Below are 129,980 nucleotides of genomic sequence, written 5' to 3'. Positions count from 1 at the left end.
TATATTTCCTCCAAACTACATGTCAATTAGTATTAATAAATTTTGGCTTCCTTCACCTAAATATGTCACAGGTGAGTTCAAGGAAGGCAGATTCTTTTGAACATCAGCAGGAGCTAGATAAGATCAGAGAGGTAAATGTTGAATCTATAAATTGAACTCAGGATCTCCCCTTCATTATACTTCGTCCGTACTACATGTCATCTATTATTAATAAATTTTGGCTTCCTACCCCTGACACCAGTCAGAGATGAATGAGTTCATGAAAGGCATATTCTTTTGAACATCAGCAGGAGCTAAATAGGATTAGAGAGGTAAGTGTTGAATCTATAAACAATGCCTTCCAAAGCTAATGAGGAATGATTTAAATATTAGCCCACAAGAATAATTTGGAGATTAAAATGATCAGAGCTCTGGGATTATCCCTCCACAGAGTTCTTTGGGGCAGAAAATCGGGCACTGTCTACATTTCTGTCTGGAACTCCAGGGCTCTCTTTTTCCTGCTGAAACACTGTGTTTCCGCTGCTCCCTACATGTGTAAGTGTTTATTTTGTGGTGGAGGATGTGGGGAGACACCCAGACGCTCAGTGGTCAAAAGAGAAAACATCAACAGCCAAAGGGTAGCTTAACAGCCAGCCTGTGTATTTCCATGGTGATCATCTTTGGAACCCAAAGCACCTTTTCCTCCCTCCTCATGGTGGTTATCATATCACATCTTTTTCTTCCAACCCTCACCCCAAACCCAGATTATCAGGGTCTATTTCAAAACTTCCTTGACTTCATGTTTAGGAAGTTCTTACTGTGGGTTAACCAGGATTCTTCTCACTATAATAAAATTCTTGGGCATTTTGTTAAGTTTCCTACCACTGATCAATGTGTTTTAAAGTGGATAAAAAGCTATTCTAAGCACTGAACTTATGGAAAAGGGATTAAATGTGTTCTGCCTTGTCCCAGAGGGAAGAATCAAGAAAGAAGCACTGAAAATCTCAGAGGCACAGTTAGGTTTTGGGTCAGGAAAATTTCCTAACAATTATAGCTATTTGAAAACAGAATGGATTATGTGTGAAATTATAGGCTTTCTCCATACTAAGAGGTCTTCAAGCAGATGCTGGATGATCAGTAGTTAGGAATATAGTAAACGCTGTCCTTGTCCAGGTAGTCTTTCAGGTTTCTTCCACTTCTGGGGTTCCATGATTTTCTTCTGGATTTTTCTGGTCACACTATAGGAGTCTGAAAATTAACTATTTGTTAAAGGACCATACTTTCATGCCATAGGAAAGGCTTTTTAAATTTGGGATCTATAATTTATATATTAAATATATATATTTCCATTGGTAGGAAGCTTTTACTGATACCAACCCTAAATTTGGCATGATCTTAAGATTATTCTATTAATACAATGGAATAGCAGCACAATTATTTCCATCTTCCCTATTATATCACCAAGTTTTCTATTAAAGAAGTTATGGATACAATTACAGAGTGGGAGTATATCTTTCTTTTAATTTTTTTTAAGGTCTATTGGGCTTTTTTATTTAAATTGTTGAGTTCCAAATTCTATCCCTCTTTCCCCTCTCTCCTCACTGAGACAGCAATCAGATATAAGTTGTACATGTGCAATTATGTAAAGCATTTCCATATTAGTCATTTTGTACAAAAAGACGAATAAAAGAGTGAAAAATAGCATACTACAGTCTATATTAAATAAACATCAGTTCATTCTCTGTAGGCAGATAAAAGGCTTCATCCTTAGTCCTTGGGGGTTGACGTCGATCATAGTACTGCTGAGCATAGCTAAGTCATTCACAGTTCCTCACCCTAGAATATTGCTGATATTGTATATATCCTCTTGGTTCTGTTCACTTCAATATGCATCAATTCATATAAATCTTTCCAAGTTTTTATGAAATTATCCTGCTTGTCATTTCTTATATGCAATAATATTCACTATGAGGTCTGTAATTATTTTTAATTATTGAATTTTAATGTGATTTCCTTTGTAATCATATCTATGCATTTGATTTAATGAATTTTAAAATCTTATTCTTAGAAGGACTCCATAAGCTTCACCAGACTCCACACCAGGAAAAATTTAAGAATCCCTAGGTAGAGGAAAAGGTGGGGAATTCAGAGTCAGAGGATCTGAGCCCTTACCTTGACAATATTTCCTACTAGCTGTGTAACCTTATGTGAGATATTTCCCCTTATTTCCTCTGTAAAATGAAAGACCTAAACTAGATGATCTTTAAAGACCCATCTCTAAATCAATCAATAAGCATTTATTACGGTCTGATTATGTGCTAAGATACAGAAGATATAGGGACAAAAATGAAACAAAGCCTGCCTTCATGAAGTTTATATTTTATAAAGGGGAAATATATCTTATAAACACATATAAAATAAGGGGATAGATCAGACTAGAGATTCTGTTAGCATTGAGAACTTCAGGATAAGGAAATTCCCTCTACCAATCCAATTCCCTGCCTCCTGCTATTTAGCTCTCTTCCATCCAGAGGGTGCTGGTTACTTCCTCTCCAAGTACAATGGACCAATTATATAGAAGTTCAGCTGACAGGACTATAGTTTTTTCCTTCCTCTTGTTCAATATGCTTATTTAAAAGCAATCAGATCCTACTGCCTCACCCTCAATACAAAGAGCCTCTTCAGGTAACTGTGGGGATTCATCTTTCTAGGGATGTTCACCCAAGTTAGTTCAGGTCAAGTTCTTTACAGCTCTCCTCCTTATCTCGCAGGTATTTGCATCAGACTTCCCAGGAGACTCTGGGTCCCATTATTTTATCTTTCCATCTCCTGCATTCCTCTGGGGCAGCTAGACCTGGTCATGCAAATCACTCCAAAGTGATTTTACAGTCCAAAAGGGAGGGGCAGAGCCAGTTATTTACTCTCAGAACAGACTCTTAGGGAAGGTAGCAACCTTTCACCACATCTCTGATGTTGTTACACTCTCATAATGTGTATGAAAGATGTTTGTGCCATTTTCCTAACTAGAGTATAAGTTCCACGAAGGTTCTAATTCTCCTCTGGAAAGAAGAAAGGCATTTATTAAGCATTTACTATTGCCAGGCTTTTATAAAAATCACCTCATTTGATCCTTACAATAATCTCGGGTGCTAATTATTAATCTAAACCAACAGTGGTTCAATGACATGCCAGGAGTTACATAGTTTAAAAAAATGTCTAAGGCAAGATTTAAACTCAAGTCTAAGTAGGTGCTTAATAAATGCTATCATATTATGTAGGAACTATGTCTCTTCCCTCAAAACAAAGATTTGTCAAAGGTGGGAAACATACCTATTGCAATGTGTTGTAACAACATAAACACACACACACACATACACACACACACACACACACACACACACACACACACCCCACGAAAACTGGGAATTGGAAGATTTGATTCTAATCCTGGCTTTACCCCTTACTTATGATTGTGACTTTGGGCATCTTTTGATGCTTCTTTATAAATGAGAGAGTTGGATTAGATATAGTGCTGAGGCCCCTCCCAAATCAAACATTCTGGCCAAAGCGTCCTCCCACTTCTAAGGACACTTTCTCCTCTTACATTTTTTGTTGTTGTTCTGGATTCCCTTTCAACTCCTACTGCTCTAAGAACCTAAACTTCTCTCAGAAGTCCCCCATTTTTTCTGGTCTCTAGAGCTCATGGGCTCCAGTAGTAAAATTCTGAATGAATAGCTGAACACAAATGGATCAATAAAACGAGGGACATGAGTCACCCTCTCCAAGTCTGTCATTTATGAAATGAAAAGCTTGGAGCAGCTACATTTACACCTGAAAAAGCATCACCCTTTGATGCCATTGTCTCTTCTTTTTTCCTTTTATGACCTTCAACTTCACTCTAGTCTAAATGAGGCACATCCTTACAAGGACAGGAGGTGGGAGGAAAGGTTCACTAGGTGAGCTCTAAGATCTCTTCAGCTCTAAATCTATATTTAAAAAAAAAAAGAAATTTGCATTCTCTTTAAATGTTTTTAAAAAGTGATCTTTTATTTTTATATTTTCCCCAGATATACATTTTTTGTTTCCATATATATAATCTATGTACCTATACACACATGTAAATGTATATAATATATATAGTATAGTATATATTTATTTACATATATTTAGATATATATATATATATAGATAGATATATATGTGTAGGTATAGATAGATATCCAGGTGTATGTGTGCATATATATATACATATATATGTATAGGTATAAGTATATATATATGTATAAATATAAGTATATATTTTCATTCCAGTGGTCTGAAAGCTATTCCTTGCAACTAATAACCAAAAAAAAAAAAAAGGAGGAAAAAACATTCAATTCAGCAAAACTAACAAACACATCAACCAATTTTGACAGTGTGTGCAAAGTAAGGAACTTTCTCCTCTTGGATAAGCTGGAATGGAATCCCTAAAGTGCAACTGAGCTTATTTGAGGAGGAGCCTCCTACTTTTCCAGTCTTCTTACATTTTTCTCCTCTTCACTCCCCTGCTTTCCAGTGACACTCTCTGGTCTCTTGGCTCTTCCTGAGGCATAGCATTCCATCTCTTTAGTCAGGTACTTTCACTGGTTACCTCCCACACCTGGAATTATTTCTGGCTTCTGGCTTTCTTTAAGTCTCAGCTCAAATTTCACCTTCCATGAGAAGCCTTTCCCACTCCCCCTTAATGGTAGTGTCTTTCCTCTGATGATTGTCTCCAATTTATCCTTCTAATTGCCAAAACATAGTTGTTTGCCTCTCATCTCTCCCATTAGACTGTAAGTTCCTTGAGGATGGGGACTGCCTTTTGTCTTTCTTTGTATCTCTAGAGTTTAGCACAGTGCTGGGCACACAATAAGTACCTAATAAATGTGTTACTGAAGGAGAGATCCCAAACAATCAGGAAGATAAGGAAAAGTTTCTTGGTGTATTCTGTGGGCTCTAAAATGAGGCAAAGGTGCTCAGGCCTGGGAGGCAGGAGTATGGTAGAGAGGGTCCTGATGAAATCAACCCATCAGCTGTTAACAGCTGTTTTTAGGAGGGGTCTGGGCGCTGTCCAAATCAGCACCATCTCCTGATGTCATCTCATCTTCCCCATTCAGGCCCCAAGGGAAACACTTTCCAACTCAGTTCTGACAAGTCAAGGTATCAGCTAGGGTGAGAGACACCCAGGCTCCCCAGTGGGAGTGGGGCCTGGAGGCAGGTGATGATGTGAAGTGAGATTAGACGGGAAGGCAGGGCCTTACTTAACCCAGAAAGAGAAAAGATGATTGGGGAAGGGGAGAGGGGACTGTTCCGGAACTGGCCAGGAGAGTGCAGGGAACTAGAATTTAGGATCGTTTAGGGCTCTGGCTTTTCCAGTGATTATGGCATATATTGGATAGAGCATTGAACGTGAAGTCAGGAAAACTTGGGTTTGAATTTCACCTTGGGTATTTATTAGCAGTGTGACCCTGAGCAACCTCTCTGGATCTGTTTTCTATTTTGCAAAAAGGAAGTTGTCTCATGGCTTTGAATCAGTAATCCTAAATCACTTTGTCTCTGAGTCTCAATTTACCCTTCTGCAAAAGGAGGAAAATGCCTTCCTGTGGGATGTTGTGAGGTTTTGCAAGCCTTAATTCGATGTGGAAATGGGAGGCCATCCAGGGTCTCTCTCATTTTTCTCTTCTTTTTTTGATCCTTGACCACACTCCTTTTTTAACTTTGACTAAACCAGCCTACTCTTATCTCCCCACATTCCTTCAGTGTTAATGGACTTTCTTGGCTCTAAATTTATTCATGTTGGTTGAGACTTGGTTTTTAATGAGAGTTCTTGGGTCTGACTTTTTTGTCCTGTCCATGTATCTCTTATCCCCCAGTAATACCTTGGGCACCTGGAGGCCAAGAAATGCGTGTCAGTAACCAAGATTCTTAACCTGAACTTTGAGAAGTTATTGGGTCTTTTTTGGGTCTTTTTCCCCCTTAATTTTGTTAGCTGAATTTCCATATAATTAATTTCCTTTATAATTCTATGTGTTGAATTTTATGTATTTAAAATATGCTTCTAAGGAGTCTATTCCATTACATACACATTGAGGAGTAGGGATTCCCTGAGAGCAAGGGTGCTGTCTCTCTCCTCAAAATATGAGGTTTGAGAAAGAAGACCCAAAGAGAACATATATGTTGATAGCAGACTGAGCGAAGACTAGAAACAAGGTTTTCTGATACCCAGGCCAGGACCTTCACCACCAATACCATGATGCTTTCTTGTCACCAGCCAGCTGAATGATGAGGACATACTTCCCTTTAGCTGATCTGAGCACTGAGAAGTGAGAAGATCATTTTATGTGAAGATCAGGTTAGCCACTGAACCAGCCTTTATTTATTAAACACATTTCAGGCAATGGGTTCACAAATGAAAAAGTCTTTGCCTTCTAAGACACAAGGGAAAAGGAAACATCAATAAACGTTTAGAAAGAGCTTACTATGTGCCAGTGCTGTGGAAACAAAAGACAGTCTCTATCCCCAAGAAGCTCATAGTTTAGTGGGAGAGATAATGTGCAAACAGATGTGCATCAACAAGCTACATACAGGAAAATAGGAAACAACAGAGATTTAGAGAAGTTGGGGAAGACTTCCTGCAGAAGGTGGCAGTTTAGTTGTGACTTAAAGGAAACCAGGGAATGTCAGTGGCCAGAGTGGAAGAGAGTGTTTCAGGCATGAGAGTCAGCTGGAGAAAACGCTCCAAGCTTGGGATATGGAGTGTCTTTTGTTCTTGGAACGTCCAGGAGACCAAAGTCACTGGAATGAAGAATATAGTAGGAAGTACGGTGTAAGGAGACTGGCGATGCAGGAGGTGCCTACGTGGTGAAGAGCTTTGAACGCTAAATAACTTTGCTTTGTGAGAGGGAGTTTAATTGGGGGTTGGGGGAAAGCGGGAATGTAATAAAATGACAGGATCGAACCTGGGCTTTAAGAAAATCGCTTTAGTACCTGAATGGAGGATGGATTGGAGTGGAGGGAGGGAAATTCGAGGCAGGCACATCTACCCGCAGTTTTTAGTGCAATAGTAACCTAGGTTTTGAGCCTGAGAGACTGGGCAGATGGTAGGAAGTTGGGGAGAGGAGGGTTTAAGGGGAAGGTAATAATGTCCATTTTGGACAGTGTTTCTGCCCATAGGTGAGTGTGAGAGTGTATGAGTGTGTGTGTATGTGAGTGTGTGTGTGTGTGTGAGTGTGTGTGAGAGAGTGTGTGTGTGAGTGTGTATGAGTGTGTGAGAGTGTGTGTGTGAGAGTGTGTGTGTATGTGTGTGAGTGTGTGAGTGTGTATGTGTATGTGAGAGTGTGTGTGTGAGTGTATGAGTGTGTGTGAGAATGTGTGAAAGTGTGTGAGTGTGTGAGAGTGTGTATGTGAGTGTGTGTGAGTGTGTGAGTGTGTGTATGTGTGTGAGAGAGTGTGTGTGAGTGTGTGAGAGTGTGTGAGTTTGTGTGTGTGAGAGAGTGTGAGAGTGTGTGTGAGTGTGAGTGTGAGAGTGTGTGTGTGAGTGTGTGTATGTGTGTGAGAGAGTGTGTGAGTGTGAGAGTGTGTATGTGAGTGTGTGAGAGTATGTATGTGAGTGTGTGTGAGTGTGTGTGAGTGTGTGTGAGAGTGTGAGAGTGTATGTGAGTGTGTGTGAGTGTGTGAGAGTGTGTGAGCGTGAGTGTGTGTATGTGTGTGAGAGTATGTGAGTGTGTGTGTGTGTGTGAGTGTGTGAGAGTGTGTGTGAGTGTGTGAGAGTGTGTATGTGAGTGTGTGAGTGTGTGTGTGAATGTGTGAGTGTGTATGTGAGTGTGTGAGTGTGAGTGTGTGTGAGTGTGTGTGTGAGTGTATGTGTGTAAAAATGGTGATTTGGAGAAGGGCACTCACTAACAAGGGGAAATCAGAGGAGAACCCTATTGGCCCTGAGCCCGGGCTCGATATTTGAGGGACACTAAGGATTCCAACAAGGGCAGAGGGGACGGACTGCGCAGGGTCCGGAGGAAGACGCGTGGCAAAGTGTGTGAAACTCATTGAAGCCCCGTTTCCTCCTTCACAAAATGAGCGTCTGATGCCATCTCTAGGTCTCTTCCAGCTCTCAGTCCTTTGCTGGTACGAGTAGAAGGCTGGGACCGGGATGACCCGTCCGTGGGCAGCCGGGTGCGGACAGCGCTCTCCGCAGGGGGTCACAGGGCTGGCTGGGAAGGGGTTACTCGGAGGCTCCGCCCCTCTGGGTGCAGAGCCAATCAGGGCAGCGCAGGAGGCGCTGGGTGGGCGCTCCGAGAGGGGGGGCGTTTCAGACGGAAGCGCAGCTGCCAGCGGTCAGAGGGCTGGAGCCGGGGGAGACTGCCGGGGGGCGTCCGAGCAGCAGCCGGGCCGGGGACTTGGCGGGCGGGCAGCCGGACGCGGCAGGCGGCGGCAGCGGCTCCCCAGGGGTTCTGGCGCGAGCATCTGGGGGCACTGGGAGCCGAGATTCCGGCAGCCTGCGCAGGGACAGCGGAGGTGGTGACCGAACCTGCCGGGAGAGAAGCGAGGCGGCGGAGGCGAAGTCCGGCGGCGGGGGCAGCGAGAGAAGGGCTCTCTCTGTAACAGGGAGGAAAAGAAGGGCCCGGGCTGGAGGGCAGCGGTACGAGCAGTCAGGCGCAGGGGGCACTGACACCCCCCCAGATAGTTCTTTGTGGCTGGGCCGGTGTCCAGGTTCCTGCCTAAGGGGGGCGTTCCTGGAGTCACAGAGAAGCGAGAGCATCGCTCCTGCCGGGGCAGGTCCCGGGGGTCCTGGCGGTCACGGAGGTGACAGGGCCTGCCTCGCCTGCAGGGAGAAAATCAGCCACTGCCCCGATGGGAATCCCGGGGCGCTTCCCCCCGCTTAGAGCCCTGGACTTAGGAGTCAGTTCTGGGAGGGGTTCTGCTCCTTTCTGGACACTTCCAGTTGTCCCCGGTCTAGAAGGAAACCTCTCTAAGTGAAGGGAACCGAAGGGTGAAAGCCCCAGATCGCTCATTAAGTTACCGCTTGACCCGAGGCGAGCCACTGACCCTCTCTCCCCCTCTCTTCTCTATGCGGAGGTTGGGTTAGATCGCCGAGGTCTTCCGTTTATTTGGGTTCTTTGAGCGCGGAGAACTGTGACAGCGGCCCCTGTACACTCCCGCCGGGACTTGTGGACCCCTCTCTGCCCACCCCGGTAACCCCTCCCCATTCTCCGGCGCTGACCTGGCTCCCGCTAAAGGCTGAGTTGCATCGGACCGGGCAGGTGCCCGGCCGGGGAGGTAGATGAGACGCAAGGCGTTTGGGCTCAGTCCCTGTGACCCCAGCAGCAGCGTCCTGTGCCGTGGAGAGTGAGGAGGGAGCGATGGAGGACTGGATCGGAGCAGGCCCTGTCAGGTAGAGGAGGGGAGCTAAGCGGACACTGCTTTTTTCCCTTTCCACCTCTGCAAATCCCCCTCACTGCACAGCATCCCTCCCCTCGCACACTTTCCCACCTGATCTCAGGTAATCTAATGGACATATGCAGTCCAGGAGGAGGAAATATCTCTGGCTGACACTTTCAGCCTCCTGGCTCCTCCTTCTCCTCTTGGGGGCTCCTCGATTCTGGAAGCTTGCCACCTTCCCTGGCCTCCGACCCAGGACGCTGACCAGCTGGCCCCGGTGGCTGGATCAGGGGCTTCTACCGAGTTTTGTGGGGCCCGAGGAGCTGAGCAAAGAACCCTGCCCCCCCTCCTGCAGCACCCATAAGTGGCGGGGCCAGAGGCTCGGCTGCCTCATGGAGACGTGTTTTGATACTTCCAGGTGCCAGAACCAAGACTTCAAGGTGTTTGTGTACCCCACTGGGCTGATCCAGCCCATCTCCGAACTTCATCATAAAGTTCTGGCTTCCATTGAGGGTTCCCGCTACCACACAGCCAACCCTGAGGAAGCTTGCCTTTTTGTCCTCCCAGGGGATGCCCTGGATCCCCAGCTGCTCCCTCTGTGGAATGGGGGGCAGAACCATCTCATTTTTCAGCTCCACCCAGACTTCTGGCCTGGTCTGGACTTCGATCCCGGGCAGGCCATGGTGGCCAGAACCAGCCCCACACCAGAGACCTTCAGGCTTGGCTTTGATGTCTCCCTCCCCTTCCTCCCCCAGAGCTACCCACAGAGGGGTGGGCGTCGAAGCCAACTGGCCCATCTCATTCCCCCTCCTGGAGAGGACCTCTTGACCTTTGAGGGCCAGTTAGACATGTGGGGCACTGGCCCTTCCATCCAACGGGACCAGAATGCTATCTTGAACCCCAGTGATCACCATGGCAAGAGCATCAAAGGCTACAGGGACGGGCCATGTAAGCAGGACCAAACCACTGATCAGTAAGTCCTGCTTCTCCTTTTACCTCCCACATACTTCTTGAATACCTTGAGAAGCCACAGACAAAAAAGGGAGATTGGAGGGAGGCAGGGAGATGGGACTAGGACAAGAGGATCTTAGAAGAGAAATTAATCGGAATAGTACTGAAGGATATCGGGGGGGGGGGGGGGGACACACCAAAATCTGGATCTGTCAAGAGACCATCGATGGAATCCCAAATTGGTAACTTTTTAGTTGTGTGACTGGGTAAATCAGTTTCCCTTCTGGGCTTCAATTTCCCCAGCTTTGAAATAACTGAATTAGGGGTTCTTCAAAATCTTTTTCCCACTCTCAGTTCTATGATTCTATGATTTGTAGAGTTTAGGGAAAATTTCAATCCAGGCAGTGAGACCTCAAAAGGTGTGGCCAAAAGAACAGATTGTAGACTCTCTGTCAATTCAATTCAACAAATATTTAATAAGGCACCACTGTTTATGGCCTGCAGCGCTGAGAACTAGGGGAGATACAAAGATGAATAGTTCTCTCAGAGAGAATTTATAAAGCTCACAGTTTTTCTCCCTGAACTTTAAAAACAAGGGAAATGATTGCTTTATTCCCTTTAGATTCCTACTCCTCTTCCCCGTCCCCAATACCTCAATTCCTCATGATTCACCTATGAAATAGGTAAGGGAATGTGTAAGGTGGCCTCTGAAAACTCAGGTTAAAATGTTTAGTCTTGAACTCTTTTAGACATCAAAAGCTGTGATATTCAGATCCTGCCCCCATTCCTTCCTACTGAGGAATGGGAGACTCCAAACAGATCTCCTCCTCCTCCAAAGGAATGACTACAAGGACTATCTTCCCTTCCTTCACCAGAGGAAACTGAAGTATGAAAACCAAAAGTAACATGCTTGTGAATGAAATTATTTTCCTCCAATTTTAAGGAAGCATTTGAAGGAAGAGTGTTTCCTTCTAACTGGAAAGAAGCTTAATCTAAATTAAGTTCTCTCATTTTACATATTAGGAAACTTAATGTGGGAGAGTAGGAATTTGAACCCAAGGCCTTTGGAATTCTTTCATCCCAAGCCTAATGTTCTTTCTTTCCTTCATCAAATTCTCCAGTAGAACATACCTTTAGTCCAACTTTGGGGGTAGAGAAGAATGAGGGGAGGGAAGGGTCTTCCCAATCCAGTCCATTCCTGTCCCAGCTGTCAGAGAAGGACCTGAATAACTCTCCAGAGAGGATTCTTCAGTTTCACTGATGTCCATGTGCCAATTGGAAGATACTCTCATTGAAGGAATGAATGAATGAATGGCTTTGGAAAGTGCTAAAGTAATCTTTCCTTCCACTGGAGGTCTCCAAGCAATGACTGGATGATCACTTATTATAGACACTATTCTTGTTTTTCAGGTTTAGATTGGACCAGAGGGCCACTTCCAATTCCTAAAGTATTTTTTTAATTCTATGAGCCTCAGAATCACTTGGCAACCAGTCAGAAATCAACAACTGGTCAACAAGTGTGGACTGATGTCATGGGAAGAGCAAAAAATTTGGACTCAGGAGATTTAGGCTTGAATTTCTGTCCTAACACTTTCTAGCTGTGTGATCCTGGACAAGAAACTTTGCTTCAGTTGTCTCATTTGTAAAATGGGCATGATAATAATATTTGTGTTATTCTATAGGAAGGTGAGAAAAATTATTTTGTAAATTGCAGACAGCTATAAAAATGTGGAGTTGTTGATGTGACCTAGCACATATTATGTACCGGGCTCTTTGCCAGCCTCTAGGGGATGCAGAAAAGTATAAGACATGAAAAATTAAATAGATCTGGGAGTTTTAATGGAGTGCAAGCTCTATACTAGTCAGCAGTATGATGAGGTGTCAAAAAAGAAGTCATTTGAATTTTGGACTAAGGAGAGGCAGGGTTTCCAGGAATAGGAAGATCACGGTCTCTCTGTTCTCTGTCCTCATCAAACACTATCTGGAGTACTGTGTTCAGTTTTTGGTACAGTTTAAGAAGGACAATGATAACCTAAAGAGTGTTCAAAGCAGGGCAACTTTAATGGTGAGAGGCTGTGAGTTCAGGCGATTTAAAGATCAGTTTAATGAATTGGGAATGCTTAGTTTAGAGAAGGGGAGACTCAGATAAGGGCTGAAAAGGAAGGAGATCAAAGAATGCAGGGTGAGAGCCTGGGAGATTGGAGATGTCATGGACAGAGTAGTGAAGCTAGTAGGAGAAAGTTTTATTTGGGGGATGAAAGATAATTTAATCCAGTTTAGGACATATTGAATTTAATGTGTCCAAGGGACATCTAGGTGGAGCTGTCCAGTAGGCAGGTGAACATGTGGATCTGCAATAATAGTAATGGTAATAATTTACATTTTTATAGCTAAATGAGAGAGGTCAGGGCTGGAAGTCAGCTTTATTCATAGTGGAGCTCAATTAAAATGAAAATAAGCTGTGTTGGAAAAACTATTGAATAGGACCATCATAGGGGAGATTGGATTTGTTCTAGGGCAGAACTAGGAGCAAGGAAAAGAAATTATAGAAAGGCAGATTTTTATCTTAATGTGTGGAAGAAAACTTTCTTTTTTATATAAAGATTTTTATTTTCAAAACACAACATATAGTTTTCAGCATTCACCCTTGCAAAACTGTGTGTTCAAAAAATTTTTTTCTCCCTCTCTTCTCCCTACCACCTCCCCTAAACAGCAAGTAATTCAATATATGTTAAGCTCTAGAAGAAAACTTTCTAACAATTAAATTCTAACTAATTCTAACAATTAAAACTTTCTCAGAGGGCATGGGCTGCCTCAAGAAGGCAATAAGGCTCCAAGGAGAGGTTGAAGGAGCATTTTTCTGACTGTTATGTTGGGGTGCTTTCGGAGGCACCATCCAGCTCTGAGGTTATATGAAATTCAAAGACAGAGAGTTCAAGGACAGATCCTTAGAAATATCCACATTTATGATGTTCCTATTAGAGGAAATGGAAGAACCAGTGAAAGGCAAAGAAGGGATGGTCAGAGAAGTTGGAGGAAAACAAAATTGTTTGCTATTAGAGAAGTCAAGAAAAGAGCGAAATCAGGCCTCAAAAGTCAGGAAGGGATTCAGATTCTACTTCTGATTCCTCTTAAGTGTGAAATAATGGGCGAATCACTTAATTTCCCTGGAACTCTGCTATAAAATGAAAAGTTTAGATTGGAATTCAGGAGTTCTTCATTTGGAGTGTGAACTTTTAAAATGGTTTGATATTTCAAAATAATTCTTGTAATCCCATGCATCTTATTTATTTATTAGAGGCAATCCGGATCACACAGCTAGCAAGTATCTAAGGTCAGATTTGAACTCAGAATTTCCTGACTCAGGCTTGGTGCTCCATCTGATAAGCTTTCTAGTTCCTCAACAACATTGTTGTTTAGTCCTTTCCATTGTATCCAACTCTTTGTGACTCCATTTGGGCTTTTCTTGGCAGAAATACTGGATTGGTTTGCCATTTCCTTTTCCAGCTCATTTTACAGATGGGGAAACTGAGGCAAACAGGGTGAAGTGACTTGTCCAGGGCCAGCCTGGCTTACTGAAAGGGGTCTGTGAAACATAAATAGTTAGGACCCTCAGGGTTAGACTTGAAAGAATTCCTTCCTTGAGGAGCTTTGTAGCTGGGCCACAGAAGACTGGTAATTTTTGCAGAAAAGAGAGTCCTCCACTTTACTTGGGAGAGAGATGACCATTCCCGCAGGAGGAGGCTGACTAGTCAGCCCTTGGAGCCTCCTAAAGGCTGTCTTGTAAGGGAAGGGTTAAATTCATGCCTCCCTGGGGTCACTCAAGGACTCTGGGGATAGTGGCTTTCCCCCAGGAATAGGCCAACTGGAACCTGGCAAACTTCGAGTACTCCCTCATTCCTCCCTCCCTTGTCCTCCTTACCCTTCTCTCTGTCAAAGTAATGGAGCCCAGCTATTCTGGGCTCCCCATCTCTCTCCCAGGAATTCACCATGAGGCCAAGTACCCACAGGGCTCTGGGGCTATTTAGGATCAGGTTCTGTTAAAGGGCCCTGATCCCCTCTAGATGGAGGAAAGGGGATTTCATAGTTCCTGAAATCCCACCTCCTCCAGGAAGTCTGCCCAACTCATTCCAAAGAACAGTCAGGGTCGTTGTCCTGGGGCACGTACCTGCCTGTCTTGGATGGGGTTATGGGGGAGAGTTCTAGTACAAAATGTGGTTATCATGCTTAGTGGTTAGGGCATTCCCAAATAGCTTTAGCTGTATTTACTAACCTGTTATAGTTCTGTCCACAAATATAACTTAACTGTTATTGAAGTGGGTAAGAAGTTAGATCGGTTTTTTACCTTCTGGGTAAAGTCAACAACATAGGCTTAAGATATAGAATGTTAGAGCTGAGAAGGAAATAAGCATTTATTAGGCACCTACCATGTGCCAAGCACTTCACTAAATGCTTTACAAATTTTATTTCATTTGATCCCCACAACAACCTTGGGGGTAAGGGCTATTATTATTCCTTTTTTTACAGTTGAGGAAACTGAGGCAGACAGTGATTGGGTGTCTTAGCCAACTCCTGACTTCCTGAAGCTGGATTTGAACTTAGGTTTTCCTGACTCTAAGCCCAGATCTCTATTTATTTTGCCACCTAGAGGGCCCCAACAGGTCACAATGTCAGAACTGAAGGGTATCCCAGAATCTTGAGTCCAGAACTGGGAGGGGCTTCAGAACATAGAACCATAGGTCTAGATCTGACAAGGATATTCAAAGCCATTTAGTCTCCTCCTTTCCTTTTAGAGATCAGGAAACTGAGACCCAGGGAGATTAAATGACTTCCCAAACATCATACACAAGTAGAAAGTGTTTAAAGATGGGATTTGAACTCAGATCTTTTGTTGCCAGAGGCATCAAGCAGAATATACTGTTTACAAGAATTACAAGAATATCAAAGGGAAAGATTTCAGAGCTGGGAGAACCCGTAGAACTTAGGATGTCAGAGCTGGGAGGGCCCTTAGAACCCGGGAGGTCAGAGCTGGGAGGGCCCTTAGAACCCAGGAGGTCAGATCTGGGAGGGCCCTTAGAACCCGGGATGTCAGAGCTGGGAGGGCCCTTAGAACCCAGGATGTCAGAGCTGGGAGAGCCCTTAGAACCCAGGATGTCAGAGCTGGGAGGGCCCTTAGAACCCAGGAGGTCAGAGCTGGGAGAGCCCTTAGAACCCGGGAGGTCAGAGCTGGGAGAGCCCTTAGAACCCAGGATGTCAGAGCTGGGAGGGCCCTTAGAACCCAGGAGGTCAGATCTGGGAGGGCCCTTAGAACCTGGGATGTCAGAGCTGGGAGGGCCCTTAGAACCCAAGATGTCAGAGCTGGGAGAGCCCTTAGAACCCAGGATGTCAGAGCTGGGAGGGCCCTTAGAACCCAGGAGGTCAGAGCTGGGAGAGCCCTTAGAACCCAGGAGGTCAGAGCTGGGAGAGCCCTTAGAACCCGGGAGGTCAGAGCTGGAAGGGTCCTTAGAACTCGGGATGTCAGAGCTGGATAGATTATAGATTTATTTTAAGTATAAAACTTGAATGTAGTAGAGTAGTTGAAGGCCAGCATTGGAATCAGGAAGAATTGAGTTCAAGATCCATCTCTTGCATATTGACTGTATGACCCTAGACAAGTCCCCTTTCAATGCCCCAGATAATTCTCTCAAACTCAAAGTGACAGAGGAGTTGTTCTCTACTAGGAATTCAATGATTCAGCCTTTGGTCAGGACCCTTTTTATTTCCCTCCAAATTTCAAGAGAAATCTCCCAGTTTAGTTTTGCTTTGGATTGGCTTTGTGATGATGTGGGTGGTCTTTGCCTCAGTTTCCCTCAAGCCAGAGGCAACAGACCAGAGATCAACAGGGAAACACAGAAAGACCATACAATCTGAAGGGAACTCTTCTGAACTCCAGGTAAATAAGCTCAGGCAGAGAAAGAGCCAATTCCCAGCCCTCTCCTCCTTCCTCTTCCCCCAGCCCAGCCCAACCACTCAGCCTTAAGCTTGGTGGGTCATAGAGCTCTTGGGAGGAGCTGGTAGCAAGCTCCTGTTCCTGTTTCCCAGCCTCCAAAGGGACAAAGTCAAGGCTGCCAAAACAGGTTTTTCTCCAGAGGGTGGGGCTGGAAGACCAGACTCTCTGCCTGAGGCCCCCCCACTCTCCTCACAAATCTCTTTCCTCTCTCCAACCCTGCTCATCGCTGGTTGGGCTAGAACTGTTGGTAGCCATGGGGCCAGAAATTGGGTGACCCATTTTTTCCACCTCTCACACACCCTGTTCTCTTTGATGTGAGGGTTCTGTACTGTCCTGCTCTCTTCCTGCTATAGCATAAGAACACTGCTTTAGTTAGAGAATCTGAGTTCAAATCCTAGGCAATGTGCCAGCTAGGTAACTTGGGCAAGTTAACTTCTGCTACTGCATTTACTTCCCTATAAAATGAAAAAAATATATAAATAAAATATAAAAAAATGAAAGAAGAAGATCATCTCCAAGATCCCTCCCAACCCCAAATTCTATGATCTGGTGTTTGCCAGCTGTGTGATTTTGGACTACTGAACCTCAGTTTCCCCATCTATAAAACGGGAATAACAGTTCTTGAAATACCTGCTTCACAATGGTATTGAGAAAATATCATGCTCGAAGCCTTAAAGAGCTGTAAAAAACTGGTCACTTTCTATCATTATTGGAAAATTGGGAGAGAAAATAGAAGCTTGGAGTTCATGGTTGATTTCCACACTCAGCTGTGGGCAGGGTGAGGTTGGCGAAAGCTTGTCCCTGGGACTCTCAAAAAGGAATTTAGTCGGCAGAGCCCAGCCAGCTCTGGTCTTTGGGGACAACTGAACCCAAGGCGGTTCACCCCATTCCCTTTTATTAACCTTCCTGAGGTTGGCGATCCCCCATGACCAAAGGGGGTCTGGTGCCTCTGGGACTTCCCTGTCTCTTTACATACTCAATGCTCATCTCAGACCGGTCTAGGTTGGAGATGCTGAGCTCAGGGGAGGGCAGGCTCTGGGTGGGGTCGCTTTCCCCCTTAACAGACATAGAGCACCGCCCCCTTACACACACTATACCCTTGTGGCCTAGGGAACAGAGTGGGCCTGTGTAGACAACATAGGCTTCCTGTGTGGTTGCTGAGCCGGGGGAGGGGGAAGTTAGGGATAGTCAAAGGCTGAGGGGAGTGTATCCTCAACCTCCATACAGAAAGACCTTTCATAGGTTTGGGCCCCTGAGGAGTGGGAGAGTCTTGGGCTGGACCTGGGGATTAGGACTGATTACTCAGGTGGAGGGTTTGTATATGTGTGTATGTGTGTGTGTGTGAATGGTGTACAAGTAGTCACTGGAGGGTGAGGAATAGAGTTCAGAAGTCAAGTCAACAAGCTCTTTCCTAAGCATTCAGGGGAGACAGAGGGTCCTCTGTGTGTGGCTCTCCTGGGGTCCGGGTTTTTTTAGGGGGGGATCAGGACTGGGGAGAGGAGGAGGAGAAAGATCACCTTAACAACGCTCAATATCTGTCCCTTAGATCTGAGGATCAAAATGGCCTGTACAACTCCACCTTCTGTTTCATCCCCCCGAACTGCCACATGGGTTCTTTTCGTCTCCTGCAGGCCCTGAAGGTACCACACAATGTTCCCTTTCCCCAGCCTAGCTTCTTTTCTCCCCATCCCCCACCCCAGCAGCTTCCAGAGTTGGAGGCTTTTAGTGCATCACATGCTCAATAGGAATCAGTGTGTGACCTGGTATCTCCCAAAGCTATGGTGCTACGGGCTAATAAAAGCAGTGTCCAGTCTGAGGGATTCAGTCCTGCTTTGGCCAGACACATCTGGAGCACTGGGTTCTAAGGGCCAGATTTTAGGCCCTCAGAAGGTCCTTCAGAGGAGAGGACTGGCAAATGTGTCATGTGAGTTTGCACGAGGGAGCTCGGAAAGTTTAGCCAAAGAGAAGGCCTGGCTGCCCTCAAGCAGCTGAAGGGGAAGGGGAGGAGAGCTGTTCTGTCTGGCCTAGGTGGGCAGAACTAGGGAGATAGGGAGGAGACGCTGGTGGTGGAAGATTCCCAGCTCACCTGCATCCATAGTAAAAAGATTGCTGACAACTTCGCAGGAGCAATGAGTTCCCTGTCATCTGAGATCTCCAAGCACGGGCTAGGTCATGACTTAGAGATGATATAGGCTAACCCAGGCCTCTAACAAATGGGAAACCGAGACCCCAGACTTGATGGCCAAGCTAGGATCCTGATCTCCTGATGCCAGACTCTCTGTTCTTTCCCTTTGCCTAGACTCTGTAGAGTAGTCTTGTTTCTAGAAGGGGGTCCACTAAGTGCCCTCTGAAGAGCCTTCGTATCTATATTTTGAGTGTCTGGTTGAGGCCATACCTGAAAAATCCTGAGCCCTGGAAAGAACTGACTACCCTCCCTCTTGTCTCGGGGCATTAGAACTACAGAGACTGGAGGAATCTCAGCACCTACTTGTCCTCCAATCAATGAACTCTCTACATGAGTATCCCATCCCATCTTGACACCATCAACAGTGATAGGAGAGTCTGGTCCAAGAATCTGGGGCTTCCTCTGACGACATCCCCCTTTCCTACTTTCCTTCCAGGCAGGATGTGTTCCTGTGCTGCTGAGTAGGGGCTGGGAGCTCCCCTTCGCTGAGGTCATTGACTGGGGTGCCGCAGCCATCATCGTTGACGAGAGGCACCTGCTTCAGGTAAGGGCGAACTAGGGCCAGGAGAGGCTGGCTTTCCCAGGGACATGGGAGACTCAGAGGCTGATGACCCATAATTATCTTTTAAGGACAGCAGATATTGGAGCTCCCTCCTTTCCACAGAGCACCGCTGAGATCAAACACTTGGACATGAAAGGATGAGACAGAGTCAGTTAGCCCAGGGGCTGAGCCAAATAAAAATGGGATCAATCTGCCTGCTGCAGATTGATTTAGAAAATCACATATTAACATTATCTATATTCTATTGTGCTTTATTATTTCATTCAATATTTATTAGACAAATTAAATATTTTACTTAACATTATTCAATATTGTATTAAATTATTATTTTATCACATATTTCTCAGTTACATTTTAACCTGGTCCAGACTGCTTAGGAGTGCTACCTGTGTGATATCTGGAATCTTGAGGGCATGAAGAAGCCAAAAGGAGCCCTGATCTGGAATCAGAACACCTGGGTTCTTGTACTGACTCTGCCTCTAATTAAGAATGCACTAGATGACAGAGGCATGATGTAAAGAAATCCTGACAGGCTAAAATATGGGGTCAGATAAGATATGATTAAATTTAATTAGGATAATAGCTAGCATTTATATAGTATTTTAAGGTTTCCAAAGAACCTTATAAATATTATCTCATTTTATCCTCACAACAACCCTGGGAGGTAGTAGGTGCTATTACTATCCTCACTTTACATATAGAGAAACTGAGGCTGAAAGCATTTAAGTGATTTGCCCAGTGACTGAAGCTGCATTGGAACTTAGGAGTTCCTGATTCCAGTTCTATTCACTGTATCACTTAGCTGGGATAAACGTGAAGTCTTATAGTAGGGTTCACAAAACAAAATTCATAAATATTAATTAGATGGGAGAGGTATAACTAGAGAGCAGTTAAAAAAAGATCTAGGGGGCTGAGTGGGTGGTAAGGTTAATATAAATCAGCTGAGGGATGTAGCAGCTAATAAAAGCTAATGTGAGGTTGGACTTCATTGTTGTTGTTCAGTCCTGTCCGACTCTTCGTGACCCCATTTGGGGTTTTCTTGGCAGAAATACTGGAATGGTTGTCGTTTTCTTCTCCAGTATATTTTACAGATGAGGAAACTGAGGCAAACAGGTTAAAGTGACTTGCCCAAGTTCACACAGTTAATAAGTATGAGAAGCTGGAGTTGAACTCAGGTGTCCTAATTCCAGTTCTCCAGTTCAACTGCCCTGAAAGACTTCAGTGAGAGAGACAAAGTCTAGAACTAGGGTGGCACTGGTCCAATGCCCCTTTGTCAAGCTATGCTGTGTTTAGTTCTGGGCAGTACATTTTAGGAAGGGTGATGATCAGCTAGAGAATTTCTAGAAAAGGAAAGAGCCACAAGATCAGGCCAGTTGAGGATGGGTAGAAGGACTAGATCATGTTCAGCCTAGACTTACAGATTAGAGAAAACTTAGGAAGATACATGAGATTCAAAGGTCATGATTTGGAAAAGGAGCCCGGAGCAAGGGGCAGAAGGGACAGAGAGGTAAGTTAAAGCTCAAACCTTTCTCAAATTCAGAGCAGCTCCAAAAGTAGGATGGAGGTCGTTACAAGGCAGTCTCTTCTCTCCCCACTGACAGTCTTCAAGCCAAAGTGGAAGGGCCATCCATAAGGGATGTTGTAGGAGGGATTCTCTGTTAGGTACTGGGAATGTGTTTGACTCTGGACAGGTCATTTCCCTTTCCTCATCTCTGAAGTGAGACAATTGGAGTAAATGAGAGCCAAGGTTCCAAGCCTAAGCTAATGTGGTTAAGTTATTTCTCAGTGGTATGTGCCAGGGGAAGAACATGAAGGAATGGATAAGAGGGAATCCTAGATGATCATTATTTTGAAGATTGAATTAGAAATGGGATCATTTGGACAGCAGATCATTCCTACTAATTCTGTCTAGACCTGGATGTCATAGAACACAGTGTTAGAGCTAGGAGAGATCTTAGAACACAGGATATGAGTTGGAAGGTCCCTTAGAACCCAGGATGTCAGAGTTGGGAGGGTTCTCAGAACACAGATTGTCTGACCTGGAGAATACAGACCTGGAACTTTGGGTTCTACTTCTGACATTCACTAGCTGTGTGGTCTTAGGAAAATCACTTAGCTCTGTGGCCCTCCGTTTTCTCATTTGTAAAATGGGAATAATAATACTTGTCTTCCCTATCTCAAGAGGCATTTTAAGGAAACTACTTTGCATACCTTAAGCTTATATAGAAAAGGGAACCATTATTATTGTTTATAAATTACAGATTTTTAGAGCTGGAAAGGGCTCTTAAAATCATTAGTAAATTTCGTGCTTATGGAAACTGAAGGCCATTATTAAAATGTGTTGGTTTTTCCCAGTTCTCCTGGCTGAGACAATACACAGGAGTTAGGAGGAATCTAAGAGTAGACTGAAGAAAGTTGGGAGGGCAGAGTCTTGGAGTTGGCTGGTTGGGTGTGGAGACAAGTGAGAGCTAGTCCCCAGATGCCTCATTCCCCCTGCCAGAGAGCAGGGAACTGTGACAACGTGTCGGTGATGGAGCTGGGCTTAGATTCCACCCAGCCTGTCCTTCCTTGAATTTCTCTGTGTGATCCCTCAGATCAAGTCAATCCTCCAGGGGCTGCCCCCTGCCCGGGTCCTTGCCCTCCGCCAGCAGACTCAGTTCTTGTGGGACGCCTACTTCTCTTCGGTGGAGAAGATTGTCTACAGCACGCTGGAGGTGAGGCCGGGCCCCTGAAGGAGATGGGGCAAGTTGGGGGTGGAGCAGATTCCTGTCCTGTAGCCCTCCCTCTTTTAGCCTGACAGTGGTTTGGGGAAACACAGATTTCACCCCTTCTTAGGCTGCAAGGGCACCCACAGGCTTCTTCAAAAATGTTCAGCTTTAGGTTATTATAAGACATTATCATCTAAACATTACCATAACAAATGATTGACCTGTGCTTTTAGGTCAGTTTTTTCCCTCTAATACCTCTCCTTTAAAAAATAAATAATAACTTTTTATTTTTCAAAATACATGCAAAGATAATTTTCAACATTCACCCTTGTAAAACCTTTTGTTCCAAATTTTTCTCCCTCCCTTCCCTCTCCCCCCTCCCCTAGAAGCAAATAATCCAATAGAGGTTAAATGTATAATTTTTCTAAACATTTCCACATTTATCCTGTTGCATAAGAAAAATCAAAACAAAAGGGGAAAATGAGAAAGAAAAAAAAAGCAAGCAAGCAAATAAAAGCAACAATAAAAAAGGTGAAAATACTATGTTGTGATCCATTCAGTCTTCTTCAGGATGCAGATGGCTCTCTCCATCAGAAGTCTATTGGATACTTTAACATATTTAACATATATTGATCTACCTGCCATCTGGGGGAAGGGGTGGGGGGAAGGAGGAGAAAAGTTGGAACAAAAGGTTTGGCAATTATCAATGCTGAAAAATTACCCATGCATATGTCTTATAAATAAAAAGCCATAATAAAAATCCCTCTAAATCAATAAAAGATTTTTATAAATTTAAAAAGAAAAAAGAAAGAAAGAAAGAAAGAAAGAAAGAAAGAAAGAAAGAAAGAAAGAAAGAAAGAAAGAAAGAAAGAAAGAAAGAAAGAAAGAAAGAAAGAAAGAAAGAAAGAAAGAAAGAAAGAAAGAAAGAAATCTATTGGAATTGCCTTGAATCTGTTATCTCTTCTTAGGGAACAGAGCAATGGGACACATGGCAAATCTTATAGCTTCTTGATGCCCTGAGATTATCCAGCCTACGTAGCGTTCATCTGTACTGGGCCTGACAGTTTTCTCACTAGCCAGTTCCTTTACTGATAAACTCACAGATCTAGTTAAAAATAAAAAATGGAACCCAAAACCCCATGGGTGGTCAGCAGCAGAGCCAGAATTTAAAATCCTTTCTCAGCCAGACTCTGACAATTGCTAGCTGCATTACTTTGGGAAAATTACTCAAGCTTTCTGAAGTTCCAATTTCTTGTGTTTAAAAGGAGGGCTCTGTTGCTCACACCACCTGCCTCTCACAGGGTGGTCTGGAGGGGGGCACTTTGGAAGCTTAATGGTTCTAAAAGATGAACGTACTCATGACTTCCTCCACAGATCATCAGAGACCGGATTTTTAGAGCAGCCTCCCGACCCTGGCTGCTATGGAACACTCCTCCTGGGGGGCTCCTGGCCCTGCCCACCTTCTCCACACATTTGGGAGACTTCCCCTTCTACTATTTACAACATGGTATGCTACCCTGGTACTAGACCCTTGTCAACCCTTCCTGCCCCAATCAGAGGCTGAGACCCAAATGTAAGGACTCCACAGAGATCATGGCCAGGTTTGCCTGTCCCAACAACCTTCACAAACACCTAGACCAGAATATATTTGGAGTCAGGGAGACCTTAGTTTGGATCCTGCTTCAGACACTTACTAGCACTTTGAGCCTGAACAGATCACTGCCCTCCCTGAATTGGTTTCCTCATGTGAAATGAGTTTAATACTGGCTCTCACCTCACAGGCTGGTTATAAAGCTCAAATACCATGATTTTACAAAAATCTTAGAGTGCCGGGTAAATGTGGATTATTTATTATTATTCTATAGGACCCGCGGTTATAAAAAATTCTTTCCTCACCAAGACAGATCTGTATGTTTATAGAGGAAACCTTGTAGAAACCCAGAATCCCAGAGAGAGCATTCCTGTAGGGGCAGCCAGTCACTGGGTGTCCAGTCCCCAGGACACACACACACACACACACACACACACACACAACACACACACACACACACACACTCTCTCTCTCTCTCTCTCTCTCTCTCTCTCTCTCTGTCTCTCTCTCTCTCTCTCTCTCTCTCTCTCTCTCTCTCTCTCTCTGTCTCTGTCTCTGTCTCTGTCTCTCTGTCTCTCTCTCTGTCTCTCTCTGTCTCTGTCTCTGTCTCTGTCTCTCTGTCTCTCTGTCTGTCTCTCTCTCTCTCTGTCTCTCTCTCTCTCTGTCTCTGTGTCTGTCTGTCTCTCTCTCTCTCTCTGTCTCTGTGTCTCTCTCTGTCTCTGTCTGTCTGTCTGTCTCTCGGTCTCTCTGTCTCTGTGTCTCTCTCTCTCTCTCTGTCTGTCTCTGTGTCTGTCTCTCTCTCTCTGTCTGTCTCTGTGTCTCTGTCTCTGTCTCTCTGTCTCTGTCTCTCTCTCTCTCTCTCTCTCTCTCTCTCTCTCTCTCTCTCTCTCTCTCTCTCTCTCTCTCTCTCACACACACACACACACACACACACACACACACACACACACACACACCACCCCCCTCCCACCTCACAAAGACCATCTTCCTGAGGATTTCCGGGTGACCTTATACAAGTTGTTTAATAATAATAATAATAATAACAGCTGACATTTATAAAACTTTAAGGCTTTCGGAGTGTTACATACTATCTACTTGATCCTCATAACCCCATAAGTAGTTACAGCTGGATAATCCTCATTTCACTGATAAAGAGGCTGAGGATCAGAGAGGGAAGCAGTTCGTTCAGGATGACAGCCAGTAAGTTTCTGAAGCAGGATTTAGCCCCGGGTCTCTCCCTCTGTTAGCCCAGGGATTTTTAGACTATGTTATGGGGTTAGAGTTTACTTTTTCTGAGCTCTGAACCCTCTCCTCCCTTGCCCCTCTCCACACTGAGACTCAGGACCCTGCCTCCAAACTGAGTAATCTCTAGAGCAGTCAATGCCCCAATGTTCTTTCTCAGCTGATCAGAGACATCAGCTCCCGTGTTCATTGCCATGAAAAATGCCTCTGCCTTTCTGGTACCTCATCCACTCCTCGCCAACCCTGCCATCTCTTCCCCTAACGACATGTCTCCATCTCCATTCCACTCCACAGGCTCCCGGCCCTCTGGCAGATTCAGTGCCCTGATCTGGGTGGGGCCCCTAGACCAGCCCCCCCTGAAGCTGATCCAGGAGGTGGCAGGCTCCCAGCATTGTGCTCAGGTCTGCCTCTTCCCTAGCCGGGCCCTTGGAGGGGAGAGGGAGGCTGGAAGGAGGCAGGTGGCTCCCTCAGCTTAGAGGTAACCCCCAAGGAGGTCCTGACTCCTTCTGGGTGGGGGAGGAAGGTGAACCTTTAAAGCTCCAAGCAGCCCTTGTCTCTGAGTATTTCACATACTCCTAGCTTCCAGAATGTCAGAGTTGGAATGGACTTGGAGGGCATCTTGTCTTCACCTGGACCTGAGCAGGAATTCCTTCTTTGTCATCCCCAACAATTGATCTTCAGTTGCCATTCCCAGAGGGCCAGTGACAGGGAACTTCCTTCCTTCCATCCTTCCCTGAGACAACTATGTGTCAGGAAGTGTTTCTTTTTTAAAGAAACGACATCTGTCTCTTCCTTCTAAGTATTCCAGTTTGTCAACCTCTAAAACGTGTCACAACTTAATCTTACAAAATACTACGGCATCATTGGGATATCTCAATATCTCATCATGCTTCTCACGGAAGGAGAAGAGAGGGGGAATTAATTTAGTCCACTACCTTTTTTAATAATTAAAAAAAAACACAAAAAAACACAAAAAAACAAAAAAACTGTTGTCACCAAGTTCTTCCCCTTATGCAGGAATTAGCTTGGCAACTTTGAAGTTCTTGGAAGTTGAAGTTCTTTGAAGTGGGCCTTGAAGGCCAAGTAGGATTTGTCTGTTTTTGAGGCAGTTTGGGGTAAATGACTTGCCCAGTGTTTGAGGTCAGATTTGAATCAGATCCTCTTGACTCCAGGACCAGTGCTCTATAGACAACACCACCTAGCTAACCCACTAAAATTGGATTTTAGTAAGTAAAAGCAACGTGGCTACTTTGTGGTGCTAGGATTCAGGATATCCCAGTTCTGTTCTCAATTTCAACTCTTATTCAATGGAGCAGGTTCTCTCCTTTCCTCCATCTTTCCTTTTGGGGAAACAGGAAAAACCTTTGCTTTTCATTGTGGGAGAAGAGACAGGGAAATAATTTGGATTAAATGGTTCCTTCTACTCTGATAGTTGATGTCCTTTGTTGCAAATTTCCTTTTAACTCCACAATTATCTAGTCTAGGTCCTTATCAGTGCCAATAATCCATAGCCTAGATCTGTTCTAGCATCTGAATTTTATCATTGAGGTCCTTCTCAACCCCAACAATCCATGTTCTAGATGCATTCTCACAAAGGTGGTTCATAATCTAAAGTCCTCTTGATGACAGTATTCCATGTCCCAGATCTGTTCTGGTTCTAGTGTTTTATTGTTGAGGTTCTGCTAACCCCAGTATTCCATGTTCTAGATTTAGTCTAGCTATAGTGTTTTACAGTCTAAGGCCTTCTCAGTGCCAGCATTCCATGTTTTAGATCTGTTTTAGAGTCAGAATATTATCGTTGAGGTCCTTCTCTGCTCCGATGTTCCAGGTCTTCTTTAGAACTAATACTTTTTCTAGGTCCCTCTCAACTCCAACGTTTTATGTTCTGGAGTTTCTTCTGGAGCTAATATTTTGCATTCCAAGATCCCCCCAACTCTGACATCCGTGTTTCTGCAACTGTGGAAGAAAACGATGATGCAAAAAATTTAATTGTTAATAGCAAGTGGGGAAAGGGGTTTGAAAACAGAAATGGGATGACTGGTGGAAATGAGAGTAGTTTATTAGTATCAGTTGCTTCCAGATATCATATCATCAAATTTCAAATCCATTTCTAGTTATTTGCAGACTTGGCCAGTAGGCAAAGAACTGCTCTTATGAATCAACTAACCAGCAAGCTCACTCATTCAATAATAATAATTATTATTATTATTATAACTCAACAACAACAATAATAATAACAGCTCCTTCCCATCTGCCTTCCATATCTCTGAGAGGTTCCAAACTCCTTCTGCCCCACTCTCAGTTCCTTTTCTCCCTCTCACCATCCTTCCCTTCTCTCATAGATTCTGGTCCTCTGGGGCAATGACAATCCTCCTCCAGCCCAGGGGAAGTGGCCCCAGACTACAGTGCCCTTGATGGTCATTGAAGGGAGGAAGAAGGTAAAAGGGGGATGGAAGACAAAGGAACTAGAAGGGGGACTCTCCTAACTCCCACCCTCAACCAGTTTGTTTATTTATGGATTCAACACCTATTAATGCCCAGGGAAGGGAAAAAGCATTTAGATAGCACCTATTGTGTGCCAAGCAATAATTATGCTAAGTGCTTTACAAATATCTCATTTGATTGGCACAATAACCCTGGGAAGAAGGGGCTCTTATTATCCCTCATTTTATACTTTAGGAGAGTGAAGCAAACAGAATGAAGTGAATTACCCAGGATCACCCCACTAGTAAGTGTCTGAGGCTGGATTTGAATTCAGGTCTTCCTGACTCCAGTCCCAGGGTTCTAGTCCATGGCACCTAGATACCTATTTTTGTAGGTTAGTCGTTTCAGTCATGTCTGACTCTTCCTGACCCCATTTGGAGTTTTTCTGGCAGAGATACTGGAGCAGTTTGCCGTTTCCTTCTTCAGCTCATTTTATAAATGGGGAAACTGAGGCAAACAGGATGAAGTGACTTGCCCAGAGCCACACACCTAGTAAGCATCTGAGGCTGGATTAGAACTCAGGAAGATGAGCCTCCCTGACTGCAGGCTGGGCATCCACTATGTCAACTTTCCTTGCCCTATTAGAGCTCAGTCTAAGGGGAAGGACAACATACAAACAACTACAGCATAAATGGGGAGGGGGGCATTTGAAGAGGGAAGGCACCAGCACTGAGAGGCACTGGGAGAACTTCCTGTAGAAGGTGGCATTTGAATTGAAACATGAAAGAAGCATGGAATCCAGGAAGCCAAAATGAGGGAGGAGAGCATTTCAGGCAAGGAAACAGTGAAGTTAAAAGATCCAGAGTCAGGAGATAGATTTGCCAAGAGTCACCAGGAGCTGCCAGGATCCCTCAGAAGCCATCAGGAATCATCAGAAACTACCAGGAGCCACCAGGAGCCATTGGAAACCACAGCAGCCACCAAGAGCTGGATGGAACCACCAGGAGCCATCAGGAGTCACCAGGACTTATCAGAAGCCATCAGGAGCCACCAAGAGCTGGATGGAACCACCAGAAGCCACCAGGACTTATCAGAAGCCATCAGGAGCCACCAAGAGCTGGATGGAACCACCAGGAACCACCAGGACTTATCAGAAGCCATCAGGAGCCACCAAGAGCTGGATGGAACCACCAGGAACCACCAGGACTTATCAGAAGCCATCAGGAGCCACCAAGAGCTGGATGGAACCACCAGGAACCACCAGGACTTATCAGAAGCCATCAGGAGCCACCAAGAGCTGGATGGAACCACCAGGAGCCACCAGGACTTATCAGAAGCCATCAGGAGCCACCAAGAGCTGGATGGAACCACCAGGAACCACCAGGACTTATCAGAAGCCATCAGGAGCCACCAAGAGCTGGATGGAATCACCAGGAACCACCAGGACTTATCAGAAGCCATCAGGAGCCACCAAGAGCTGGATGGAACCACCAGGAGCCACCAGGACTTATCAGAAGCCATCAGGAGCCACCAAGAGCTGGATGGAACCACCAGGAACCACCAGGACTTATCAGAAGCCATCAGGAGCCACCAAGAGCTGGATGGAATCACCAGGAACCACCAGGACTTATCAGAAGCCATCAGGAGCCACCAAGAGCTGGATGGAACCACCAGGAACCACCAGGACTTATCAGAAGCCATCAGGAGCCACCAAGAGCTGGATGGAACCACCAGGAACCACCAGGACTTATCAGAAGCCATCAGGAGCCACCAAGAGCTGGATGGAATCACCAGGAACCACCAGGACTTATCAGAAGCCATCAGGAGCCACCAAGAGCTGGATGGAACCACCAGGAACCACCAGGACTTATCAGAAGCCATCAGGAGCCATCAAGAGCTGGATGGAACCACCAGGAGCCATTAGGCACCATTAGGAGCCACAAGAACCATTAGGAATTCAGTATCCCTGGATCATGGAGGCCATGAAGGAGAGGAAGGTGTAGGAAGACTGGAAAGGCAGGGAGGAGCCCAGATTGGCTAAAAGCCAAACCAAAAGGATTTTGTATTGATCTTGGAGGCAATGTTTACTTTGAACACACAGCTCAAGTTCACCTTTAGGAGCAGGCGGGGTCAGATCTTTGATCGAGACCTTTGACAGTTGAGTGAAGGATGGACTGGAGTGGGGAGAAGCACGAGGCAGGGAGGGTCACCACCAGGCTAGCAGGAGATTATTCAAACAGGGCCTGCCCAGTGTTCCCTGGCACCTGAACGGAGCATTCTTGGGCCTGCAGAAATCTAGGGTGGCAGAGTTAGTGAAGTCCAGGGTGTCAGGAATAACAGATTGTATGAATTCTGAGAAGACAGATGGCAAAGCATTCTGGGAGATGTGTACAGCACAGCCTCATGGGAAGAGCGCTGCATGGAGTCCAGGACCAGCTCTGATATAGCTGTGTGACTTCAAACAAGTCCCTTAGCCAGCCTGGGTGTCAATACCCTCATCTACATGAAAAATGGAGGAGATGGCCTATGTATGAGGCATTATGATACCATGAAAAGAATGTTGGATTTGGAATCGGAAGAATTCCACCTCGATGCTTGCTTCCTATTCCATCTTGGGAAAATCTATTAACTTCCCAGGCCTCAGTTTCCCTATCTGTCAAATGAGGGGATTGGAGCTGATGGCCCCTGCGGCCCCTCCCAGCTCTGAATCCATAATCTATTGATCTGTGATCCTATAAAGTATTTTTCAGAAATTGTCCAAATCATGTTGGAGGGAAGGAAGGTGATCAGAAAGGGGCTGGGACAGGGAAGAAGCAGTTTTACTAAGGGAGCTTCCCACTCCTGCCTCTACTCACAGGGGAGTAACTGCTATTTTCTTCCTGCTACAGAAGAGTGACCGCTTCTTCCCTTACGGCACCATCAGCACTGATGCCGTCCTCAGCCTGGATGCCCACAGCAGCCTTTCCACCAGTGAGGTAAGATCCAGGAGAGGCTGGTGGGCTCCAGGTCATACGTAGCAATCCCATCATGCTCAGTGGCATTGGGGAGCAAGGGGATGCTAGAGAGGAGAGGTAGTGTGATGGAGAAGGAAAACATTGGACAGGAAATCTGGGGATCTGGTCCTAAGTCTTAGCTCAGCCCCTGAGTCACTGAGGGATTAGATTTACTTCTCTGCTCCTCAGCTTGTTATCTGGGTAAGAGGGACTGGATGGTGGGGGAGGGAAAAAGGGAGATACTAGATGATGAGCTCCAAAGTCCCTTCAAGGTCCAGTGTTCTGATAGTCCATATTCTAAGGCCCCTCCCCACTTTCACCTCCTGGGTTCTAAGGGCCCTCCCAGCTCTGACCTCCTGGGTTCTAAGGTTCCTCCCAGCTCTGACCTCCCGGGTTCTAAGGGCCCTCCCAGCTCTGACCTCCCGGGTTCTAAGGGCCCTCCCAGCTCTGACCTCCCGGGTTCTAAGGGCCCTCCCAGCTCTGACCTCCCGGGTTCTAAGGGCCCTCCCAGCTCTGACCTCCCGGGTTCTAAGGGCCCTCCCAGCTCTGACCTCCTGGGTTCTAAGGGCCCTCCCAGCTCTGACCTCCCGGGTTCTAAGGGCCCTCCCAGCTCTGACCTCCTGGGTTCTAAGGGCCCTCCCAGCTCTGACACCCTGGGTTCTAAGGGCCCTCCCAGCTCTGACACCCTGGGTTCTAAGGGCCCTCCCAGCTCTGACCTCCCGGGTTCTAAGGGCCCTCCCAGCTCTGACCTCCCGGGTTCTAAGGGCCCTCCCAGCTCTGACCTCCCGGGTTCTAAGGGCCCTCCCAGCTCTGACCTCCCGGGTTCTAAGGGCCCTCCCAGCTCTGACCTCCCGGGTTCTAAGGGCCCTCCCAGCTCTGACCTCCTGGGTTCTAAGGACCCTCCCAGCTCTGACAGTCTCAATTGTAAGAATCCTTCTGCTTTGCAATTCTCTGTTTAAGGTCCCTTCTAGGTCTGGCAAACAGCATCTAGTTCTAAAGGACATGAACAAGTCATATAATCTCCCTTGCCTCCAACACTATTCCTGATTTATCAGCTTCTTCATTTTAAGATTTCCAGAAAAGGAGATGTTGAACTCTCTTTCTTGATAAAACATTCTGCTTCTAGATTGCACATAATTGCCTGGGTGCTGGCTCCTCCATTAGACTGCGAGATCCTTGAGAAAAGAGATTGTTTGGGTGTTTTGTTTGTTTTTTGCCTAATCCCCAGAGTTTAGCATAGTGCCAGGCATATAATAGTCACTTTGATAAATATTTGATGACTTAACCTGATTCGGTGCTGAAAGTTCTTTGGGAATTTACTTTTCTTGCTGCCTGCCTTGGTATCTCCCAGGGAGCTTCCACTGGGAAGTCCTTCTGAGAGTCTCACTGCAATTCCTCCCCTAGGTGGACTTTGCCTTTGTGGTGTGGAAGAGCTTCCCAGAACGCATTGTGGGTTTCCAGACCTGGAGCCACTTCTGGGATGAAGCCAAGGGCTCCTGGGGCTACACAGACCAGAGGCCCAACGAGTTCTCGGTGGTCCTCACTGCGGCTGCTTTCTACCACAGGTACTGCCCCAGGAGACAAACGGTCCGTGGAGCCTCCTCCGAGGGGGACTGGGGCATTCATGGGAGACCTGATAAAAGCTAAGGAATCCCAGGCTCGTGGCATGTGGAGCCAGAAAGGACCGTGGAGGACTAGGTGCTAGAAAACAGAATGGCAGAGCTGGAAAGGGAGAGGGCGCCTCATCCAGTCTTCTCATTTTATAGAGGAGTAAACTGAGGCTATTGAGATTAAGGGATTTGTCCAAGATCCCTGGGGCTGGAAGTGGCAGGGTTTTGAAGCCCTGTATTTGCATTTGTAGTTGTAGCCAGAAGCTCTGATTTAAGAGGCAAGACTATTGGAGACGAAAATCTCTTGGGAAATGGAGGGAAAAGAGAGAGAGAAGAGAGAGAAAGAGACAAAGACAGAGACAGAGACACAAAGCTAGAGACACAGAGAGAGAGACAGAGACAGAGACAAAGATAGAGAGACACAGAAAGAGACAGAGACAGAGAGTGTCTCAGAGATAGAGGCAGAGATGCATACACATAGAAAGAAAGGAACAGACAGAGACACAGAAAGAGAGAGACAGACAGAGACAAAGAAGGAAGAGGAGGAGGAAAAGGAGGAGGAAGAGAATGGAAAGAGGGAACGAGACAGTTCTGTGCTTCTTATGATAAAATATAGAGTGTTGGCTTTGGCTCTAGTGCTGATGGATTAGAATCCTGTCACTGATATTTACTAAATTGTGACCTTGGACACATACTTCTCCATCCTGGGCCTCAGTTTCCTCATCTGCAAAATGAGAGGGTTGGGCTATTTGCTCTAAAGTTGCTTCCGGCTCTCATTCTTTCAGTCTGTTTTTCAGAGGATTCAGACTGTCTGCTGCCTCAGTTGCTATGGAGACACTCAGCCTGGAAGGTTTTGTTTTTTGGGCCATTGGGTCTTTCTCAGGGAACGGATTTGGAAGGAAAGGGGGAGGGAGGAGTAGGGCCATGTAGAGGGCATGGCTAGTGTGGGCCGCAGCCCCAGGCTAAGTGGCTGACCAGAAAGGGTGGCCGGGGTGCCAGAGTTAGACCCAGGAAAGTCCTTCGGGGTCTTTTAGGTTTCAGAAAGAAATTTCAAGCAGCTCCAGCCGCTCCCCATCGGCCACATTTGTGTGATGAAGTAGGGAGTGCTCCGAGAGCTCTGTGTGCAAACTGAACGCTGTTTTAAATGTACAAGGGAGTTCTGTGGTGAATCATAGAGGGAAGAGTTGCCCCCAGTTTACCTTTTGTATAAATCGGGAGTTTTACATACCAGGTTTGCATAAAGTGAGGCACGCCCTGAGAGTCACATCCCAATAGCTTACCTAATGAAGCAGCTAGCTGGAAGGTTTCCATGCCCCGCACCAGCCGGAGCCCAGCCAGTTATGTGGCTGCATAGACGGCCCTCACTGACTGTGGAGCCCAGAGGCGACATCTTCTGGAGATTCATGGGGAAGCACTGGGAAAGATGCTCAAATGGCTCGGGCTTCAGAATCCAGAAATTTGCCTTACAACCCACAGGAGGATGGATTGAGAATCTCTAAGGATCCTCCCAGCTCTGATATCATGTATTCTAAGGACCCTCCCATCTCTGACCTCCTGGGTTCTAAGGGCCCTCCCAGCTCTGACCTCCCGGGTTCTAAGGGCCCTCCCAGCTCTGACCTCCCGGGTTCTAAGGGCTCTCCCAGCTCTGACCTCCCGGGTTCTAAGGGCCCTCCCAGCTCTGACCTCCTGGGCTCTAAGGGCCCTCCCAGCTCTGACCTCCCGGGTTCTAAGGGCCCTCCCAGCTCTGACCTCCTGTGTTCCAAGGGCCCTCCCAGCTCTGACACCCTGGGTTCTAAGGGCCCTCCCAGCTCTGACCTCCTGTGTTCCAAGGGCCCTCCCAGCTCTGACACCCTGGGTTCTAAGGGCCCTCCCAGCTCTGACCTCCTGGGTTCTAAGGGCCCTCCCAGCTCTGACCTCCTGTGTTCCAAGGGCCCTCCCAGCTCTGACCTCCTGTGTTCCAAGGGCCCTCCCAGCTCTGACCTCCTGTGTTCCAAGGACCCTCCCAGCTCTGACACCCTGGGTTCTAAGGGCCCTCCCAGCTCTGACCTCCTGTGTTCCAAGGGCTCTCCCAGCTCTGACCTCCTGTGTTCCAAGGGCCCTCCCAGCTCTGACCTCCTGTGTTCCAAGGACCCTCCCAGCTCTGACACCCTGGGTTCTAAGGGCCCTCCCCGCTCTGACCTCCTGGGTTCTAAGGGCCCTCCCCGCTCTGACCTCCTGGGTTCTAAGGGCCCTCCCAGCTCTGACCTCCCGGGTTCTAAGGGCCCTCCCAGCTCTGACCTCCTGTGTTCCAAGGGCTCTCCCAGCTCTGACCTCCTGTGTTCCAAGGGCCCTCCCAGCTCTGACCTCCTGGGTTCTAAGGGCCCTCCCAGCTCTGACCTCCTGGGTTCTAAGGGCCCTCCCAGCTCTGACCTCCTGGGTTCTAAGGGCCCTCCCAGCTCTGACCTCCTGTGTTCCAAGGGCTCTCCCAGCTCTGACCTCCTGTGTTCCAAGGGCCCTCCCAGCTCTGACCTCCTGGGTTCTAAGGACCCTCCCAGCTCTGACACCCTGGGTTCTAAGGGCCCTCCCAGCTCTGACCTGCTGGGTTCTAAGGGCTCTCCCAGCTCTGACCTCCTGGGTTCTAAGGGCCCTCCCAGCTCTGACCTCCTGTGTTCCAAGGACCCTCCCAGCTCTGACACCCTGGGTTCTAAGGGCCCTCCCAGCTCTGACCTCCTGTGTTCCAAGGACCCTCCCAGCTCTGACACCCTGGGTTCCAAGGGCTCTCCCAGCTCTGACCTCCTGTGTTCCAAGGGCCCTCCCAGCTCTGACCTCCTGGGTTCTAAGGGCCCTCCCAGCTCTGACCTCCCGGGTTCTAAGGGCCCTCCCAGCTCTGACCTCCTGGGTTCTAAGGGCTCTCCCAGCTCTGACCTCCCGGGTTCTAAGGGCCCTCCCAGCTCTGACCTCCTGGGTTCTAAGGGCCCTCCCAGCTCTGACATTCTGGGGTCTAAGGGCCCTCTCAGCTCCAGAATTTATAATTCTGCATTGTTAAGGGCCCTCTCAGTTATAATATCCTATATTCCATGCTTGCTTTCAGCTTTGACATCCTGTGTTCTAAGAATCCCCATGGTTCTGACACTAAGGCTTCAGTCTCTTCTCCTGCCCAGGTATTACCATAACCTCTTCACCCACTCTCTGCCTGCCCCACTGAGGGACCTTGTGGATGAGCTCTCGGCCTGTGAAGACATCTTGATGAATTTCCTTGTGGCTGAAGTCACCAAGCTCCCCCCCATCAAAGTACCACAGAGGAAGCAGCTCCAGGAGGTACCCTCTCCAAAGGTGGGGACAGAGGAGGATATTGTTGAGGACCCTGATGGTGGGAGAGAAAACTGTGCAAGGGGGAAAATTGGGTAAGAGAGGGAATTATGGCCTTCCCTTTGAAAAGGTTTGGAAAAGCAGGAGCGGTACCCATTCATTCATGTACAGGAGGGGCAGCTGGAAGCTTCACTTCACCAGAATTCTCTGCACTTGGGAGGATTATCTCCTGTTTCCAGGCACTGGAATATGTGTGAATCAGCTTCTGCTCTGATAACTTTTTAATCAATGGCTTTGTTGACACAGATATGGTTTGTTTACTAACTTTAGAGGTGACACAAAGCTGGATGGATAGCTAAAGCACTAGATGATACCATTCTGGCTAGAGTATGAGCTTGAATTTAATTAGATGAAATGTAATAGCAATCAATGGAAAGGCTTATAATAGCTCCAAAAGGCTCCAAAAAAATCAATTTCCCAAGTACAAAATGGCGGGAGACATGGTTCGATAAGACCTTTGGATTTTGGTAATCCATAAACTCCATGTGAGCCAGAGGCAAGATTGTAAGATCTTAGATTTATAGGTCGAATAGTGAAAGCCCCTCATTATACAGATAAGGAAACTGAGGCTCCATTAAGTGACTTACCAAGGCCACGTATCCCAGGTCTTCTGGCTCCGCATGTCAGGGGGCTGCATTAAGAGAAGACCAAAAAGTGGGCAGTGCAACGGCACTCCACAAGGGAGTATCATGATCAGTCCCCAGACAAGCTGGGAAGGACCAAGAACGATGCAATGGGGGAAAGTCATAAACTCATTAAATTAAGTTAATTAAATCAAACTTTCTAATGATGAGAGCTGTCCTCGGGGAATGGGCTGCCTGTGGATGGGGGTGGAATTCCCCTCATAGGAGGAGCCGGGAGACCCTTCTCCTGCACGGTATGGGAGACCTTCCCTTTTTTGATGAGAGTTGGGCTAGAGGTCCCCCAAAAGGAAGACATCTCTGCCCCCGCCCCCTGCCTACCTTTTTCCAAGAGAAGCTTGCTTTGATATTCAGTAGAAATCCCCTCTGTTAAAGGGCTGGTTGGAGGAAAGTAGGGAGATGGGGCCCTGTGCTTGTGCTTTGACCTGCTCTTTCCCTGGCCGTTCCAGAGCCCCAGAGCCGACCAGCCGGGGAAGGGCTGCGTGCACAGGTTCGCCTCCTGGTTCGGCCACATGCCTCTGGTGCATTCACAGCTGCGCCTGGACCCTGTGCTCTTCAAAGACCCGGTGTCTGTGCTGCGCAAGAAGTACCGGCCATTGGAGAGGCTTTAGGACCTGGGACAGCACCGGCCGAACTTCCCACCACGGGCCCTTCGGCCAGGGCCGCGGACGTCACGCACGGAGGAGACGCTGGAGTTGAAAACACTCCTCTCCTGCTCGCACCCGAGCTGTCACGTAACCTCTCAGGTCCCTTTTCTGGGCAGGAAAATAAAAGGAGAAGCTGGACCAGGTGCGATTGAAAACCTTTGTGCTTGCAGGACAGATGCTTGTTCTTGCTTAGCCCGCGCCGGCAGAGCTCACAGCTCCAGAACCGTCCGGCCCTGTTTGGGGCGACCCCCAGCATCTCCTGCACCGAGACCCGCCTAACGGGGGCTGAGCTCCGGGGACCCTCCCCATGGCCGGAGCTCTCCACCCTCCCTACAGTCCTTCCTGGAACCATCAGAGGGCAGCAGCGAGCCAGCTGGATCCGCCGCTTTCTGGCCTGGGTTCCCAGTTTAGTCCGGGAGCTGGAGCCGGGACAATCAGGAGGGCCGGGTTTTCCCTCCTCCCTCACCAGGGATGGGACCAGCTACATCAGAGCCGGGAGAGGATTCGGGACACACGCGAGGTCTGCCGGGCCAGAGAGCACAGGGTCACCCTCAGGAAAATCAGTCTGTAATCTGTATGCTGAGTTGTAACTAACTGAAACTTCCTGGGCAAATTCAGGGTGTGTGTGTGTGTGTGTGAGATGGAGACAGAGAGACAGAGAGAGACACAGACAGAGACACAGAGACAGAGAGAGACACACACAGAGACAGAGAGAGACAGAGACACAGAGAGAGAGACAGAGAGAGACAGAGACACAGAGACAGAGAGAGAGACAGAGACACAGAGACAGAGACAGAGACACAGAGAGAGACAGAGACACAGAGACAGAGAGAGAGAGAGAGAGAGACACAGAGACAGACAGAGACACAGAGACAGAGAGAGAGACAGAGACACAGAGACAGACAGAGAGAGACAGAGACACAGACAGAGAGACAGAGAGGGATGGAGTGGGTATGGAGGGAATGCGCAGAAGCACTGAGGACAGCCCCAGTGGGGTCTCTGCTCTTTGGGAGATGAGCCCTGAAGGGGGGCTCCTTAGAGACGGTTGTTGAGAACATTTGCACCCCGTGCAAACTTCTATTGCTCCTTTATAAAACAACTTTTAGCACCTTAGGATCTAGTACTGTTCAGTTTCCTCATAAATTAAAATGAGAGGATCGATTCAGATGATTTTCCCAGATCTAGGGGAGAGGTGTTTGTAATGGAAGAAATATGAGGAAACTGGGAAGGGAGAGAGGTAGCAGAGTCAGAAGAACTGGATTTGAATTGTGACCCACTAATTGCCTCCAAGACACGACCCTTTCCTTCCTGGGCTTACATTTCCTCATCTGTTAAACACGAGTGGGGAAGGGGAGTGAGAGGGGAGACAGACTCATGTGTCTCTGAGGTCCTAACCAGTTCTAGATTCTAAGGTGCTAGAAGCTGCCTCACAAAGGAGTCACAGAAGTCTCCCACCTTCCTGTCTGGTGACATGTAAGGAAGCCAGGGGGACATTCTTGTTTGGGTCAGCCATCAGCATCCGATTAACGTCTCCCTAACCCTGATGGGCTGCTGGTCCCCGAGGCCTGACTCCGGCCTAGTCCCGGGAGGGATGAGCTTGAATTTCCTCCTCACATTTCACATCCCACGACACCACTCCACGGCTCCCCTGGGGTGGGGCTGCTGCAATCACTTTGGGAATCCAGGGGCTCTGCCTCATCTTGCCCAGGATATAAATATCTGCCTCTAGCAGCTGCACTCCCAGAAGCCCAAAAATTAGGAGGAGGGAGTGTGCAGGAGGGGCAGGTCTGGCCAGGTCCTGCTGGGGGTGATGGACGGGGAAATGGAGGAAGATCGAGGCCCTTTCTCAAAGCCCAGGGCATCAGGTGTTCGGATGGAATCAGGATTTTGGAAACCCCCAGTGACCCACTCCAGAAGAACGCACTGTCCCCTAGGCTGCCTCCTGACTCACGGGACAGGATGACTCGTGTCTCTCCCCAGAGCTGGGGGAGGAAGCAGCAGCTGGGGACAATCAGTGAGGAATCCCTCCCCCCACAAAAAAAAAAAAAAAAGGTCCCGAGATTGAGAGCTCTGGCTCAGGTAGCTTGGATGAAAGTCAAGAACAATTCAGAGTTGGTGAGTGTAACCCAGGAAAAGGTTTACTTGGCAATTCTACAGGATCCCTTCAGGCAAAAAGCACCTGGCCAGCTAGGGGGAACAGGTGGATATAAGCAAAGGTAGAACATCACAGAGTAGAGAAGCTTCAAGATCTGAATTCGAATTCTGCCTCTGCCATGCTAGGAAACTCACTCAGACTATTTCCTCATCTGTAAAATGGAGTAAATAATAATAATGTCTATTTCACAGAGCATTGTTATGATGATCACATGAAATTATATATATATAAAGCATTTTGCAAACCTTTGCTTTTTAAATATTAGCTTTTATCTAGAGGCAGCTAGGGAAAAGTAATAGAGAGCTAGACCTGGAGTTGGGAAAACAAATTCAAATCCAGCTTTGGACATGTTAGCTATGTGTCCCTGAGTAAATGATTTAATCCCTGCCTCCGTTTCCTCATGTAGAAAATGGGACAATAATGATACCTACCACCAAAGGTAGTTCCAAGGCTCAATCTAATCAGTAGTAGTAGTAGTAGTAGTAGTAGTAGTAGTAATAACAACAGGAGTTTGAGCAGCAATAGTAGTAGTAACTGTGGTGGTAGTAGTAGTACAGGTGATTGTGATTGTAGTAAGAATGGTGGTAGTAGTAGTCCAATGCTCTCCTAAATCAATGGAAAATCAGACTGGAAGGGCTCTTGGAGATTATTCATTCCCAGCCTTTTACTTTATGGGTAAAGAAATTAAGGTTTAGAAATGTGTCTTTAACACTTCCCAACTGGGTGACCCTAGGCAAGTCACTTACCCCCAATTGCCTCAGCAAAAAAAAAAAAAAAAAGAAAAAAAAAGTGTCTTGGTCAAGGCCACAAGGCTAGAGTATGATATAATTCTCCAGAGTTGGGCTCCTCCAAACTACAATTTCCTGCCCTGCTTCACTCCACCATCATACCAAGAACCTCTATACCCGTATGATGTGTCTGGATTTGTTGTTTTTCAGCCATGCCCGACTCCCTTAGGGGTTTTCTCGGAAGAGGTACTGGAATGGTTTGGCCATTTCCTTCTCCAGTTCATTTGACAGATGAGGAAACTGAGGCGACCAAATTTAAGTGACTTTAAGCCAGTCTCATGGCCAGCTTTGAATTCAGGCCTTTGACTCCAGGGCCTAGAGCTCTATCCACTATGGAGTCACAAAACTTTGAACTGCAAACTGTTACATGTTCTAGAGCAATGGGGGCTAGTGTCCTATGATCACTTCAGGGACATCACATGTCCATACTGAAATAGAATCTAGCACGAGAGCCGCCCAGCAAGCAGCCTCCAGTTGGCCCAGAACACATGTTGTGCTCCCTCTCTGTGCTTTCCCTGCTCCATGGCTGTCGGGAGCATAGTACAGTGAGAAGAACACCACATTCAGAGTCCGATGTCCTGAGTTTGGAGACCGACCTTACCACTTTCCCATGCAACCTTAAAAAAATCAAATTATAATTGTACCTCCTAAAGGCCACGCCCTCCACAAATAATACCTCAGCTGGTCCTCCTGACAATCCTGAGAGGTAAGTGCCATTATTACCATCCCCATTCACAGATGGGGAAACTGAGGCAAACAGCAGGATCACAAAGCTAACAAGTGTCCGAGGCTGGATTTGCACTCAGTGTGCCTGACTCTGGCCTGGCAGGAGTGATCCAGCTGCCCCCAAAGTCTCCAGAGGAAGGCAATGGTGGGAGTAAAAGGATTGGGTCACATCCTAAGCAGATCTGTTGGAAGAGCTGTGCCAGCTGAGCTTCTGGACACCCTCCACCTCCAAGAACAGATTGATCTGCGGGTGCCCCGAGGCCTTGCCCTCCCTTTGGGGAGGTAGAGTTCTCCTGGCAGAGGCTAGCGGTTACATTTTCCAAAGTAGGCAGTCCCCCAGGGCAGGTCTGCAGGAGCTGGGTTTGTGTCCCACAACAAGCTTGACCTCATGCTGTGTTTATGAAATGCTCTGGGACTGTTTACAGAGTTCTTCTTGGCAGATGTCTTCGGACAACAACTGACCACACAGGGCAGTGGTACTTCTGGGGGAGGGTGGAGTTTGGGCCCATGGGTGGGGGTTGGGCTGCTCCAAAGCCTGAGAGTCTCAAATGCTTTGATTTGGGGGGGTTTGTTGGGGGTTTTTGGAGGGCAAGTGTTGTATAGGCTAGCAGCATTAGACAAGAAGTTCCAAAAACTTGGGTGCAAAGCCCACTTTGGATACCAGCCGTGTGACTGTGAGTAAGTCACAAGTTCTCTGAACCTCAGTTCTCTTTCTTGTAAAATTCCTACAACGAGATAATGTGAAGAAGGTGCTTTGCAAACTTTAAAACGCTTCCTTGACGCCAATTGTTGTGTGGAAAGAACATTAGCCTAGGAGGCAGAGAGAGCCCTGAAAAATGCTCAGGTCCTAGGCCGCATCTGGGTACCCCTCAGCTATTCCTTGCTCTAGGACCACTCTACTGGGGCCATTGTTGAGGGGGACTTCCTGGTTATTGACCCAGATAGTAAGATTAATTAATGATAATAATTTGTTATTCAGTCATTCTAGTTATAGCCTATTCTTTATAACCCCATTGGGTTTTTCTTGGCAAAAATACTGGAGTGCTCTGTCATTTCCTGCTCTGGCTCATTTTACAGATGAGGAAACTGAGGCAAACAAGGTAAAGGGACTTTCCCAGGGTCACCCAGCTTAGGAATCATCTGAGGTTGAATTTGAAAATCAGGCCTAGAGCTCTCTATCTGCTGTGCTACTTGGCTGCCCTTAATGATGATGATGAAAACATTTATCAAACATTTCAAGGTTTACAAAATACTTCTTAAATGTGATCTCACTTGATCCTTATAAATAACCCTGAAAGGGAAGTGCCATTATTATCCTACTTTACAGATGAGTTCACTGAGGGAGAGGTTAGATGACCAGTCCAGGGTCACATTAAAGATGTTGGGGGTGGGGAGGAAGAGTTTAGATGAAATAATGACTCCCTCACTATAGTGTGGGACCCTGGGGGGCAGGCCTGTGCACTATTCAGTGCCACTTGCATACTTTCCTAAAGAGGGAAGTATGCAGAGAGGGAGGAAGGAGGAAAACCCCAGGAGACTTCCCTTCTCAGAAGTGCCCCCCCCTCGACAAAAGAAGTGCCAAGAAATGGCCTCTTAGTCTGAGCCCCAGCTCTGCCCCTGGAGGCAGCTTATGTGTTCTGGGCAGGTCCCTGCTCTGGCCCGTGGCTCCCCTACCTGTAACTGGGTCTGGACCAGAGAGCCTCTGAGGCGCCTTCCAGCTCTGGGTCTCTGAGCTCACATATATGTGTCCCTTCTGAGCTCTGGGCTTCCTGTCAAGTGAAAGGGTTGGATTTCTTGGTCTCTTAAGTGGTCTTCAGTTCTAAAACTAATTCAATGAATAGGTCTATAGCTGGGAAAACTGAGGCACAGGAAGGCTCCTTGAGTTGCCCTCAGAGGCTCTGAAATCTGATCTAAAAAAAGCTTCTGCGGCTGTCCCTCCAGGTTCTGTGAATGGGTGGATTGCTAAAGTTCATCATTCCTCGTTAGATCTTTTTTAAATATAACTTGTTTTTTTTTTAAATGAAATAAAGAAAATTAAAAAACAAGAAATTGAGGAAAATCATTACAGGAATGGCTTCATACAGAAAATTATGAGATCCCCCTGGGACTCAGCAGCAGGCAGGTGAGAGAAGCCGGGGGCAAGCCCCTTCCTTGCCTCCCCTTTCCTTACTTCAGCCTCAGGAGTCAGCCCTAACAGCCGAGTCAAACTGTTAGTATAGAGCCTCAACTCTATTCTAGGAACGTCTGACTCCTTCTTTCCACCTTCCACCTGAGACAAGAGAAGAAGGGACCCTTCCCCCCATGCCAGTCTGGGGGCACAAACTGGGATCTGGAGCCCGTCTCGGTCAAAGGGTCATCAGCACATATATGGGGTGCAGGTATCTTCACCCTGCCCTATTTGATAACATGTAGAATCTGGAGCATCATAGGTGGAAGAAAGAAGTCATCATATATTATAAATTAACAAGAGTCCCACGCCGGTACTTACAGTGAGCCAAGGGGAACCAACCAGGAGCATTGTTGGCAGAGGGGGTCCTGAGGGAGGAGCTGGCTCAGCTCAGCTCAGACAATCAATCCAATATGGTCCAAAGGCCCAAAAGGGCTCCAGGATGTTGAATTTATATATAAAAAAGGGACGTGGGAGTAGGTTGAGTCTTGATGAGGGGCCCTGGGAGATCTGAAAAAGCACAGGTTCCCCTCTTCCTCCCCACCCCTAGTCCCAACACTTCTCATCACTGAAGTCCCAGGCAGTTCTGGGATGGGCAGCAGCAGCATGGGGCAGGGAGGAAGCTCAGTCAGAGGGGCCTTGGCACTCCTGACAATCTCTCATGTCGTCTGAATAATCCTCTATCTGGATGGTGGTGGTGTGGAAATGGAACATCCCCTGCAGTCGGGTTCTGGCCTCCTTCAGCACAACCTGGGCATCTGCCTCCTGGGCTACGGAGTCATGGAAGGGTGGAGAGAAAAGGGGTCATTCACCGGCCTTCAGCACCCATCCCTACCCCCAAGGTCTCACATCACAGTGAGGGAGCCGTCCTTTCTTCTGAACTCTCCCACTCCCACCCCTACTGTGCCCCTTTCTAGCCACAGCCACCAGGCCCTGCTGCCCTGGCTTTCCAGGCCTCTTCTGGGCCCCAGCTCGGCTCCAGGACTACTCAGCTGGACCCCAGACTCTGTCCCTACGGCCACTGCCATGCCCGCCTCCCTCATCCCTACCCCCGGGTTACAGGATAAAAAGTCCCATCTCTAGCTAAGGCAGCTTCTCACCAATGGCGATGTGGACGGAGAGCACTGGTTGGGCGACCGTCAGAGCCCAGATGTGCAGGCTATGTAGGCCGGCCACTCCTTCCACGGAGAGCAGCAGGTCTCGGACAGCGGTGAAATCCACTCCCTTGGGGGTTGCTGAGGACGAAGGGCAAAGAGATGGAGAAAAGACTGATTTCTCTTCTATCCCACCCCCAGCCTCTGGAAAGGGGAGCATAATTCAAAAGAGGTGGGTCTGAGAGTTCACTTCCCACCTCGCTGTTTGGGCCGAGATGCGAGGTCCATGTCTGGGTGACCAGGAAGGAGGGTCTGGTGGTGAGAGCACCACATCCCTGGGGCCAGAGCTCAAAGCTGCTTCCAGACTAGGACTCGTGTATTGTCAGTATTGTCAGAGTCCCTGGAGCTCTCCCCTCCCAACATCTCAGGTAGGCAGAATCTAGGGCCAACTGGGTCTGGAAGCAGGCAGTTTGCCAGGTAAGGACTCAGGAAGATTCAGATCTGGCCACAGATACTTCCTAGAATGACGCTGGACAAGTCCCCTCATTCTGCTTGCCTCAGTTTCCCCATAAGTAAAATAAGCTGGAGAAGGAAATGGCCAACCTCCCCCCAAGTATCTCTGCCAAGAAAACCCCAAATTGGGTCAGGAAAGTCAGATAGGACTGAGAACAAGTGAACAGGGCCCAGAAGGAGGAAGTCATTTGTTCAAAGTACTCTTTGGTCCTCTGCCCGTAACATTACTTTTCATTGCTTTAGTCAGTTAACTTCGTTCAAACAAAAATACTTTACAGGCAATCAATTCTCATCTCTGGGAAAACAGCTCAATGTCAGTGACCCACTGACAGGCAGTGAAGCTGGCTTGTCACCTGTAACACGGGAGGAAGGGCAGGGAGAGATGCCCAGATTCGTCCCCCTGAATTTTGCCTGACTTGCTGTGTGGTCTCTGCCCATTTGTACAATAGGAAGTATAACGTGTGCCCTTCTCTCTCCCAGGAGGGGAGGTGAAAGTGGGGGAGGGAGTTTCTGAAGCCAGCCTGACCCTCCCCCAGTTCAGAAGGGAGGAAGTCTTCCTTTGGCAGGGAAGAGAACAGCACAATGAGAGTAGAAGGTGGGGGGTGGCGGGCAGACATTTGGAGTTCCAGGAACTGCCCTTGCTGGCTGGTACTCAGCAGTGCTGGGGTGGGGCTTGGGCTTAGAAAAAGGACAGAGCCAGGGCCTCCAAGGTCAGCCCAGCCAGGGCCCCGGCACCCCACCCCCACCTCGACTCTGGCCACCAGTAATGTTCATAAGGAGCCCTGATCATCCTGGCCCTTAGCTGAAGACCCCTTCTCTTTGGGGGAACACAAGCTACTCATAGCGGTGCAAGGCTGGAAGGGACCTTAACACAATTATCAGCTGGAAGAAACTTTTTACGTCACAAAGTCCAATTTCCTCAAAGTGCAGATAAGGCATCTGAGGCTCAAAACGCAGATCACAAAGTGAATTTGTGGCCGAGCTAAGCCTCCGTATGGTAGCTAGGTCGCTCAGTGGATACAGCAATGAGCCTGAAGTCAGGAAAACCCGAGTTCAAATGAGCCCTCAGATACTTATTAGTTGTGTTTGCCTTAATCCACAAGAGAAGAAAATGGCAAGCTAGTATCTTTGCCAAGAAAACTCCATGGGAAATAATAGCCCGGGATGGTCCACAAGGTCCCAAAGAGTGAGACCTGACTGAATGAGTCTCCTTATAGAATGGGGAGTCTCCAGCCTGCTAGACTCGGGCCCCTCCCAGGCCATGGGCCCAGACGCTGGCTTCTTGCTCAAAGCCATCATAGCGGCTCTCACTTCCCTGTGATGTTCAGGTTGGGACGCAAGGGGCTCAACTCTCTGGGTTAGGGGAAAGGAGTTTACCTTCCATCAGCACGAGAATCACATCCCTCAAGATGGTCAGAGTGGTACCCAGAACTAAGATGGAGAAGAGGAAGGTACAGATGGGATCCACATACTTGTACTCAGGCTGGTGGAGGAAAAAAATAAAAAAGATTTAAAGGGACTTCAGTGGCCATCTGATCAACCTCCTCCTGTTATAGGCAACTGAAGTCTATGGAAGGTCACTTAGAGAGTAGATTTGAACTCAGTTCTTGTGGCTCCTGAGCCAGCACCTTATCTCTAGGCAGTAGCTGAGGCTAGCTAAGACGTCACCTTCAACTAGCCTTGTAAATACACATTCTGGCCATCTGCCCCACTTGCTCCAATCCTTACAGCCTTCCCTGTCGCTGGGGGACCGACAAAAAAAGAACTATTTTGAAGAGCCTTTCTCCCTGGCTAGCCCAGGCTCTGGCTCACCTCAGCTAGGAGAGGGACTATTTTTGGCCTAGAGAACAAAGGGCTCATGGCCTGCTTTCCCCTCCTACCTCCACCTGTTTCCAAGCATTTGGAAAGGATGTCACCCGGAAGAGACTCCTGCTCTGTTCCATCTCCCTCACCCCAGGGGCTGAGCTACCTATTAGAAGAATACTCCAGTAGTTTTATAGCACTTTAAGGTTGTCAAAATACTTTTATGGCAATTGGCCTAGAAAACAGGCCCTTGATGAACCAGCTACATCCAGTGAAAGAACACTGGGAAATGAGTATGGACCACGACATAACATGTACATTCTGTTGTTGTTTGCTTGCATTTTTGTTTTTTTCCCCAGGTTATTTTTACCTTCTTTCTAAATCTGATTTTTCTTGTGCAACAAGAGAACTGTATAAATATCTCCACATATATTGTATTTAACATATACTTTAACATGTTTGACATGTATAAGACTGCCTGCCATCTGGGGGGGGGTGGAGGGAAGAAGGGAAAAGTTGGATCAGAAGTGTTTGCAAGGGTCAATGTTGAAAAATTACCCACGCATATATTGTCAATAAAAAGCTATAATAATAAAAAAGGAAAGAAAGAGAGAAAGAAAAAGAAAGAGAAAGAGAGAGAGGAGAGAAGAAGAGAGGGAGAGAGTGAGAGGGGAAGAGAGGGAGAGAAGAGGGAGGGAGGGAGAGAGGGAGAGAAGAAACAAAGAAAGAAAGAAAACAGGCCCTTCCTGGAATAAGATCTAGTTAAAGCTGATACTAATCTGGGCCAAGATTGAGACTTCCAGGCTCTTTAGGATAGAGCCAGAGGCTTGGAGTCAAGAAGATAGGGATTCAGACCCAGTCTCAAACTCAAACTGGCTGTGTGACCCTGGCAAGTCCCTGAACCTTTACCTGCCTCATGGAGATAAAAGCTGTGTGATAAAATCAATCAACCTTTACCCACCCCAGTTTCTTCAGCTGTAAAATAGCGATAACAGCTATGTGATTGTGGGTAAATCAACCAATCTTTACCTGCCTCAGTTTCTTCAGCTCTAAAATGGGGATAATAACAGCAGTGATGTCTCAGGATTGTTGTTAAGATCAAATAAGACAGTGTTCTGAAAGCACCAGCACTCAACACATGCTTCTTTCTTTCCTTCTTTCATTTGAAGGAATTTCATTTTGCTTTGACATAGGAGCCAGATTCTTTTGAGGATGCAGGCTAAGGAAATAGACTCCAAATCTGGTATAAGGGCCCCAGAGAAGTAGTAAGACACCAGAGGTGAAGTGACTCAATCAAGAGACATTTATTAAGTGCCTACTTTGTGCTGGCAATAGCTTAAGTGTGGGGATACCAAGAAAGAACAAAATGAGTCTCTGCCCTCAAGGAAGTTACATCCTATTGGGAGAGACAACATGGACACCTATATATCAATTACAAAGTTACCTTAGAGCAAGGATTCAGCCCTTTTGGGGGTGTCATGGGCCCTTTGGGTTGAATTGTGGAGTCTATGAATTCCTCCTCTAAATAATTTTTAAAAATATACAAAATAAAACATGTAAGATTACTAAAAAAAAATCCAATTATATTGAAATACAACTATTTAAATTTTTTAAAAAGTTAATGGACACTATTAGGAGGAAAGGCTCAAGAAACTGGGGGTGAGGAGACTAGGAAAGTTAAGCCAAGTACACAAGCATTTTTAAGCGCTGGTTATGTGCCAGACACTACCAAACATTAAAAAGAGGCAAAGGCAGTCCCTGCTCTCCCGAAGCTCACCATCCAATAGAGGAGGTAATGTGCAAATAACTGCACAGTAAGCTATGGACAGAACCAACTAGAGATCCCCAAGCTGCAGGGCTCACTAATATTAGGAGGGACTGATAAAGGTTCTTGTGGGAGGGATTTTAGCTGGGATTTGGGGGAAGCCAGGAGATGAGATGAGGATTGAGGGAATCTCAGAGATGAAGGACAGCCAATGCAAAGAGAGATAGAAAGGATATGAGATGTAACATGTATGGGATTGCCTGCCATCTAGGGGAGGGGGTAGAGGGAGGGAGGGAAAAATTTGGAAAAGAAGTGAATACAAGGGATAATGCTGTAAAAAAAATTACCCATGCATATGTAATATAAAAAACTATAATTATAAAATTAATTTTTAAAAAAGACTGATAAAGAGGGGGAAAAAAAGGATATGAGACATCATGTGCAAGGTACAGTGACTGGATCAGTGTGATTGGATGACAGAATTGGAGAGAGGACTAAGGGGTAAGAAGGCTAAAAAGGTAGAAAAGTTAAATCATGTAAACACCAAACAGGATTTGTATATTTGATACCAGAAGTAACTGGAAGCCACTAGAGTTTATTGTCGGGGAAGAGAGTGAGATTGACATAGTTAGATCTACAGTTGGAAACCATTTTGATAGCACCTTGGAGAAGGGGTTGGAGTGGGGAGAGACCTGAGGAGATCAACCAGGAAGCTATTTCAGTAATCCAGGTGTGAGGAGATACAGGTACAGTAGTTAATTATAGCGCCAGCCCTGAAGTCAGAAAGTCTCATCTTTCTGAGTTCAAATCAGACACTGGGCAAGCCACTTAACCCTTTTTGCCTCAGTTTTTTCATCTGTAAAAAGAGCTGGAGAAGGAAATGCTGGTTCTCTCCCAAGAGAACTCTAAATAGGGTCACGGAGAATCAGACGTGATTAAACAACTACAGCAATATTACCTCCCAGAGTGGTTGTGATAATAATTGTAACTATTTGTATTATAATTATAATGTCAAGATTATAATTATAAGGTGCTTAGCTTAATGACTGGCACATGATAAACACTATTTAAATGTTATATAAATCATCATCATCATAGGCCTGCACTGGGGCGATAGCAGTGTGATTTCAGTGGAAGGGACTTATCTAAGAGATTTTGAAGGGGTAGAAATGTCAAGATGTGGCAATTGATTAACTTTGTGGGCTGACTGAAAAGGAGGATGAGTCCATGGCTCTGGACATGGGTAACTATTGGCAGGAGGATGTGATGATTGAAAAAGGGATGGGGGGGGCACTGAAGTGGTGCAATGGATAGAGCACCAGCCTTGAAGTCAAAAGGACCTGAGTTCATCTGGGAGATGACTACGAACCACTACACAGAATTCCCAATCCCTCTAATTTTGTCCGCCTGCATTTTGGATTTCCTTCACAGGCTAATTGTACACTATTTCAAAGTCCGATTCTTTTTGTACAGCAAAACAATTGTTGGACATGTATACATATATTGTATTTAATTTATACTCTAACATATTTAAGATGTATTAGTCAACCTGCCATCTGGGGCGGGGGAAGGAGGGGAAAAATTAGAACAAAAGGTTTGGCAATTGTCAATATTGTGAAATTACCAATGCATATATCTGGTAAATAAAAACTATTAATAAATTTAAAATTTTTTTTAAAAAGGACCTGAGTTCAAATCTAGCCTCAGACACTTAACACTTCCTAGCTGTGTAACCCTGGGCAATTCACTTATCCCCAATTACCTCAGGGAAAAAAAAGAAAAGAAAAAAAAAGAGACAGGTTTGGGGGGCAGAAGAGATAACCAAATTCTATTAAAACCGTTCTGAATGTGAAATGCCATTTAGACATTTCAGAAGAACCAGAGCTGAGGGCTAAATAAATAGATCTAAGAATCAATTACATAAAAGATGATTATTGAACCTAAAGAGCTAATATGATCACCAAGATCACATAGAGAGAAAAGTTAAAGAGGCCTGGGAAAGAACTCAGGCATATCCCACATTTGGGGGGTATGACAACATGCTCCAGTGGTCAGAGAGGAGCCCAGAGTCAGAGAACCACTTTTTTGTTGTTGTTGATATTTGGCACCTACCTATGTGACCCTAGACGAAAGGAAAGACAAAGGATGAATATAAGCATTTATCTAACACTACTATGTGCCAGGCATTGTGTGAAGTGCTTTTTTAAAAGGCCAAATTTAATCAAGTCATTTAATTTGGATCAGATGGCTTCTGAGGCCCTTTCAGCTCTAAACCTACGCTCCTAATTGGGTAAAGACATTGCAATTCAGAGAAGTGAATTGTCCATGACTGTTTAAAGTAGAATTTGAACCAGTTTCTGGGCCAATCGAGGTCACCTAGCCCTAGGACCAGCATTCTTTCTACCATAGTAGCTGCAGTCTAGGAGAGTTAGGAGTGAAGGGATGCTCTAGAATAGAGGTAAGAAATCTTTTTGCTACCAAGGGCCACTTGGATATTTATAACATCATTTGCAGACTGTACAAAATTACCAGCTTACAGAATTCAAACAGTGGGGAATTATCGTACCTAGCTTTCAACTCATCATTGCCTGCTATTGTCTTAGCAAATGATTTCGCAGGCCTTATTTAGCTTGCAGGCCGGATGTTCCTCACTCTTGTTCTACAGAAGCAGATTTTAGCTTCTGATAAAGGGGAAACTTTATATGAATTTGATCTTCCCCAAAATGAAAAGGGTTGCCTCAGGAAATATTCTCTATCACTGAAGGAAGGGAATGGGTAATCTTGTCTTTTATATTAGAAAGGGGAATCCTGCTCTGACATGGGTTGACTTAAGTGATCCTTGGGGTCCCTCTCAAGTTTGAGATTCCAGAGTTCTATTAGGAGCTCATTCCCAACTTCAATTTCCAAACACTGGCTCTCCCCATTGAACCAGCATATGAATGAATGAGTTTTGAATAAGCAGATGTAATCAGTCACTATTGTTCAGGGCCAGAGTCAATGAGTCCAAGCTTTGGAAGAGCAATCTTACACAGACATGTCTTGAACCCAAGTCCCATCAATCCTAATTCAGGGCTCTTTGCCCTCTTCTACATAGCTCATGAACACATCAGTGCCAAATATGCCTTTTCCTTAAGATCACTTTCTCAGAGTATGCACCCATAAAGAGAGGCCGTGAAGGTGGAGGAAACAAGAATATTGGGATTAATCAAGAAGAATCAAGTTCTAATTTCTTCTCTGGCATTTGTATGAGCCAAGTGTCCCTGGACACCACCTGATTGCTAGGCTCCCTCTACTTCCTTGTTCCCATTAATTCATCATACATGCATATGTAGATATAATATATTGCTTATACTTCCACACATTTATTTTATATATCTATATATGTACATATATAGATATACATATATATAATGTGTATTATATGTGTATAAGTGTGTATACTTACATATGTTGTTCCCCTCCTATAGAATGAAAGCTTCTTGAGAGCAGAGACTATTTTATTTTTGTCTATCACCAGCTCCACAGATTGTGCCTGGCATACAACACTTTTAAAAACTGCTTACTGAATCAACTAATTGCTACTTTTCTAGTTCTATAAAATAATTTTTTGCCAATAAAAACTGGCACTGAACTGAACAAGTAAACAAATTTAGGCAGAATTGTCATTTTAATTCTATAAGTTCATCCTACCCATGAGCAGTAGAAATTTTTCCAGTTGTTTAGATCTGATTTTATTTGTGTGAGAAGTGTTTTGGAAAATGAGTGCTAATTTTCAAGCAATTTCCTAGGACTTAATAAATGAGTCAGAGATAGGGTATGAACTGCAGGCCTATCATCATAGCACACTGCCTCTATTTTGGGCCATACACCAATAAGTGACTTAAAGTTACTTGGCACAGAAATGTCAGGGACAATGGGACAGAGGGGAAAGACCTCTGGATTAGAAGGTAGAAAACCAGGGTTCAAATCCTGGCTCTACTATTTACTAGACCTTGGATAGGTCACTTCTGTCTCTGCTTTTCTCAATTCAGCTCAAAATGTATTCAATTCTTCCTCTGTGTAAGGCACAGTGCTGAGTCCCTGCCCTCAAACCGCTTATCTTCTATTGGATAATAGAGAATATGCCCTATTCACAGGTAAATATAACAAAAGGGAGTCATGGAATAAAAAGATCTCAAGTTCTCTTGGGGCAGCTAGGGGGCACCATCAGGTACAGAGCATAGAGCCTGGAGTCCGAAAGACTTGCTCTTTCTGACTTCTAATGTGGCTTCAGACACTTATTACTGTTAGCTAGTTGTGTAATCCTGGACAAATCACTTAACCCTGTTTGCCTCAGTTTCCTCATCTGTAAAATAAGCACAGAAGGAAATGGCAAACTACTGCATTATCTCTGCCAAAAACAAACTCATGAAGAATCAGACATGACTGAAAACAACTGATTGACAAAAAAGTGTTCTTGGGAGGGAAAATGGAGGGAAATTATTCAGAATAATTGCCATTTATAGTCTTCAAAGTCGACAAAGCATTTTATAAATATCATCTAAGACTCACCCACCCACACACTGCTGTGCACTTAGTGCAGATACTATGCCCAGCTAATAAGTATCCAAGACAGGATACTTTGAATATAGTAGTGTTCTGTTCAACTTCAGTATTCTGTTTATTACTGAGAAACACAGAAGGCTTCATGGAGGAGGTGGCAACTGAAATAAGACTTAAAGAAAGGTTAGGATTTTGTAAGGCACCAACAGGTGAAATCCTTCCCAGTCTTGAAACTCTGCAAACTTACAGACATGGACTAGATGGCTTGTAAGGACTCCTCTTGTCCTGGTATTTTATGGGTACATTCATAATTTGAAAATCATTTGACTTTCGACAAGTCACTTTCCTCTCTCTGGGTACAGTATGCCCATCTTGCACATCAACTATGATAGCTTTGCCTATTCTGCCCAGTTCACTTCTCTCCAGAAGTTAGTGGGTGCCCTCAGGGCAGGGTCTTAATTCTATGTTTTTGGAGCTGAGAAGTAGCAGTGCCTTGGGAAATCCAGTCAACACTTCTTCTCAAGGCTTTATTCCTGGAGAATAATCCTTTCCACAAAGACAGCTCTTTAAAGAACTTTCCCTGCCTGTGATCTCCCTTGGCCTGGCCTGCCCATATCCCTAAGAGGAAGATAGGGTAATTATTGTTGTGCCCATTTTACAGAAGAGGAAACTAAGTCCAGAGAAGTAAAGGAACTTGGTTAGGCTCACAGCTAGTTAAATGGTAGAGCTGAAGCTTGTACCCACATCTTCTATTGTTAGCTCAGACAAGGCATCCCTTCCCATCACGGGCTACCTTACCTTGTAGTAGAGGACATAGGCAGCCACTAAGACCCCCAAGCTCTGCAACAAATCCCCAACCACATGGATAAAGGCTGCTCGGACACTGGGGTTCTGCTCCTCCTTTTTCACATTGGTCCCATGACTGTGTCCATGGCTATGCCCGTGACCATGGTCAGACTGATGAAGAGTAAATCCCATTCTAGCAAAGAGAAGAGAGAATCAGGCAGAGCCCTGGGCACCAGTGTTAGCATCCTTATCTTCAGAATTGTCTTATGATCCCTAAACTCTGTAGAAACCTTTGAGAAGGGTAGGGTGGGAACTTGGGGTGATTGTGGCTCAAAAGCCCAGAAAAGTGATTTCTCAAGCACAGCCTATATTTAATTAGACCTGGAGAGCTAATTCAATAGCTTGGTAGAACAAAGAAGGTGCCAGGTTTGCTGCCCCCACCCTCTCAAGCACCAGGATTTCCCTTTTCAGGGAACCCTAGAATCAAAGAATTCTAGAATCTAATCAATATAAACAAAATAGGAAAAATAGATTTTGAAGGGGCAAAGGGAAGATGCCTGTGTTTTTTCTTTATCATTAGATCTGTGAATTGATTTAAGCATCATAGAAAATCATGGGAAATTATACATGGAAAGTTACTGAGTTCCTATTTTTTTGACCCAGAAATACTTCTCCTGGGATGGATTCCATCCCCCCCTCCAAAAGAGGTAATGAGCAAGAAAAGCATTATTTTGGATAACAAAAAGCTACAAACAAAATATGGTTCTATCAACTGGGGAACAGTTAGAACAGACTAGATTAGGTAGATGAGAATTCTAATTCAGAAAAATATAGGAAAACTTGACTGAAGTGATTCAGAAGGAAGAAAGAGCCAGAAGACTAGTATATATATATATATATATATATATAATGGCTACAACAATGTCAATAAAGATGGCTTTGAAACACAATTGACCTCAGGTCAGCTACAAAGAGCAATGTTGTCATAATATCATTAAAGTTAAAAGACACATAACTTCCTTTCTGTTAAATCAGTAAACCATAAAAGTGAAAAGTGACACTTACTAGCAGTTGCAATCAGGATGTATTGCTTAACTCTTTGGAGAGGGGTACTATATTGGGGAATGTGATGAGCTGGGGTATTTGGATACTAGTTAGAAAATAGCAAAATGTGTCTATTTTAAAAAGAATAGAGAAAGAGAAAAGGGAAGGAGGAGAGGGGAAGGAAAAAAAGAAGAGGGGGAAAAAGAAGGGGAGAAGGAAAAAAGGCTAGAGAAGGAAGAAGGGGGAAAAGAGTTGAAAAATGAAAATGAAGAGGGAGAGATAGAACAAAACTCTGTTCCAGGGCAGGTAATATTCTTTTTCCTCTTTGTATTTCTAGCATCTAGCACAGTGAATCAACACTGAATTTTGAATTATAGTTTTCATTGAATCAATCATTAAGCTAAAGAATTGGAAAAATAATAAATAGCTAGCATTTATTGGAGAACTTTAATATTTGCAAAATACTTTCCATAGATTATCTCCTTCTATCTTCACAACCACCCAGATGTTAAGGGGTCACAGCCCCAAATCCCCAGTGGAACAGGCCTTAAGTGACCAGTACTGCCTGACACCTGAAATGTTGAAGACTGTGAGCAATGAGGGGGAGAGCCAGGGTGGTGTGAGACTCCATTTATTACAGACTGCTGGTGCTTTTATCATCTTGGTCCTTGTTTCTAGTTACTACTTCATACATAATCACATTCTAGCCTATAGTAGGTATGTGATTCTCTACAGGAAGCTACACATAGATATGTTGTGTGCATTCCTTTCCTAATAAAGATATTCAAGGTACTCCCCTCTAAGGTCAGAAGAGGAAATTGAGGCAAAATAAGGAGAAATTATTTGAGAAGGTCACCATTGAGTTGATGGCAGAGCTGCATCTGGAATCTAGGTCTTTTGAACCTTGGTCTTTATTTCTGTCTGCTTTCTATGAACTATGGGAAAACTAGAATCATTCCTTATGAAAGCTGTATGTTCTCCCTTAGAACAGCAGGTATTAATGTTTGTTGAGGGAATGATACCAATTTTATGTGCCCCAGCTTAAAGCAAATAAGGTATATGAAGAGCTTTGTAAATCTTAAAGCTCTAAATAAATGTGAGCTATTGTTACAATGATTATTATGAACATTGGGATTAGATTCTTTTTTGTAGGCAATTGGGATTATGTGACTTTAAGGGGAGGTCACATAACTAGAAAGTGTCTGAGGATGGATTTGAATTCAGATTCTCTTGATTTCAAGGCCTGTGCTCTAAATACCATGCCATCTGCCTGGGATTAGATTTTAAAAATATTCAGACACTAAGAAAAATCAGTTCTTGCCCCATAGCCTGAAAAACATCAAAGATCTAGAACTCAAAGGAGGCTCAAAGACTACCTAATTCAATTATATATTGAGGCAACTGAGGCCCAGGGAAATGAAATACACAGCCAAAATCACTCCAGGAATTAGAGGTTCAGGCTTCTACCTTCAGATGCTGGACTTTTTTTCATCATAATACACTATTTTCCTCAGGTAGAATGCTCTTTTCTCCACAGAGCTGACTAATGCCACTACTCATACCAGGCAATCCTTTGTGAAAAGGCTACTGGCCAGAAGTATAGGAGGGAGCCTAGAGAAGGTAAATCCTACCTAAAATGTATTCCTTGTATTTTAACAAAGGTTGGACTTGTCCAGTGGCCCCAAGTTATGAACTGGGGTCTATAAGAAAGAAAGAAATTCCCAGGAATAGAAAGGTTCACAGTCAGATGCAGAGGAGTATGGAGCTGAAAAATCAGTCCTAGACAGAAAGTCCAGAGTTCACAGATAAAGCTTGGCCACTTTTTTTTTTTAGGTTAAACATGTGTAATTCTTATAAACATATTTCCACATTTATCATGCTGCACAAGAAAAATCAAATCAAAAAGGAAAAAAAAAGAAAAGAAAAAAATCAAGCAAGCAAACAACAACAAAGAAGTGAAAACACTATGTTGTGATCCACATTCAGTCCCCATAGTCCTCTCTCTGGATGCAGATGGCTCTCTCCATTACAAGTCCATTGGAATTGCTGGCCCATTTTTAATGAAGTTTTTTATTTTCAAAACATATGTAAGGATAATTTTTTACCATTGACCCTTGCAAAACTTTGTGTTCCAATTTCTTCCCCTTCCCCCATGCCCACCCCTAGATAGCAAGTAATCCAATATATGTTAAACATGATAAAACTACATGCAAATCCAATATATGGCCCATTTTTTTTCCCTAGAAAGATCCAGCACACAAAGTGAGAGGAATTTTATCTTTTCAATATGTGATCAAGTTCCCCCTCTTCCATTCTTCCTCCCAGGAAAGCAGGTAGTAGTGACTAATAGGATGGGGTGGGCTGTAGAGTGGCAGGCCCCAGACTTACATGATATTCACTGCTACAGCACAGCCTGAAGTGATCAGCATAGCCCCTCCTTCAATCTCATAGTCTCCAGAGACTAGTCGCTGCACAGCCAGGTAGACTAGGACTCCTGTTACCACCCAGATAGACAGCACGGACAGCAAAGCTCCCAAGATCTCTGAAAAGCAAACCCCATCCCAAACACTACCATTTAATGAACAATTCCACAGATGTTTGTTAGAGATAGGGGATGAGTTACTTTAAAACAGTGAAGACAATAAGTTTAAAACAGGGCCCTACTGTCAGAGATTGCCCACCAGAAAAGAACCCCTATTGCTTCACACTGCTTATAGAGGATATATCAAATTATTAGTGATAGGAGGGATTTTCAAACTTTCCTATTCATCTTAGACTAGAACATAGACTCTCAAAGTTGAAAGGGACTTTCAGGATCTAGAATGTTAGAACATGAATATAAGGAACATTAGAACACAGAATGTTTGAGCTGGAGGGGGAACTCCATGATTTTATGGATGGGGAAACAGATACTTTGTTAAATCAGAGCCACTGTGGGAACTGGTGAGTTAATTCACCGAATGAGGAAGAATACCTAGAGCCAAAGAGAGAAACAGCAGCTCCCCAAGAGATCAAATCTAAGACATGTTAATAAGTCTCTGAGCAAATTCCCTACCTGGCTTTGAACTCTGATACTTCCCCTTAAATATGCAGAAACATAGCTAATCACATATTCATCTGGTCTTGTTGGTCATTGTGTTTCCTGATGGAGGAGTTCATCTTCCTTGTCAGATGAGACTCCCTGAGGGTAAAGGTCAAGTCTGCTATTTGACTGTGGGTGATTTACTCCCCCTTAACAGGCCTCTGCTCTTAACATCCTCTTTTTTTAAGGTGACTTCCAGCTTTGATCTTCTCGGTACTACAACTTCCCCCGGCTCTGAAAGTCTGTTTTCTAAGGCTCCTTATTAGAATTAGACTGTTCTATGCCTCTATGATTCCTTCCTTCCTTCCTCTGGATCCCATTCCTACCCACCCTACCCCCACTCCAAAGCTCTGCCCACAGTGAATGCCCTGGGAGTGGATAGGCTAACCAATGCTAAAGCCCTAGCATGATGGTCCCTCACCTGCTCGATGCCAGCCAAAGTTCATGGTCTTGGTTGCTGGCCGGGAGGACATCCAGAGAGAGAAGAGGCTGATGAGCATGCTGGCAAAGTCGGTAAGCAGGTGCGCCGCGTCCGTCATGACGGCCAAGCTGTGGGCTAGGTAACCCCCTGCAGGACCAGAGGAATGGGGGTCGAGGGGACCCTTAGTTGGACCTGAATGCCTTTGGTAGTAACTCCCTTCCTGCTATTTGTGAGAGTGAAATGGGGCTCCGGTGAAGTCCAATGTAATGGACTGTCTGTCCATCAGGCTTATTCTGCTCCCACCCCACGGCTCTCTTCCATTAGCACAGATGACAGAACCTATCCAAGAAGCCCACTTTGTTCCTTACCCACAACTTCTCCGATTATGAAGACAAAGCAGATGGTGGCTGCTACATACAACTGGCGCTGGGCCCTTTCCTTCTGACATTTATAAGGGTCAGTGGGGCTCTGCTGGGCATGGCAATGCTGATTGCTCTGAGGGTCTATTCCAATGGCCTGCAGGTCCAACCCGGGCTCAGACAAGGGCGTTGGACTGGCCCCATTCTGCCAAGGGGATCCTGAATATGACCTGGGTAGAGAAGAAGACCTCCATCCTTTTCCATCCCAAGGGTTAGAATGCTTGGGACGAATGAAAGAACCAGCAGTTGTTAAAGTGCTTACTGGGCTAAGTGCTAGGGATACACAGGAGTGGGGAGACTATATGTAAGGGTGGCTTTGTGCTGGGAAGGAGAGAGGCTTAATAAAAGACACAAACTGAGAATGGTGGAAGGAACTTTAAGGGTTCCATTGTCTAGTTCAAAGAAGGAGGGAAAGAAACAGAATCCAGGTCTCTGTTACACTCTGTCACCATCCAGATGGTTCTGTGCAACCAAGTCTAGACTCCTGTCTTGGTCCTCAGTTTACTCTTTTGTAAAATGAGAGAGGGGGAAAGAGAGAGACAGAAAATCAGAGAGATTGTTAGGTGGTTTCTGAAATTTCTTCCGACTTTGACGTGCTGCATCTTTAAGGGTTAGTCCAGGGCTGAAATTTATGGTTTGGGGATTCTGGGATTGGAGACATGGGGGAAACAGGAGGGGACTAACAGGCTGGGCTTCCTCCCATACGGTGGAAGTAAGGGAGTGGGTACCCTTTCTCCCCAGAATTAACAGAGTTCTTACCCAAAGTCGGAGCTCCCTGGGGATGAAGCCCCTGCTGCTTTCTCCCACCCGGAAAGGGAACGGCCCTGCGGGACAGGGTGGTTCTCCCCCAACTGGCTTTCCCCACCCCACCCCCCACTGCAGACATCTGCTGACTTGAAGGCAGAGCCGACAGAGGCACTGAAGCGGGAAGGCCAGAGTGCGGATGGGGGTGGGGCTCCTACCACCTCCCCCTCGTCCTTAGGTGGGGGAGTGAAGGGAAGGGTGCAGCATCTACATACTGTCTCTCCCCTCCCTCCACTCCGTCCCCCCCTCCCGCGTTCTCTCTCCCCTCCCTCCACTCCGTCCCCCCCTCCCGCGTTCTCTCTCCCTCTCGCTCTCGCTCTCTGGTTCTCGCTCTCCAGCCTGTTTCCGAACCTGCCCACTCGCTGTTCCTAGTCCTTCGGGAAGTTTTTGTGGCTTTATCTCTTAATGAGCTGCCCGCGCCTCTCCCACGGGGGAAAAAAATCCGGGACGCGTGCGGATGGTGCAGCGCAGATCTCCCCTAAGCCGTGACACCTGACACCGGCTGAAAACCGTGGCTGTGGGTCAGCTGAGACCCAAGAGGCGGGCCGGGGCAGGATGGGATGCAGCCGGAGGAGAAGTGGGGAAACCGCGTCCTCCCCCCATCCCTCCCACCCCGGGCGCGCCTCCGCTCCTGATTTACCGGCCTCCGGTTTTGACGTCCAACAGGTACCGCTTCTCCGTGGGTTCCATGAGCCCTCGGAGGCCCGCTAGTGCCCCCTGGAAGCCCCACAGAGAAAGTTCGCCGCGTGCGTGCGCGCGTGCCCCTGGCCCCCCGGGCCGGCTCCAGAGCGGGCCAGTTCGCTCAGGACGCTCCCGGAGTCTCCACAGCTGCCTCCCGCGTCCCGCGCCCGCTGGGCTTTATCCCCGGCGGGCTCCTACTCGCTAAAGCTCTGCAGCCGGCGCGTCGTGTGCAAAGACCCGCGGGGAGGAGTGCTGTGTGGGGTGGGGTGGGGGACGTGAGGTGTAGGGGGACTGGCTGCAAAGAGCGCCCTGACCGCCCCTGGACCGCCGTGTGCACTGCTCCGGGGCCAGCACCTGCAGCCCCGGACACGACGGGGGAAGGGCGTGGGGGGAGCGGGGAACGCGCACCGGGGGAGTTATTGGGTGGAGGAGGGAGTGAGCGTCGCACAACTTCTCTTCGCCGGGAACTGGGCTCCCGTGAGCGAGCGACAGCTAGAACCGCGGCTTTAGGGGAGGGGGTACCGGACTAGAACCGCGGCTTTAGGGGAGGGGGTACCGGGCTAGAACCGCGGCTTTAGGGCAGGGGGTACCGGGCTAGAACCGCGGCTTTAGGGCAGGGGGTCCCGGGCTAGAACCGCGGCTTTAGGGCAGGGGGTCCCGGGCTAGAACCGCGGCTTTAGGGCAGGGGGTCCCGGGCTAGAACCGCGGCTTTAGGGCAGGGGGTCCCGGGCTAGAACCGCGGCTTTAGGGCAGGGTGTCCCAGCTGCCCGGAGGGGAGGCGGTAAGGAAAGCCTCCGGTGGGGGATAAGAGAGGGGAGATTCGGGATTTCTTCGCCCTAGGACTCCTGGGACATCCTAGAGGAAGGCCCGGCAAAGGAATGGCACAATTCTGAGTCCTGCCCAAGACAAGTCCAATTCAACAGATGCTCCCCTTCCCTCGCTCTACATGAATCCACCCAAAAAGTACATTGAGTTTTTGTTGTTGTTGCTGCTGGTTTGTTGTTGTTGTTGTTGTTGTTGTTGTTGTTGTTGTTGTTTTTGTTTTTTTGGTTTTTTTTGGTTTTGATTTTTTTTTGGGTAGAACTCAGATTGGCAATTCTTCAAAAGGCTCAAACTCGGGGGTGGAGGAGCCCAGGTCACCTGGGTCAGATAAGGACACGAGCTGGATCTCCCCGCTTAGATCAGTTGCCCCCCCTCACCCCCCTTCCTAAATCCTACCGCCAACTGTCTGCCCTCCGTACCTAGCTAAGTCCGCCTCCGGGATCGAATCTTGTTCCCCCAGGGGCATTCAATATGGGCAGAGCAGCCCAGGCATCAGCTTTGGGGTTGGGAGCTCCTTCCTTTTAGTGCCCCATGTGGGAATTTAAGATCGCAGATATTATCTCCTACCTCTTAGGAAGTTCATCAGGCACAGCACCTAAAGAAGGGACCACATCAGGCCCGCTGCAGTCCATGAGTGCCGAAGAAGTGAGTTTATGGGGGAGTTAGGTGTAGGGAGAGGCGGGCTGGACAAAAAACTCTGCAAGGACGTGCGGAACTGGGAGTGTCGGGACCCAGCTGGGGAGCTCAGTCAGCTTGTCCACAAACACTTGAGGGCCAAGCCCTGGGAGTCAAATGCTCTGGAGAGCAGGAAAAGAAAAAAGCTACAGTCTTGGTCCTCTACGGGCTTCCACTCTAACTGACTGAGCTCCTAGCTACAATCTTCTGAGCAAATGTCGAATAGAAGAGGAGTCTGGAAGAGAAGAGAGTGTTGACAGTCTGGATGGTTAGGGGAGAGAACCCTCCTGCTCAGCGAGGAAAGAACCCCAGGACCCTGACCTACTCTCCTGTGGTATACCTGGCATTCAGCATCAGCACTCCTGGCATTTTTCTATCTGAGACCACCAAAAGGAAGGGCAGCAGGGGGATGGGGGAGAGGTACAGGCCGGTATACAACCACTTGGAGGACAGTAAGAGGAGGTCTCTTCGGACCATTTTATTTCCTTCATTTTGTCTTACTTCTCTCCCAACTTTTCTTCTCTCTCCCAAAGACATAATGGGAAGTTTGAAGGATTCCATATTCTCAGGTGATACTAGGTGATGTGTGATTATTTGGAGGATCCCTTTAAATCCAATGCCATTCAGTGTGACAGTGTTGGGATGGGGAGTAGAAAAAGACCCTAGTTTCAAATTTTGCCCTAACACTAATAAGTCCCTTAAGGTTCAGGTGCTAGGTGGCAGTGTGAATAGAAGGCTGAGTTTGGAGAAAAATCTGAGTTCAAATTTAGCCTCAGAATTACTCATGTGACCCTGGGCAAGTAATTTAACCCTTTTTTGATTCAGTTTCCTCATCTGTGAAATGAGCTGGAAAAGGAAATGGCAAACCACTTCAGTATCTGCCAAGAAAACCCCAAATGGGGGCATGAAGACTGGGACACAACTAAACAACAGCAAAAGGAGAATTAGGATACCTGTGGTACCTAAACATAAACATTGTTATCTCAATAGCATGAGGTTCTACTTATTAGTACTATTTTGAGAGAAAACCTTTGCAAACAGTAAAAGAGATATGGACAATTATCCTCATTGATCACAGAGATAGTTTTGTTTAATAAGCAGTATATTGTAGGAATTTCTTGCCTTTTTTTTTTTTTTTTTTTTTTTTGCTGAGCCAATTGGGGTTAAGTGACTTGTCCAGGGTCACACAGCTAGGAAGTGTTAAGTATCTGAGATCAGATTTGAACTCAGGTCCTTCTAACTTCAGGGTCAGTGCTCTATCCACTTCACCACCTAGCTGCCACAATTTCTTGAATTTTTAAGATGTTGGAGTTTGTCTAATTCTATACTTGTATGGGATAGCTCTTTGGGAATGGAGAGGAATACTATGAAAGTTTGATGGTTCAAAAAACCCTCAAAGATATCAGTAGCATTTATTTTAAAAATAAAATGCTTTATTCACAACAATGTGGGAGGAGGAGATAGTGCGACTATCATTATTCTCATTTCAAAAATGAGAAAGCTCAGCTCAGCTGAATGACTCAATCATGATTACATAATTAGGAAGGAATTTAACCCAGGTCTCCTTACTCCTTACTAGACCCCATGCTGGCTCCAGGAGAAAAAGTGCTAGAATCTGAAGACTTGGAACACGATGTGGTTCTAGTGGAAAAGCTGCTGAATTGGGTCTGAGGACCTGGGTTTAAATCCATTGGTGTGACCTTCTTAGTTAAAACTTCAATCTTCTGCAATTTGCAAATTGAAGAGTTTGGGATTTTTGACCTCTAAAGTTCCTTTTATTTATTCATTTATGATCCTGTAATACCTGGATTTGAATTGGCTCTGATTTGCAGGAGCTTATAGGAACATGATGGCTAAGTCCTTAATCTCTCTGGCCTCAATTTCCTCAAATGTAAAATGGGAGATAATGATAGGTAATGGTACTATCTTGATTATTGTAAGAAAAGTACTTTGCAAGCCTTAAAATGGAAATATAAATTATTATCTACGAGCCCTCATGTTGAAGAAAGAGTAAATTTGTTCTTCCTGGCCCCAAGAAGGGCCTGAAAATTGCGGAGAGGCAGAGTTCAGGTCAATCCATATAAGGTGGGGGGAATGGAGCAATAGTTAAGAGGATTGAACTTGAGGGGCAGTTTAGTGGTGGATGGAATCAGGATGGGGATTCAAATATGACCCTAGATACTTATTGAATATGTGACTCTGGGTAAGTCATTTACCCTGGTTGCCAAGAGACAAAGAGAATGAGAGGCAGAGAGAGGGACAAAGACAAGGATACACACAGACAAAGGGACAGAGAGGGAGGAGACAGAGAGACAGACAGAGATGGGGGGGGGGGGGAATCAGATCCTGCATCTGATTGTGTGTCCTTGAACGAGTCTCTTAACTTCTCAATGTCTATTTCCTGGGTATAATAATAATAGTGCTTATCTCATAAGATTGTTGTAAGGATCAAAAGAAATACTATCTATAAAATAGGTTGTAAACCTTAGCTATTATTCCTAACTATCAGATCTGTCAAAACATGGAATGAGTCACCTAGGTGAATTCTGTCAAGCATAAACAAAAGACCACTTGAAAGGGATATTGTCACAGGAACTTTTTGTTTCTAGGATCTGTAAGAAGAAGCCACAAGTGACCTAAAGGACCTCATTTTATAAAGGAGGAAACTGAGTCCCATAAAAGTTTAGTGACTTGCCAAAGTTGCCCAGATAGTAAGCATCAGAGGCAAGCCAAAGGTGAGGTCCCTGCCAGTGTGGACAATTCTCTCTCTATATCGATGATGTTCCTCTGTCTTGTTTGAGTGAAGATCAAGCAAAAATACAATGGATATTAGAAACCTGCATAGAGGACCCCAGAAATTAAAGTTGTTCTTAGTCTGATCTCTCTGGAGATTCAGAAGCTGGAGGGTGCTTTCAAATGAAAGACCAGGGTTCAAGTTCTGCCCTCTGACATTTACTAGTTGTATGACCCTGAACAAGTCACCTTCTCTTTCCCAGCACCAGTTTTCCCAGTCAGTCAAAGGGAAATGAAAATAGCACCTTTACACACTCTCCTTCACAGAATTGTTATAAGGAAAGTATTTTGTAAATCTTATAGTGTTATATAGACTAGGGAGCTGGGCTTCGTTGAGAGCCAGGGCTGTGGCTACATTGCCCTTCTTTGCATCAGGTGCCTGGTGAATTGTTGAGCCAGATTTCCTTTAATTGAGGGCAGGTGTGACAAAATGAAGGCCTGGGGATTTCCTCTAAGAAAAGTCAGATAAGCCGTCGGGGTCCCTCGTTGGGACATCTACTGCGCAAAGCACTATGGTGATTCCCCTCCTCGGCGGTAGCAACTGCCTCAGTTTTGTCTTTGTTTCTGCAGGACCCAGCACAGTGCTCAGAGACTTCATACATCCTGGTTGTTTTCTATTTGCTGTGCATAGTTCTTGTCTGTCCAACCAGGCTTATGGTGAGCAGTTAAGTCAACAAGCATTTATTAAATATGCCCGTGGGATATGGATCACTAGGGATACCCAAAAAAGGCAAGAAAAGGGGGGTGTCCTGTTCTAAAGGAGCTCAAAGTCTAATGGAGAAGACAACATATAAACAACTAGGTACTCTCTGTCTCTCTATCCCCTTCTCCCTCTCTCTGTTTCTTTTATTCTCTATTTCTTATTCTCTCTCTTAGTTTCTTTTATCTTCTCTCTGCTTCCTTCTCTTCTTTCTCCTTTTCCTTTTCCTCTTCCTCCTTCTTTTCCTTTTTCTTCTCTTCCTCTTTCATACCTTTTTCTCCTCCTCTTCTTTCTCTTTCTCTCTTTCCTTCTCCCTCTCCCTCTCTTCCTCTTTCTGTTTCTTTCATTCTCTATTTCTCATTCTTTCTTGGTTTCTTTTATCCTCCTCTCTGCTTCCTCCTTTTCCTTCTCTTCCTCCTCCTCTTCCTTCTCTTTTCCTTCCTTCTTTTTTCTTCTCTTCTACTTCCTTCTTCATATCTTTTTCTCCTTCTCATCTGCCCCCCTCTTCTCCCTGTCTCCCCTCTTCCCCCTGTCTCCCCTCTTCCCTCTCTCCCTCTTTCTGATGCTTTCATTCTCTATTTCTCATTCTCTTTGTTTCTTTTATCTTCCCTCTTTGCTTCTTCCTCCATTTTCTTTTCATCCTCTTCCTCCTCCTTTTCCTCTTTTTCCTTTTTCTTCTCTTTTTCTTCCTCTCCTCCTCTCTCTCTTTCTCTTCTCCCTGTCTTCTTTTCTCCCTCTTTCTGTTTCTTTTATTCTCTATTTCTTATTCTCTCTTGGTTTCTTTTATCCTCTGTCTCTTTTTCTTCTCTTCCTTATCCTTCATACCTTTTTTCCTCTTCTCTGTCCCCTCCCTCTCACCATATAAACATATTATATATATATGTATATATATATTTATCTTGTATGTCCATGTATATATATATGTATATGTATATATATATATATATACATATACATATATATATACATGGACATACAAGATAAATTGGAGAGAGTAAAAGTGAAAGGCAACAAGATTGGGGAAAGCCAGGAAAACCTTCTTGCAGAAAGTAGGTTTTTAGGTAAGATTTAAAGGAAAGTGGGAGGTAGAGGTGAGGAGAGAGAGAATTCCAGGCATGGGGGTTTAGCCCAAGAATATGCTAAGATTCAGGAAAGTAAGAGGAATGATAAAGAAGCCCAGTGGCACTGAGTCTTAGAATATGTGGAGGTGTAGGATATAAGAAATTAGAAATATAGAAAGGATCAGGTTAAAAAGGGCTTTGAACACCAAATGGAAGATTTTATGAGTATTTTTTGAAGATTTTAATCTTTTCTGAACACAAAAGAAAACAGATATACAGTGACTCAGTGGGGGTTTATCACAAAAGTACATTCCTTTCTCCTTTTAATCTAGATTTCCTTTTTCCTATTTGTATTTAATTTAAACCGAATTCTTGCTGTGTTCAAACTTTCATCTAAAGTGTTATAAAGATCATCATTATTATGAAAATCAAAGATTAATTGGGGGTAGCATATTCAATGATATAGAAATGTGTTATTAAGGATCAAAATCTTTGAGTATTTAAGGAAAATTAGATCAAAGACTCTATTTTTTGTCTTTCCTCTCTTTGACTGGGCCTGGCTCACAGTTCTTAGATTAAGAAATTTTATTGCGAGACTTGAGATATAATAATTTGGAAAATTTCCTTAGTTTCTTCTGGGTTTGAAGCCCATGACTTCCTAGAAAAGTGCAGGTTGATGGAGGCAAATGAATTGGTCTTGGATATGGGATCTGATAATATAATCCTGTTTAGATTCTTTCTGTGCCTTCACCTATACATTGTTTAATTGGTTCTGAATGCATAAGATTTTGGGTTTGTTTTTTTTTTACTTAAAATGTACTGCTTGTCTCTGATAGCATACAGCATTGGGGTAGATGGAAGACGCTATCTCCTTGTCAGCCTGAAAATTCTGTGGTACAGGCTGAATTTCTCATCATTTTGTCATTCTGTGTTTGTAATACCTGCCTACCCTCCCATCCCTTGGGAAGTCAATCAAATGGAAGATTTTATCATTAATTCTGGTGTTGATAAGGAACCACGAGTTTATTGAATAGGGGTCCAGTGAGGTCAGATTTGCAATCTGGGAAGATTCATATGACAAATGGAGTGGAGAGAAATTTGAGGCATGAAAACTGATCAGAAGGCTAACAAATTATTCACATATGAGGTGTGAGGAGGGCCCCTACCAGACTAGCGAAAATGTCAGGAGAGAAGGGAAAATATATGAGAGATGTTAGGAAGACAGAATGAGCAGGATTTGGCTTGGATTATGGGGATGAGAAAGTAAGGGTTTGAGGATGACTTCTCAAAACCAAGGAGTTGATGATGTTGAGTGAAATGAGCAGAACCAGGAGATCTTTATACCTGGCAACAACAAGACTATATAATGATCATTTCTGATGGACCTGGCTCTCTTCAACAATGAGATGATTCAAACCAGTTCCAATTGTTTAGTGATGAAGAAAGACACCTACACCCAGAGAAAGGATCTCGGCGGCTGAGTGTGGACCACAACATAGCATTTTCACTCTTTTTGTTGTTGCTTGCTTGTATTTTGTTTTCTTTCTCAGGTTTTTTTCCTTCTTGATGCAAGATAACTGCATAACTTTGTATACATATATTTGATTTAACATATATTTTAACATATATAATGTATTAGACTACCTGCCATCTAGGAGAGGGAGTGGGGGGAAGGAAGGGAAAAATTGGAACAGAAGATTTTGCAAGGGTCAGTGTTGAAAAATCACCCATGTATATCTTTTATAAATAAAAAGCTATAATAAAAAAGGAAAATTATGCATGTATATATTTTGAAAATATAAAGCTTTAATTAAAAAAAAGAATTGCACATGTTTAACTTATATTTCATTACTTGCTATCTAGGAGAGGAAGGAGGTGAGAATGGAGGGAGAAAAATTTGGAACACAAGGTCTGGCAATGTTAAACTATCTTTGTATTTTTTTTGGAAAAATATAAAGCTATTATTGTAAAAAAATTAAAACTTGTCCAAAACATAAAGAATGAGATCATAAATAGATTAGAGGAACAGAGAATAGTATATCTCTCAGACCTGTGGAAGAGGAAGGAATTTATGACCAGAGGAGAACTAGAGATCATTATTGATCACAAAATAGAAGATTTTGATTACATCAAACTAAAAAGTTTCTGTACAAACAATACTAATGCAAACAAGATTAGAAGGGAACAAAGTGGGAAAACATTTTACAGTTAAAGGTTCTGATAAAGGTCTCATTTCCAAAATATATAGAGAACTGACCCTAAATTATAAGAAATCAAACCATTCTCCAATTGTTAAATGGTCAAAGGATATGAACAGACAATTCTCAGATGATGAAATTAAAACTATACCAACTCATATGAAAGAGTGTTCCAAATCACTACTGATCAGAGAAATGCAAATTAAGACAACTCTGAGATACCACTACACACCTGTCAGATTGCCTAAGATGACAGGAACAAATAATGATGAATGTTGGAGGGGATGTGGGAAAACTGGGACACTAATTGTTGGTGGAGTTGTGAAAGAATACAACAATTCTGGAGACCAATTTGGAACTATGCCCAAAAAGTTATCAAAATGTGCATACCCTTTGACCCAGCATTGCTGCTATTGGGCTAATATCCCAAAGAAATACTAAAGAGCGGAAAGGGACCTGTATGTGCCAAAATGTTTGTGGCAGCTCTTTTCATAGTGGCTAAAAACTGGAAGATGAATGGATGCCCATCAATTGGAGAATGGTTGGGTAAATTGTGGTATATGAAGGTAATGGAATATTATTGCTCTGTAAGAAATGACCAGCAGGAGGAATACAGAGAGGCTTGGAGAGACTTACATCAACTGATGCTGAGTGAAATGAGCAGAACCAGAAGATCACTGTACACTTCAATGCTGTATGAAGATGTATTCTGATGGAAGTGGATATCTTCAACATAAAGAAGGTCCAACTCACTTCCAGTTGATCAATGATAGACAGAAACAACTACACCCAGAGAAGGAACACTGGGAAGTGAATGTAAATTGTTAGCACTACTGTCTATCTACCCAGGTTACTTATACCTTTGGAATCCAATACTTAACGTGCAACAAGAAAATGGTATTTACACACATATACTATATCTAGGTTATACTGTAACACATGTAAAATGTATGCGATTGCCTGTCATCTAGGGGAGGGAGTAGAAGGGAGGAAGGGGATAATTTGGAAAAATGAATACAAGGGATAATGTTATAAAAAAATTACTCATGCCTATATACGGTCAAAAAAATTTATAATTATAAAATAAAAAAAAAACTTGTCCAAAGCAAGCAAATTAAAAAACCTAAGGAGTTGAATGACTTGGAGAATGGTAGTGCCCTGGAAGGGAAAAAGATAATGAGATCAGTTTGGGATAGGTTAAGTTTAAGGCGTCTCCAGAAAATCCAGTTGGAAATTTCTATTAGTAAGTTGCAGATGCAAAACTGGACGTAAGGAGACAAGTTGAGGCTGGATACATAGACCTGGGAATCGGTTGAGTAAAGATGATAATAATAATTCTTTTCTACTAACATCTTGAAGATATCAACACAAGCAATTCAGCTTTTTCTATAACAGCATTCCTTCCTGTGTCCAAAGAGTTATAAAACTGTGCATACCCTTTGATCCAAAAATACCATTACTAGATAGATCTGTATCCCAAAGAGAATATAAAAGAGGGAAAAGGACCCACGAGTGCAAAAGTGTTTGTAGCAGCTCTTTTTATGGTGGCAAATAATTGGAAATTGTGGGAATGCCCATCAGTTGGGAATGGCTAAACAAGTTGTGGCAATATGAATGTAATGGAATACTACTATGTAATAAAAACAGAAAAACCTGCAAAAATTTATACGCACTGATGCTGAGTGAAGTGAGTAGAATTAGAACATTGTGCAAGATCTAGAATGAACAGCAAGATTACATATTGATCAACTATGATAGATTTAACTCTGCTCAGCAGTACAATGATCCAAGACAATTCCAAGGAATCCCTGAAGAAAAATACTGACCACATCCAGACAAAGAACTCTAGAGTCAGAATATACTATTTTCACTTCTTGCTTTTTTTTCTTTCTTGTGGTTTTCTCTTTTGTTCTGATTGTTTAACAACATTACCAACGTGGAAATATGTTTAACATGATTGTACATATGAAACAAATATCAGATTGCTCTCTTGGGAAGGGGGGAGGAAAGAAGAAAAAATTGGAACTTAAAATCTGACAAAAATGAATATTGAAAACTTTTCTTACATGTAATTAAGAAAAAATACTATTAAGTGCATCATAGGATTCCTTCATAACATCCTTTAGCCCCCTTCTCATATGTAATCCCTTATTTATGATGTATTACATACAGCCTGTTCTCACAACTACTGTACTCCCACTCTATGACCTCTGGGTGATTTCCAAATTCATATCTTTGGAGACTGTTTCATGATACATTCAATTACAATGCTTGCTGGATTGGGTTATGAAAAGTAAAGCCCTACATTAACCTTAAAGCACAATATAATTGTCATCTATTGTTAATAACATTATTATTAGCCTTGTTCTGCTTCCTAATCTCCTGATCTTGACAGGTCACCTCTTTGTCTTTTGACTTGGAGCCTTAGTTACATCCACTGTGAATGAGATAATAATATGAGTGTTACCAATTTCAAAGAAATGCGTGTGAGGATGGAACTAACTGATAATTTTTCCCAGCTTCTAGATTTCATAGATCTTAGTTCCTCCTTTAATAAATAAAATCCTAGATAGTTGGCTGAGGTACATAGATATTAAGTGACTTCTCTGGGATCATACAAGACAGGATAAAAATCTGGTTTTGAATGCAGGTTTTCCTGATGTCAAAGCCAACACTCACTCTGTCCACTACATCAAAGAAACATGTAGGACGCAAAATGCTGTATGAACAGGTCCTCTTATCTCTGTTCCACACCTTCACTCCCCTCCGTCTTTTATCATGGGTTTGTTCCCATAGGCTCCCATTTATTTACACTAAACCATTCAGGGATACAAAGTGAACACCTTCTACCCCATCTCCATTTTAGGAACATCTGATAGAATTGTGCCTTTATTTGAACAATGTGCAACATAAATTCAGTCAGTAAGTACCCTGTGTGACAGGAATATGTGTTAAATACAGTACACTCTTTCTAGGCCCAGAAAGTGGTGTGGAGAGGGGCCCGGCCAGCTGCCAAGTACCCAATCCCTCAGCATCTCTGACCACTTCTACCCATTCCACACAATGATTTCCCTCCCCTGCACAATGTGCAAAGTCTTTTTCTGGAAAGCACCAGATCCATAGACATTTACAGTTATATACAAAAAGAAAAAGAACATTAAAAAAGAAATTGTACAAAACATTTCATTTTGCACCAACGTAGAAAAGTGTCCTGTGTTTTTTTTGTTTCAACAAGTCTCTAAGCCTGGTTGAGAGGCCACTTGTTAGGCCATGGGGTGTATCCAATCTCTGCAACCTGGCAGAGGCAGATCTTCCTCCCCTTTAACCCCGGGGTTTGCCACAGAGACTCCTCCTGGAGAGGCCTCTTTTCTTCCCTGTCTCTCTCTTGGGAGTTTTTTCATTGTAGGGCTTCTTCTTCTTCCTGCCTCCTTCCTGTACTCCTAGAAAAAAAAAAAAGCAAAAGACTCATGAACAGGATGAAGAATGGGAAGAAATCTTTATAGAGATTTACTCTAGATCCAAAAGAGATCTTAGAGATCATCGGATCCACAAATCTGATGATCAGAGATCATCATTTACAGTGGAAGAAATCGAGGACCTTCTCACAGTTGGAAAGTTCTCAGATTTTCATATTCCTCAGCCTTCTTACCATGATGCTTTGTGCCTTAAATTCTTCTTTCTTTTCCCTGTGCCTTTTTAAAAACATGATATAATATAGCTCCAAACATATGGGTTACATTCTATTACAACAAACTCTCAAGCTCTTTGTGGATATCTTCTTGGGTTCAAATAGTAAGAAAGAAAAGCAAACCACCTGGGTCTGGATCCTGGCTCTGATAACATAGCAAATCACATTCTAATTCTGGGCTTCAGTTTCCCCATATGAAAAATGGGGACAGTATTTGTACTACCCATCTCACAGGGCATGGGGAATCAAACATGACTTTCTTTGTAACCATGTAGTGCTACATAAATGTCAACAATAATGATAATAATGCATTATTATTAGACTTTCCCAGAATAAGACTAGAATAGAGATGTGAATGTTACAAAGAAACAGATTTTGGCTTAGTGTTAGAAATGTAACAGATAAAAGTTTATAACAATAAAACAAGTGACCTCAAGAGGTATAAACATAGGAATGTTACAGCATAGAATGTCAGAACTGGGAGAAACCTTAGAATACAGAATAGATGGGGAAGGTCTCTTAGATTATAGAGTATCAGAAGGGAAGAGGTCTTAGAATATAGGCTGTCAGAGCTGAAAGGGGGCTTAAAGATCATGTTTTTGTTAAATTGTATTTCAATTGTTTCCAACTCTTTGTGATGGATTCTATGTGGAGGTTTTCTTGGTAGAGTTCATTTTACAGATGAGGGAACTGAGGCAGGCAGGGTGAAGTGATTTGCCAGAGTCACACAGGTAATCTGAGGTCAGATTTAGATTCATGAAGATGTCTTCCTGATTCCAAGCCCAGTGTTCTGTCCACTATGGCCCTTAGCTGCTCAGAGATCATGCAGTAACATCCAGCAAAGAAACCCTCCCTAAAAACATTCCTGACCATCAGTCATCAAATCTTCAGAAACACCTTCTTGCCTCATGAAACAGCCGTTCCACACTGGGCTCTAATCATAAGGAAGTTTTTATTTTCTTTTCTTTTTTCCAGTACATTGAGTTGAAACTTTCCTCTCTGTAACTTTCACCCATTGTAATTCCAGACCTGCATAACGTAGGGCTATGCTGGGCAGTGAGCTAACTCCACTAAAGCATAGCCTTGTTGGGAGGAACGGCAGCAGGCAAAGCATTTTGCCTGTTGAAAATAAGGACTTCCATTGGGCAGTACTCTGATAGGCCTTTTTCTATGAGACAACTTTCAAATATTTGAAGGAAGTGATGAAAATAAACCCTCTTTTTATTCTTCTCTTCTTCAGGCTAAATCTAACTATTCAACAAACAGTGTGGTGTATTGGGAAGCTTGCTTGAGTTGAAATCACAGGACCTGGGTGCAAATCTTGGCCTTGTGGAACCTTGGCCAAACCATCTTACCCCACCAGTCCTCAATTTCCTCATCTGTAAAATGAAAGGGTTCAATTTATGGATCACTAATGGCCCTTCCAACCCAAAAATCTATGTTCCTATTAGGCATCTGGTTCCTTTGACTGCTGTTCCCACAGGACAATGTTTTGAGTCCTTCTCATCCATCCATCCCATCACCTTCCTCTTAACTTAGCTTCAGTTTGTTGGGTTGGACGGCTGTCTGTTTCAGGATTCCTGGTCAATTCTACATGAGGAGGTATTCTTTACTGATGAAAAGTTGTCTGGAGTGGTCCTTAACTTTTCTTGAACTCTTAAATCCTGGCTTTAACTTTTCTTGAGCTCTTAAATCCCATGCTTTAAGTTTTCTTGAGCTCTTAAATCCTATGATTTCTTTTGGGAGCACTAGATTACTTTCAGAGTTTCTACCAATCTGTTTTTCATTTTTTTTGACCTATGCAAGTTTCTGAGGTCACATCTGAACTCAGATCCTTTTTGACTCTCAGGCCAGTGTTCTGTCCAGTATCACCTAGCTTGTCTCTTGTGCTTTGCATTCCATCCCCACAGATCCAAAAGAAGGAATAGGTTTCCTCACCTCCCACTTTCCCCTCCAGAGGGATCTTCTTCCTCTTCTTCCTCCTCATTCCCCTCTGCCTCAATGAACTCTTCTTCTTCCTCATCTGTAAATGAAAAGCAAACAATGTTTAGAATGAACTGGGGCTCCTTGCTCCATCCTCACTTCCACATGTACCCAAGCAGAGACAATCCACCATTGTTCATCTATCCGAGGCCTCCTTTCCAGAAGGGAGGCCTGAAGCATGGAGAGGGTGTTCCCAGCCTCTTGCTAGGTGAGTTAGGCCCAAGAGGAATAGCAAGCATTAAGCTCCCCTGGAGAATGAATAACTCTTCCCTTTTCCCCCTTTGTCCCTTTCCTTTTTTCTCCCTTTGTCCCTTTTCTTTTTTCTCCCTTCCCCCTCTCCCCAATCTGGCTGACACAGTGACATTCCTTTGTTTCAGAGCCACGGCTGCCTATCACCTGATCTTGCTGTGGCCTCGAGGAGGGACTCTGGGTAAGACACAATTTGTCTGCATCTCCCTGAAAGCACAGGAGAGATAACTGTGGTCTGGCAAGAGCAAGCAGAATGCTCTCTGGGCTCAGAGGTCAAGGTCCTCCCTGGAAACTCAACTGTGTGTCTGGGCTCAGCCCTGGAAGCCAAGCCTTTGAGGCCTCTCCCTGCCTGGCACGCCTTGTGCTGCTCACCCTGTTCCTCCAACCTTCTGTACTCTATCTTCTCAGTAACTCCTTTGAAGCTGTGTGGGGGACTTTTGCACCAGCTTCTCAGCTCTCCCAGGCTCAAAGCCTGGGTGGGCCAGTTTAGAAGTAACTAGAAAATCCCTTCCCCTCTCTCAGCCTCCGTCTTCTCATCTGTAAAAGGTGGAGCGCAGGGGGAGTTGAACCAGATGCCTTCCAAGATCAGCTTCCACTCTGGGTTCCATGCTCATATAATTTGCTTCACCTCCTCAGTTTCTTTCCTTTGATGGGAGTTTGTCTCTGGGGATTTGAAGACAGGGAACAAATCCCCTAATCTCCACAATCACCTTCCTTGACTTTAACTGGACCCTGTTAACTAACCAGATTGAATGTTTGGAAAATTTTTTTACCCCCGGGGCAGGCCTGAATTCACTTACACCAATTCAAGGAAACAAACATGAATTTTACTTACACACATACCCTATAACCTGGGGGGTAGTTTTATTGATATAAAAAAATTATTTTTTTAAATAAAAGAATCTATTGAGTTATAGGGCCTGGGTTCAATCCTGGCTCTATTGCCTATTACTTGTGTGAGCCTGACAATCAACTTAATATTTTATGGCCTCCTTTTCCTCATTTATAAAAGATTGAATGAAAAAAAAAAGTTTAATAAGGGCTTATTGTGTATCCAGCCCAGTGCAACATAAAATGAACTTGGATTTAATAACATCTAAGGTCCCTTCTAACACTAAATCTGAGTCATCCAAGACCTTAGTAAAAGGGATTTTGGGGAACCCAAGGTGAATAAGGCACCAGACCTCCCAGCAGGAGTTTATTATTCAGTAAGGGGGTTAGCACATTTCCAAATTAAAGGATACTTTCCCCTAAATACTGGATTGAAGAGAGGAATTAAAGTAACTGAGGTCTTTTGAATGCCTTCAAGTTACAGATTACCTAGGATAGCTGAAGGAAAGGAATCACAGAAAGTTAGAACTAGAAGGAACCTTTGACTATAGACTATTGGAGCTGAAAGGACTTCAGAATGAAGAATGTCTGAGCTGAGAGAGACCTTAGAGCAGAGACTGTCAGAGCTGGGAGTGGGGGGAACCTTAGAACCCAGGATGTCAGAGCTGGGATAGACCTTAATCATGGTGTATCGGATCTTGAGTGGCTTCAGGACATAAAAGTTAGAATAGAATTTTGGAACTGGGAAATATAGATACAGATTACCAATTAGCAGAGTTCTTAGAAAATCAAATAGACATGGGGCAAAGTGGAGAAAGATAGGGTCCTTAGATCCTATCGGAGATTCCAACTTTAATTTCATCTCTAACATTTGTACTCTTATGTCCATGGTCATTTAATTTTGCTAAACATCAGACACATTTGAATATTTCAAAATCCAAAACCATCTTTTTTATGCTGGCCAACAGAAAAGCTCTTTTCTTACTGTTAAAGTCATATTCTAATTCATTTAGATACAAATATTGATAATGTTTTTTAAAAAGACACTTTAACAAAACTCAGTTTCCTCTCTATAAAATGGGAATAATCCATGTCATAGGATCATTGTGAGGAAATCTATTTATTTTTCTTAAAGCCCTTTGGAAATGTGAGATGTTGTTATTAAACTGGAATATTAAAGCTGAAAGAGACCTTAGAGACTATTTCCTCTCAGCTCCTTCATATTATAGCAGAAGAGGTGGTTATTTGTTTTTCGTTCTCAAAGAAGACCATGACATCAGGAGGTGATACCCTGGCATCAAAGTGGCTAGTTAGTGGATGAGCCTGAACTAGAACTGAAGCCTTCTGACTCCCCGTCCAAAGCTTTTTTTCATTCTACTTTAGACAAGGTCTGAATATCCATCTATCAGCAAAGGTTGAACCAGATTACTTCCAAAGTCCCTTCCATTTTTAAGATTTCTGATTCTTTGAATAAAGGCATGTCTTTGTAATGGAAAATCTCTCTCTCTTCTCTCATAGTTCCCTATAGTGGGTAGGGAAATAGATCCAGTCCTTTGCAACCATCTTACCTGACCCAAAGTCAATTGCTCTCAAGGTGTCTGCTATGTGTTCCAGGTCCAAGGTGAAATAATCCATGTTCTCAAAGCCTTGTTCTGTCTTGCCCAGGTGGCAGCCCTTGGATGCTTCCACAATGCTGAAGAGAAGAAGACAGGGTGGGCTGAGATCTCATCTCTTACCATTCCAGAGCCCAGTGATAGGAGCTCCCTTTGAATTTTCTCAACTTTGAGAGCTACTTATCCCCCTGTTTCTCACTGGCTCCTCTATATTTAGCCACACTCCACTTTCAGCTGAGGGTACTGTTCCATGCATAGGGGATCTGGCATAGGGATATGTACAGTAAGGGAGTGAGGCAGTCCTGAAAAGTCAACCAAGGGCTGAAAATCAGGAGCCCCCAGGTTCTAATCTTGACTTTATTTGCTTGTTGGTGATTTTAAATAAATGACTTTACTTTTGTTAGCCTCAATTCTCTTTTATTTGTTTGATTGCTCATTTATTCGTTCATTTATTTGTTTATTTGTGGGGGAGGCATTTGGAATTAAATAACTTGCCTAAGGTCATATAACTAGTAAGTGTTAAATATTTGAGGGCAGACTCGAAGGGTCTCAGTTTTCTTAAGAAAAATGGGAGAGTTGGATTTGGTATTCTTGAGAGTCCCTTCAATTTTTGACATTCAGAACCCTAATATTAGAATGTAAGCTCCATGGGGGCAGCTAGGTGGCGCAGTGGATAGAGCACCAGCCTTGAATTCAGGAGGACCCGAGTTCAAATGTGGTCTCAGACACTTAACACTTCCTAGCTGTGTGACCCTGGGCAAGTCACTTAACCCCAGCCTCAGGGGGAAAAAAAAAAAAAAAAAAAAAAAGGAATGTAAGCTCCTTAAGCTAAATATATAGTCACATAGCACTTGGTCCATATGACAATCCTTTGAGATAAGTGCTATTATTATCCCCATTTTATAATTAGAGAAATTGAGATTGATTGCCCAGTATTAAACTGCTAGTAAGAATTTGTGGCAGAATTCTAAGAAAAGATCTCATGATGTTGATTGATTCCCCTCTCTGTCTTAACATTCTCAATTCTAAGGTGCTATGAATCTCTGACATTCTGTTTTCCATAGGCTCCCCCCTTCATTGCACAGAGATTATAATGGAGATAAAGCAGAAAGTTAGAAATAAGGGGAGAGAGGAAAGGAAGCAAAGTATTTCGGGGCCTTAGAGTTACAGAACCTTCCCCAAGGACAGAATTCATCCGGAAAGGTCAAGATAAAGAAAATGAGAATTTTCTTTAGGTTGCTGGGGGATTGGAGCATCAAAGCCCTGAGCTTCTACCTCCCTCAAGGATTACTTACGCTTTGATCAGTGGCTTGGCATTCTGTGGGGAAAAAAGAGAAGACAGAGATTCAGCCATTGACTTGGGCACTCAGATGCTCTAAAGATGGGTATCCATGAGCCAAAGGCTTCCTAGCCACTTAGGTTTCCATGGGCCAGTTATGGCATTATTGCCCAAGAACATCGCCAGTCTCTTGGTTTTTTTCCATTTACTTATGGTCAAAAATCATTTCCCTGGTACCCTCCCCAAACCTTGTTACAAAACCTCACCAAATCCTGGAGGAATGGGTTGGGAACTCCTAATGTTTGACCCACCCCTGCTTCCATGATTCCCTCAAGGAATAAGAAAGTGGCTTGTAGTAGAGCGCCCCAGACAAAGACTTGGCAGACTGGATTTTGCCTACTGGTTCTTATCCTTATCCATGGTGTGACTTTAAGCTGGTCATTTTATTCCTCTGACTTACAGTGGGTAAAGGAGGAATGGATCAACACAGTCTTTAAAGGCCTTCCTAATTCTGACATTCTGTATTTAAGTCCCTTCCCACCCCTGACATTCTATGTCCTAAGCTCCCTTGGATTTCTGGTATTCTGTTCTTAGGCATTTTCCAGCTCCAGAATTCTATGTTCTAAGATCCCTTCTCTTTCTGCCATCATTGATGTCCTATGATTCTTTGGAGGGTTGGCTGGGGATACTGAAAAGTCTAGCTGCTCACCATCAGGAAGGCGGCTCCTCCTGGCTCATCCATGGATTGGATGGCTGTCTCCACCAGTTTGGTGGCCTTTTCCAGCTGCTCCCGGTACTGCTGTATCAGGGCCTCGATGAAGCTGATCTTCTCCTCTTGCTCCCGAGTGATTCGCTGTAGCAACTCACTTTTCTTCTCATCTAAGATGGCATACAGAACATCAAACTTTTGGCTCAGTTCCTCCTTTACTTGGTGGCTATTCTCCTGAAGAAAGAGAGAGAGAGAGATTCGGGGTTACCTCCTCTGGAGGACTGGATTCCTTTATTCCAGAATTCCTTGCTAGATATTCTTTATGTCTCTTTTTAGCTCACATTTCTATAGTCTTTTGATACTAGATTTATAGCCAGAAAGAACCTTCCTTACCCCAGTGGGTTTTTTGAGGAAAGTGTTCTGAAAACTATTATTTTTTAATTATTATAATTAACTATCAATTAACTCAGGGCTCTTGCTATCCAGGGTGGGAACTCTAGGACTGGTCAAAATCTGACTAACTCCCTCTCCAATATGGATTCCTACTCTTCTGGGTTTCAGAAAAACAAGCATTGGGGTAGTTTTGTTTTAAATAAATTATGCCAATAGTTTCTCTGATTTTGAACCATCCTTGTATCTATGGTATAATTTATTATTATTATTATTTATTTTTTTGCTGAGGCATTTGGGATTAAGTGACTTGCCCAGGGTCACACAGCTAGGAAGTGTTAAGGGTCTGAGATCAGATTTGAACTCAGGTCCTCCTGACTTCAGGGCTGGTGCTCTCTCCACTGTGCCACATATGTGCCCTTATGATATAAATTTAACCAGATCCCACAGGAATTCTAGTCTTTCGTTTAACCACAATGCTTCTTCTTATTGGATAATTTTTAAAAATTATCTCTGTGATGGTTTTGCAAAGATTTCATTAAACTTTTTTTTTAATCAATATTCATTAGTGATATTGCTCTATGGTTCTCTTTCTTTGCTTTATTCTTCCCTAGTTTAGGTATTCGTATTATATTGAATCTCATAAAAGGAATTTGTTGGTATTTTTTAATTTTGAGAATAATCTTTATACTAGAAATATTAATTGTTTTTTAATCATTTATAAATTCTTTCTGGATCAACGTTTTGTTTTGTTTTCCCTTTGGTTAGCTAGTTTAATTTCATTTAGAAAAACCATTGCTAGAATTGATTATACCCAAGGAAGCAGTAGACAGAGAGAAAGGAATCACAAAATTGTAGAATATTAGACTGGAAAGAAGATCTAGATTTCAATCCGAAATTTGAATTACTACCCATGTAATCTTGAACATATCACTGAACCATTTTGGGTTTCAATTATTGCATCTAGAAAATAAGGGCTTGTTTTCCAACTTTAAGTCTCATGGTTTCTTTCCTTCCCACACAGAACTCCCATCCATTACACCTGCCCCACCAGTCCTGGGCATTGGGCCTCTCTAATCATGACATCTGGAGGAGCCATTAGGGGCCATTTAGAGTTGGAGGGGGGAGGGTTGGGTTACAGTGGGTGGTTCCAATTTCCCCAGGCTGGGCCCTTTCTCCCATTCCTCACCTTGGTAACTCTACAGGAGTCTTCCAGCTGGGTGATGATTGTCTGTACTCTGTCGTTCCCAGCTACCAGCATGGAGATGCAGTTGCTCAGCTCAGTCTGGATAAGAATGATAGAGGAGGACCAAAATAGATTTAACCTCTACTGACCCATGAGAAAAAGAGAAACAGAGACATTCTTGTTCCAGATCTCCAACCCTTTCCTTTAGCGTGTTCCTTGGAGGGTTGGGGAACCTCTCTATTTCTAGGGACCAGTGTCAGGTTTTAACTTGAAAAAGGAATCACAGAATCATTAAATATTCCATTAGAGCCATTTAGCTCTTGGAGTATATGATGTTTTTTATTTTTAAATTTTGTTTTTTATATCATCTTCATTCTTAGCTATATCCCTCCCACTTTGCCAAAGAGTTGTTTCTTAAAACAAAGAATTAAAAAAGGAGGAAAAATGATAATATGAAACATTAAAGCTCAAAGGGACCTTAGAACACAGAATCTTAGAGTTAAACGGGACCTCAAAAACCAACCAATTCATACTCTCTATTTTTACAGATGAGGAAACTGAGGCCCAGGGAAGTCTCCTCCAGCTCTGAAATCCTGTGACAATGATTTCCTGACTAGTTAGTAGCATAGCCAGGACTAGAATTGGGGGGGGGGAATAGAAAAGAAGGGGAAAAGATTGATAACAAGGAGAGATGTAAGAAGCCAAGAGAGGGTATGTAAGAGAGGAAAAGAAAGAAAGTATCACTGGTGGAAAGTGGGTAGAGGCTGCCTTCTCAGCACCCTCCTCACTGCACCTCATTTGTCCCAGAGATAAGAAAATGGGATTTTCTTAAATCCTGGGGAGTGGAGGAAAGGTTTGGAGGAGGAATTTGTAGATAATTTAGAAGGCAAATATTCCCTCTACCCACTATTGTAGGAAGAGCCCTGTGACCTGAGATGGCCTATGGGGAGAGGGGCAAGGCAGGAGGCACTATCCCTTGGGGTCTGGCTTTTCCCTAGAGCCACACCCTGCATCTCTCAAGTGACAGTAAATATAACAAGTGATCTCATGCCTCCCTCCTCAGATTTGGGGGGTGAAGTGGAGATAGCTTCTCCCAGCGTCCTGGGAAGTCCCTTCAAGGCTATTCCTGAAAGGTCCAGCTCAGCACATCCCCTGAGCTCCAATCAGCAACATGAAGCATGAATTGTAAAGCCAGCCCTCCCCAGGTTCGGGCCAAGGCTCTCCCTTACCTTCTGGCCTTGGAAGACATTCTGCAGGGGGGCCACCTCGCAGGCCTTGTGGGCCCCAAACACCTTGCACATTGAACAGGTGGGCACTTCGCAGGTCAGGCAGTAAATGTTGATCTTCTCATCCTCGTGCTCCTTACACATGGGGTGGGTACCCTTCTGCAGGGGCCGGCTGAGGGGGAAATGCAGCATGGGTCATTGGAGTACTCCCTGGGTCCTGCCCCTCCCTGAAAGAGCTAACAGTCTCCCCCACTCCTCTCCCCCCTCTGGCCTTAATGGAGACTTTAGAGATTCTCCCCAACCCCCACTCCCCAAAGCTCTGCCCCAGGAACAAACATGTGCTCCATGTGGCGTAACAAAACTCTGATCCCAAATAAGCCAATGCCCGCTCCTGTTCCCAGGGAAAAGGGCAGCTAACCCAGGTTGGGGTTTTTGTTAGATGTAGGAGGCTCAAAATAGGGTTCTAGAGTCAGAGCTGGAATTAGAGGCCACCAAGTCCAATCATTTTATGGATGATGAAAATGAGAAACAGAGATTAACTTATTTACCCAGGGTCACGCAGCTAAGGTTGAAAGCTAGCAAAGGAATGATATTCTGAATGAGCAAAGGAAATGGGGAAAGGGTCTTCCCAGCAAAGATTCCTTCCCAAGCCAGGACTTCCCCTTCCCTACTTCTTAACCCTTAATTTTCACCTGTTTTTTTCTCGACTAATTCATACCTCTCCTCTCCTCTCCTTCAAAACTGCTTCAGATATTCCTCCCTCCAGGAAGCCCTCTTTGACTACTCCTTTCATGGGGTTGTTGGAGCTTCTAATTTTACAGATTTGGAAACTGAGGCAGAGAAAGGTGATTCACCAAAGCTCACACAGACAGTAAATAGTAGAACTAAAATTTGAACCCAGGTCCTCCAAAATTCTTTCCTGCCTTCTTTCATCCTTTCCTCTATACTCCTTCCTCCAATTTTCCTCCTGAATCTGTGTAATGCAGCAAAAGAAGCCATCCCCGAGGCACAGACTTGGGCTGTAATCCTGGTTCTAGTCTCAGCTTGCTGGGCTACCTGTGATCTGAGATAACTCATTTACCTCTCTAGGCCTCTGGATGACTTCTAACATTCTTTCCAGAGCTGATGCCATGATTCCTCAACCAAGAAATGCTTCCCATTGCCTCTTTCTTTTCCCACCTTATTTATTTTCTTCGGGTCAGATGTCACCATCAGCTCAAATGGAAATGGGGTCAATCAGCCTGTGCATAAGCATGTGCCAGCCGCACATTGACTAAAAAACCCACACCTGTTTTTATAATTTTAATTAATTAATTTTGTTAAGCAATTCACAATTACACTTTAACTTGGTTCGGGCCACATGCTGGAGGGTTGTGGGCTATGTGTGGCTGCTGAAACATATGTTTGACACCTCTACTGCCTTCAGTTCTTATCAGCGGGCTGATTTTTGTTTGTTGCAGTGTGACATTATTATTACTAATAATTAACAGGAAGTGGTATGGCTGAGTGGAAAGAGAGAGCCAGGAGACTCGGCTTCCTACTCGGACCATTGGCTTGTGTTGTGGTTTGAGATCAGTCTCTGGATCTTAATTGCTAGTTCTGATTGTGTGTGTGTGTGTGCGTGCACATGCGTGTGTTTGTGTGTGCATGTATGTATTTGTCTATGTGGTGTGTGTGTATGTCTCTGTCTGAGTGTGTTTGTGCCGGTGCCTCTGCTGATGATAGCAGTAGATATTTACACGGCATTTTAAGATTTGCAGAGCTCTTTACAAATATTATCTCATTTGAGCCCCAGAATAGCTCTGTGAGGGAGAGACCAAAGATATTATCCTCATTTTATGGATGAGGAAGCAGGCCCAGAGAAGTCACCCACTGGTAAAGGACAGAATTTGAAGCTGGTTCTCCTGATTTCAAGTATGTGACCCCTCCCAGATCTGACCTCCTGGGTTCTAAGACCCCTCCCTGATTCTGATACCCTGTGTTCTAAACAACCCTCCCAGCTTTGACCTCCCGGGTTCTAAGGGCCCTCCCAGCTCTGACCTCCTGGGTTCTAAGGGCCCTCCCAGCTCTGACCTCCCAGGTTCTAAGGGCCCCCCCAGCTCTGACCTCCTGGGTTCTAAGGGCCCTCCCAGCTCTGACATCCTGGGTTCTAAGGGCCCTCCCAGCTCTGACCTCCTTGTTCTAAGGGCCCTCCCAGCTCTGACCTCCTGGGTTCTAAGGGCCCTCCCAGCTCTGACCTCCTGGGTTCTAAGGTCTCTCTCAGACATTCTGATTTTCCCAATTTTGACATTCTCTGTCCTAAAGGTTCTCACAGTTCTGATGTTCTCTGTTGTAAGGTCCCTCCAAGCTCTGAAATTCTGTGTTCTAAGGCCCCTCCCAGTTCTGAAGGCCTCTTCTACCTCTCATAATCTAAAAAATTGGGGCAGTATTTTTTTCTTAAAACCCCTAAAAAATAGGGGTTCTTTTCCAGGATCCCCTATCTCCTTTTGTCCTTTGTCTCCTTATCTCTACTTTACATCGGAAAACAGAAGTCCTACTAGGACTCCCCGATGCAGCTCCCCTGACCTGACCTGATGGCGCTTGGTAAAGAGTTTAGATGAGAAGCTGGAGGGGAAGGAGTACTTGGGAAGATGAGCCACCACAGCTACTTCCCTGATAGTTTCTGGGCCGCAGCACTGGAGTGAGCGCCACATAATTCTGCCTGAGGGTCAGTGAGCTGCCAATAAGCTGTGTAGCCTCCAGCAGACCATTTCCCTTCTCTGAATCTCAGTTTCCTTATCCACAAAATGGATCCTTCACAGGTTGTTCTGGAGGATCAAAAAAAGCCAATATGTTTGAAGCACTAAATTAATGATAAAGCCATAAATTAATGTTGATTATTATTCTTTCACTAGCTCAATATTACAGCTGTTCTTACTTTTTTCCATTGAGGAAGAAGGTTCCCAAAATTGGTTTCACCATTTGCTAAAGTTCCAGTTTTTAAATTTCTTCTCCCCTTTTTAATCTTTTCCCCTTTTTTCTCTTCAGCTGTGGGGTGCAGTGGATGGCATGTTGGACCTGGCGTCTCTAAGGTCTGAGTTCAAATCCAGCCTAGCTGTGTGATCCTTAACCCTGTCTACCTCAGTTTCCTCATCTATAAAATGGAGATAATAATAGCATCAACTTTGTAAGTTTTCCACAAGAATAAAAATGAGAATATTTGTAAAGGACTTTGAAGTAAATCTTAGGTACTTTTTAAATGAAATATTACCAATATTACTTAATAATATTAGTATTATTATCACCACCCCAGAAGGTGTTTCAATCATCCGTCCATCTCTCCATCTTACCTCTAATACCTAGGGCCTCAGTATAAGGTAATCCATTCCTTGGGCTTCTGGCAAGGGAAGCCTTACAAGATCAGCCCCAGCAAGGCTTTGAAACTATGGACAGTGGGCCCTGGAGGTGGTTAGCCAGATGCAGAATTGGGCTGTGGTTTTGTGGAGAGGATGGGAGGGTAAGAAGGCAGGATGGAGTCTAGCATCCAAACCTTCTTCCAAGAACTTGGCCAAAGAGAAGAGAGACCTCTCCCGCTCTTCTCCAAGGACTCCCACTCTGCCTCCACTCAGCAGCCCAGAGGACGTGAGGGAGGAACTGACCTTGAACACTCCTGTTTATAGATGTCAATGATATTCTCCACCAGCAGGTTCCTCTGAAGCCCGTACACCCCATGCCTGTCCATGATCACCTCATGGCGGCAGGAAGGACATCGGAAACGGCCTCCTGAAATGGAACCACCCCGGTTGGACCAGTACGGGTTTGCAGCCTGGGGACGCCATGAACAGAGGAGAAATCGAGTCAGAGAAGTTCCCTTCCTCTGCTACTCCCCACCCCCAACCAAGAGTCACTGTTTCCTAGTCTCCTTCTCCCATGGGATCAACCAAGAGAAACTTTATACTCCCACTTCTGAAGCTTACAACTTATATCACCTTGATTTCCCTGGGCCTCAGTTTACTCATTTGTAAATTTTTAAAGAGAGGTTTGGATTTTAACAAGGTCCTTCCTAATTCTAGATGTTGAAATCTATGATCCTGAATTCTAATGAAGATGGACCCATTTCACAGATGGTGCAACTGTAGCTCAGAGTGACCAACCAAAATTGCTTTGATATTGTTGAGAGTCAAGATCAATCCCATCTAAGAGACTTTTTCATTGTGTGGCCCTGGGCAAGCTCTTTCTCAGTCTTAGACTCCTATTTCCCAATATGTTGTGAAGCTCAAATGAGATAATATATTTATATATTTGAATTTAATAACTGTCAGCTACTTCTAATTTGGAGGTTTCTCTCCCACACTAGCATCTGATCCATCCACCCCAAGACCCTGTCCCTCTCTTGAGAAAGGTCCCCCTCCATTTCAGGAACAGCTGTGCTCCCTTAGCTGGGGGAGACATTGCCTTCCTGATCACCTGCCTCCTGGCCCAGCCCCTCCCACTTCTCCACTGCCACCCCAGGGCTCTGGGCCCCCTGCCACCCTGGCTCCAGCTGGAGGGGTCTGGTTTCTCTCTCCTCTCTCCTCACCCCCCTTTTATTACTAAGATAGTTGCCTCTTGGAACTGATTGGTCAACAACCTTATCAAAAGAGCGAGGAGGATGAGAGGATTAGGGGTGGCAGTAGTGGGAAAAAACCTTGCGTCATGGAGAAGGACAGGGGCAGCCAACAGTCTCCCACCCCCTTCCAGGCCCCACAGGAGGCTTTGGGGGAAGGAGCCATGGTGGAGAAGGTGGCAGGGACAGGGGGAGGTCATAGAGATGATCCAGTCCAGCTCCTTCAGTTTCCAGAAGAGGAAACTGAGACCCAGAGAAGTGGTGACTGGCCTAAGCTGAAACAAGGAGAGCTGAGATTCTAATCTTGGGCCCTTTGACTCCAGTCTGGTGTCCCAGGCTACCTCCTGAGAGAGGAATACAGGCCCATGAGCAGGGCCAGCTCTATAAGGGGATCGGGGCAGGTGGACTGTTAGGGCTCCCGGAGCCGGGCCCCTCCGAGCACTGACCTGAAAGATATCATTGGCACATTTTCGGCACAGGTTGTGCTGGCAGGGCAGGATGACCACAGGCTTGGTGAACATCTCTAAACAGATGGGGCAGATCAACTGCTTCTCCAGATTTTCCATGGGGTTTGAGTCATGAATCAGGCCTGACTTATAATCCATTCTGCTTTTGGCTTCCAGATCACACGCTGAGCCCGAAGAACTGAAGATCCTTGTCTTGCCGAACACCGACCTCCTTTCCTCTCAGCTCTTCTCAAACTCTGGGATTCTGTCTTTGTCCACGGTTCCTTGGCTATTTATAGCTAGCCCTAGGTCACATGAGCTGGTTTGAGAGGGGACTGACCAGGCACGCCGATGCCCAAATTGGCCAAGGGGCTGCGGGGGGGAGGAGGGAAAGGAGGAGGGGGTGGATTTCGGGAGAGTTGAGTTTCCTCCCTGCAAAGCAATGGCCTTATCACATGCCAGAGTGAGCAATCGCTGTTCTCAGGGGATGGGGGTTATAAACAAGGACAGGCTGTCCGGGTACCATTCAGCAGCAGGGTTTCACTTGGAAATCAGATGCCCTGCTCACCTGGACCATGAACTGGTGGCGTGACCCACCTCCTTGGCAGCTCAGCTTAGTGGGTTAGTTCCACCCATGACCTCAAAAACATAAGTCTGGGGACTAGCCATGGCATTCTGATTAAAGTGTTAAAAAGGACCTGGATTCAAATTCCACCTCGAATACTTCCTAGCTAGATGAATCAGAACAAATCACTTAACTGCTCAGTTTTCTTATCTGTAAAATAAGAGTGAGCATTCTGGGTAAAGTATGAAGAATCAAGAAGACCTGGAACCAGAACAAATCACTTAACTGCTCTGTGCCTCTTATCTTTAAAGTAAGAGTGAGCTTGATCAGAGATTGCAAACCTTTTGTGTGTGTATCCTAGACCCTTTTGGCAACTGATGGAGCTTATGGTATCTGTCTTTTAAATGAATGAATACATAGGATTACAAAGGAAACCAATTATATTAAAATAAATATGCACTTCATATATATATATGTATATACATGTATCCAAATTCATGAATGAGAATTTGCATATATCTTTGAGGGGCCAAGTTAAGAACCATTGGTACAGATGGGCTCTGCAGTCACTTTTGGCTCTAGGTCTAGGATCATGTGACATCAGCCAGCCCATATTCATAGAATGCTTTGAATTTCAAAGTCAAAAGAGATTTCAGAGTGTCTCCAGAAATGTGTAGTTGAGAAGAATTCCCCTATGTATCACTTGTAACAAATACTCATCTAATCTCATCTGGAATGCCTCCATTGAAGGTTAGGGAGATTAGGATCATCTGAAGCAGCCTCTTCCAGGCCATGTTGATTCATCCCTTAACTTCCATGATCCAAAACCCCATATAAGTAGCAGCACAGTACAGGGTAGAAAACATGGAGCAAAGAACAAGAGACCTGCCTTTAAGCACTAACTCACTTGGGCCCTTATACCCAGGATATCAGAGCTGGGAGTTAGAACCTAGGATATCAGAGCTGGGAGGGATCTAGAACCCAGGATGTCAGAGCTGGGAGTGCCCTTAGAACCCAGGATGTCAGAGCTGGGAGTGCCCTTAGAACTCAGGATGTCAGAGCTGGGAGGGCCCTTAGAACCCAGGAGGTCAGAGCTGGGAGGGCCCTTAGAACCCAGAATGTCAGAGCTGGGAGGGCCCTTAGAACCCAGGAGGTCAGAGCTGGGAGGGCCCTTAGAACCCAGAATGTCAGAGCTGGGAGGGCCCTTAGAACCCAGGAGGTCAGAGCTGGGAGGGGCTTAGAACCCAGAATGTCAGAGCTGGGAGGGCCCTTAGAACCCAGGAGGTCAGAGCTGGGAGGCCCTTAGAACCCAGGAGGTCAGAGCTGGGAGGGCCTTACTGACGATCTTATATCTTTTCTTCATTTTCTAGACAAAGAACTTGGAAGCCCAGAGAAATGAAATAAGTTCCCAAGGTAAGTCAGCGGCAATCATGCAACTAGAAGTCAGAGATCTGATCACATTATGAAACAGAATAAGCGTTAGACTTGCAGTTAAGAGACCCAGGTTCAAATCCGGACATTGACCAGCAGTGTGGTCCTGGACAAGCCATTTAGCCTTTTTCTGCTTTAGTCTCATCTTTAAAATGGGAACAGTGTTGCTGATGTTATTCCCCTCCAGAGTGGCTTTGGGGTTAGGAGCCTTCTTGTTCTCTAAAATTAGAGGCTTTTAAGATCCTGTCTCCTGATCTGGGACTCTTCCCCCTTTTACCCATTGTAAACAGCAGGCCTGAGATCAAGCCCCCACCTTTTGGGCTCCAGGGCTAACACCAGTTTTCTTAGTCAAGACACATCTTCGCCTTATTCATATATACATGTCTGGTTCCTCACCTTCCATCAAACTGAGGTCTTCTAATGGGAGTCAGGAACTGTTTCTTCTTTTTCCTCCCCCACCTCATTTTACCCTCCCCTGCCCCCACCAAGGGGATGTCTACAAGGAGGGTCACGGTTTCTCCCATACTTTGGGGGTATTAGTCACCTGCTTCTGTGTCATGCTCTTTGGAACATCCATCTTGATCAGAGAGGATCAAATGTATGGGTCACTAGATCCATTTTCTGGCATTCCTGTGGCCAGGGCAGCTGATATGGGTAGGGCCCATGTGACCTGGATCTGAACCCCATGTGCTGGGTCAGAAGTCCACTGTAGAGAGGAGTGGGCCTTCTGCCTGGTTCTCACCATGGCTGATAGGGCTCACTCCCTTAGAGATCATATATTTTGCATTTCTTTTTTTTTTTGGATTGGATGTGTGACTTTATTGTTTAAGGAGTTCCTATGAAAGAGCTACTTCTCATGATTTGCAATTGTCTTGAGAGTTTCCTGGAGAATAGTGGGATTTGAACCCAGGACATTTGGATGGCAAGGCCAGGTGTAGATCTACTATGTTGTAAGAAAATAGGCAAAAAAACTGAACCTGTGATTTCTTTTTTTGTTTGTTTTTCTTTTGTTTTGTTGATAATAGCATTTTATTTTCAAAATACATGTAAAGATAATAACCCTTGCAAAACCTTGTGTTCTAAGATTTTCTCCCTTCCTCTTCCCCCCCTGCCACAGGCTGCAAGTAATACAATATAGGTTAAACATATGCAATTCTTCTAAACAGATTTTCACATTTATCGTGTTGCTCAAGAAAAATCAGATTTTAAAAAGAGAAAGAAAAAAACAACAACAAAAGAGTGAAAATATGTTGTGATCCAAAATTCAGGCCTCTTAGTTCTTTTTCTGGATACAATCTCAAGTCTATTGGAATTGGCCTGAATCACTTCATTATTTAAAAGAGCCAAGTCCGTCACTGTTGATCATCACATTATCTTGGTGTTGCTGTGTACAATATTCTCTTGTGAACCTGTGATTTCATTGGTACAGGGACCTCCCAGGGGAGGAGACTCCTTCTACAGATCTGCATCTTCTCGGAAGAGAAGTGAAGGGACTTGTCTAGTCACAACCAGGATGTGTCAGGGATGGGACTTGTTTACCTATGTCTTCCAGTTTTAGGGCATCTCTTTATCCATTTGGTCTTCCAAGAAATTTAATGTGTTCTAGAAATCTACAAAATATGTGCAGAGAAGTACCCATATCTAAAAGATATGATATAAGGCATATGTTATATATTTTGTTATATGTTATATATTTCTTTTATATTTGTAGAATGTAATCTCCTTGGGGACAGGTACTATTTTGTTTTTGGTTTTGTATGCCAAGTGCCTACCACAGGCATTTATTAGCTTTATTGGGATTCTATGGCTCCTGGAATGGTGGTAGGGTTCATAGCAAGTCTTCTGTCCTTACAGTCATAGGATCCCAAAATTTGAGAACTTAGAAAGATATTAGAGATCATGGAATCTAGTGTGTATTTGGAAGCTATGAGTATTCTGAAAATTTTTTTATGGTTTATTTAATTTTTATTTTATTTTATAATTATAACTTTTTTGACAGTACATATGCATGGATAATTTTTTACAACATTATCCCTTGCACTTACTTCTGTTCAGATTTTTTCCCTTCCTCCCCCAACCCCCTCCCCCAGATGGCAGGCAGTCTTATACATGTTAAATATATTACAATATATTCTAGATACAATATATGTGTGTAGAACCGAATTTCTTGTTGCACAGAAAGAATTGGATTCAGAAGGTAAAAATAACAGTTTACACTCATTTCCCAGTGTTCCTTTTCTGGATGTAGCTGATTCTGTCCATCTTTAATCAATTGGAATTGGATTAGCTCTTCTCTATGTTGAAGAAATCCACTTCCATCAGGAGTATTCTGAAAATTAAGGAATATCTTTTTTACCCCTGAAGGAAGAGAGAGAGAAGAGACAGAGATAGAGACAGAAAAGAGACAGAGACAGACAGTGAGAAAGATAGACAAAAAAAGATAAAGACAGATAAATAGACAAAGACAAAGACAGAGAGAAAGACAGACAGTCAGAGACATAGTCAGAGAGAGCAAAGTACAAATAAGACTCTGGGTGTTGACCCCAACTGGGCACTAACTCCTCTCACTTTTAAGTAAGTCTCCTCATCTATAAAATGAGTTGTTTGGACTAGTTGGTCTTTTTTTTTTTATTAAAGCTTTTTATTGACAAAACATATGCATGGGTAATTTTCCCAACATTGACCCTTGCAAAACCTTTTGTTCCAATTTTTCCCCTCCTTTCCCCCCCCCCAACCCCTTCCTCTAGCTGGCAGGTAGTCCAATAGCTGTTAAATATGTTAAAATACATGTTAAATCCAATATATGTACACTTACTTATACAGTTATCTTGCAGCACAAGAAAAATCAGATCAATAAGGAATAAAAATAAAAACTGAGAAAGAAAAAAAAAAGAAAACAAAATGCAGGCAAATAACAACAGAAAGAGTGAGAATGCTATGTTGTGTTCCACATTCTGTTCCCATGGTTCTCTCTCTGGGTGTAGATGGCTCTCTTCATTACTGAACAGCTAGAACTAATTTGAATCCTCTCATTGTTGAAGAAAGCCATGTCCATCAGAACTGATCATCATATCGTCTTGTTGTTGCCCTAGTTGGTCTTTCAAATAAACATTTATGAAGAACCTACTACATGCCTGGAACTATGCTAAGTAGGGATACAAAAGACAGTCCCTGTCCTCAGGGTATTTACAATCTAATGGAGAGTTTGTGCCATGGGCAAACAAAACTGTACAAAGCAAGCTGTATGTGTAGGATAAATAGGAATTTATTAACAGAGGGAAGGCACTGGAATTGAAGGATTAGGGAAAGCTTCCTATTTTAAAAATGGGATTTAAGGAAGCCAGGAAGGTGAACAGTCAGAGTGAAGAAGGGAAAGCATTCTAGGCATGGGACACACCCAGAGAAATTGCATAGAACTGAAAGGTGGAACAGCCAGGAGGTCAGTGACTCTGGGTTAAAGAGTGCCCATTGAGAAGAAAGGCATAAAAAGGCTGAAAGGCAAGAGGGGACTGGGTTAGGAAGGGCTTTGGATGCCAAACAGAACATTTTGTATTTAATCCTGAAATCAATATGGAGCCACTAATGTTCTCCATTCTGAAGCCTTTTCCAATTTTAACATTCTATATTCTAGGATTCCATTACTGGGCTGAGATCAAAGGTTCCTTCCATTCTAATATTCTAAGTTCTAGCAACTTTCTCTTTTATTTTACTTTTTTTTATTACAGCTTTTTATTTACAAGATATATGCATGGGTAATTTTTCAGCATTGACAATTGCAAAACCTTTTGTTCCAACTTTTCCCCTCCTTCCCCCACCCTTTGCCCCAGATGGCAGGTTGACCAATACATGTTACATATGTTAAAGTATAAATTAAATATAATATATGTATACATGTCCAAACAGTTATTTTCTAACAACTTTCTTAATGCTTTCAGTTATAAGATCCTTTCTAGCTCCAATGTTTGATATCTGAGATGTTTCTCAGATCTTACATTATGGTCTAAAAAAACTAATATTTATACAGCACTTTTAGATTTGCAAAACTTTGTATTTATCTCATCTGACTCTTGCAATAATCCTGGGAAGTAGATGCTCTTATTATCTCCAGGTCTATTCCAGGTCTAGCACTCTCTCCCTTGTACTACCCAGTTACTCCCAGTTACTCTTTCCTAGTTCTTTCTTTCTGGTCTAACGCCTCTTCCAGTTCTTACCTTCCATTCTTTTTTTTTTTAATTAAAGCTTTTTTATTTTTTCAAAACATGTGCATGGATAATACTTTGACATTAATCCTTGCAAAACCTTGTATTCCAATTTCTCCCCTCCTCCCAATGGCAAGTAGTCCAATATTTGTTAAACATGGTAGAAGTATATGTTAAATCCAATATATGTATACATATTGATACAATTATCTTGTTACATAAGAAAAATCAAATCAAACTAGAAAAATATGAAAAAGAAAATAGGATGCAAGCAAACAACAAAAAGAGTGAAAATTCTATGATCCACACTCAGTTCCCACAGTCCTCTCTCTGGGTGCAAATGACTCTCTTCATTACAAGATTACTGGAACTGGTTTAAATCATCTCATTGTTGAAGAGAGCCACGTCCATGAGAATCGATCATCATATAATCTTGTTGTTGTCGTGTACAACAATCTCCTGGTCCTGCTAATTTCACTCAGCATCAGTTCATGTAAGTCTCTCCAGGCCTCTCTGTATTCCTCCAGTTGATCATTTCTTACAGAACAGTAATATTCCATAACATTCACATACCACAATTTACTCAGCCATTCTCCAATTGATGGACATCCATTCATTTTCCAGTTTCTGGCCACTACAAAGAGGGCTGCCATAAACATTCTTGCACATACAGGTCCCTTCCCTTCTTTAATATTTCCTTGGGATATAAGCCCAGTAGAAACACTGCTGTGTCAAAGGGTATGTATGCACAGTTTGATAATTCTTTGAGCATAGTTACAAATTGTTCTCCAGAAAGGATCTGTGCACAATTCCACCAACAATGTATTAAGTGTCCCAGTTTTCCCACATTCCTTCCAACATTCCTGACCTTCCATTCTAAGCTCCCTTCTATCTGTGACATTCTGTTTTAAGCTGACCTTCCATGTCCGTGTTCTCCTTTAGCTTTGAGACTCCATGTTCTAAGCCCTCTTCTAGCCCTGACTTTCTATGTTTTAAGTCCTCTTCCATCTGTGATATTCTGCTTTGAGTTGACCTTCCATATCTAAGTTCCCTTTTAGCTCTGAGACTCCATGTTCTAAGCCCCCTTGTACTTCTGACCTTCTGGATTCTAAATTCCCCATAAACTCCAGGACTCCATGTTTTTAAGTCCCTTTCTAGCTCTGATCTTCCATGTTCTAAAGCTCCTTCCAACTGTGACAGAATGTTCAGAATTGACCTTTCATGTTCTAAGTTCCCTCTTAGCTCTGGCCTTTCATGTTCTAAGTCCCATTCCATCTATGACATTCTGTTCTGAGCCCTTTCTAGCTCTCTGTGTTTTAAGTTCCCTCTTAGCTCTGAGAGTCCTTATTCTAAGCCCCTTTCCAGATCTGACATTCTATGTGGTAAGCCATATTTTCTGTTCTAAGCTTCGATCTGATATTCCATGTTCTAAGTTCACTCTTTGCTCTCATATTCTAGGTTCTAAGAGCTTTTCTATCAATGACAATATGTTGTTTTGACTTATTTGGTATTTTGTTCTTTCTATTGTAGAAATTTACTTTTTTACTGAAAGTCTGTACAGTGAAGATTATAGGGGACATAAAATTATGGCAAGTTGAGTTGGAAGGAGACACCATGGGGAATCCCACAGCCCAGAGGAAAGGTTTTGACCCAGGTTTGTCTTCCTGTTTCTCCCCTGGTGGGGCTCTGGATGGCCTCCCAGCTGCCCTGTCTGGCTCTCTGCCTCTCTAGCCCGAGCTGGGGGGTTGCCATCCTTCCCCATAGGGATGAAGGAATGAAAACAAGTGGATGGAAAGAAAACAAACTATATTTAACCTGACAGCCCGCATTAGCAGAGAGGAGGCCAAGGCAGCCTGAAATGCCTCCCTTGACCTGTCTGTAGCTCTGGGCTACACGTCCCTTGCTGCTCTGCCACAATGTACAGTCTCATGGAGAGCATTCCATGTTCCTTCTGCCTTTTGGCATCTGGAAAGCCTTCAGCCTTCCTCTGACTAGGAAAACTTATCTAGAAAAGCCTAGAGCAGTATGAAAAGAGCTCTAGCTTTGGACGCATATCCCTTGGGTTCAAATCTTGCTTCTGATGCTATCTGTGTGGCCTCGGGAAAAGCACTTCACCATCCTGAAATGTGTAAAGAAGAGTTGTATTAAATGGCTAAGTACCTTCCAGCTCTAAATCTATAATCCTTGGTAGGTTGGAGAAGGAGGAACCCAGGATGACACTTTCCCTAGCAGCCGATCCATGCTAAGACCTCCAGCCATGAGCAGGAGAGGAAATTCAAGCTTGCCAGGGAGGAATCCAATGATGGCCTTCCACATAGGCCTGGGCTATGTTAGAGAACGAGCTAGCTAGGTGGTGCAGTAGACAGAGTGCCAGGTCTGGAGTTAGTAAAATTCATTTTCCTGAATTGCACATGGGTAATCTATATTGGATTACTTGCTATCTGAGGAAGGGGAGAGGGAGAAAGAGAAAAATTTGGAACACAAGGTATTGCAAAGTTGTAAATGTTGAAAACTATCTTTGTATGTATTTTGAAAAAGAAAAAGCAATTATTATTTTATTTTATTTTATTTAAACTTCTGTTTTGCTTTTTATTTTCAAACTATATGCAAAGATCATTTTCAACATTCACCCTTGCAAAATCTTGTGTTCCAAAATTTTCTCCTCCCTTTCCCCGATCCCTCCCCTAGACACAAGTAATCCAATATATGTTGAATGTACAATTCTTCTATATATATTTCTATATTTATCATGCTGCACAAGAAAAATCAGATCAAAAAGGAAAAAAATGAGAAAGAAAACAAAAAGCAAGTAAACAACAACAAAAAATGTGAATTACTATGTTGTGATCTGCATTCAGTCCTGACAAGCTATTATTATTTTAAAATAAAATAAAAAACTCAAATTCTTCCTGAGTTCTGACCTCTTACTAGCTGGGTGATCTTGGGCACTTAATCCTTTTTGCCTCGGTTTCCTCTTCTGTAAAATGAGCTGGAGAAGAAAATGGCAATCCACTCCATGTCTCTGCCAAGAAAATGCCAAGAGAGATAAAGAAGGAGTTGTACATGACTGAAATGACTGAACAACAACAACAAAAATTGCAGAGATAAACAGAACAGGGACATGATAGGACAGGTTCAGAAAGAAAGCGGATTGGAGTGAAGGGAGAAGAACAGAAGGAGAAAGACAGAGATGAAGAACAGTGAAATGAAATAGCACGCTAGGCTTAAATCAGAACAACCGGAGTTCAGAGCCAAACTCCTACTACTTACTAGCTGAGTGGCTCTATATAAGTCACTTGACTTCTGTTTACCTCTGTTTCCTCATCTGTAAAATGGAGACATAATAGCACCTACTTCCCAGCATTATTGTCAAGATTAAATGAGATAATATTAAAAGTTCTTTGCTTGCCTTAAAAAGACACTATATAAATGAAACTAACAAATTATTGAAAGGAAAGAAGAACAGACATCTAGACAGAGTTGAGGCAGTAATGGTTTTGAAATCAGGGAGACTTGGGCTCAAACTTTGTGATTCTGCTAAGTCAAAAAACATTTTAAGAACACTTAGGCTGGAAAATAGTAGGTGCTTAATAAACCTTTATTCCTTTTCCCTTCCCCAATTCACTTACCATTTCGTCATTGGTTTCCTTATCTATAAAATGGAGATAATATCAGCTTGTAATACCTACATCCCCAGGTAGTGGTGGTGGTGGTTATTTGTTCTTGTTTGTCCTTCTTTCTCAAAGAGGACCCTGACATCAGGGAGAGGATGCCATGACAAGCAAGTAAAACTGGATTGAAGTGAGGGAGGGCTGAGCAAGGTCACCTGGCTCACTTTCCCCTCCAGAGCCATCGGGGTCCAGTGGCCAGATAGAGATCAGGAGGCCTGGAGATGGTCCTAGATGCAGTGGGAGACCTTGGCCTTTTTAAGCTAAAGTCTTCAACAGCTCTCAGTTTGACTGAGGCAACACCCATTCAGTGGTTAAGGCTAGGTAGCAGTGGAGGCAAAGAATCTCCTCTTTCACCTCAGTTTCCTTATCTATAAAATGGGGATAATATTGGATGGTAAGATCTATACCACTAGGTGAGGTGAAGAACAAATATCTCTGTTTCCTCATCTATAAAATGGGGATAATAGAGGCTGGTAAGACCTACCCCACTAGGTGAGGTGAAGAACAAATATCTCTGTTTCCTCATCTATAAAATGGGGATAATGCTATACTAGTGGTAAGACCTCGCTCACTGGATGAGGTGAAGAAAAGAACTTATATAAAGACCTCTGAAAAGCTTAAGAAAATTATCCCTACATCAATGCCAATTATTGTTCTCAGTAAAGAGAGCCAGAGAGATACAGTGAGAGAGAAGATGGGCAGAGCTGTCTCCTGCCTGCTGAAGACAGCTGAACTTCAGGCCCTCTTCCCTCTTGTGAGCGCAGGATCATTCTTGGAGGAAGTCTGGAACCTTGGAAGGGCCAGGCACTCGCCGGTTACCAGGTGGTGAAGGCAGGGGAATGAGAGCCGCCTGGGTGACATATGATTCAAGAGCTGCTGGAAATACAGTAGAAGGGGGAGGGAATGACACAGGGGCAGGATTTGTTCCCCAGGGATAAGTGATAGAAAAGTCTCCTTGTATTCGGTGTCTCATCCTGGATGCTACTGGGATCCGCAGGGAAGGGAGTCCAGTCCCTGGAGGAGCTAGCTATGATATAGTGGAATACAGGCTGGAATTGAGTCTGGACCCCAGGCCAAATCCTTGCTCTTCCACTTACTAGCTGTGTGATCTTGGGGAAATTGTCTATCCCTTCTGGGCCTCAGTTTCCTCATCTGTAAGGTGAGACAGTTGATCTCTAAGGTTCCTTACAACTCTAAGTCTTAGCCTGCCCTCAGGGAACCCTTGTCTGATGGAACCAGACACACCCTGGCCTTCAGAGACCTCATCTATGTCATAATACAGGCTCACAGGGATTCTGCAATCAACTGTTGGGAAAATTAGACCTAAATAGAGATAAATGTGCATCAGTATAATGTCAACCAAGTCCATAAATCCTAGAGTAATCAGGAAGGACTTCCTGGAAGAGGGAAATTTTGCATTGGGGTAGACTTGATATCAAGGCCCCTTAAGGTAGAACAGAAAGGGGCCTCCATAAGGTTCTAAAACCTGGAAGGAAGGGAGATAGTTTGGTACAGTGAAGAGAGCATGGGTTCCAGGAATAAAATTCAAATCTTGCCTCTGATGCCCCAAAGCAGGCGTGCCTCGAATTACATGACAAACCTCCTCCCTTGTAACACCCCCTTTTTACACTCCCCAAAGTTGCTAATTCAGTGAGTTTTTGTCCAGCTAGCTGGACATCCATGAGGTAGACTAGGTTGGGGGGGGAGGCTTTCCTTTTGTATCAGGCCTGGATTGGCTAAATTGGAATTTTTGAGTGTTGGGGAGGGGGTGTTTCTTCTAGTGGGGCACACCCTTCCTGGCTGATCCCCAGCTCAGTCAGAGCTGAGTGATCTTGGGCAAGTCATTACCTCACGGGTCTCAGTTTCTTTTTTTTTATTAAATTTTTTTAAAAATTTTTTATTAAAGCTTTTTATTTTCAAAACATATGCATGGATAATTTTTTCAGTTTCTCATCTGTAAAAGGAAGACTAAGCAGTTTCTGAAGTCTCTTCCAGCTGCATTATATTATTAGATTATATTATTAAATAAATAATATTATATTATTAAATAATATTAGATTCTATATTAAAGTTAGTTTCTGGAGTTCATGGCCAGACCAAGGGTGGTAATAAAAGCAGCTACTGCCCAGCAACTGAAGCTGCAAGGGGAACAGCTGCTCAGTTCTACACAACGGTCCCAACTCTTCTGTAAGCTCAACACCAGGAGGTGCCACCCCAGACTGGTAACTGGGGGCTGGACATGTCCAAAATAGCATCGTAGAATGTTAAGCTGAAAGAGGTCTTAGAACATAGGGAATATCAGAGTTAGAAGGAAGCTTAAAGAGACAGAGAATGGTAGAGATGAAAGGTAACCTTAGTATTCACACACACACACACACACACACACACACACACACACACACACACACACACTTCATATACTTTTATCTAGAATTTCCTCTTGGAAATCTCCAAGTAGGCTAAAACCTAAGTTTTCACAAAGGTAAACAAGGGCCATTGACCCCTTATAAGTGTTCGTGGTAACAAATGCATTCTGAGTAGAGGCTTTATTTCACCCCACAGAAGAAACACATGACTTTCATAAAGAGAAAACACGAAAAGCACTCACGGGAACCTGGAAGCAATCAGCACAATTGTCCCCTCTGAAGAGAACTAAACCTTAGGGTTGCAAACAGGGCAACACCCCGATATTCTGGTGAAATCCCTCTCTCCTACAGGGTCCCACACAGTTTCTCTCTGAACCATATTTCGGACTCTCCCAGAAAGCAAACAAAATTGGGTCTTCAGGACCTTCCTTTCTCTCCTCCCATTTTTTAAAAAATCAGATCTGTACTATTCAAATAACTCATAGAAGAGCAAAGCATGGACAGCTGGGTAGCACAGTAGATAAAGTGACAGATTTGGAGGCAGGAAGACATCATTCTTAGTACAGATCTGGCTTCAGCCATGTACTAGATGTGTGACTCTGGACAAGTCATTTAACCCTATTTTTCTCATCAGTAAAATGAGTTGAAGAAGGAAATGGCAAAGCAGTGCAATACCTTTGCCCCCAAAACTCCAAATGTAGTCATGAATGGGGCATAATTGAAAACTGAACAGAATAGAGAGTAAAACAGAGAGCCTTCCCATCCCCAAATCATAACTTACCTGATTCTCCCAATTATTAGCAATTTCACCCTCTTGAAATTGTTGTGCATTTCCTTGTGCTCACGTCGAATCCTCCAGGAGAATGGAAGTTCCTTGTGGAAAGAGATTATTGTGTTTTTATCTTTGAGTCCCCATGATTAGTCCCCCCACTTGCACATAGTAATCACTTAATAAATCTTTATTGAGTTAAAAATGCTAGAAATAGAACCATCAAGTACAAGTCCCCTTATTTTACAATGGTCCTCCATTAAAGTCCAGAGAAAGGAAGGGACTTGTCCAAAGTCACAAAATTACTAATACATAGATCTGGAACTCAGGCCTTCCAGCTTCTAAGTCCAATGTTCCTTTATCCACACAGAGCAAGAACTCCCTCTCCTCAGCCTCTGAAGCCCCCTTTCTTTTAATCTGGGAAGCTTCCCAGTACATTGAGAAAATGCAGGATTCAAAGTCAAAGGACCTGGATTTGAGTCCTGGCATGTCTGTCTCCACCGGGGACTGGAGAAACCTGAGTGGATTGGCCTCTGGGGCCTTCATAGCCAACACCAGAGTGTGAAAAGTATCAGTAGGCAGACCTGAGGAAAAGGCAGCATCTCAGATCCCAGTCCCTGGTCTAGACGGGGCACAGCTGGCTGATTCACTACTCACGGAAGGTGGAAGGGGCAAGTGCAAAGTGGAGGGGAAGTGGAGAATGGGCAGAGCAGCTTGAAAGTGGGAACTTCAACCTCCTTTGGGCCCAAGACAGAAGGGGAGTGTTTAAAGGATGCTAAAGGGACAGCTGTGATAGATAGTGAAAGCTGCCTCAACCAGGGGAGGGAGGGGATCGCCGGGCAGCCCTCCAGAGTCCTCTGAAGATGTCCCAACAACTTGCTTATGTGGCTGGGAGCAGTTGCATGATAAACTGTTTGTCACCCACCATGAGCCAGCAGCAAACCTGGTAAATACTGGCAAAGTAGGTGAGAGGAGAGGACAGTGGCCTATAAATAACCCCTGACTCAGTGTCAGCATCCCGTTGAAAGATTAGCATGTGTTTATGGGGCTGCTGCTTGAGGAGAAGGGGGAGAAAGAGGGAGGAGGAGGAGGGGAAGCATTCCAAGAGCAGACAGGAGAATTATAGTGGCTTGGCCCCCTTCCCCCCATCCCTGCACCCACTTACCCAACTCCTCAGCTGTCAGAGAGAGTATCCCACTTCTGCTCTCATGGCTGAGCCTGCTTTTTCTGCACATTCCAGTACTTCCCAACAGGCTCTGTCCATCTCCTGAGGCAGTGTCTGCAGAAAACTTGTTCCTTCATGTCTTTGCACTCCTGTCCCCTTCCCCCTCATTGGAACACCCTACTTTCTTCTACCCTTCCAGATACTTCTCATTATTCAAGCCTTAGCTTAGATCCTCTCTCCTCTTCCAGGAAGCCTTCCCTGAAAACTGAGATGATGATCTCAACTACAACTACTACCACCACTACTCATTTCTACTACTATTACCAACAACTACTATTCTTTCTACCACCTACTACTACTAGTATTATTTTTCCCATTTTACAGATGAGGAAACTGAAGAAAACAACTACTACTATTACTCAGATGCAAGGCAACAATGGGAAGGGTTCTCCTGCACTAGGAGTCCAGAAGACCTGAGTTTGAATCCTACTCACCCAGGGGATGGAGAGTTTCAGGTTCCTTCTCGATGACATGGGACCTGATAATACTCTCTCTGACACAAGGCAATTCAATAAGCATTTCTCAATCACCTGCTATGGATTAATTACTGTGCTAAGTAAGTCTTGGGGCTATAAAGGCAAAATTAAAATAATCTACCCTCAAAGCATTTCTACTAGCAAGAATAGGGTCTGATTCCAAAGGTGGAATCATTGTAATAATAAGCTCACAGAATTTAGAGCTGGAAAGAACAAATTCAGTGCTTTATAATATACTGTCTTATAGTCCTAGTATAAATTACCTCTGGCTCCCAGTACAACTCTGGGGCCCAAACCTTTTAGATTCAACATGCTCCTTTTGCCCTCTCTGGCTTGAGTCCACATCCAATGTGTTCAAATGCAGAACAAACCATTATGACAAGTGAAATCATCAACAAAAACTATTTAATGAAAATAGAGTAGCAAGGTAAATCAAGGATAATGAATTAAACATTCCACCTACCATGTACCTCCTAGAGAGTGCTACTCAGTTTCCCATCAACCACTCTGTTGGTACAATACAGCTGGTACAATATATATTGCATCATTCATAGAAGGGTGCTGATGTGGAACCAGGAGCATTATAAAGAACATGGATGCTTTCCCTTGGCATGGAGTAATAGAGAGTATCATGGCTTCTCCTTGGCTCAGTAACTGGACGATCACCAGATCTCTGAACATTAAAATCACCTTTTCTTCTTATCTCTCCCTGGCTCACTACTCATCTTCTCTAATACTATGTTATAACTCTGTGACGTTTTACTTATAGTCCTCAAAGCTTTCTGGGGGAATGTAAGTAAGTTCCACAAGAGAAGGAGGGATTTATAAACCAGATATAATGATATCAACCAAAGCTACTTCACAGCTGGACTAGAAGAATGTCTGGACCATATTCCCTCCTTACTTACAGATCTTTGGATCTTTAGCTTTGAGGGAGTGGGGAAAAGCCGATCAATTAAGACCTGGGTTCAAATGCCTCCTTTAACACTTACTAACTATATGGCATTGGACAACTCATTTATTCTCTGTAGGCCTTATTTGTAAAATAATTTTATTTTATATTATATATATTATGTATTATACTAATTATTGATATAATATAATATATGTTATAATAATTATTGTGTTGTAATTCTTGTAGTTTCTACTTCATTGGCTTACTGTGAATTTCAAATAAGATAATCTATAAGAAATCATTTTCAAGACTTTAAAATGATTATATGCATATATTTATATACATTCATATAAGCATATATGTATATATACATACGTGTTGTTTGCTTAGATTTTTTTGAAGATTTCAGTCATGTGACTCTGTGATCCCATTTAAGGTTTTCTTGACAAAAATACATGATTCATCATTTCCTTTTCCAGCTCATTTTACAGATGGTGAAACTAAGGCAAACAAGATTAAGTGACTTAGCCAGGATCACACAGCCAGTATAAATAAATAGGCAAATAGATGAATAAATAAACAAACAAACAAATAAGTATGAGTGTGTATAGTGGGTTGTTAAGAATCAAGGATCTGGGTATTTATTGTCAGTGTGGAAATTTCCTTTATGCAGATCAAAAGATCAACTCCAGCAGGAGCTGATATAGCCTTCGAAGGCTGCCCTGGTGGTGATGAGCCTCTCTGATTTTAATCTGGTCCTCAGAATGTAAAGTATCCAGCCTGTCCTTGGGCTATACTGAAATCCTTTCCAGGCTAGCAGAAACTTCTAGACCTTTCTTCTCCCAGAATACTGAGTTAAATCACATGTAAGGTCCTGAAGGAGGATTTTAGTAGCTAAAAGATTTTGATTACTCTCTAATTGCTCCATAATAAGCTTTCTGAGGGTAGACACTTTAATTTCATGAACCAAATTGTATGGGCAGAAGTGATGCTGGGATATGAAGAAAAAAATAAAGCCAGAGATTATAGTCCACTGGGAGGATACAATATGTACAGAGATAAGTGAATGCAAACCATTTATATAGCGTGGAGAGAGACCTTGGAAGTCACATTTTACAGAGGGAGAAACTGAGGCCAAGAGAGACAAAGTGATTTGCCCAAGATGATAGTGACAGAGCTCCCTTTTCTATTTGTTGTGGGCAAAGTGCCTTGTAAACCTCAAAGTATAATGGTTTTGAGGACTGTTATTAATTATAATGATACATGAACCTTTGTGACCTTTGCTTGTTCAAAGGTTTATATTTAGTCTTTCTCCTTTTAATGAAGGTAGGCAATGTGTTACTGTGGAGAGAGGGTCAACCTTGGAGTTGGAGACTCTTGGGTACCCTGATATTTACTGTCTGTGTGACTATGGGTAAGTAATTTAACTTACCAGGGTTTCTAGACAACTTTCTAAGACTCTAAGTTATAGATGAAATTCTATCTTATACCCCCCCTCCATCAAAGATGAAGAAGATAAAAGGAAAATGAAAAATGTTGGAGGGATTGTGGGATAAAAGACACACGTGCTCTGTTGGTAGAGCTGTGAATTGGTCCAGCAGTGTGGAACAATGACCTTCAAATTATTAACTTGTGAATACCTTTTGCCCCAGCCATACCAAAGAGATTTTTAAAAGAGGTGATGAGGAAGAATCTGCATATTCAAAAACATTTCTAGCAGCTCTTTTTATAGTGGCAAAGAACTGGAAACTTAAGAGTGTATCCGATAATTAGGTAATGGATGAAGAAATTATGATGTATGGATATAAATCAAATACAATTGCATCTTGACAAATGATTTTTTTAAAAAGTTATTTCAGAGATACCTGAAAAAAACTTATATGGACTGATGCATAATGAAGTGAGTAAAATCAGGAAAATAATTTATACAATAATAACTTTATAAAGACAAACAACTTTAAAATACTCTTGTTCTAATCAATTTCAACAACTAATGATGATTCCAGAGGATTGATGTCCCACCTCCTGATTCAAAGATGAAGGATTCAATGTACATTTTAAAATATGGCCAATGTAGGAATTTGTTTTGCCAGACCATGTATACCTGTTATAAAGGTTTTGTTTTTCTTTTCCTTTTCAGTGGGAGCAGGGAAGGAGAAAAATAGGAGGAGAAAGAAAGAAATACTTAATTGACAAAATAAAATAAAACAAGAGCTGTTAGAGATCAGTTGCTGAACTGTATTGGTAAAGAGTTTCCATATAGAGAACTTTCCCACACTGAAGAAATCCTAGTTCTAGATTTTAAAAATATATATGAATATATAATTACTTCACATATGTTAGTGTCATTTTACTAAAAAAAAATCATAAGCTTCTTGAAAGAATGTACTATAAATTAAACTTTTTAAATAAATACCCATCTAGGTATCCTGGCTTAGTGGATGGTGAGCTGGTGTGAGACTCATGGAGACCTGGATTCAAGACCTCTCTTTGACACACATTGGCTATGTGACCTGGAGGAAATCACAACTTTTAAGTGGCCCAGGCAGCTCTCTGACTATGGGAAAGAAAGTTCATCTTCGGACCCACACTTAACACCACATACCAAGATAAGATCAAAGTGGGTCCATGATTTAGGCATAAAGAATGAGATAATAAATAGAATAGAGGAACAGAGGATAGTCTACCTCTCAGACTTGTGGAGGAGGAAGGAATTTGTGACCAAAGGAGAACTAGAGATCATTATTGATCACAAAATAGAAAATTTTGATTACATCAAACTAAAAAGTTTCTGTACAAACAAAACTAATGCAAACAAGATTAGAAGGGAAGTAACACATTGGGAAAACATTTTTACAGTTAAAGGTTCTGATAAAGGCCTCATTTCCAAAATATATAGAGAACTGACTCTAATTTATAAGAAATCAAGCCATTAGGGGCAGCGAGGTGGCGCAATGGATAGAGCACCAGCCCCGAAGGCAGAAAAACCTGAATTCAAATCTGTCTCAGACACTTAACACTTCCTAGCTGTGTGACCCTGGGCAAGTCACTTAACCCCAGCCTCAGGAAGAAAAAAAAAAAGAAAAAGAAAAGAAATCAAGCCATTCTCCAATTGATAAATGATCAAAGGATATGAACAGAAAATTTTCAGATGATAAAATTGAAACAATTTCCACTCATATGAGTGTTCCAAATCACTATTGATCAGAGAAATGCAAATTAAGACAACTCTGAGATACCACTAACACCTGTCAGATTGGCTAAGATGACAGGAACAAATAACAATGAATGTTGGAGGGGATGTGGGAAAACTGGGACACTGATGCATTGTTGGTGGAGTTGTGAAAGAATCCAACCACTCTGGAGAGTAATCTGGAATTATGCCCAAAAAGTTATCAAACTGTGCATACTCTTTGATCCAGCATTGCTGCTACTGGGCTTATATCCCAAAAAAATACTAAAGAAGGGAAAGGGACCTGTATGTGCCAAAATGTTTGTGGCAGCCCTTTTTGTAGTGGCTAGAAACTGGAAGATGAATGGATTCCCATCAATTGGAGAATGGTTGGGTAAATTATGGCATATGAAGGTTATGGAATATTATTGTTCTGTAAGAAATGACCAACAGGAGGAATACAGAGAGGCTTGGACTTACATGAACTGATGCTGAGTGAAATGAGCAGAACCAGGAGATCATTATACACTTCAATAACGATACTGTATGAGGATGTATTCTGATGGAAGTGGATATCTTCAACATAGAGAAGAGCTAATCCAATTCCAATTAATCAATGATGGACAGAACCAGCTACATCCAGAAAAGGAACACTGGAAAATGAGTGTAAACTGTGAGCATTTTGTGGTTTTCTCCCAGGTTATTTTTACTTTCTAAATCCAATTCTTCCTGGGCAACAAGAAATTCGGTTCTGCACACATATATTGTATCTAGGATATACTATAACACATTTAACATGTATGGGACTGCCTGCCATCTAGGGGAGGGGGTGGAGGGAAGGAGGGGAAAATTCATAACAGAAGGGAGTACAAGGGATAATGTTGTAAAAAATTACCCATGCATATGTACTGTCAAAAAAAGTTATAAGTATAAAATTAATAAAAAAAATATAAAAAATAAAAATGAAAAAAATAAGTTGATCTGCTTTGGTAGAGAAAGTTCCTTTCAAGGGCTTCTTTATCCAGATGAAATTATAGAATGGTTCAAAAAAATGTCTGACATATGTTGTCAATTCAATAAATACTTTGTGAATTGAAGTGACTTAAACTTTATGATATAGTGTTTCCATTGATCTGAACTGGAAGTAGGAGAACTAAATTTTGGTCCCAGACCTGTCATAAACTCACTTTATGAGCCTGGACAGATCACTTCTTACGATTCCGTTTCCTCCCCCATAGGCTAGATTGGATGTCCTCCACAATCCCCTAGTTTTAAAATTTTGTGAACTTATGAGTACATTCATCTTCTCAAGAAGGTCAAAGGGGACCAGGTACTAGATCCTTAAAAAATCTCAAGCAAATTGGGTGAGGAATAGAACTAACTAGACCATGGCTTCTGGGAGGAATTTTACACTGTACCCAGGCCCAGGGCTTCAAGGGCATCTGGCTTGGGGAGGGGCCAAGGTTACAGACCTCCTGCTGCTGGGAATTGACACATATACCCTACTTGGCTGGGGAGAGAGAGAGACAGAGACAGAAGCAGAGGCAGAGAGACAGAGACAGAGACAGAGAGTCACAGACACTGGGGTCTTGAACCCACAAGTACTTTTCCCCAGGATTCATTGTGATTTTAAACAGAGGATCCTACTCTGCTTTGTTCTCCTTTGGAAATGTTCAATCTAAGGCCAGGGGTCTGTCTTCAGGAAAAATGGGCCACTGGGTATTAATAGCTACCCTCTTCGGGCCCCTGTTGATAAGAAAGGAATTCTGTCCTAACAGCCAGGATCTTGGAGGTGTCATTATAGTTCCAAATCTCCAGTCCCCAGTGGAAGGCCTCTAGCAGCTCTGAAGAGGAAGAGGAAAGGGGCAAAGTCTTGAGGGAAAATTCCCAGTTGGGAAAAAAAACAAAGAATCTAGAAGCTCTGCATTGGCCTGCCAGATGAGTGATCTGCCCCAGTTTCTTAAGCTTCCAAGAACGGTGTTAAGGTCAATGGGTGGGGGCTTCCTGGAAGCATTGAACCCAGTTGCTGCTCCAGAGAGACTCTAACTTGCTTGTTGGCTCCCTGGGGCCTCTCGATAGCCCCTGGGGGTGCAGGGCCAGAGGCCAACATTGCTGGGGGGTCCTGGCTCAGTCTTTGGCTCTCCCATGGTTCCTAGGGCTGAGGGAATCAAGTGACAGTAACATCTGCTCCTGCCTGGGAAAAACACAGCTGCTGTTTAAGAGGAGGACCTATAGCTCCCTTCTCCAACTACATGGTGTCCCTGCCCCCATCTCCTAATAAAAGTGACATCATTTCAGGATTAGAAAGAATCTTAAAAGCATAGACTATCAGAGCTAGAGGGGATTTTAAAACCCAAAATAACAGATCTGGAAAGGGACTTTGAATCCAGAATAACAGAAACTGAGAAAGGCCTTAGAACAGAGAATGTCAGTGCTGGGAGGGCCCTTAGAACTCAGGATGTCAGAGCTGGAAGAGAACTTTAAAACACCATTCACTCCAAACTTTTCATTTTGCAAGTAAGGAAACTTGTCTAAAGCTCTGGCAGCAGATCTGCTAAGTGTCTGCATATTGCACCTTATTATTATCACCACCAGCCGACCTCCAAGATTCATTTTTCAGTCTGATCCAGCTAATTGCTCTCAGTCCTCTTTGTTTCCAACCTGGCTGCATTCTTTGGGACTTCTTCATGTCCTAGGAACCTTTTCATTCTGTATCTACTTGAGGCCTAGAACTCATAGCTGGAACTTTTGCTCCTGAAGGCTCTCCATTGCTCAAATTAGAGATAGAAAATCTCCTTCCAAAATTCCATTTAAGAAACCTTCATTTCCCATATACCCCTCTGGACTTCTTTATCATGGCCCAATCTAGATAGCTCCCAACTCCCCAGCTTTTTAGCTTCCTTTTATGTGTTCTCTTTTCCCCACTAGATTGTAAGCTATTTCAGGGAGGACAGGTTTTCTCCTTTCTTTGGATCACCTAGCTCTTAACACAAAACCTAACACAAAGTAGGTACTCTTCTCAAAGCCCAGATTTCTAGATTCAAATCTAGTCCTTTTCTCTATTTTCCCCTTTCCCTTCCTTTCTTCCAAATGATTCCTCAGTAGTAGATGTAGAAAGAATATTGTTGTCTAAGGACTTTGACAGGCATTTATTAGGTATCTACTGTGTACAGAGTCCTGTGTTTTGTATTGGGTAGAGGAGAGCAGGTTGAGTAGACAAAAAGTTTAGGGAAGATATAGTCCCTTCCCTTTGGGGGCATTTAGTCTAGTGGGGGGTGTTCCAAGCAATAAGGTAATTGCAGTACTCAGTGATGCCACAAGAGAAAGCATGGCATAGTAGAATGAACCCTGCTTGAAGTAAGCAGAGACTTGAGTGAATTCTGCCTCTGATATTAAGTAGGGATGTGATTTTAGGGAGTAACAATTATAACACCTACCTCACAGGATTGGTGTTAAAGTGTTTTGCAGACCTTAAAATTATTTTTTAAAAATTTTTATTTATTTAATATTTTCCCTAGTTATATTCAAAACATGTATTTTTTTTTGTTTTTAAAAATGTTAAGTTCTACGTTCTTTCCCTTATCTCCACCCCCAATTAAGAAACCACACAATGAAGAACATTTCCTTAAAAGTCAAGTTGATCTCCCACCCAAAAACCGTCAAGAAAAATTAAGTTAGAGAGAGAGAGAGAGAGAGAGAGAGAGAGAGAGAGAGAGAGAGAGAGAGAGAGAGAGAGAGAGAGAGAGAGAAAGAGATGAGAGAGACAGAGAGACAGAGAGACAGAGAGAGAGAATGCTTCAATCCATATTCAGACACACTCAGTTCCTTTTCTGGGTATGGATAGGATTTTTCATCACAAGTCCTTCATCCTAGAACATTGTTATTTGTATACAGTGCATTTCACTTTGCTTGAGTTCATGGAAGACTTTCTAGATTGCTGTATTTTTTTTTTAAGTATCCATGCCTAGTAGTGGTATTGTTAGGTCAAAGGATATGCATTATAGTCATTTGGGTACAGATTGTATCTTTTGATCACTTATCATTTGGGGCATCAGACCTTAAAATTCTAAAGAAATGCATTTACTTGCATCTTTATGGATTATGACAAGTGGACAAGAGAAGGATAGTATAGGTCTTGAGGAAGTGATTCTCCCTAGGGAAGGCTGGTTTAGGGGAATTAGAGAAAACTGTCTAAATGAGATGGTTTTGAGACGGTTTTGATGATAAGCTTCTAAAGGATACATAGAATTTTTGCATCCGGAGGTGAAGTGAGCAGTGGCAATCATTTTGAACAAAGTCACTAAGGTGGAGTTGGGAAAGAGTGAGCATGTGCTGAAAGGAGACTCCTCCAGTTTGGCTAGACTTGCTCTCCTTGGATTCAAAATACAAATACAAAACATAGGACTCTGTACACAGTAGATACCTAATAAATGCATGTCAAAGTTGAAGGTGAAGATGTCCTTAGGAAACAAAATTCTTTGTACATCTACTACTGAGGAATCATTTGGGAGAAAGGAAATTTAAAATAAAAGGAAAATGATCCATATGTACAAAAATATTCATAGCAGCTCTCTTCTCAGGTCAAAAATATTGGAAATTGAGATGCAGGATGACCATCAATTTCAAGCTGCACAAGGAGATGATGTAGAAGGCAAGGCCAGACCACAATTCAAGTGAAGAGTCTGGGTATTTAGTGATTCCACATGAGTAGACAGTGTGATCCAGCATCTGGGAAAGGTAATTTGATTTTTGGCTATACTGAGAGGCACCATGTCCAGGGTAAAGGAAGGTTCCATTGTACATTGTCCATATATGGAGTGCAGTGCTCAGTCTTTTAGGAAAAAACATTTATTTATAAGCTGGAGTACATCCCTTTAGAATAGAAATTCTTAGAGAACAGGGACCATTTATTTGTTTTTGCCTTTATAGGCCCATTGCCTGACCCTTAGTTGCTGCTTAATAAATGCTTGTTCATTGATTGATTAAGCATCCAGAGGTGAACAACCAGAATGGTGAAAGGCCTAGAGCTCATGAGGATTATTTATAGGAATCAGGAAGTTTAATTTAGAAGGGAGAAGACTGGGGAAATATGACTGCTTGTCTTCAAGTATTTGTAAGAGTAGCTTGTGAAAGAAGAATTAGGCTTGCTCTGCTTGACCCCAAGGGGATAGTCCTAGGAGCAAAGGAGGGGAGTTACAGATTGGCAGATTTAAGCTTGATATGAAAACAAACAAATAAACTACTTCTAGCAACAATTAGAGTTGTCCTAGAAAGGAATAGACTGCTTTAAAGGGGAGGGACTCACTGGTGATCTTCCCGTGGAAGCTGTATGTTCACTAGAAATAGAAAGGATTTCTGCTCAGACACAGGCCTCTGAGAACTCTTCTGACCCTGAATTTCTGTGAATCTGGCTCCTGGCTCCTGGGTCAGGGCCCTTTCCACTGCACAACTCATTCTTTTTGAAGAAAACAACAGTGGCTTGAGTGTCTGGACACTCTGTCCCATCTCCTGGAACTAGGACAGAATAAAAGCAAGAAGATGGGCACCTTTCCCACGCTGCCTCTGCCTCTGCCTGGTTCTTTTATACAACAGCTTGTTGCATTTCCTGACTTTAGTTTCCAGAAATACTGTAAACATCTTGCTGTGACCTCCACAAAAGCACCGTTCCTAATGTTTATTGATGGCCCATTATGGTAATCATTTCTCGTGCTATTCCTTTTTTTAATTTTTTTTTTTTTGCTATTCTAGTATTTGTAGCATAATATTGTATGCTTCAGGCTAGGATTCCTCTATATGTGATCTATTTCCTATTGATATGTGATCTCTCTTTTTTTTTTTTTTCAAGTAGCTATAAAATGTGCAATGGATAAAGTCCTGGTCTTGAAGTTAAAAAGACTTGAATTCAAATCCTGCCTTATATCTCATGCCTTTACCCTAGACAAGCCATTTCTATTTCCTCAGTTTCCTCATTTGTAAAATGTATCTTTAAAGGATTTTTGTGAGAATAAAATGGTGATGTGGGACTGAAGCTTGGGAGACCAATTAGTTGGGTTCATAGGTTTGGAAGTCATCTCCATAAAGATGAGATTGAACCTATGAGTGCTAGTGAGATCATCAAAAGAGAAGCTGTGGAGAAAAAAAAGAGGGCCCAAGAAAGCATTTTGGGGATTTCCACACAAGTGGAACAGAACATGAGTGATAATTCAGCAAAAAAAAATATTGAGAAGAACAAGTCAGACAGGTGGGAGGACACCCAGCTTTTCTTGTCAGAAAAGCTAAGGGAGAAGGAAGTACAGGGAGGCTGGGGGTGTCAATAGTGTAAGAAATTACATGCTGAGCGAAGCAAGCAGAACCAGGAATACATTGTGCACAATAACAGCAAGAATGTGTGATAATTAACTATGAAGGACTTGGTTCTTTTCTCAGTGGTTCAGTGATCCAAAGCAATCTCAATAGACTTTGGACAGAAAATGTCATCGGCATCCAGAAAAAAGAGCTAAAGAGATTGAATGTAAATCAACACGTGCTATGTTCTATTCTTTTTTCTGTTTTTTTTTTTAATCTCTGCCATGGTTTTTCTGTTTTGCTCTGATTTTTCTCTCCCAACATAATTCATAAAGCAATGTGTATTAAAAATAAATAAATAAATAAATAAAAAGTGTTAGAAATCACAGAGCAATTAAGGTTGAGCACTGAAAAAAGGCATCAGATTTGGCCCCCCAAAAATGGCTTGTCAACCTCAAAGAGAATCATTTCGGTCAAGTGGTGGGACCTAGAAGCCAAATCTCAAGTGATTAGAAAATGAGTGAGAGGTGAGAAAGTGTAGGCAATGAATATAAATTGCTTTTTTCCTGGAGTATAGATTTGTAGACACAGGAGCTGATAGTATAAAGAGATTGGCTCTTTGCTACAAAGGATGAGAGATTTAGAATTGGGTTTAAAATGAATCTAAAGACTCCTTAATTCAATCTCCTCAATATTTATAAATGAAGAAACTGAGGCCACAGGGGTTAAATTATTGGTCCAAGGTCATTTACTGATAGGGATGGGATTTGAACTCAGGTCCTCCAATTCCAAAGCTTTCCATTACTACCAGGTTTCATACAGGTGTATGAAAGAGACTGAGGCAGGAGAAAAGAGTGTGGGACTTATAGTCAGAAAGACTCATTTTCCTGAGTTCAGATCTGGCCTCAGATTCTTGTTAGCCATATGATCCTAGGCAAGTCATTTATCCTGTTTGTTTCAGTTTCCTCTTCTGTAAAATGAGCTGGAGAAGGATGAGACAAATCCAATAACTTTTCCAAGAAAACCCCAAATGCAGTCATAGAATCTGACACAACTTTAAAAAAAATGACTGACTGATGAGATAGAGAAAGAGAGAGAATAAAGAAAAGAGGAGACAAAGACAAAAAGAGAGAGAGAGAGAGAGAGAGAGAGAAAGAGAGAGAGAGAGAGAGAGAGAGAGAGAGAGAGGAGAGAGAGAGAGAGAGAGAGAGAGAGAGAGAGAGAGAGGAGAGAGAAAGAGAGAGAGAGAGAGAGAGAGAGAGAGAGAGAGAGAGAGAGAGAGAGAGAGGAGAGAGAGAGAGAGAGAGAGAGAGAGAGAGAGAGAGAGAGAGAGAGAGAGAGAGAGAGAGATACATATAGAGAATGACCAAAAGGGGCAAGCTCCTGGAGGAGATAGAAGAAAATAGTGATTGAGGCTTTAAGGCATTCATCCTAGAGAGCCAATAGATTGGGTATTGGTCTTGAAATCAGGAGGACCTGGATTCAAATTCTACTTCAGACATTTACTAGTTTTGTGACCTTGAGCAAATCTTCATTCCCTCCCCCTATTAAATGAGGAAGTAGAATTTGATAGCCTTTAAATAGCCCTTAAATAAGCTCATCCCTATTTTAACCCTATAATCATATAACTTCCTATTATGAGCAATGTGTCCGTCATCCAGGAACCAGGTGAACTCAATATATTGAGGTTCATCCATCATCAGAGGATGGTCATTCATAACCATTCATGAAAACCACTTGCTAAGGCTCAGAGGGATGGAGATCAGCAGCAAAAGTGCTCCTGGTGATTGAAGATTCTGGGAGTATCTGGAGCAGAAAAAGTTGGAAAGGGTCCTAACTTGGGAAGCTCTCTGGGTTTGACTCCTAGCTGTGTAATCTTGGGTTAGCTTCTTGTCGTCTCTGGGTTTAAACATCAGTCTCTCCTCTTTTTCCATCCCTTATTCCCACTTTTCACTTCTTGTTGGAAAAATGAAACCAAAAATTAACATTCTTTTTTAAAGTGGTGACAATAATATTTTGATGACAATTTCAATATAATTAGTTTTGTTTATAATCCTACATATTTTATTTTATTCATTTTAAAACATTCTGAGATGTCCCGGGTTTCATCGGACTGACTACCAAAGTGGGTTCAGAATATAAAGGTTAAGAACCCTAGCCTAGGCCAAAGCTGCTTTTCCAAACCATCACTGCCAAATACCATTGTGTTCCCCTGCTACAATTTAAGCCTCATAAGGGCAAAGATTGTCTCCTTTTTATGAGGGTGTAGACCCTCGAATTGTGCCTAGTGAATAGTAGATGCTCATAAATGCTTGCCTATTTATGGACTGACATGAAAAATATTAAAATATGCTGCACTCTGCTCAGTCTCACACCACATCTGGACTTTCTTCAGATCCCTCAAATTCATAATAACTTCCAGGACTGGGTATGTTAGAGATTGTTTAACTAGCCTGGAAATGCAGCAGTTTAGAAGGGAAAGGCAGAGTGTTAAGCTGGACAAAGCCAGCCTTTCCGGCTGGGATGCCTATGTGATCTGCCTGCCATTGTGATAAAGTAGGACTAGCACCCTAAATAGCTCCCTGAGGGCTGGCCATTTTGTGTGACTCACTACTGAGAAGGAGCACGAGGGCTGGATGAAGGCCCATGGGAGACTTGTTTCTTGGTGTTTTGGAGATAGGGTGGGTGTGGGGGAAAGAAATGTGGTGGCTCATTGGCCAAGTCCAGGAGCTTTCATCTGAGAAGCTCTGAGATGGTTTTGTCTCTTTGACCTAAAGGAGCCCCTGGAGTAAGGATAGCCCCTCTTAGAGACACACAAGAGTGTCTTGAAACGTTGCTGAATCTATTCCTAGGGAGACACCTGAAAAATCATCATCCCCTGACATAATGACCAAGGTTGTCCAGGGCACACAAAAATAGCTCCAGGCCATCAGCAGATTTGTTCCTCTCCAAATCACCAATAAATCAACTATCAGTTGTTTGAGTCCTGAATAAACATCATTGTCTCCTTAGTACTCTGGGGAAATAATAGAGGGAGCAGAGTCCAGGATCTGAAATCTGAGCTCTCTTCTCTAGGAATGGGTGCTCTAGCTAACCCAAGGGTTAATGGTGATGGAAGCATTTTGTAAATCTTAATGTGGGAGGAGGATAGAGGAGGAGGAGGAAAACTAGAGCAAGAACAAGAATGAGGATAAGAAAGAAGATGATGATGATGAAGATGAAGAAGAAAGAGAAGTCAATCAATATTTATTAAGTCTCTACTGTATGCAGGGAACTATCCTAAGTCCAGAGGATGCAAAGAGGTCAATGACTTCCCTTCCCTCAAGAAGCTCAAATCTGACAAGGGAGACAACAGCAAACAAAAATATACACATAATCTACATAAGAGATAAAGAGGAAATCATTTAAAAAGAGAAGGTACTAGAATGATAAAAGGCTAGGGAAGGCTTTCAGTACAAGAAGGAAATTTAGTTGGGACTTAAAGGAAGCCAAGTAGGTTAATACTGGAGTAGAGGAGGGAACGTGTTCCAGGCATGGGGGACTGCCAGAGAGAAGACCTGACATTGAGAGATGGAGGATCTTGTTAGTCATTCAAACAATCTACGATCGTTTATAAAGTACCTACTATGTGCTAGATGTTAATTTATAGAGGTTATCCCCAAAGTTTTAATGCCGTTTAACATTTTAATAACTTAGTTATTGTAATTTAAACTTAATAAATTTAAAAGTCGTCAAGATTTAATAGCTCCAAACTGCACTAAGACTTTTGGGACAGCTTGTTTCATGCTGATAATATATGGTAAATGTTTTACATCACAAAATATCTCTATGTATATCATAATAGAGACATGGCAGCATGAGGGAGAGAGAGTAGCCTCAAAGTCAGAACATCTGGGCTTAAGTCCTACTTCTGACATGCATTGGCTGTGGGATTATGGGTGACTCATTTCAACTTTCAGCACTGTAGGTAACTTTGTCACCTGTGAGTTCCCTCTATCCATGAAGTCACAGATTGAGATTCCATCCCTGTCCTCTATGTGTCTCTTCATACATACACGCATACATACGTACACACACATACATGCAGACACCTACACGCACACGAATGGACATACAGTCACACATCTATACACAGTCACATATACATGCAGGCACATATATACACAAACATACAAGTGCACACATGCAGACGCACAAAATACATGCACACATACATGCAGACACACATAGATGCATGTATGCACACACAAGCTACATGGCAGTTAGAGTCAGGAGGAGCGAGGTTCTAGTTCTGCCTCTAGGTACACAGCTAGTCACAGCCACTGGGTAACACATTAGACTTAAGAGTCAGGAAACCCTTAATTTAAATGCTGACTCAAAAATATTTCCTAGCTAATCCACCCTGGGTAAGTCATTTAATTTCTGTCTACCTCAGTTTCCTCATCTATATAGTGGGAATAATAATGAGATCCTGGAAACCAGAAGACCTGAGTTCAAATCCAGTCTCAGACTGTGATACTGGACAAACTTAACCCTATTTGCCTCAATTTCCTCATCTGCAAAATGAACCAGAGAAGGAAATAGCAAATCATGTCAGTATCTTTGCCAAGAAAGCCCCAATGGGGCCATGAAGAGTCAGACATGACTAAAATGACGGAACAACAATAATGGGATACTATTTTAAAACAGTAAAATGCTAGTTGTTGTTAGCTACTATTATAAGTAGATAAGTAAATAAACAAATCACTCTTAAAAGCCCCCAAATAACCTTCCCAACAAGGTAGGTGCTACTATTCTAATTTTACAGCTGAGGAAACTGGGGCTGACAGAAGTTAAATAATTTGCCTAACTTTACATGGCAAATAAGTTCTTGAATATGAATTTATATTTTCCTGATTCCATCCCAGCATCTAATCCATTGGACCACCTGGCTTTCCAATTTCCCAAAGGTAATCCAATATACTTTCTTCCTTTTATTTAAATGTGAATGCAACTTGTAGTTAATCTGCAGTCTATCAAATATATACATATATATATTTATATATACACACACATTCATACACATATATGCACATGCATCCATGTATTTATGTATATGTATATACATATTTGCATGTATATTTATGTTGAATCAGTGTTATTAATATGGAGAGAAAGATTTGAGATAGAGGCTCTGAATATGGGATTTCATCAATTTGGGGAACTTTGAGTGTGAAAACTCTCTCCCTTGTTCCAGATGGACAGTTACCTGAACCATTGAAAAGTCAAGTGACTTAGCCAGGGTCATGCACAACAACTAGCATTTTACTGTTTTAAAATAGTATCCCATTAAAAAAGCACTTAGCAAAACACCTGGCACATAGTAGGAGGTATATAAATTCTTAATTCCCTTCCCCTCTCTTCAGGTTTTAATGATTCCAAATTTCTCCCTGAAATAAAGACCCACCTTTTAAAATACCAATATTCAACCTATGAAGTTGTGTGCCTTTGAATCATGGAACCCAACAGTGTCCAAATCATTCAATGTAAGTATTATTTAGAGAGCAATTGAAGGATACGTGATGGGCATAAGCAAAAGATAATATAAAAACGGAAGGAGGTTTTCCTTAAAGAAATGTACAATTGAAAAAGAAAGTGGATTAGTGCTGGGTTAAGAGTGTGGAATAACTAAAGGAGGAGTTGTATATGTCACTTATCAGTGTAAGATAAACTGGGAGAGATTCGGCATACTGGTAAGATCCACAGAGATGGACTTCTAGAAAACAACAAGTCTCACAGGATGGACAGCTATATATGGAGCATGCCTGGTATCATGAAAGAAACATCCATATTGATGACATCATGCGTCCATTAAGAGTATTTTCAGCATTCATAATGTAACCTGTGGTTCTGATTCTCTGAAGACATGGACCAAGTTTGCTCCTTGAGGGGTGACCACATCCCCTCCAACATTCATCGTTATTTGTTCCTGTCATCTTAGCCAATCTGACAGGTGTGTAATGGTATCTCAGAGTTGTCTTAATTTGCATTTCTCTGATCAATAGTGATTTGGAACACTCTTTCATATGAGTGGAAATAGTTTTAATTTCATCATCTGAAAATTGTCTGTTCATATCCTTTGACCATTTATCAATTGGAGAATGGTTTGATTTCTTATAAATTAAAGTCAATTCTCTGTATATTTTGGAGATGAGGCCTTTATCAGAACCTTTCACTGTAAAAATGTTTTCCCAATTTGTTACTTCCCTTCTAATCTTGTTTGCATTAGTTTTGTTTGTGCAGAAACTTTTTAATTTGGTGTAATCAAAATTTTCTATTTTGTGATCAATAATGGTCTCTAGTTCTCCTTTGGTCACAAATTCCTTCCTCCTCCACAAATCTGAGAGGTAGACTAGCCTATGTTCCTCTAATTTATTTATGATTTCGTTCTTTATGCCAAATCTTGGACCCATTTTGATCTTATCTTAGTATGTTAAATGTGGGTCCATGCCTAGTTTCTGCCATGCTAATTTCCAGTTTTCCCAGCAGTTTTTGTCAAATAATGAATTCTTATCCCAAAAGTTGGGATCTTTGGGTTTGTCAAACACTAGATTGCTATTTTTATTCACTATCTTGCCCTGTGACCTAACCTATTCCACTGATCAACTAGTCTATTTCTTAGCCAATACCAAATGGTTTTGGTGACTGTTGCTTTATAATATAGTTCTAGATCAGGTACAGCTAGACCACCTTCATTTAATTTTTTTTTAATTACTTCCCTTGAAATTCTCAACCTTTTGTTGTTCCATATGAATTCTGTTGTTATTTTTTCTAAGTCATTAAAATAGTTTCTTGGGAGTCTCATGGGTATAACACTAAATAAATAGATTAGTTTTGGGAGTATTGTCATCTTAATTATATTCGCTCGACCTATCCAAGAGCACTCAATGTCTTTCCAATTATTTAAATCTGACTTTATTTTTGTGGCAAGTGTTTCATAATTTCGCTCATATAATTCCTGACTTTCCTTTGGTAGTTATATTCCCAAATATTTTATTCTATTGACAGTTATTTTAAATGGAATTTCTCTTTGTATCTCTTACTCTTGGATTGTGTTGGTAATGTATAAAAATGCTGAGGATTTATGTGGATTTATTTTGTATCCTGCAACTTTGCTAAAGTTCTGAATTATTTCTAATAGCTTTTTAGCAGAGTCTTTGGGGTTCTCTAAGTATACCATCATGTCATCTGCAAAGAGTGATAATTTGATTTCCTCATTTCCTATTCTAATTCCTTGAATCTCTTTCTCAGCTCTTATTGCCGAGGCTAGTGTTTCTAGTACTATATTGAATAGTAATGGTGATAGTGGGCAACTTTGTTTCACTAATTTTGGATTTTCTAAAAGGAAATCCCCAGAGCCAAAAAAATCTATGTTGAGGAACCCTGTAAGCACATATCTGTTTATCACTTCCATGTGCTTTTGTAATCAAAGTCCTGACTTTTCTAGTAGGGAATTATCCATTCTCAGAAACAAAGGAAGCAAAAAAGCAGAAAGTGGCATCTGAGTAAGGACTGGGAACCTCAAACCATTTGGTCAAGAACAGAAATGTTTCTTTTAACCTATATTGGATTGCTTGCTGTCGTTGGAAGGAAGGAGGGAGGACAAAGGGAGAAAAATTTGGAATACAAGGTTTTGCAAAGGTGAATGTTGAAAACTATCTTTGCAAGTATTTGGAAAGATAAAATACTGTTATGTTATTACTGTTAATATATTATTATTAATCATAATAAAATGTTTTAAAAAACAAAAACTTCTACTCCCAGAAGAGATTGGTAAAGTAATGACTGTAGCATGTTTATATAAGGTACTTACTTCCTGACAGAGAGGTGATGGATTCAAGGTTCAGAGTGAGACATATATTTCTGGACATGGATACATTTTTAAAAATGAGAGTGTTAAACAAACTTACTTTTCCTTTTAAGTATATGATAAGAAAAGTGTTTATATGAACAGATTTCTTCTATCCCCTCCATCAACAGTCCCTCATGCAGGTTCCTTCTGCTAAATCTAATTTGGAAAATCAAGAGAAAGAAAAAGCAGAAGGATACTGCTAGCTATCTTTTATAGACCAAAAATGGGGGAAGGCAGGAGGGAAGGAGAATCCTTCTTACAGGAATCCAGCTCTGCCTAATTTCAGCTTCTAATTATTATTTTTTTTTCCTTTTTTTTTTATTATATATATATATATATATTTTATAATATTATCCCTTGTATTCATTTTTCCAAATTACCCCCCCTCCCTCTATTCCCTCCCCCCGACGACAGGCAATACCATACATTTTACATGTGTTACAATATAGTCTAAGTACAATACATGTGTGTGAATATCATTTTCTTGTTGCACAATAAACATTAGAATCCGAAGGTACATGCAACCTGGGCAGACAGATATTACTGCTAACAATTTACATTCCCCTCCCAGTGTTTCTTCTCTGGGTGTAGCTACCTCTGTCCATCATTGATTAACTGGAAGTGAGTTGGATCTTCTTTATGTTGAAGATTTCCACTTCCATCAGAATACATCCTCATACAGTATTGTTGTTGAAGTGTACAGTGATCTTCTGGTTCTGCTCATTTCACTCAGCATCAGTTGATTTAAGTCTCTCCAACCTTCTCTGTATTCCTCCTGCTGGTCATTTCTTACCGAGCAATAATATTCCATAACCTTCATATACCACAATTTACCCAACCATTCTCCAACTGATGGACATCCATTCATCTTCCAGTTTCTAGCTACAACAAAAAGAGCTGCCACAAACATTTTGGCACATATATGTTTCTTTCCGCTCTTTAGTATTTCTTTGGGATATAATCCCAGTAGTAGCGCTGCTGGGTCAAAGGGTATGCACAGTTTGATAACTTTTTGGGCATAATTCCAGATTGCTCTCCAGAATGGCTGGATTCTTTCACAACTCCACCAGCAATGTATTAGTGTCCCAATTTCCCCACATCCCCTCCAACATTTGTCATTATTTGTTCCTGTCATCTTAGCTAATCTGACAGGTGTGTAGTGGTATCTCAGAGTGGTCTTAATTTGCATTTCTCTGATCAGTAGTGATTTGGAACACTCTTTCATGTGAGTGGATATAGTTTCAATTTCTTCCTCTGAGAATAGCTTCTAATTATTTTTGAGGAAGCTCCAGATATTGGGGAGGAGTTCCCTGAGTCCACCTCCAATGAGAAGAGCCCTTTTGTTGCCCCCAAAGATCCATGCCTTCTTATTTCATCAAGCTGATTGGTGCTCAGCCTTCCTAGCAAAAATATGATCTACAGAAGACTTTCCAGACTTTCATTGTATGTGAATATCACAACAACCATGTGAAGTTGGTACAACTGGTATTATTATCCCCATTTAAGACATAAGGAAAGTTTTAGACCAGTTAATATTCATGGTCACAGGCAAGATGTGACCTATCAATATATCAATTTATCAAGATTCTATGACAGTCTCTGGAATTTGTGAGGCTGGAAATTTCCCTCATTTATGAAAATGGAACTTTTCTGTTCCTTAGGATGCTAAATCTTCTATGTTGAAATTCAGCGCAGGTAAACAACTTGCTGATGGTCACATAAAGTATCAGAGGTGGAATCTGAACCTAGGTTTCCTTAACTCTACATTCAGCCCCCTTTTATTCACTATTCACAATGTCCCACCTAATCTTTATTGAAACCCAGGCCTTCTGATTTTGAATCTGATTGGATTTTTTTCCCCATGGATTCACTTGAATTAGGGCTAATTCTATACTTCTTTACAACCGATCCATTTGTTGATGTGGGTAACCTGAGGTTTATAAACCATGGTGACTGATGACATATAGAAAGGGCATTAGCTTTTTTTTTTTTTATTCGTTTTTCCAAATTATCCCTTCCCTCCCTCCACTCCCTCCCCCCGATGGCAGGTAATCCCATACATTTTACATGTGTTACAATATAACCTAGATACAATATATGTGTGTAAATACCATTTTCTTGTTGCACATAAATTATTAGCTTCCGAAGGTGTAAGTAACCTGGGTAGATAGACATTAGTGCTAACAATTTACATTCACTTCCCAGTGTTCCTTCTCTGGGTGTAGTTATTTCTGTCCATCATTGATCAACTGGAAGTGAGTTGGATCTTCTTTATGTTGAAGATTTCCACTTCCATCAGAATACATCCTCATACAGTATCATTGTTGAAGTGTACAGTGATCTTCTGGTTCTGCTCACTTCACTCAGCAACAGTTGATTTAAGTCTCTCCAAGCCTCTCTGTATTCCTCCTGCTGGTCAGGCATTAGCTTTTGAATTGGAGGACAAGTGATAGAATTCTGACTTTGTTACTTTACAGAATCACAGAATGGAAAGGTATGGCATCTAGTCCAACTCCCATGAAGAGATTTTCATCCTTCAAAAATGGTCAGTTAGGGGCATCAAGATAGTACAGTGGACAGAGCATCAGCCCTGAAGTCAGGAGGAACTGAGATCAAATACAGCCTCGGACACCTAACACTTCTTAGCTGTGTGATCCTGGGTAAGTTATTTAACCCTAATTGCCTGACCAAAAAATATGGTCATTTAACTTCTGCTTTAAGACTTCTAGGGGGGGTACTCTCCCCCTCCCTCTCCCAAGGAACTATTTTTTAGCAAGTCAGCCTCCCAGGACCTCAAATGCTCTATCTATAAAATTAAGGGGTAGGAACGGATGACCTCTAAAATCTCTTCTAGGAGTCATGGAGAGACAGGACATCTGTGAAAGTAATACGTTGTATATCTAGAGGATGGGGTGGGGGAAGGAGGGGAAAATTTGGAACACAAAGTTTTACAAAGGTCAATGTTGAAAAATTATCCATGCGTATGTTTTAAAAATAAAAAGCTTTAGTTTAAAAAAAAAAAGGAAAAAAAAAGTTATATGTGGATATATCTGCTTTAAATGAAAAGTTTTAAAAAATTAAAAATTTTAAAAAGGAAAAAGAAGCCCTAAAAAATAGATTCAATAATTGCATGTGTAATCTCCTTCTGTTCTGTAATATGCATGGAATTGCTCACTGTAGTTGCTGTTTGTTAGGTGTATAATTAGCAATTTTAAAATATATATTTCCTATTTCTTCTCTATGTAGCTTGCTTTGTATATATTTGTTTATTGTCTTCTCATTAGATTATAAACTTTTATTACAAAACAGAAAGTCTTCTGCTTCTTTTTTATATCCCTGGAGCTTAATGGTCAGTATATAGTAGGTGCTTAAAAATATTTTTAGAAGAATAGTTAATATTTTTTCCATTTTTTTTAACTGAGGCAATTGGGTTAATTGACTTGCCCAGGGTCACACAACTAGGAAGTGTTAATCCTAGAATCCCACCCAGATTTCAAAACTAGAATCTTATCCCTGTCTTTCTGGTTAAGGCAGCTCCTCTAGTAATGGTTATATTAATGGATGCCACTAGGTGTCAGTGTTGCTTCATCCGGTGCCTACCATGGGACACTATGGTGTCAGTGATGGACTGGCTAACTAAAGGTTGAGCCCCCTACTGGACACCATCAAGATGCATTTATTTAGCTGTCCATACTCCCTAGCTTATAAGGGCTTCAGGTTTCCTTAACTCTTGCTCAATTCTAAGTAATTCAACAGATTGTTAAAAACAAAAACAAAAACAAACAAACAAACAAAAAACTACCATGGACAGCATTGGACTAGGCATTGGGGACTTGTGACTCAAATGCTTAAGGAGCTTACTAACTAACACGTGGAGATAAGAGAGATCCATAAATAACTATAATAGGATGATAATATATAAAATGACAGTCTAGGAAAGGGTCAGACAAAACTATGAGAAATTAGAAGAAGGAAAGATCACTTTACCATAGAACCATAGATTTATAGCTAGAATGTAGTCTGGAAGTCACCTAGCCTAATGCTGCCCCTTCTCCATTTTAAAGATAAGGAAACTGTGGCCCAGTGAGGTCAGGTGAATTGCTCAGAATCACATAGCAAATGGCAAAGATGGGACTCAAATCTAGGTCCTATAATTCCAAATCCAGCTTTTCCTTTTTTTTTTTTTTTTTTTTTTTTTTTTTTTGCCAAATGATAGAGCATTTCCCCCTCTGTATATCTTCAGTTTATCCTGTATACGTTATTTGTATCTAAGTTGTTTGCATATTGCTTACATATTGCATCCCTCATTGCAATGTGAGTCCTCTCTAAGGAAGGGACTGTTTTTGCCTTTCTTTGTGTGGCCGGCAGTTAGCACAATGTCTGGAATATAGTAAGTGCTTAATAAATATTTCTTAATTACACATGTTTAACATAGATTACTTGCCATCTAGAGGAAGGGTGGGGGAGGGGAGGGAAAAATTGGAACACAAGATTTTGCAAGAGTGAATGGTGAAAACTATACATGTGTTTTGAAAATAAAAAAATTAATAAAAAGTAAATACTTCTTGACTTGACCTGATCTTCTCTATTGTATCATATTATTCATGAGAGGCTTCATGGAGGAGGTGGCTTGGAACCTGAAAGATTTCAATAAGGGAAGGAAGGAAGTCATCCATTCCTTTGCATGAGCATAGGGAACCATAGAACTACAAAAGAGAGACAGTAGTAGTATAGTTTTGTTAGCCCATAGAGGATATAAAGAGAAATAATATGAAAAACACTAGAAAGGGAGCCTGAAGCTGAAAGCTCCTAGAATTATAGATCTAGGGCTGAAAAAGACTTCAGAGCTCAACCCCCTAAATTTAGAGATGAAGCTCAAGAAAATTAATTGACTTGCCCAAGATCACACAGGTAGTAAAAACCAGGTTATGGTGGGCCTTGAATCTCAAGCTGAGCAGCTTGTGCTTTATTAGCTGAGCAATGGGGAGCCGCAGGAGGCTTTTGAGTAGAAATATGGCCTCTGAATGAAGGATATATAAAGGATGGATTGGAAGGGGGAAAGTGTTCTGTTACAATGGTCCAGGAAGGTAAAGAGGGCTGGAATGAGTTGCTAAGTCCCTTCATCTCAGGGATTTACATTATGGGGTGCTGAGTCTGAAATGGACTTTAAAGGCTTCCCTTTGTTTTACAGTGGAAGAAATAGACCCCCAGAGAGCAGAGGATTTGGGTCCAATGCTACCTCTGATTCTGCTTCTGTATAATTTCAGACAAATCATCATCTCCATTGACTCAGATTTCTCATTTGTAAAATTTTCATTGCCAACTTTTCTTTCTCCCTTTTTCCAATCCAACCAGTAGACCAGTGGATAAAAGACTAGAAATCTAATTGTGAAAACTTAAATTTAAATGCAGCCTCAGAGATTTGTTAGCAAGTAACCTAACTTTAATCTCAGTTTCCTGATCTATAAAATGGGGATTATAATAGCAACTACCTCACAGAGATATTGTGAGGATAAATGAGAAAATGAATGTGAAGCCCTTTTGCAAAACTTAAAGTATTATTTAATTCTCAGCTATTACTGTTAAGCATAGATTTTGTCACGTCAATCCTTTATTCAAAAACTTCTATAGCCAACTAAGTAAATATTTATGTGACATTCAAGGCCTTCCATTATCTGTCACCAGTCTGTTGCCAACCTTATTGCCTACTATTTTTTCCATACACTCCACAATTCACCCAAGTCTGGATTTCTGTCCCTATACTTCCTCTACTTCCATGCCCTTCCCCAAGCTGTTCCTCCAGAAAGACTTTATCGACTCCGCTGTTATCAGGAACAACCTTCTCTCTTCATACTTCATATAATAATTTGCTTGTAACTCTTGAATACAAATATCATACAATCATATCTACCAAAACTGGCTGTGCTTGTGTCTCTCTCCATACTAGACTGTGAACTTCATGATGGAAAAGAGATTGTATGTAGTGGTAATAATAGATTGTATTTCCATAGTGTTTAAACTTGACAAAGCACTTGTCTCACAAGCAGCCTGTGAAGTAGATGTTATCAGACCTATTTGACAAATGAAAAACTCAAGGTACAGAAGGCTGATGGTACTTAAGTTTTTGTTTTCAGTTGTTCTCTCTTGCCCCCGAAATAAAACAAAACAAGACTGAACCAAAGAAGATTCTCCTCCCACTTTGGAACCAGGCAAGAATCTTCAAAGTTGGCTAAAGGAGTATTGGATTGGGTTATTTTGCATCTGATTTCTATGACCTAGAGGGGTTATTGTCGTTTTTTTTTTATCATATTTGACTTTTAGTAACTCCGTTTGGGGTTTTCTTGCTAGAGATACTGAAATTGTTTGTCATTCCTTTCTCCAGCTCATTTTACAGATGAGGAAACTGAGGCAAATAGGATAAAGTGACTTGCCCAAGGTCATACAGCTAGTAAGTATCTAAAGCCAGATTTGAATTTAGGAGGAGGAGTCAGGAATTCTGCAGGCCTGGCACTCTATCCACTGTGCCACCTACCTGACTTACAAACATGTATAGTCAACTAAAATAAATGCCTACATTGACCATATCCTTAAAAAATGCTTCATTCTGCACCAAGTCTTTCTTCTTTCTCAGGAGGTAGGTAGCATGTACCCCCCTGGAATTTTGATTAAATCATCAACACTGGTCAGAATTCCTAATTCTTTCAAAGTTGTTTGCTTCTGGCATATTGTCATAATTGTATAAATAATTCTCCTACTTCTGTTCGCTTCACTTTGCATTAGTTCATACAAGTCTTCCCAGGTTTTCTGAGATCCTCTCATAATATTCTATCACATTCCTAGACCATAATTTATTCAGCCATTCTCCAGTTTATGGGCAATCTCTCAGATTTCTATTCTTTGCCACATCAACAAGAGCTATAAATATTTTGGTACATCCTTAGATCTATTTTGCTTAGAGTTAATCCTTCCCTTAATCTCCTTTCTCTAATCCCCTCTCCTCCTTTCCTTTCCTTTTTAGTTCCCTGTTGAGCAAAATGTATTTCCGAACCCAGCATTCACTCTCTGTCTGTCTGTCTCTCTACTTTGGCCAGTTAAGGTAAAAGTGAGGTTGATATGTCAACTGCCCCCCGCATTTGTCTCAGATATCTATTTGGACACCAGGTTGTATGAGATATACCCTAATTTTCCTTTCTCTCCCCAATCCCCCAATATATTCCTCTTCTCTCTCTTTTTGTTTTTCTCTTAAGTTCATGAAGACATAATACAATTCTCAAATCTTGTCTAGTTAGAATCACTCTATGATCCTATGTGATAATAGAGTTCAGAGGGACCCATGTATCTTCTCCCCAGTATTTGAATGTAAAAAGTTTATTCTTGTTTAGTCCTTTATCATTATTCATTCACATTTACCATTCTGAAAGTGCTATTCCCAACTCCAGTGTCAAGTCAACAAGCATTTATTAAGTATCCACTATGTGTCAGATACTATGATAAGTACTGGGATACCAAAAAAAAGGCAAAGGAGTTCCCACTCTAATGGAGGAGACAACATACAAACAATTACATTACAAGCAAGAAAATATGCAGAATAAATTGGACATCATCTTAAAGACAGGTACTAGAATGAAGGGAAATTGGGAGATGTGTGAGAATATCAGTAGGCTAACTTAGTATTTCCTTGTTGCTCCTACTTCCCATTTGATTAACTATGTTCCCATTTAAACATCACCTACTCATTGGGAGCTTTTTCATAAATATTCCAAATAAAGGAACTCATTGCTATTAACATTGACTGTGTCATGGAATTCTTCTATGAAACTCTGTTAGTCCCAGGAAAGCCACCTAAGCCTGCAGTTTTTATCATGTCAAATATTCAAATATTCAAATGCATCTGTGATCTTATCTTGTCCCTTCCAGTGGTGCAGAAGGCAACCCATTCCTGTGCCATAAGTTTGTCTCAGAGGATCCACCCAACATTCTAGAGTTCTTTCCTACTTTTTCCTGACATCACAAGGATGGCATTAGAACACTCATGGTTCACTTGTCATTCCTCACTCTTGCCAGCTAACCAGTCTATCAGGTTTTCCTTTCATGTATTTCCCTGATGGTATCTCTTAGTCCTATGTGTTTTTGGAAGTTTCCTGCCGGTTATATGTTGCATCTTGCTCATACCCACTATCCAGAACCCTCTGTGTGACTGATATCCATTTTCAATACTTTGGAGACTGTTGTCTTACAAGTCTTACAGCAAATAAACATTATTTTGTTATTATTGTTATTAATTAATTTATTTTTAGTTAATGCTTGAGGTCATTAATGGAGCTTTGTAATTTCCTGAGGCCAGTCAGGACTTTTCTTTTTTAATTCTGAGTACAACCTTTGTCCATTTGTCCTGGAAATACATCAAGCTTTAAGGTACTAAAGTTGGGCCAATAAGGCCTGGAGTATGAAACTTCTTCCTGCTCTCAAACCAAGCATATAGTTTGGACAACCTGCCTTCTGATGGGAAGACACTCCCTTTTCTCACATTCATTGTCTCTTAAATCTCCTTCTTCCTCCCAGCATCCTGGAATGATTTAATTATAATAATTTAGATTATGATTTACAAGTGTAGGATTTCCCCAAAAGGGAGAAATTGAAAAAAAAAAAGTACTCATCGCATAATATGAATGAGTTATGAGACATGCAATATGTTCTTGCCCACACACAAAAAGGTTAAATACTAAAAAAACAAAAACAAAAAAAAAAAAAACAAAAAACACCTCATAAGTGTAAATTAATAGAACAGAATTCAACAACCCAATGTGCAAAATAGAATAGGATTCAACAATTTGCAATTGCAAAATCATTGGTATACTCTACTGACAAGATCACACTTATGTTTTTATAAGTTCATAAAGAAAGAAGTCTGTGAAATTGCTGAATAGACATTTACATTTTGCCTCAGCTTCACTTCAAACAATCTTCCCTGAACTTTGTGCTCAGTTAATTCCACAATCAACTGCTCCTTCACCTGTCACAATCCACCAACTCCAATCCAAATCCAAGGACTCTGGACTTTTCATACTGACTGAAAAACCCGGACCATCTTGGGATACTCATTCACCTAAAATCAGGGAAGGACAAACAGAAAAATGATAAAAGCCCCTAGGGCCTCATGCAAGCTACACTTCAGTAAGGAACTGAAGGCTGGGTTGTCATCATACAAGACTAGAAAAGAATATGGTCTTTCCCACCTTGAACTAGAATCATGTGCTCCCCCTGGAAAGCTGAACCTGAATGGACCCCCATCAGAAGGGTGCTCCTTTTCTTTTTCTTTAGTTTTATTGATTTTCTTAGACTTTGCACTTAGATTACTGGTGAGAAAGTAAAAGAGGTCAATAAACTAATAATACAAATTATTTCAGTTCAGGGAATATAATATTTTACGTTGGTAGAGCCCCCCTTCTCTATTTTTAAATTTTATTTAATTTTATTTATTTAAACATTCATTTTAAAAAAATAAATGAGTTCCAAATTCTCCCCTTCTTTTATTCCTCTGTTACCCTTTGAGAAGACAAACAAAATATTGTTCTATATTAGTTATGTTGTTAAAAAAAAAAAGGCAAGAAAAATAAAGTGAAAAGGCTGCTTCAATCGGTGCTCAGATTTTGTCAGTTCTCTTTCTGCAAATGGAGAACATTTTTCATTGTAGGTTTTTTGGAACTGTCTTGAATAATTGTGTTGATCAGAGTAGCCAAGTCTTTCACATTGACTGTCAGATCATCAGTACATGATTGCTCTTTCTGTGTGAGATATTCTTCTACTCACTTGACTTTGTATCAGTTCCTACATTTTTCTAAAAACTATCATGCTTATCATTTCTTATGCATAGTAGTATTCTATCAAAATCACATACCACAATTTGTTTAGCCATTTCCCAATTGACAGCATCTCCTTAATTTCTAATTCTTTGCTACAATAAAAAGATGTTATAAATATTTTTTGTACAACTAGGTCCTTTTTCCTTTTCTCTAAAGGATACAGACCTAGCAGCAGTATTTCTGGGTCAAAGATATACATAGTTTTATTGACCTTTGGGCATAGTTCCAAAGTGTTCTTTAGAATTGTTGGACCAATTCCCAATGCCCCCAGCATTTATTAGTGTCCCAATTTTCCCACATCCCCTCCATTACTTATCATTTTCCTCTTGTCATGTTACCCAATTTGATAGATTTGAGATGGAGCCTTAGAGTTGTTTTAATTTACATTTCTCTAATCAATAGCAATTTAGAGGTATTTTTACATATGATTATTGATAGCTTTTATTTCTTCTTCAGAAAAACACCTATACATATATACATATACATGTACATCTTAATAAAGTGAAAACTGTTCTGCATGCCCTTCTGTATTTTTCTTAGCTTCTGTGCATTTTGTAAAAATGCTTTATTCATATATTTGGAGAAGAGGGGATAAATCCTTACTCATTAACTTACCAGATAGGTAGTGGATAGAACACTAGGCCTGGAGTCAAGACCTGCATTCAAATTCAACCTCAGGTGCTTACTACTGGTAGTTGTAAACAATAAACCTTTTACAAAAGCACAAGCAACAGGGCAGATGGCAAGAAGACTTCGGTGGAAGGCTTGCATTGGCAGGTATATCACAACCAGGTCTGGAGTTGGTTAGAAGCAGAGTTAGGAAAGTCTGTATTCATTCATGAAGATTCAGCCGAATTCCAAAGCAGAGTAAGTTGATGTCATTAGGGACTATGGACATGGAGAAGTAGGATAGCAGTGGTGTTGGGGCAGGTGGAATGACTTCAAAAAAATGTGGGAACTAGTGAGAGAGAGATATACTAGAAAGTGTTTATTGAAAAGGTCATAGACACCCAGAGACCACCTACTTTTACATAATGAATACTCTGGTAATGGTAACTACCAAGTAATTAGCACTACCAGCCTCCAGAAGGAAACTGCTCCAACTTTGATGGAATAGTGAAAAATTCACTACTTATTGATGTTGAAGTCATACTAAAGCAGTTTCAAACCACTGACTTGTTAGAGCAAAGATGAGAATGAGCAATGAGCTAAACTAATAATGAGAAAAAGTTAGGCATGAAATTGAAATAACTCAATCCTGAAGTAGTTAAAGACATGATTGATGGGTTGGGGAAAATAGGTAATGGACAGCAAGAATGACAAATTATAATAATTTCATAGAGGTTTAATACATCTAAGTCATATGGTCTAAAAAGAACAAGTCCTTAAATTAGCAAATCCTTGATTTCTTATCAAGCCCAGAAAAAGGGTGATCAAAGGCAACTTTGTAAAATCTTATTGGATGATTATGCTTTGTGTTGGTAGATGTTTTAACAACTGGCTAGGAGGTAGGGCTGTACCCTCAGGCTGCCATACTTTTAAGTTTAATATACACTAGCAAGGTTTTCTCCATCACTTTCTTAAGTCTAGATAATCAACAGATCAATAAACCAACCCTGGATTTTTATCAATTTGCAGATTTCTGAAGTGAAAATGCTTTTGCTAAAAATTAAACCTTGGCT

At 42.9% G+C, this 129,980-nt stretch overlaps 3 protein-coding genes and 2 long non-coding RNA genes across 8 annotated transcripts; 2 read left to right on the top strand and 3 right to left on the bottom strand.

Annotated features, from left to right (window-relative positions):
• The first annotated feature begins 8,334 nt into the window (after nucleotides 1–8,334).
• Nucleotides 8,335–36,404, top strand: EXTL1 (exostosin like glycosyltransferase 1). 2 transcript variants are annotated; one of them, XM_074305764.1, is made up of 11 exons: nucleotides 8,335–10,348; nucleotides 17,862–17,955; nucleotides 18,937–19,044; nucleotides 21,657–21,776; nucleotides 23,145–23,277; nucleotides 24,898–25,004; nucleotides 26,946–27,041; nucleotides 29,916–30,002; nucleotides 31,425–31,585; nucleotides 34,771–34,927; nucleotides 36,069–36,404. In XM_074305764.1, exons 1-11 carry the CDS (start codon nucleotides 9,513–9,515, stop codon nucleotides 36,228–36,230), a joined length of 2,061 nt encoding a protein of 686 aa, XP_074161865.1. In that variant the 5' UTR covers nucleotides 8,335–9,512; the 3' UTR covers nucleotides 36,231–36,404. The 2 variants fall into 2 exon arrangements, with proteins under 2 accessions (XP_074161865.1, XP_074161864.1); XM_074305763.1 differs by having other exon boundaries at nucleotides 34,771–34,942.
• Nucleotides 36,405–41,922: 5,518 nt separating this feature from the next.
• Nucleotides 41,923–60,598, bottom strand: SLC30A2 (solute carrier family 30 member 2). 2 transcript variants are annotated; one of them, XM_074305765.1, is made up of 8 exons: nucleotides 60,446–60,598; nucleotides 57,521–57,741; nucleotides 57,153–57,299; nucleotides 56,038–56,191; nucleotides 52,618–52,798; nucleotides 45,087–45,192; nucleotides 43,203–43,337; nucleotides 41,923–42,872 (listed from the first exon to the last, which is right to left on the bottom strand). In XM_074305765.1, exons 1-8 carry the CDS (start codon nucleotides 60,508–60,510, stop codon nucleotides 42,727–42,729), a joined length of 1,155 nt encoding a protein of 384 aa, XP_074161866.1. In that variant the 5' UTR covers nucleotides 60,511–60,598; the 3' UTR covers nucleotides 41,923–42,726. The 2 variants fall into 2 exon arrangements, with proteins under 2 accessions (XP_074161866.1, XP_074161867.1); XM_074305766.1 differs by lacking the exon at nucleotides 60,446–60,598 and adding an exon at nucleotides 59,016–59,342.
• LOC141563941 (uncharacterized) lies at nucleotides 58,673–105,080 on the top strand. Its single transcript, XR_012488543.1, has 6 exons — nucleotides 58,673–59,041; nucleotides 83,487–83,625; nucleotides 84,142–84,295; nucleotides 85,668–85,833; nucleotides 87,426–87,468; nucleotides 103,512–105,080. It is a non-coding gene; the product is annotated as an uncharacterized LOC141563941 (long non-coding RNA).
• Nucleotides 70,162–85,757, bottom strand: TRIM63 (tripartite motif containing 63). Of its 2 annotated transcripts, XM_074305768.1 has the most exons (9): nucleotides 85,491–85,756; nucleotides 84,098–84,264; nucleotides 80,463–80,631; nucleotides 79,237–79,332; nucleotides 77,658–77,891; nucleotides 76,965–76,987; nucleotides 75,625–75,749; nucleotides 72,932–73,016; nucleotides 70,162–70,745 (listed from the first exon to the last, which is right to left on the bottom strand). In XM_074305768.1, the coding sequence occupies exons 1-9, from the start codon at nucleotides 85,647–85,649 to the stop codon at nucleotides 70,703–70,705; spliced, it is 1,101 nt and encodes a 366-aa protein (XP_074161869.1). In that variant the 5' UTR covers nucleotides 85,650–85,756; the 3' UTR covers nucleotides 70,162–70,702. The 2 variants fall into 2 exon arrangements, 1 of the variants encoding a protein (XP_074161869.1); XR_012488542.1 differs by lacking the exon at nucleotides 76,965–76,987 and having other exon boundaries at nucleotides 75,625–75,773; nucleotides 85,491–85,757.
• On the bottom strand, nucleotides 94,536–99,812 carry LOC141563937 (uncharacterized). Its single transcript, XR_012488541.1, has 3 exons — nucleotides 99,657–99,812; nucleotides 98,504–98,595; nucleotides 94,536–94,707 (listed from the first exon to the last, which is right to left on the bottom strand). It is a non-coding gene; the product is annotated as an uncharacterized LOC141563937 (long non-coding RNA).
• Nucleotides 105,081–129,980: the final 24,900 nt, after the last annotated feature.

Source organism: Sminthopsis crassicaudata, chromosome 3 (assembly GCF_048593235.1).
Source record: "Sminthopsis crassicaudata isolate SCR6 chromosome 3, ASM4859323v1, whole genome shotgun sequence".
NCBI classification, from domain to species: Eukaryota; Metazoa; Chordata; class Mammalia; order Dasyuromorphia; family Dasyuridae; genus Sminthopsis; species Sminthopsis crassicaudata.
Note: the sequence above shows the minus strand (reverse complement) of the source record. Positions and strands in the feature narration are given on the sequence as shown.

What these genes read in the sequence shown, in the direction of transcription:
- EXTL1 (XM_074305763.1), top strand. Translation starts at nt 9,513, where the DNA reads ATGCAGTCCAGGAGGAGGAAATATCTCTGGCTGACACTTTCAGCCTCC. An exon ending in TCATTGAAGGGAGGAAGAAG is followed by an intron (nt 27,042 to 29,915) that starts GTAAAAGGGGGA and finishes TTCCTGCTACAG; the next exon opens with AAGAGTGACCGCTTCTTCCC. An exon ending in AGGAGGTACCCTCTCCAAAG is followed by an intron (nt 34,943 to 36,068) that starts GTGGGGACAGAG and finishes TGGCCGTTCCAG; the next exon opens with AGCCCCAGAGCCGACCAGCC.
- SLC30A2 (XM_074305765.1), bottom strand. Translation starts at nt 60,510, where the DNA reads ATGGACTGCAGCGGGCCTGATGTGGTCCCTTCTTTAGGTGCTGTGCCT. An exon ending in CCTGATGAACTTCCTAAGAG is followed by an intron (nt 57,742 to 60,445) that starts GTAGGAGATAAT and finishes TTCTCTACCCAG; the next exon opens with GTCATATTCAGGATCCCCTT. An exon ending in CTCCGTCCACATCGCCATTG is followed by an intron (nt 42,873 to 43,202) that starts GTGAGAAGCTGC and finishes ATGACTCCGTAG; the next exon opens with CCCAGGAGGCAGATGCCCAG.
- TRIM63 (XM_074305768.1), bottom strand. Translation starts at nt 85,649, where the DNA reads ATGGATTATAAGTCAGGCCTGATTCATGACTCAAACCCCATGGAAAAT. An exon ending in GAGGAGCCGCCTTCCTGATG is followed by an intron (nt 76,988 to 77,657) that starts GTGAGCAGCTAG and finishes TTTTCCCCACAG; the next exon opens with AATGCCAAGCCACTGATCAA. An exon ending in AGCAATTGACTTTGGGTCAG is followed by an intron (nt 73,017 to 75,624) that starts GTAAGATGGTTG and finishes TTTCATTTACAG; the next exon opens with ATGAGGAAGAAGAAGAGTTC.